General features: G+C 37.8%; 2 protein-coding genes and 1 long non-coding RNA gene across 5 annotated transcripts in view; 1 reads left to right on the top strand and 2 right to left on the bottom strand.

The window, feature by feature from the left end:
• Nucleotides 1-1845, bottom strand: part of TRMT12 (tRNA methyltransferase 12 homolog) — a 6151-nt gene extending 4306 nt beyond the window's left edge. Inside the window, exon 1 of the mRNA XM_081266258.1 lies at nucleotides 1-1845. This exon is cut by the window's left edge and continues 4306 nt beyond it. Coding sequence (XP_081122384.1) covers nucleotides 158-1465 — 1308 coding nt within the window. The 5' untranslated portion in view covers nucleotides 1466-1845 and the 3' untranslated portion in view covers nucleotides 1-157.
• A 40623-nt stretch (nucleotides 1846-42468) lies between these two features.
• On the bottom strand, nucleotides 42469-49460 carry LOC308633794. 2 transcript variants are annotated; one of them, XR_014018866.1, is made up of 3 exons: nucleotides 48956-49460; nucleotides 47158-47297; nucleotides 42469-42705 (listed from the first exon to the last, which is right to left on the bottom strand). It is a non-coding gene; the product is annotated as an uncharacterized lncRNA (long non-coding RNA). The 2 variants fall into 2 exon arrangements; XR_014018867.1 differs by lacking the exon at nucleotides 42469-42705 and adding an exon at nucleotides 44986-46454 and having other exon boundaries at nucleotides 48956-49093.
• A 177-nt stretch (nucleotides 49461-49637) lies between these two features.
• TMEM65 (transmembrane protein 65) lies at nucleotides 49638-99335 on the top strand. Of its 2 annotated transcripts, XM_081266874.1 has the most exons (8): nucleotides 49638-50367; nucleotides 66139-66219; nucleotides 80136-80180; nucleotides 83149-83216; nucleotides 87711-87765; nucleotides 88622-88664; nucleotides 93559-93664; nucleotides 96961-99335. In XM_081266874.1, the coding sequence occupies exons 1-8, from the start codon at nucleotides 50076-50078 to the stop codon at nucleotides 97069-97071; spliced, it is 801 nt and encodes a 266-aa protein (XP_081123000.1). In that variant the 5' UTR covers nucleotides 49638-50075; the 3' UTR covers nucleotides 97072-99335. The 2 variants fall into 2 exon arrangements, with proteins under 2 accessions (XP_081123000.1, XP_081123001.1); XM_081266875.1 differs by lacking the exon at nucleotides 66139-66219.
• The last annotated feature ends 44844 nt before the right edge of the window (nucleotides 99336-144179 follow it).

Here is a 144179-nt window from a genome sequence, read left to right as displayed (position 1 = left end):
TGCTTTCAAGCCACAAAATATTTAAAAAGATCACCAGAAAAAAAAAAAAAAAGAGAGAGAGAGAGAGAGAGACCAGCCTGAGCTAAAGCCTTAAGGGCCAGCCTGAGCTGAAGCATTAAGGGCCCCTTGGATCCCTTGTGTCATTCACTGTAGTCAACTATAGGACTGGGCGACATTCCAGATCCAGAACTATGTGATCCACATGGGGAGCATAAGATTTCACCAGTTGGATGTGCAGGATTTGTGTCTTCCATGGTTTCCCATGCACCTGCTGAAGAAGAGTGGCAATTCGAGTTTCTGCAGATTCTGCCCACCTTTGCCACTCTAGCTTGGTGGCTTGTGAAAGCGGTTTCCTCCTAAAATCTCTGGCAGTTCCATTTTCCCAATCATTGGTGATAATTTTCTGAGGATAAGGCCAATGTTCTTTCTCCATTTTCCTACTTCCAGGAGGCTGGGGATTCTTCCCTGGGAAAGATTCCACATTTTGATGGACATGCAAAATGCCCCCAGTATCCTGTCGTAGCACCTGGCAGGCAATGGGCCAGCCTTCTTCTGAACTGGGAATCAGACCCAGGTTCACCCTATCTGCAATGTTTGAGAGCTTCAGCTTCCTGTTATCCCCAAAGTGTATTTGGCACCGATTCGCTACTCCGTTGATCTCCAGATTATTTCTCAGAGCGACTACAGCATGGGGGTTCCACTCACAGGCGTGGACAAAGGCAGCACCAGCATGAACTAGGAAGGGCAATGTAAAATAACCAATCCCTGCATAGAGATCCACCAGCACTTGTCCAGCACAGGGCAGCGATGCCACTCGCAGCTTTTCAGTGATGTTTCCAAAGGAGAACATGCACTGGGTCACGTCAAACTTATATCGGATGCCATTATCCACATGCTCTACCCAGCCATGGTCGCCATGCAGCAGAGTCACCGCTGGAGTTCGAGTGCCATCCGGGAATACCCGCCCTCGTTTTGCTAAACGCTGGACGCCAAATGCCAAGGCAACGGTCTCCCAGAGTTCTGGTCCCAGATTTTTCCACTGCTTGTTTTGGAAACAGTCTTCATTCAACAACAAAAGGTTACCATGTCGTTGCCAAGATCGGGGCAAATCAGCCTCCAATTCAGCCGACCACGCCACTCCCCGGCCCTCTACCCAGCGCCTCACCTCCAGACACAGTCTCTGGGCAGGCGAACAACCCTGGGCCTTCTTTGAAGGAAGAGGATCCAGGAGCTGCGTCAGCACGCACGTGCTGCCCGGGGCCACGCGAGTCCTCAGCTCCTCCAGAAGCTGCGCGGGGAGCGTCTCCCCCAGCACCGGTAGCGCCACGGTGCCGTCGGGCATCTTTTCCACGCGGTGCCGTCTATCCAAGAGTTTCTGCTTCTCGAGAAATTCCCTGTACCGCTGAGCGAACCGCCGCTCGGTCACAACTGCGACGGCCACGGACGTCCCATCTTCCCTCTCCATGCTGTGGCGCCCGCATGCTTTCCAAGCCTATAGCACCACTCCGGGAAGGCTAAGTTCACCTACCAAGGTAAATTCGCGGACACCTCGGGGAGAGATTCCCACGCCGCGTCGAGGCGGAAGTTACGTCAAACAAGCCGGAACTAAATATACAGATGCGGTTGACGATTGGCGATCCTGTTGCCCTGGTGAGGCCGCTTCCGCCATCTTTGTTGTGGTCGACTATTAGTTGCTACAAGCTAACAATTCGGAGGAATTTTACGGGGTTTACAGACGTCAGATTGTAAAAAGTTAACCTTGTGTTATAATTTTGGACAAAACATATCTCACATGTTCTACAGGTTTCTGTGTAAAGCTGAATATCTACAGCAAAACTAGTGGGAAAGTAATAATGTATTGCCCTCCAAATACATTATTTTGTGACCTCCAACATTAGTGGTTTTGTAAGTCAATTAAGGGCAAATGAAGCTAGAAGGTTTGTTTAATTTTTACCTCAGTACAAATTCAAACAGTGCAAATCGGAACCTTCATGCACTCTGTTTAATGCTGCTCATGAATCCCGAGAGACAGGTGAGCTGGAAATGATCGGCTGAATTTGCAGAAGGGCTGTCTGTAGTCTAGTGTTGCTCTCAGATTAGCATCAAAAGTCATCTTATTTCTAAAAGTGAAGAGTCAGATAAAACTTTCCTTGCAAAGATCGTCATCAGTTCATTGTCCTGCAGTCCAAGAATCAAGTGTTTAGAGGTCCAAAGGATCTGAGCTGAGGTGAATCATGTCATCTCTCAACTCTGGAATCTCCATTTTTTTTAAAAAGAGTGAGAGGTGGGGGGGGGGGGGAGAGAGAGAGAGAGAGAGAGAGAGAGAGAGAGAGAGAGAGAATTTTTAATATTTATTTTTTAGTTCTCAGCGGACACAACATCTTTGTTGGTATGTGGTGCTGAGGATCGAACCGGGCCGCTCGCATGCCAGTCCAGCGCGCTACCGCTTGAGCCACGTCCCCAGCCCTGGAATCTCCATTTTTAAAATGGGAATTACTTTAGCTGTCTTCAGAGATTGCTATTATATTGATTAAATAAGTTATATATAAAAATGTTTTAAACAATGACTAATTAAGAGTCATACTCAAAAAGATATAATGTAACAAGTTGTATTGATCATATGGCAACTATTAAATACCTGTTGAAGTGCTTTGATAACCCTAAAAAGAACAAAGATGGAATTCACTACAGTTAAATTAAAATAATTCAAAGTTATAACTTTAAAGAGACCCATTTATACTTACCTCCCACCATTCTACAGATTAGGGTTCTGAGACCCAGAAAAGTTAATGTTAATTGAAGTTCCCAATTATGATTTTGAGGTCTTTCTGTATGAACATGCTCATAGCCATTCAAGCAGTATTACATTTCCATGGATGTAGAAATAATCAGAAATTCAAACAAAGGTTGGTAAACTCAAATGGTCCTGTTGTTTTACTTAAATCTGTAGACAAAAGTGTTATCAAACCTAGGTTTGGAGTCTCATCCTATGCAAAAATTAATGTCCAAGACACAAGGGGAGAAAGAAAGGCTTTATTCCATAGCCATAAAATGGAGATGAAAGAGTTGTATTGCTTAATTTCTAGATCTTGGAATTCCCCAGGTTTCCTTCTAATAACGATCTTAATTTCACTCTATTGTGATCTGAAAACACATTTTGTGGTTTAAATCCTCTAAAGCCTTGTCTTATGGTCTGGTGTGTGGTCTGTCCTGGAGAACAGCCCATGGGCACCTGAGACAAGGGTGTTCTGCCATTGGGGTGGAGCGTTCTGTGCATGTCTGCCAGAGGATGTCTCTTTAGCTCACGCTCAGGTAAGATCCCTATGGCAACTCCAATCCGCAGCCAGAGTCTCAGTCCAGAAACCAGAGTTCCTTGTGCTCAGGGCTGGCCCAGACACGCAGCCTTCTTCTCCTGCTCACCCTCAGCACACACCTTCCTTGCACCTCTTAGATGACTGCTCTCACTACCCAGGAAACTGCCTTTCTTCCCTGTGACCAGTTTATCTCTCAGAACTCAGGCCAGACAGCACTTCATCAGGAGAGCTTTGCCCAATATCCACTCTTCTCTCCAAGTCAGATGTCTATTTCAAAGCACCAGATTCTCCTCTTGTCAAACTTTCCAGTCATAATTTTTCATTTTTTAAATTTGATTCATGGCTGTCTTCTCCCAAATGTGTTTCAAGGGGCAGGAGCAGGGGGTTCCCTCTCGTTATCATATGTCCTTGTTGTGTTCTTAAGGACTTGCCCCACATAGTAGGTCCTCACAAAATGTTTTTAGGAGGAATGCATGAGTGAACAGATGGATGGATGAAAGGTGGAAGGAAAGAGCTGAAGGAAAATCAGTTCATGGCCTGAAGCAGTGGTTCCAAAATATTGCCACCAGATGGCAGCAATAACCAACACCAATGCAGGTGTAGGCTCTGAGGACCCTGCAGGCATGTGAGATGGATTGGATGCCCAGGGCTCCTCCTCGACAGGCCTTCCTTCTTTCTTTATTCCTCACCTTTATACATCCTTTACTGACCCGACTAATCCAGTGTGTTTGGCAACAAATGATAGATACCCCTACAAACGGCAGCTAAGCACTGGTGGGAGGTCACCCGGGGCTGGTGTGGCGCCAGGGAAATTCAGTACATCACCCTTCTCAACCTTGGTGTGACCCTTGCATCCTGATGTCACTGAGCTTCCGAGCATCCCAAACAGTTGAGACAGAACAAAAAGAAATGAATGTCTATCCCATGCGCTGGGACAGAATGGGTTCCTGTGGCCACCCCTGACCACTGGGAAGGCTGGGGAGTGGGCTGGCTTTACTCTCTGGGCCCTGTAACAGAAGACATATAAGGAGACAGAGAGCAAATGTCAGCTGTTAGATGGCCTTTCTCCAGCCAGCAGTTAAAAAGCCCTTGGGAACAAGAGAGAGGCTGAGGAGAGGGAAAGAGCATCAACAGCATCTGTGGGAAGCCTTCGTAAGGTGGTTGAGGTAAGGAGCTGCACTGGCAGATGGCCTCACCTCCCCTTCGCCCAGGGAACTCCTACACATTTTTGAAAATGCACGCTTTTGAAGATCACCTTCTTTTCTTTTTCATCTCATCTGTATTGCTCTTTAAGACAGTGTACAAAAGCCAACCAACCACCCAAACAAAAACCCACATTATTTTAATGTCACTGAGGGAAATAATCATAAACAGTTTATAAAGTATTTACCAGGTACCAGGCACCCATTTCAATGCTTTATATTAATTAATTTTTGTAAGGTATCTGTGAGGTGAATACTATTATTCTTTTTTAGAAAATTTATTTTTTTAATCCTTTTAGAAATTATAAAACATACATTTGATCATCTTAGCCCTTTTTTGGTGTACAGCTCAAGAGTCTTCAGTACATTCACATTGTTGTGTAGCAGATTTCCAGAAGTTTTTCATCTTGTGAAGGTGAAACTCTGTGTTCCCAAATCAACAGTTTCCTTTCTGTCTCTGGCTCCTGGCAACAGCCATTCTATTTTCTGTTTCTGTGAGCCTGACTGTTTTGGATACCTCATATAGGCTGAATCATATAGGATTTGTCATTTTGTGATTGCCTTAGTTCACTTAACATAATGTCCTCTAGGTTCATCTCTGCTATGACATGTGGCAGGATTTCTTTCTCTTTTAAAGGCTAATATTCCATTGTACATCTAAGCCATAGTTTGCTTATCCATTCCTCCAGTGATGGCATTTGGATTGCTTTTACCTCTCGGCTGTTGTGAAGAATGCTGCAATGAACATGGGTGTCCAACAGTCCTGTTTTAAAGAAAAGAATTTTGAAGTCAGAGAGGTTGTCAGCCAGCTGGGAAGGGGTGAAGCCAGAATTCGCAGCCAGAACATGTGACTTCTGAATTGACATTTTTCACTACTATCACGTACTGCTTTTAAGCATGATTTGAAAGCAGTGGTTTTTTGCAAAACATACTTTTCTGTTTTTGTAGTGCCAGGGACTGAACCCAGGGCCTTTTGCAGGCTGGGCAAATGTTCTACCGTTTATCTGCATCCCTAGTAGAAAACAGTGGATTTTATATGTCTCTAAAATGATGTGGTGTGCTCCATGATTAAGTGAGATGGTCTGTATGGGTGAGGAGGGGAAATACTACAATTTCTTCTGTTTATTTTTGATATATTGTGTATTTACTTTCAACATCTGTAGATATGTAGTGAAGTATATGCTATATTATTTTATTTATCAATAAAATTTATAGGTGCATGCCATGTAGGTGATAAATGCTGCCAATTAATAGCCTGGGCAGTGAATATGGTGTTTGTATTTCCATATGTCTCTACCAGGGGGAGCACTCACAGGTTGGTGACATTTCCAAAGGAAATGATTAGGAATTTCTCTCCCTTGGGCTGCAGTGAAGGCTGAGCCTTCTCCCCATCCTCCTGTAGGCTTTAGGAAATCACTGAAGATGACCTTTCTCAGTCCATAGAGGAGGCTGGAGGGCACTCCTGTCCCTGCATTAAACTCACCTCAGCTTTTAGCAGCTCAAACATCACCTCTTCCTATCTTCACCACTCATTTTCTTTGCATGCCCCCACCACACTCTCAGATCTAGAGGAACTCAGCCCTCTTTCTTAGAGTGCCATTAAATCTCTGTTCATGTTTCACATGTGGCACATGCCAGAATACAGAGACCATTGCTACACAGTGACCTCTTCAAGAACAAGAGTCCACATTTTCACCTTCTCTGCCCTGATCCTCAGCATAATGCCAGCATAATGCCAGGAAGTGGATAATCAATAACCATTTGCCAATAAGTGACTTTTCAGAGTAGCTTTGTCTGTTTTCAGGAGACCAGATGTAAACAGTCTCACCCAGCTGACTTAAGGAGGAGTGTGGTGCCGCTTACCTAAGATAGACTTTGGGTTCAACATCAGAAGGTTTCTTCTTGTCAGGGCTTCAGCTTCAGAGGCATTTAGCTGAAAGGGCCCTTCCCAAAGATTCTGAGTAGGAGCCTTCACAATGTCATCACAAGGTCATGTGCTTCTATAAAATTTGCAAATTAAGATGTCTTAGCCAAAAGTTGTCAAGATCATGTGCTTCTCTAGGCCACCTTCCTCTCTGGCACGTTCCCTTTATGTATGTGAGGTGACATTAGAGTGGCCGTGGGCATTTTGGGGACCTAGGAGATATAAGGTGAGAACACATTTAGTTTTGGTTTATTGGGGCCACATTTATGTGACTGCAATCACTTCCACGGATAGCTAAGTTTCTGCTAGCCACTCGGGTGTAGGAACAGCTTCCAGGAGTATTCCTGCAGCCAGCTGCCTAGCATTGTGGTAAGTAGATGCAGATCCAAATGTCCCGTGACATGAACATGTTCACTGGTTCTAGGCACCAGAAGTGTAGATCATGGAGGAGCAGCCAGGTTTCAAAAGTAAGGGTGTCAGTAGCTAATGTGCAGGGAATTCTTTTAATCTTGAAATTCAAATACTTTCAAACAGAGGATTCAGTTCTTGATAATGCCTGGGCAAAATGGAAGTCCCTTGTTGGCAAACCACTTGCTAACATAGTGCATATAATTATATGTATATTATATGTTGAAATTTTTTTTAGATATAGTGGATTTGGTGGCACATGCCTATAATTCCAGTGATTTGGGAGGCTGAGGCAGAAGGATCACAAGTTTGCGGCCAGCCTGGGCGACTTAGTGAGACCTGGCCTCAAAATAGATATAATTCAGTAGAAGGAAGGGAGGGAGGGAGGGAAGGAGGGAGAGAGGGCAAGGAAACTTAAAGTAGAATATTCAATTAAAATTTAACTCACTGATACAGGCTTCTAATTTAAAAACACAGCACTCATTCAACTACTTGAATGTAATATCAAAGCACTAGAATTAAATAGGACAGGAACAAAATATGCTTTCCCTAAGATCAAGTGTGTTTGTGGTGAAGCTGTGGCTTCTACAATATGCCACACATCATACTGCCTCAGGAGCAGGCAGCTTTTCTGGTTTAGTTCTCATGCAGGTCAGGTAGAACAAAAGCAAAGATAAATATCCCGTGAAAAGAAACGTGCTCGAAGCCCAGAACATACAACTAAGAATGAGAAGGAGAATAGGAAATGAAAGGTAGTCTGGCTGCCAGATGCTGGCAGTGTGATCAGTACTTGCAGAAGGTAGACAACCACATACACACTTGACAGAGTTCATAGGTCTCTCTGAGTTTCCAAAAGATTTGCCTGTCACTCAACCATTCATCTGCAGTCAGATAGCTAAATGAATAGGTAATCTCAGACAATATGATAAGATCTTTTTAGAAAAGAACTTTCACAACCAAGTGGTTACTGGCTGAGAATTTTTCAAAACATTATATATATTTTGTGTAAACCAAGATTAGAAAAGAAAAGAAAATCCAGCATTAAATTTATCTGGGCCAATTACATTAACTCAATTCAGGCCAGAAAATTAAATAGAACAGGGACAGAACATGTTATTCCCACAAAAATATGTAAAAAGGATCTGCCACATTAAATCAAGGGAGAACAGTAATTTGATATTTTCTCTTACTTTAATGTCCAAAAGATGAAAAGTTAAAAACTAATTTTAATTGGATTAATCATTGTAAATGAAAAGCTCATAGTATGCCATAGAACTTAACACCTTATTAAACATGTGGATTGGGCTGGGGATATGGCTCAAGCGGTAGCGTGCTCGCCTTAGCACCACATACAAAAAAAACAAAAGATGTGTCCGCCGAAAACTAAAAAATAAATATTAAAAAAATTCTCTCTCTCTCTCTCTCTCTCTCTCTCTCTCTCTCTCTCTCTCTCTCTCTTTAAAAAAATAAATAAAACATGTGGATAGAAAGCATAAAACTGAATTTACCAGAATTCTTGTGATTATAGGTCACAAACCAGAGGAAACATTAAAAAGAACAAGTATTATGTGTATAGTGAAACTATGTGTTTTGCATTCCAATCATTGATAATAAAAAACAAATTCCAACCAAACATGTTAGAGGAAGGACCGAATCATATTTCTCTTATCTTCATAGAAAATGAAAATGCAGGGCTGGGGCTGTAGCTCATTAGTAGAGTGCCTCAACACCGCATAAAAATAAATAAAGATATTGTGTCCAACTACAACTAAAAATATATTTTAAAAAAGAAAAGAAAATATGTTTTTTAAAAAATTAAGAAAATGATAATGCAAAATTATTGTCATATGTAGAAGGGTTCAAGACTAAGCAGCTAAAAATGGGGAAAATATGATGTTGATATTCAATAGATGATGAGAATGTTGCTGTTTTTCTGAATTTCATAATGTTTGTGATATTTGTTGGTCTTTCAACATTAGCATATGGTAGAATTTCTTATTCTTAAATGAATTTCTTATTCTTTTTGGGTTTGTATTGAGGATTGAACCCAGGGGTGCTTAACCACTGAGCCACATCCCCAGCCCTTTCTTGTATTTTATTTGGAGACAGGATCTCACTGAGTTGCTGAGGCGGGCTTTAAACTCAAGATCCTCCTGCCTCAGCCTCCCAAGCCTCTGGGATTACAGGTGTGTGCCACCATGCCCGGCCAAACATGTTCTTTTATTCTTAATTTTGTTTGTTTTTTTTTTTTAAACAGGGCTATATAATTCTTAAGTTCTAGGCCCCACAGAACCTGCATCTGCTGGCTGTCTGGGCATCTGTGTGGGGAGAGCATCTAAGCTTAGGCTAATCTCTCTGTCAGCTCAGGGGTCCCTGCCAGAACGTGTTCAGGTACAGTGGGGTACAGCCCACGGTGGAGTTCACTCCTCTTGGCCGTAAGTGTCCTTGAACACTTATTCACTGGGCGTGAAATGAGCAGTGGCTGCTTTATTTTCTGTAATTCAATTTAATTTCTGACCTCAAGCTTCCCTTTCTCACAGCTGGTAGAAAATTAACCTCCTTCCTGGGATCCTGGTTTTGAATACCCTCCGGGTCTCTGGGATTTTGTCAAGTGTGATGATGCTAAAGCATGGGGGACGGAGTTCTGGCTGGTTGCTGTCAGCTGCAACTACTATTTCCTGCTTTGGGAGGCCTTTCGGGGCCCCACCACACTGGGTCAAAAGACCTTTTTGGGTTTCTCCCTGTGCTTCCATCTCCCCAGACAAACCAGGGGCGAGGATGCGGGATCTGCTTCCCTTTTCACTTGGGACCCAGAGATGTTTTTCTCTGCTCATGTCCCCCACCCCAAATCTCAAATCTCCATCTTGATTTCCTTCTTGAGTTTGTCCCAAGGCTTTTTGTCAAGACTTTGGTTTATACCTGGGATCTTCCATGATCCTTGAGAATTAGGATCATGGGGGAAAAGTTCAGGAAGATGGTCAGGCTACTTCAGGTTTCTTCTGCTCTGTTGCTCCTCAGTGACAAAGAGTGAGCAGACTGAGAGTGAACAGGGACAAAAGGAACAGGAATTCCTGGGAAAAACACAGCCACATAAATGAATACTCCAGAATATAGCCGAAAGCGCACAGACATTTATTGTATTTTTCTTAGGCCCTGTCCTTTGAAAACTTTTCATATTATTTCCCTTAATATGCAAGACAGCTGTGCAAGTTGTTTTATTTTATTTTTAATATTTTTTTAGTTGTAGATAGACACAATATCTTTATTTATTTATTTTTATGTGGTGCTGAGTTCGAACCCAGGGCCTCATTGCATGCAAGGCAAGTGATCTACTACTGAGCTACAACCCGTGTCACAAGTTGAGTTTTAGGGGCTGGAGACAGCCCTTGTCTATTGATGATGAGACTGAGGCCTAGAGACTCAGTAAATTGTACAAGTGGTTGTGAATGCAACCTAGATGATCCTCATATGGCTGTGGCCTGGCGTTGATGAGGTTGTGGGGCCCAGCACGTGGGATGTAGGGCAACTCTGGTGTCAGAGAAAGATAGAGCTCAGATTGTAGCTGTACCAGCCCTGACAGTCGGTAACATGTAACCCCAGGCACATCACTTAAATTATCTGGGCCTCAATTTCTGCATCAGTAAATGAGCAATGTAGAACTAGTATCTCTAGCCCAAGTTTCCTCACAGGAAAATGAATAATGCAGACCCTAATGGCTTTGAATACTCTTTCTAGTCTAGAGAGTCTGTGGTTTCAAACCATCTTTTAAATTCCAATCACAAAGCAGTTCCTCTCAACATGATGCCATGGCCCTCCGCTTCTCTTCACAATCACAGTGGGTGGGAGACCATGCGTAAGAGAAGACGCCTAGAATCCCCCAAGATTTAGCAAGTCTGCATCCAGGGCCCTGAGGGTAGGACCCAGTAAGCTACATTTTATGCAACCTGGGATGTATCTTGTTCTACCCAAGGGCTTGAAGAAAGGTAAGATTCTGAGAGAGAGAGAGAGAGAGAGAGAGAGAGAGAGAGAGAGAGAGAGAGAGAGAGAGAGAGAGAAAAGAGCATTCTATCCCTAACTGTTAAGGGAAAAAGCCCAGAGATTAGTGTTCTTGGGGGGGGGGTGACTAGACTGGCTTGACTCTGGAGAAAGGCTGCTATGGTTTAGGTGTGGTTTGTTTCTCAAAGTTTTGTGTGTGGGAGCCTTGGTCCTCAGTGTGGAGAGAGACCTTTGAGAGTGGGGGCCCAGTGGGAGGTCCTGAGGTCCACTGAAGGCCTGCCCTTGGAAGGGATTACAAGGCCCTAGCCTCTCAGACTTAGGTTTGATGATAGGATCACTCCCACCCACCAGGGGGAGACAGTCCCTTGTTATTTGGACTTTCAGCCTCTGACACTAAGCTAATAAAAAACGTTTTTCTCTATAAAAACTTAGTCGGACTCAGGAATTTCATTGTAGTAACAAAAAATGGGCTAATGCAAAGACCATTGCTGCCCCCAACCCACAGGGCAGCTGAACTTAAGGTCGCTCATGTGAAATTTCCAGGGACACCAAATAAAACACAGACACACTTTACCTTAAAAGAAGCTTCGGGACGGCTTCTCTGCTCTCGGCCCCAGGCTCCCCAAATGGGAGAGCAAGAGAAAGACATGAGGGAGGGGCTGGAGAGAGAGAGCCAGCACGTTTGGAAGTGGGCTTTTATTGGGGGTACCCTTGTTCTTTCCAAAAGGGCCAGAAAGGGCAGGGTTACAAGGGACAGGTGGGTGTAATTCAACCCCAGGAGTGACACCTACATCTGAAGACAGGCCTTCGACTTCCTGAGCTGGGACAATGCCCAAGTCACCACGAAATGTAGTGATCAGTCAGAGCCTCTTGCTTCAGGACTGGAAGGCGTTGGTCATTCGGAGTGGCTCCCCACAGACCATGTCAGTCAGTTGCTGAAGATTAATTTGGGAAAACCAGTGGGCCAAGTCCTGCGAGAGAACACACTTTTCTAGTGATAGGAGTGTGCATGTCCATTAGATAAATATACACTTGCCTTGGCAATGACCAAGAGGCAATAACACATCTAAGACACGAATGAAAGAATTAAATTAATGATAAAAGATTAATAAAAGATTAAATGAATGCTGTTTATTCCTGCTAGTGTCCCAATGTCCTAGATTCAGCCCTGGGCAGAAATCTCTTACTGCACTTGGCTGACTCTGGTATATGTTGGGATAGCATGGCTCATTGAGAGACTCAACCTGGGAGAGGGGGTGCTTAGAAGGAAATGAAGCTCTCAACATGAAAGCAACAGAGATTGGTCTTGTAACACTTGCTAACAATTCTGTTGAGGTCAGACAGAAGTAGTGCATTAGAGATAATAAGATGCACGAGGCAGCCCAGGGGCAGCAAAGTGGCTCCACTCTGTGGCCCCTCAGGGGATGGGTCTTGGGGGAAAAGGACAAGCAGAAAGTCCCCCTCGATAAATCCACTACAGGTTGCATGGTGGTAGGGGGCGGGTGTGCGGCAGCATCTGGAGGGGAGCATCCGGGTTTGCTTGTTTGTTTTGCAGTGCTAGAGATGGAATCTGTGGACTCACACAGGCTAAGCAAGTGCTCGAGCACTGCGCTGCACCCCAGCACTTTTTATTTTTAAATAGAACCGTACAAGTTATATAGAGCCGTGAATAATAAATGAAGGATAACCTGGGGAACTGAAGATTGGAGATGTGGTCATGTTCAGTTGCCCAGGCTGGCCTCAAACTTGCAATCCTCTGGCCTCAGCCTCCAGAGTAGCTTGGATTACAGGTGTGCGCCACTGTGAAAAATACCATCCAGGTGTTTTGATGGAGCTGTTTTCTTAGGTAGCCTGAGGAAACCAGCAGAAGAGGTGGAAAGGCGGAAGGCTGTCCTGGGACAGAGCAGCTGACTCATTTGGTGACTAAGAAGTCCTAAGGCAAAGCCTTTCCATCTTGCTGTTTATGTTAAAGGACAACTTGTGCTGCAGCTGCAGGGCAGGCAAAATTCCAGGGGACCCCTTGTTTTACTATCAAATAAGTATTCAATTGATTCCCCTTATTATCCTACCCAAATTCCCCTCTTCCTTTTTACAGAGGAATGTACTAGCAAAACCTTAACTGCTCCAAGCTTCTGTGATAACTTAAACAACTAATGAAACAATGAATATTCAGCAAAGAATCAAAAAATATAAGCAGATTATTTTATTAAAACCCCCAGGGCCCTTTCTGGGTCCCCCCATACACAACTACTTACCATATGCAAAGTAGTACTCTGTTCCTCATCCTTAATAAACAGTTTATGCAAATCATTGAGCTCCCAGGGCTTGCTAACCACCTACACTTTCCCAGCTGTCCCTGGGAGAGGGAGCCATCGGTGCTGGGTGCTACCATCCAAAGCTCTGACCAAACAGATCTCTGTCACTTACACAGAACAGTCAGAAATTGTAACTGCCTGGATCTCACCTTATCTTCCCTTTTTTGTTGTTGCTGTTCGAATTTCTCTGATGCTTTGATATTTGTTAATTGATAATTGATATTTGTTATGTGACCACATCCCCAATCTTCAGTTCCCCAGGTTATACTTCATTTATTATACATGGCCCTCTCTAACTTGTATGGTGTTATGTATCCTTCGAGGTTTCCTTGGCAAATGCAATTACATTGCCATTCTTACAAGGTGTTACAATTCATATATCAGTGAAAAAATATTCTTGAGATGTTCTGAAACAAAGTCCTATAAGCAGGTGCAGCGGGTGCAATAGTGTCCCCTCTCTGCAGGTCCACCTGGAATCTCAGAAGATGGCCTTATTTGGAAACAGGGTCTTTGCAGGTATAGTTAGTTAAGATGAAAGTCATACTGTATTGGGCGGGCACCAAATCTGATGACTGGTGCCTTATAAGAAGAGAAGAGGACACACAAAGATGCACACAGAAGGGAGAAGGCCATGGGATGGTCAGAGGTGGGCGTGATGAGGCTACAAACCAAGGAACCCAAGGATTGCCAGAGCAATCTGAAATTGGAAGAGGCAAGAAGGGTGTGCTCACCAGAGCCTTCAGAGGGAGCTTGATTTTAGATTTCCAGCCTCCAGAATGGTCAGAAAATAAATTTCTGTTGTTTTATGTCACTCAGTTGGTGGCAAGTTGTTGTGGCAGCCTTATGAAAATTACACAGGATCTTCCTTAGAGTGTCTTCCACTTCACTCATTTGCTCATCCAGACATCCATCTGCTTATCCGTCATTTTTGTGTGCCTATGTTGGGACCTGGAGAACACATGGGTCCTAGATGCAGTTTCCGTCCACAGTCTCCCTATCTGACACACATTAGATCATGGTTGGCTTTGTGGCCTCTGGGCCCTGTTCTTGGTTTAGCTATCTGCTATTGCTGTCTTAGATGTCTTCACAATTTTTCATTTATTTTGCACTGGCCCCATGAATTATGTAGTTGGGCTTCACTAGACTAATTACACAATGGCTGATGGTATAAAGGAGGCAGGGAGGGGAACCCATATCTGAGGGGTGCTTCACTAAGTCAGTGAGGTAGGGTGCATTCCTTAAAGGAGGAATTTGTAGACAAGATTCACTTGCCAGATAGCCATTTGGCTGAGGGGATGTCACATGTGTAATAAGCATGGTGTGCAGAGGGTACAGGTTATGGGAGAGCTAAGTGAACTTTGGCATTGCTAGCACCCAACATGCCACTGTGTGTGGGGGTGCTCAGGAAGTTACAGGTATGGGTCAGATCCCAGAAGGCTGCAGGGCACTGCAGGAGGCTTTGGACTTAGTCCAGATGGTGATAGAGGACCATAGAAGATATTGATCACAGGTGACAACATCAGATCCCCCAACTCTGTTCCTCCAAGATTCCAGATGAGTCACCTTGTGCTCTGAAACCCAGACCACACAGACTTGCATTACAGGAATGGATTCAGAAGGAATAAGGACAAACTGATCTTCCCTTACATGTCAGGATTTGCTAGGCTGAAATTGGATTGTGCAGGAGGACTTTCTAGGGAAGCACCCTGGGCTTGGCCTCAGAGGGGTCCAGAGCAGTCACCTTCAGAATAAGATCAGGCAACCCAGGAGACTTCAGGACCATTAGACCTCATGGAAGAATGAATAATGGTTGTGCAAAGGTGTCCAGCTCCTAATTCCCATCACCTGTGAATATGTTACCTTACATAGCAAAAAGGGACTTTTCAGGTGTGGTTAAGTATGAAGTGATAATCCTGGGTTATCAGGTGCGGTTCTTCCAGGAGGAAGGCAGGAGAATCAAATCAAATAGTAGGAGAGATGAACACAGAAGCAAGAGGTTGGAATGAAGTTAGGAGGGTACCACCTTCTTTTCCCATCTAGAAGCTGGGAAAGGCAAATCAATAGTCTCTGAAGCCCCCAGAAGGAGCACTGCCCTAAAATCATCTTGATTTCAGTCTTTTGACCTCCGGAACCCATAGAGAACAAATTTGTGTTGTTTTCTGCTTCCAAATTTTTGGAAATTTGTTACAGCTATAATAGGAAACTAAGATATTCCGCAAATATTTGCAATAATTCTTTTTACAGTTCTATTCTTCTTTATGCTTATAATGTGCATGATTTAATAGCGCAATATTGTGTGTATATATGGCTTAAAAATCGTGATTATCAGTCTTAATGATAGATGTGTGCAGGTTCAAAAAAAATGAGACTCCTGGGATAAAAATATGAGTAATGGAAGTCAAGATATAACTTAATGACTTCATATAATTATTTTTAGTTTAACTATATATTAATTATAATTAATAGAGTTCTAATGTGACTACTCATATACTCAATGCTCAGCCGTCATTTTTGTGTGCCTGTGAGAATATATTATTGCATAACTAGCAGCTGGCAATATTTAGCATACATTTGATGGTTTCCTGAAAATAGTTTAGAAAATTAAATATTAAAATAAAAAAAGAAAATTCTCTTAGTCTGTTCCTTGGCTAACAGGCTGTAGGGCCTGTGCCTGGACCTGTGATCCTATGATACTTTCATTACACACCAGTGTTGGTCCACAGAAGACTAGTTCCATTAACAATTGTTTTTTAATTTACACCTAAGAATATTATAGTTACTTAAAAATATTGTTGATTCCAAATTTATTTAATCAGGCTTTAGCAAATAGGGCCAAGGATTATTTTTTTTTCTGGGATATATGCTGGCAAAATCTATTGAATACTGTGAAAATAGTTATACGCACAGAAACTATCCTATGGCTTCATACTCATTTTTGACTTTTAAGAAGCCAGACAGTGTTTATCGTCCAGATCAACAATGAAAGACAGTAATAATAGCTGGAATAAATACATTCTAATGTTTAGTATACAAAAGCCACCATTATAATTACTGTGTATCTGAACTCACTTAAAGGCACCACAACCCTGTAAGGAGACACCATTTACCCTGTGTTCACAGATGAAGAAGTGAGGGTTCAGGAAAGTGAGTGGACTTGCCCAAGATCACACGGCTGAGATGGGACAGACTGGAATTTGTACCCTGGTATCCACCTTGGGGCTCTGTTCTCACCAGCAGCACTTTGTTGCAGAGCAGATTAATAAGAGAAGCAGATGACGGTGGGAACTCCTTCAAGAGAGTTCCCTTATCTGAGGTTTCACTATCTGCAGATCAATCACAATCAGAAAATTTGCAGTCTTCCTCTTTAAAGGGAGATAGACCACAGTCACATAACTTTTATCATAGTAAATTATCATAATTGTTCCATTTTACTATGATATTTTTGTTAATCTCTTAACTATTAAAATTTTAATTTAGAAATTAAAATTTTTCATTGATATATATGTATAGGAAAAAACATAGTATATTTAGGGTTCAGTACTATCCAGTTTCAGGCATCTGCTGGGGGTCTTGAAACATGTCCCCCAGGGTAAAGAGAGCATCAATGCATCTAGGTTTCAGATCATATCTCAAAGCGTGTCTGGGTTAGAGAGTAGCCCTGTTTGTGGCCTTGACATTCAGTAAAACACACACACACACTCTCCCAAACATTTAGAGGAGAAGCAAATACAGATGAACAGCCTGTCCATCTGAATGGCCTATGGGCAGTGGGGTAATTAATTAAGACTCTTATCTTTCAAACTGGTTCTTTTATAGCTTGTTTTGCCTCTCAATTTCCTCTGCACAGACTAATAAAACCAGTCTTATGATGCTATTGCTTAATGAAAAAGATTGTTAGTTTTCATACTTATCATTATTAGCTATCATTTTTATTGAAAGTACACAGTGAACTCCAACAGTAACATTTTTGTTATATAAATACACTTAAAAACTGGCCTTGGGAAATACAGAAATAAGAAGAAGTGAATAGACAGTTTCTATTAAGTTATTTTTTGCATCATTTTCCTGGATTCAGGGAGAAGCCTGCAAAGATTATAATGACCCTGGGAAGGAAGAGTCAGAAAAATGCACAGAACCTTGGGAAGTCAGCCTTATTTTTCATGCCAATAAGACCTGAGAGTGGTCATCTAAGTGGGTGAAATTCCTGACCAGGTTCTTGTGCTGACTGCTTTACAAAGATGGCCACTGGCACTAGATAAAAATCAGTACACTTTCTAACGCATATCTGGTCTGTTCTTCCTGTTGCATATCCTTCAATGACTGCGGCTATTTATAGGATAAGTTGAAGTTTCTTGGCATTGTGCTTGAGGTTTTTTTTTTTTTTTTTTTTTTTTTTTTTTTTTTTTTTTTTTTCCTGCTGTGAGCCTTCTCCATCTCTTACCCAATATCTGGCCCCTCTCCTGGGCACCCTGTGCTCCGTGGTGGAGAACGACCTCTGCAGTGTGCATGCCCTCTCCTGCCTCCACACTGCGCACCTGCTGCCGCTGTGTCCAGGCAGAACATGCAGCTTCGGCTTTGCCACCTTTTCTAGCTCCAGTGCCAGCATCTCCTCTCAGATGTCACCCCAGCTGCCTCCTCCTCTCCCTGGTTCAACCTCAGCTCAAGTGGAGTTGCGACCTTGCTCCTCAAGGACCATGGCATGGCTGATCTTAACTAGCTCTAGGACTTACCGACTCCTAGGATTTGTGCAGGGGGCTGTCTTCCTCATTGGATGGATCAGCTGCAGGGCCCTGTCTTCATTCTTTCCCTCTAGATCTCCTGTCCCTAGAAGATAGGGACAATCAAAACCTGCTGCTTTGTCAGTTCTTCTAGATTCTAAGCTCTGAAAGCATGAATTTTGCATTTAAGTGCAGCATTGAAGAACCAGGGACCTCAGATATTGGTACTATATGACATGGATGATTCAGAGATTTCAAAGTTAATTCTCTCTACACTTGAGAATTATAAGCTCACTTAAGTGTTTGACTCTTGCATAAGATAGAACTCCATTGTAGTTATTTTATACTTTTTACATATACTTTACAGGAATTTTCATTAGGAAACCTTGCTATTTTATAAAGCAAATGAACTTCAGCCTATGAGGCGTGTGTGTGTGTGTGTGTGTGTGTGTGTGTGTGTAACAACTGATTGCTGTACATTAGATTTGTTTTGACAAGAAATCTGTTGTAGTTAAGAAGTAGAATTGGGGATAATATCTGTTATTAGGGTTGCCAGAGGAAGGAACAAACCAGAATATTTTTTTGCGATGATTTGATTGACAGAACCACTTGTTTAGTTAAACCATGGTGGCATCCATTTATCACATTCATGATTCCTCTTAAATGACTCCAACTGTACTGAAGTGAATGAATGGGTCTTGTGTTTTCGTATCATCCACCCAAGCCAAAATTTTGTAAAGCAACAGGCTCAGGAGGAAGATGCTCCCATTTCAGCTACTCGGTAGGACATCATGCTGAGGTCAACTAGGACTGCAGTGACCGAAGCTGCTGAAAACCATTTCTATTTTCACCATTACCACTCTTTTCCCTGGAATGGTTCATATTTAGAAAATTCAGGGATCGTGTTGGTGGATCTTAAGGTAAAGCCTAGGCAGTCCTTGGTAAGCTTTTATATGCCTTTGCAATTTATTGCTTGACTTGCTACACATCTTCATGTTTATGATCCTTCCTTCCTTTCTGCTCCTCATCTTATTGCTAAACTTCCTATTTATACCACCAAAGCAGAATTTCTCTAGCATGATACTTGAATCACTAGCAAAGGAATCATTTGTGATTCATGTTAACTATGCAGGTTTCAGCCCCCCCTCCAGCCCTCTGAAACAGAAACTTTGGGGTGAAGGTGACTTTCCCCCATGATCATTTGACCAAATAGGTATTTTCTCTTTCTTCCTCATAGCAAGATGTCTGTGGGTAGGTAAACTAGAGGGGGAGGCAGTTTTATGATGCCATCAGAGATCAAAGATCCTTCTGGCTTTCTCATATAGTTTTATCTTCATGCTGCCTAAATGGCTGCTCCATCTTAGAGCATTGAACTATATTCCAGGGAAGGAGAGAGGAAAAGAGATGGTAATGGAGAAAGTCAAAAGGCCCATGGCACTGAATCTCCCTCCTTTAAATATGCTTCCTCAGAAGTTCCACTCAATGAATTTCACTCATGTGGAATTAGCTGGGGGTAGATTATTGACCAGCAACAGCTACAAGAGAGTCTGGGGAGGTAAGGTTTTATTGGATCACATTGCTGTCCAAATTTAATGGTACTAAACTAAGGAGAAATTAGGGAAGAATTGATTTTGAGTAGGTGCCACACACTTTTTTTTTTAAAAAAACCATTCTTTGAAATAAGTATAAAAACAATTTTGTTTTTAATAGTACTTAAATTATATTATAATGCTATGAATTACCCTTGGGTGCTTTAAGAATGATTTTACATCTTTCAATGTGACTTTATTAGCTTTGAAAGTCAAAATATTTTTGAAGAGTTATATGTCCAATTTAATAATAATTATCAGTGGCTAGATTTATTCTGTGCATACTATACACATGTATTGAAATATCAAACTAAAGTCCACTAATACGCATAGTTAATACATGTTATAAAATTAAAATAAAATGATAAAATTTAATAGGTGTTGCTTAATATCTGGATTAAAAATCTATCACATAGAGACAGTTATTCTGAATCATAATCTTATCACTGATTGTTATTATGAAAGTCAATTATACTTTGATGCAAAATATTCTGAATCCATGTCTGACAAAAAATTATAGGGGATTAATATTTTCAACTGTGTCTCCATGCAAAAATATTTTTCCTGTTTCTTTACTGCAGCAAGGCTGACCCACTTCTTAAGTTTTAAGAAAGTTTCTAGAACTGTGAGTTTCTTATCCAAGGGCTGAAATAAAATTTATATATCATCCAATGTCATCCTCAGTGTGTGTGCATACAAATGTACATATACTCAAGACTTTCATTTTAAAAAGAGGGGAAGGTATAAAGGAATTGTAAATGGCTATGAATTTTAAAAATAATTCATTATTGAATTAGAAACAAAATACTTTGGGATAAATCTAAAGAAGATGTGTGAGACTTCTACATTGAAAACTATAAAACATTACTGAGAAGTTAAAAGAAAATCTAGATAAACAACTAAGAATTCTAAGGTACAATATTGTTATAATGTTCAGATCTCTCCAAATTGTTCTTTAAATTCTATGTAATCTCAGCCAAAATTCCATTGGCCCTTTTAGTAGTAGAAATTGACAGGTTCATTCTAAACTTTTTGTTAAATTATTTATTTATTATAATTTGTTAAACATGATGGCAGAATGCAATTCATTTCATAGTACACATATAGAGCACAATTAATTTTAAGTCACTGATTGTACACAAAGTATTTTCACACCATTTGTGTCTTCATACATGTACTTAGGGTAATGATGTCTAACTCATTCCACCATCATTCCTACCCCTTTATCACCTCCCTTATTCTCCCTCCCCTTCACCCTATCTAAAGTTCCTCCATTCCTCCCGTGCTCCCCCACCCATCCCCATTATGAATCAACATCCTCATATCAGAGAAAAGATTTAGCCTTTGTTTTTTTTTTGGGACTGCCTTACTTCACTTAGCATTATATTCTCCAATTCCATCCATTTACCTGTAAACACCATGATTTTATTCTCCTTTAATGCTGAGTAATGTTTCATTGTGCGTGTGCGCGCGTGTGTGTGTATGTGTGCGTATACACACACACACACACACACACACACACACACACATATATATATATATATATATATATATATATATATATATATATATATCAAAGTTTCCCTATCTATTCATCTACTGAAGGGCATCTGGGTTGCTTCTCAATTTAGCTATTGGGAATTTAGCTATTGTGCTAATATAAACATTGATATGACTTTGTCCCTGTAGTATGCTGTTTTTAAGTTCTTTGGGTATAAGCCGAGGAGTGGGATAGCTGGATCAATAGTGGTTCCATTCTAAGTTTTCCAAGGAATATCCATACTGCTTTCCATATTGGCTGCCCCAATTTACAGTCTCACCAGCAAAGTATGAGTGTGCCTTTTCCCCCAACATCTTCGCCACACTTATTGTTGTTTGTATCCTTGCTTGGGGATAAACTTAATGAAAGAGGTAAAAGACCTCTATAATGAAACCTATAGCATGCTAAAGAAAGAAATTAAGGAAGACCTTAGAAGATGGAAAGATCTACCTTGCTCTTGGATAGGCAGAATTAATATTGTCAAAATGACCATACTACCAAAAGCACTATACAGATTCAATGCAATCTCAATCAAAATCCCAATGACATTCCTCATAAAAATAGAAAAAGCAGTCATGAAATTCATCTGGAAAAATAAGAGACACAGAATAGACAAAGTAATCCTTAGCCAGAAGAGTGAAGCTGGTGGCATTACTTTTCCAGACCTTAAACTATACTACAGAGCAATAGTAATAAAAACAGCAAGGTATTGGCACCAAAATAGACCTGTAGACCAATGGTACAGAATAGAGGACACAGAGACTAACCCACACAAATACAGTTATCTCATATTAGACAAAGGCATCAAAAATGTACATTGGAGAAAAGATAGCCTCTTCAACAAATGGTGCAGGGAAAACTGGAAATCAACATGTAACAAAATGAAGTAAAATCTCTCTCTCTCACCATGCACAAAACTAAACTCAAAGTGGATCAAAGACCTAGGAATTAAACCAGAGACCTTGTGCCTAATGGAAGAAAAAGTAGGCCCAAATCTCCATTATGTCGGATTAGGCCCCAACTTCCTTAATAAGACTCCTATTATTAATTAATAATAATGCAAGAATTAAAACCAAGAATCAATAAATGGGATGGAGTCAAGCTAAAAAGCTTCTTCTCAGCAAAAGAAACAATCAGTGAGGTGAATAGAGAGCCTACAGAATGGGAGCAAATCTTTACCACAAGTATATCAATCAGAGCACTAATCTCTAGGATATATAAAGAACTCAAAAACCTTAACACCAAAAAAACAAATAACCCAATCAAAAATGGGCCAAGGAACTGAACAGACACTTCTCAGGAGAGGATATACAATCAGTCAACAAACATATGAAAAAATGTTCATCATCTCTAGCAATTAGAGAAATGCAGATCAAAACTACTCTAAGATACCATCTCACTCCAGTTAGAATGGAAGCTATCATTCTAAAATTTATGTGCAAAGCATTGAAATAGTCAAAGAAGTCTTGAATATAGTTGGAAGATTTACTATAAAGTGATAGCAATCCAGATGGTCTAAAATTATAAGGGACATAAAAATAAAACTATGAACCTGAATTAAGAGTCCAGAAATAGACAGGCACATATATATCTAAATGATTTTTGATAAAGACACCTCAACAATTCAGCGGGAAAATGAACAACTTTCCAAGTTTGACAATTGGATAGTCATATAGTTAAAAATGAGCCTTAATCCCCACCTCACATAACGCAGAAAAAATAATTCCATAAAAGCTAAAAACTTAAAGTTTCTAGAATAAAACAGACTATCTTTGTAACTTGGTATAAACAAAAAATTTCTTAGAACACAAAAAGCAATACCCACAAAAGAAAAATCTTGATAAACTTAACTTTATAAAAATTTAAGTTTCTGTTCATCCAAAAACACTGAACAGGCATAGACTGGGAGCAAATATGTGCACCTCATATATAAAGTTCTCTTATGAACAAATATCAAAAAGAGACCAAATAATTAACAAAAGACTTGAAAATTCATATCACAAAATATATGTAAAGGGGCAATACATGTATACAAATTTGCAAATGCAAATTTAAATAATAATGAGACCAAAACATACCAACTAGAATGTCAAAAATCAAAAATACAATACCAAATATTAGCAAGGGCGTGGAGCAATAGAAGCTCTCCTACATTACAGGTGCAAATATAAAATGGTACCACCCCCTCTTGAAAGCTGTTTAGCAGTTTCTTATAAAGCTAGGCAATTATTACCCTATGACCTCACAAAGCCACTTTATATGTTTAATAAGAGAAATGAAAACATACATTCACAAAAACCTAGTAAAAATATGCATAGCTTCTTTATTATAATTGCCTACGTATGGAAATAACGCAAATGTCCACCAACAGAGTACTGGAGTAATATTGGCCAAACTACATTGCACGAATATATAACAACAAATCCCATCATTATGTAATATGTGCACCAATAAAAATGTAGAAAAATAAGAAAATATGAGTGGTATAATATATACTAAAAAACAGGTAAATGGGAAAACAAACTGATATATTGGTACAAAGCCATGCTAGTCAGTAATAAAACGAGTAAATGACAGACACATACAACAACACTAACAAATATCAAAGAATGCTGTAATGAGTGAAAAATCCAGACAAGAAAATAATATATATTTCAGTTATATATTATATATTTCATTTTGTTACATGTGGATTTCTAGAAGTTCTAGAACAGGAAGACCTTATTTATGGTGATGGAAATCAGAACACTTGATTGCAGGGGTGGGGCAGGGATTGGCAGAGAGGTGGCTCTAGGAACTTCCCAGTGATGGAGGCGTTGATAGGAGTGTGGGTAACTCACAGAGTGAGACTTTATACCGGGTGGATCTTTCAGGAATCATGTTGAAGCCTATCTCATGAAGCTGGTGTCCAAGGCAAGGACATCTGGAGGGGTCCAGTGAACAGTGGAGTCCTGTAGTTAAAAGATGATTGGGTTGGGGATGTGGCTCGGGCGGTGGCGCGTTCGACTGGCATGCGTGTGGCCCGGGTTCGATCCTCAGCACCACATACAAACAAAGATGTTGTGTTCGCCGAAAACTAAAAAATAAATATTAAAATTCTCTCTCTCTCTCTCCTCTCTCACTCTCTCTTAAAAAAAAAAAAAAGATGATGATTGATGAGACTTTCCTTTAAGCTTTGTCACTTCCCTACTTGTGTTCCTAGCACACGAAATCGTCTGAGTACCCGAGGACATCCAGTCTGTTGGTGCTTCATGTCTGTGGCTGGATGTGTCTTTGATACTCATGAATGTTTGGCAGACACCCATCATCCATTAGGCACAGACAGCTGCTATCAAAGTTCGTGGGCCACATTGCCATATGCCCAGGTTATCTTTATCATCTGTTAAATTCCCAAATGCCAAATTTTTCATTCTGATGCTGGGTGCTCGCCAAACTTTCAGGCGTTTACTGATGTAGAGTGGAATTAACTCCTTCCTCTTGGTGCCAGCCCAGGATTAGCCTTCCTCCATTGGCTGGTGCCTCTTTGAGATGCCCCTCCATACGGGCGCCATGTCTTGGCACCTCAAGCCCCCACCCTCCATCTCAGAACGAGTGCTCTGCTAGTTAGGCTGCACCTGACCTGTCCGGTCTTGCTTCTCCCAACACAGAAGCCTGGAGTAAGGAAGAGGCCTAAATCTGGGGGTCTAGAGAGCCGAATGCAGTCCTGAATATGCCATTTTCTTATGTGGACATGATTTTGTGCAAATTCTTTCCCTGTCACACAGGGAACTTGGATTTTAAGGGGATCCCTTCCTGCTTTAATGCCATGAGTTTATTTTTATTTTTTAAAATTTGTTCTAACTAGTTATACACGACAGTAGAAAGCATTTTGACAAATGGGAGTTCATAACCCACTTGAATCAAATGTATGAAATATGATATGTCAAGAGCTATGTAATGTTTTGAACAACTAATAAAAAAAGCATTTTGACACATTGTACACAAATGGAACACAACTTCTTCCTCTGACTGAACATGGTGCAGCATCACTCGGTAATAATGTCCCTCTAATTCCACTCTTTCCCATCTCCACACCCCTCTCCCCTTGACTCCCCTCTGCACAATCCAAAGTTCCTTCACACCTTCCCCCCACTATAGATCAGCATCTGTTTATCAAAGAAAACATTTGGCCTTTGGATTTTTGGGTTTGGCTTATTTTGCTTAGCATAATATTCTCCAGCTCCATCCATTTACCTGCAAATGCCATAAATTTATTCTTCTTTAAGGCTGAGTAATATTCCATTGTGTATATGTACCACATATTCTTTATCCATTCATTTGTTGAAGGACACCTAGGTTGGTTCTATAGTTTAGTTATTGTGACTCCTTGAGTTTTAACCAGGCTAATATCACTTGCTCCTAGTATTTACATTCATTCAAAAGCATCCTTGCTTTATAAAAATATTGCCCTTTTTTTTGGTGCAGCCAAAGTTGTTTCTTCTCTCAGACTTCTTTCCTAATATTCAAATCCCTTTCTAATTGTCTGTATCAGTGGATAATACCACATATTGATCATTGATCTATCTTTATCTTCATCATATCTACCACCAACATGATATATGAACAAAATGTTTATTGAGCCCCTACTATGCATTCTTAGGGAATACTGTGGGATGTGGGAGCCATAAAGTAGCATCATTTCTGGTCAACTTGTATTTTGTGCACATTCCCTGACCCGAAGCTCCTTGAGGGAGACACGGTGCCTTTCCCCAGCATTTCTCTGTGTACCTAAAAAAAACAATTGTAGACCCCCCCATTTTTTCTGATTTTTCCCATTCCCTTTGTGTAGTAAAAGCAGTTTTTCCTCTCTTATACACTTCTAGTTTCCAAAATATGTGGGTATTTTCCCTCACCAAGCAAATCTCCTGTGAACACCAATTGAAGGTCTTATGGTTTAATTCAATGTTGATACTGTCTACTTGGAGTAAGCATCAGATCCTACACATTAAGGCTCAGCGCCACAAGACTGCTCCCCACCTGAGATGTCAGTTGCAAGTTAGGGCCTAACTGGTGATAAAATGGGCTCCCAGGACCCCCTTATTAGGTTTACTGATTTGCAAGGATGCTTCACAGAATACAAAGAAATACTGTCCTTGCATTTACCCACTTAATATAAAGCACATTAAGAAAAATATGGATGAATGATGGATGAAGAAATCTAAAGAGCAAGGTATGCTCTCTGGGCTGCACCACCCTCCTGAGATATTTATAGAGACTTCATCCTGTAGGCATGATCAACAGTTAACTCGATGTCCAGCCCAGCTCCTCTCTCTTTCTCAGAGGAGGTGAAGTAGGACTGGAAATTTCAAACTTCTAATCATGGAAGTTTGATGATCAGCCCCAACCAGGAGCCCACCAAGGATTGCCTCATTAAAAGAAAAGTATTTTAAATGTCTCACAAAGGTCCATATGTTAGGGGGTTGGCCTAGAGTGGCACTATTTGGAGGTGGTGGAACCTTTAAGAGGTGGGGCCTAGTGGGAGGTCTTTAAGTTATTGGGGGCGTGTGTTTGAAGGGGAATGTGGGACTCTTCTTCTTCCCCTCTTTTGCTCCTGGCCATTAATGCGTGGTTTTTGACACCTTGTCCTCTGACCATGGTGTGCTGACTGCCTTACCCAGTGCAATGAGGTCAACTGATTGTGAGCTAGAACCTCTCAAACTGTGATCCCAAAGAAGCCTTTTCTCCTTGCAAGCTGATTATCTCAGATACTTGATTCAGTAACAGAAAGGTAGTTGATAAAATCCTTGAAGACAGTCACTAATATAACATATTCCAGATAATTATTATGGACAATGGGAGAAATGAAAACTGCATGGTCCCTACCCCAGGAAATTTATAGATAAGGAGACATTTGATAAGTATTTGGTGATTTATAATGCATTGATCTTTGGGGCTCAGATAATCTGGCCCCTTAATATGTCATACCTTCCTGGTATCAAATAAACACCCAAAGGGTAATGATTTCAAAGGTTGTTATAATTAACATCAAAGGACTACTTCAGGCTGTGGCAGAATATGGTTCATTAAGTACATTAAGTTCATTAATTATTAAGATGGTAATATTTATGATCTATGCCTCCTTTCTTGGGAAATACCTTATCTCTATTCATGTTAATCACCATCTCAATTTGAAGTTATATTTGGACATATGGACTAAAGGCTACTTGAAGGGAGCAGTGTTAAAAATAGCAACAATAAATTATTTACCCAAAGCTATTCAGCAAATACCAGTCAAAACTGGAACTAGGCTTCCAAACACAGTCAGTATTTAAATATGTCAAGGTCAAAGTCAGATGAAGCAACTGGTCTTAGATATTTTTAGCAGTAGCTACAATTAAGATTTAACAGCACCACTTAGGTCTGGAAAATGTCATCGTGTCATATGCTGATTATGATCTTGAAATGCACTAAGAAATCATAATCAGAAGGATTTTGGGAGACAGGCAATAAAAAGAACACTTTGTTGGGCACCAACTATGAGCCTGGCACTTTGTGGCTCTTCATGTAGATGGTCTCATTCAGTTCTCACAGCACCCCTGTGTGATGTGGATTTTTTAATTCCCATTTTATAGATGATCCAAGTTTTCAAATAATTCAAGTCATCAACAAACTGCATATGATCATGAAACAAACTCGGGAGAAAATAAGACAAGGAGGTAGTGACAGAATGGCCTGGGGTGGGGATCACTGTGGACTGAGTATTCAGGAAAGAGCTCTTTCCCTAGGTGACACTGGTGCTGAACTTGACAAATAGGAGCTGGGGATGCAAAGATCTGGGGCAGAATATCCCAGGCAGCGGGAATAATACAGCATCCTCATGCAACAGGGTGCCTGGCACCTCATGAAAAGTGCGTCAGGGCTGAGGTCTGGAGAAGCAGACGGGGCCAAAATCACACAAGAGACGTAGACCAGTCTAAGGAGCCGGGCTTTGATTTCAAGTACAAAGGAAGTACGGGGAATTTTAAAGCATAGGAATTATATACTTGTGTTGTAAACTTTTACAGTAGCTTAGGTTATAGGTTTTCAGAACTTGAAAGGGATTTTAGAAACTACCTGGCAAAATTTTACTCAGATATGAAAAAAAGCTAAATCTCATAGGAATTCAACGATGTGTTTAAGATCATAGAGAATGCAAGTGGAGCTGGGACTTTGTCCCACTTCTGGCTCCAGATCCAGTGTTCTTTTTACTCCAGTACTTTGGCCTTGCCATCTTAAGCTGGTAATTTTGAGGAAGAATTTAGAGCTTGCTTTTGAGCCTCTTTGAAAAACTGTTTCTAAGCTACAAGATGATCTGTGACATGAATGCTATAACCATCAAGCTTTAAAAACAATTAGTGTAAAGTCCTTGCTTATGCCCTGGGAAAAGTTAGTACTAAGTTGGGGTGTTAATTACACCACTCACTGTCCCATGAGCCCAGTGGTTTCTCAGTAAGTTCATACCCTGGGTATTTCAAATGCCTAACATATAATCATGGAATCAAAATGTTATAATGACAGGGAAGTTTGGGCTCATTTAATTAGTCCTTTTAACAATGAGGAATTTGATTTACGTCTATGACTCTGCCAGGACTCTCATGGTGGTTTCTCTTATTATTAAAATACCACTTACAAATTTGCATATTATTCACATTGTAAGTATGATTTGGGAAGTTGCAGGTATTTGTAGGTTAGTGGAGTATATGTATGTATGTATGTATGTATGTGTGTGTGTGTGTGTGTGTGTGTATATATATATATATATATATATATATATATATAATACCAGAGATTAAACCCAGGGGCATTTGAACCACATCCCCAGCCCTTTTTATTTTTTGAGACAGGGTCTCACTAAGTTGCTTAGGGCCTCATTAAGTTGCTGAGGCTGGATTTGAACTTGAAATCCTCCTGTCTCAGCCTCCAGAGTCAAGCTGCTAGGATTATAGGTATGCACCACCATGCTAGGCAAGTGTTTTAACTGTTACATTGAGCCTGGATTGATTTGCCCATTAGGGAAATATTTAATGAGCATGTAGTATGTGCATCTGGTCCAAGACTGTGTGTTCTCTTCCCTTGAGCTCACCCATTAAAGAAACCTGTAAAGATAAGAAGCATAAATTTCAGAAGTTTTCACTGCCATTTTGATTAGTATCAAATTGACAAGAACCAAAAACTACCATAGTTGTAGTCACCACAATAGTTATTATAGGCTCAAAGTGAAATTCCGAGATTCTAACTATGTGGCAGTAGTAAAAATGTAAAATTGGCCATTTTTTACAGTTTCCAAGAAGCTTAGTTTTCATTAATTAGGCAAGCATTTGTTTTTCACCTTTTATGTTCTACTAGGCACCAGAAACCAAAACTGAATAAAACAGAGCAACCCTGCCTTCATAAAGCATAGATATGGCTGGACTAACATACTAATCAAGTACTTAAAAGGGTGACGGGTGTGTGTGTGTGTGTGTGTGTGTGTGTGTGTGTGTGTGTGTATGTGATGGAGGCACCTAACAGGTGACAAACTCTTCTCTGAGAGAGGGCAGTATCAGGAAAATCCTTCAAGAAGTGGTAATGTTTCAACTGAGGATAGGTAAAAATAAAGTGGGAAGGGCTGGAGATGTAGCTGGATGGTAGAGTGCCTGCCTAGCATGAGCCAGGCCTGGGTTCCATCTCCAGCACTGCCACAAACGAACAAAATCCCAAGACCCAACCAATCAACAAATGACAACAACCACCCAAACTGGGTAGATGAAGCAGAAATTAATGTGACGAGAGAGGGGGGCTCCAGGCAGAATGGAGGATGTATGAGAGTATCTAATGCAGGCCGGAGCTTGGGCATTCTAGCAGGGGCTGGAGAACAGAGTGTGTGGAGCTTAGCACAGGAGGAAGGCGAGGCTGGAGACGCAGCGGGCTAGGAAGGCATATTCGTGTGTGTTAGGGCAAATGTGGAGTGTCCTGTCCTGAGAGCAATGGAAGCCATCGATGAGTTTTAGGGAACTGAATGACACCCTTCCATGTGCCTTTTAAGAGTAATCATGGCAGCTATGAATAACAGGTCCAAACGCTGGGAGAGGGTTAGGAAACTGTTGTGTGGCAGGTAGGAGATGATTGTCTGGACTGGAGGTGTGGCAGTATGGTGAAGAGAAAGGGACCTGAACAAGAATTGCTTTGGCTTTGGGAAGCAAGAGCTTCCCAAATTTCAGGGAAATTTTACAGACAAACTGGCTTGAGCAGGGAATGGCAATAATGCAGCTCAACAAGCCAGAAAACATGAAAAGAGGAAGTGTGAGAGAAAGAGTGCATAGCAAGGTGCCCTTCCTTTATTTATCATTGCAATGTGGGGATCTTCTTGAAGCCTAAAGTTGATTTGAAGATTATTTTAATTAAAGACATTTGAGAGTCAACCAGATGCAAGAAGAAGACTTCTCTGAGCTTTCCTTACCTCATCAAAAGCAGGAATTCTTGGTATGAGGCTGCCATAAATCCCTTCTCCAGGAGAGTTTTATGATCATGTATGAAAAATAAAAATAAAAAAAACAACACAAGAGAAGACTACTCACACCCGCATAACCCACATTATTACAAACATTCTTATCATCCATTTGTTCTCCTAGAAACTCACTTAGATAAGCCCTTTCTGCCCTGAACATCCACCTTCAGCTGTTTAGAGAGCCACTTCTGTTTTCTCTCCATCTGCACATCAATAAAATTTGTTTTTCTCCTTCTAATTTCCCTTTGCAGTCCCCAAATGCCGCACCTACAAGGGTAGAGAGAAAGGTTTTCCTTCCTAACACAACTAACCTGTATGAACAGATATGACTTTGAAGATTTTATTTTTTTTCTTTTTCTTTTTTTCTTTTTTTTTTGTTGGTTGTTCACAACATTACAAAGTTCTTGACATATCATATTTCATACATTAGATTGATGTGGGTTATGAACTCCCAATTTTACCCCAAATGCAGATTGCAGAGTCACATCGGTTACACATCCACAATTTTACATAATGCCCTAATAGTAATTGTTGTATTCTGCTACCTTTCCTATCCCCTACTGACTTTGAAGATTTTAAAGGGGAGGCTTAGAAAGAAGGGCCCAGAAGGATTTAGTAACTCACTTAAGGTCACACCAAGATAAGTGGTAGAGTTAGGATTTGAAATTTTGTTTTGCTACCAAGTCTCATTTTTTTAAATATATATGACAGCGGAATGTATTACAATTCTTATTACATATATAGAGCACAATTTTTCATATCTCTGGTTGTATACAATGTATATTCACACCAATTCATGTCCCCATACATGTATTTTGAATAATAATGATCCTCACATTTCACCATCATTTCTAACCCTCCCTTCCCCTCCAACCTCTCTGTACTATTTAGAGTTCATCTATTCCTCTCATAGTCCCTCTCCCTATTCCATTATGAATCAGCCTCCTTATATCAGAGAAAACATTCAGCATTTGTTTTTTTGGGATTGGCTAGCTTCACTTAGCATTATCTTCCCTAACTCCATCCATTTACCTGCAAATGCCATGATTTTATTCTCTTGTATTGCTGAGAAATATTCCCTTGTATATATGTGCCCCATTTTTTAATCCATTCATCTATTGAAGGGCATCTAGGTTGGTTCTACAGTTTAGCTATTGTGAATTGTGCTGCTATAAACATTGATGTGGCTGTGTGACACCCTGTAGTATGCTGTTTTTAAGTCCTTTGGGTAGAGACTGAGGAGAGGGATAGCTGGATTAAATGGTGGTTCCATTCCCAGTTTTCCAAGTAATCTCCATACTGCTTTCCATATTGGCTGCACCAATGTGCAGTCCCACCAACAGTGTATGAGTGTACCTCTTCCCCCACATCCTCACCAACACTTATTGTTGTTTGAATTTATAATAACTGTCATTCTGTCTGGTGTGAGATGAAATCTTAGAGTGGTTTTGATTTGCATTTCTCTAATTGCTAGCGATGATGAACATTTTTTTCATATATTTGTGATTGATTGTATTTACCTTCTGAGAAGTGTCTGTTCAATTCCTTGGACCAATTATTGGTTGGGTTATTTTTTGTGTGTGTGTTAAGATTTTTGAGTTCCTTATATACCCTAGAGATTAGTGCTCTATCTGATGTGTCAAGAGTAAAGATTTGCTCCCAAGATGTAGGCTCTCTATTTACCTCACTGATTGTTTCTTTTGCTGAGAAGAAACTTTTTAGTTTGATTCTATCCCATTTATTGATTCTTGATTTTAATTCTTGTGCCAAAGGCGTCTTATTAAGGAAGTTGGGGCCTAATCCGACATGATGGAGATTAGGGCCTACTTTTTCTTCTATTAGACTCAGGGTCTCTGGTATTATTCCTAAGTCCTTGATCCATTTTGAGTTGAGTTTTGTGCATGGTGAGAGATAGGAGTTTAATTTCATTTTGTTGCATATGGATTTCCAGTTTTCCCAGACCATTTGTTGAAAAGGCTCTCTTTTTCTCCAATGAATGTTTTTTGTACCTTTATCTAATATAAGATAATTATAATTTTGTGGGTTAGTTTCTGTGTCCTCTATTCTGTACCATTGGTCTACCAGTCTATTTTGGTGCCAATACCATGCTGTTTTTGTTTCTATTGCTCTGTAGCATAGTTTAAGGTCTGGAATAGTGATGCCTCCTGCTTCACTCTTCCTGCTAAGGACTGCTTTAGCTATTCTGGGTCTCTTATTTTTCCAGATGAATTTCATGATTGCCTTTTCTATTTCTATGAGGAATGCCATTGGGATTTTGATCAGAATTGCATTAAATCTGTATAGTGCTTTTGGAAGTATGGTCATTTTGATAATACTAATTCTGCCTATCCAAGAGCAAGGTAGATCTTTCCATTTTCTAAGGTCTTCTTTGTCTTTTTTCTTTAGGGTTCTGTGATTTTCATCATATTGATCTTTCACCTCTTTCATGAAGTTGATTCCCAAGTATTTATTTATTTATTTATTTTAGGCAATTGTAAATGGGGCAGTTTTCCTCGTTTCCCTTTCTGAGGATTTGTCACTGATATACAGAAATGCCTTTGATTTATGGGTGTTGATTTCATATCCTGCTATTTTGCTGAATTCATTTACAAGTTCTAGAAGTTTTCTGGTGGAACTTTTAGGGTTTTGTAGGTATAAAATCATATTATCAGCTAATAGTGCCAATTTGCGTTCTTCTTTTCCTATGTGTATCCCTTTAATTTCTTTCATCTATCTAATTGCTCTGGCCAGTGTTTCAAGAACTATGTTAAATAGAAGTGGTAAAAGAGGGCATCCCTGTTTTGTTCCAGTTTTTAGAGGGAATGCCTTCAATTTTTCTTTATTTAGAATGATGTTGGCCTGGGGCTTAGCATAGATAGCTTTTATGATGTTGAGATTTGTTCCTATTATCCCTAATTTTTCTAGTGTTTTGAACATAAAGGGGTGCTGTATTTTGTCAAATGCTTTTTCTGTGTCTATTGAGATGATCATATGATTTTTATCTTTGAGTCTATTGATGTGATGAATTACATTTATTGATTTCCATATGTTCATTAGCATGGCTAAGGGTCTGTCAATTTTATTTATTTTTTTCAAAGAACCAAATTTTTGTTCTGTAAAATTTTTTAATTGTTTTTTTTTATTTCAATTTTACTGATTTCAGGTCTGATTTTAATCCTTTCCTGTTTTCTACTGCTTTTGGTGTTGATTTGTTCTTTTTCTAAGGCTTTGAGGTGTAATGTTAAGTCATTTATTTGTTGAATTTTTCTTCTTTTAATGAATGAACTCCATGCAATGAACTTTCCTCTTAGAACTGCTTTCATAGTGTCCTAGAGAATTCAATATGTTGTATCTGTGTTCTCATTCACCTCTAAAATTTTTTAATCTCCTCCTTGATGTTTTCTGCAACCAATTGTTCATTCAGTAGCATATTATTTAGTCTCCAGGTGTTGGAGTGGATTTTATTTCTTATTTTATCACTGACTTCTAATTTATTCCATTATGATCTGATAGAATGCAGGATAGTATCTCTACATTTTTATATTTGCAAAGAGTTGCTTTGTGGCATAGTATATGGTCTATTTTAGAGAAGGATCCATGTGCTGCTGAGAAGAAAATGTATTCTCTCATTGAAGGATGAAATATTCTATATATGTCAGTTAAGTCTAAGTTACTGATTATATTATTGAGTTGTATGGTTTCTTTGTTTAGCTTTTGTTTGGAAGATCTATCTAGTGATAAAAGAGGTGTGTTAAAGTCATCCAAAATTATTGTGTTGTAGTCTTTTGACTTGAACTTGAGAAGAGTTCGTTTGATGAATGTAGATGTTCCATTGTTTGGGGCATATATATTTATAATTGTTAAGTCTTGTTGGAATATGGTTTCCTTGAGCAGTATGTAGTGTCCTTCTTTATCCTTTTTGATTGACTTTAGTTTGAAGTGTACTTTATTTGATTTGAGAATGGAAAAGCTTGTTTGCTTCCGAAGTCTATGTGAGTGGTATGATTTTTCCCAACCTTTCACCTTCAGTCTGTGGATGTCTTTTCCTATGAGATGAGTCTCTTGGAGGCAGCATATTGTTGGGTATTTTTTTTTTTTTGATCCAATCTGCTAGTATATGTCTTTTGATTGATGAGTTTAGGCCATTAACATTCAGGGTTATTTTTGAGACATGATTTGTATTCCCAGCCATTTTTGTTTATTTTTGGTATTTAATGTGTCTTGATTTCTCCTCTGATTAGATTTTCCTTTAGTGTAATACCTCCATCTGCTGATTTTCATCATTGTTTTTCATTTCCTCTTCTTGGAATATTTTGCTGAAGATGTTCTATAGTGCAAGCTTTCTAGTTGTAAATTCTTTTAACTTTTGTTTATCATGGAAGCTTTTTATTTCATCATTAAATCTAAAGCTTAGTTTTGCTGGATATAAGATTCTTGATTGGAATCCATTTTCTTTTTTATCTTTAATTAATTAATTAATTAATTTTTATGTGGTGCTGAGGCTCGAACCCAGCGCCTTGCATGTGCTAAGCAAGCTCTCTACCGCTGAGCCACAACCCCAGCCTGGCATCCATTTTCTTTCAGAGCTTGGTATGTGTTGTTCCGTGATCTCTTGGCTTTGAGTTCTAGATCGAAAAATCTGCTGAGATACGTACGAATTGGTCTCCCCCTATATGTGATCTGATTCCTCTCTCTTGCAGCTTTTAAGATTCTATCCTTATTCTGTATGCTAGACATTTTCATTATGATGTGCCTTGGTGTAGATCTGTTGTAGTTTTGTACATTTGGTGTCCTGTAAGCCTCTTGTATTTGGTTTTCCAATTCGTTCTTCATGCTTGGGAAATTTTCTGATATTATCTCATTGAAGGGATTATGCATTCCTTTGGTTTGAAACTCTGTGCTTTCCTCTATCCCAATAACTCAGATTTGTTTGTTTGGTTTTTTTTTTTTTTTATGCTATTCCATAATTCTTGAATGTTCTGTTCATGATTTCTTACTATCTTCACCATGTGATCAACTTTATTTTCCAGATTGTATACTTGGTCTTCATTATCTGATGTTCTTTCTTCCAAGTGTTCTAGTCTGTTGGTGATGCTTTCTATTGAGTTTTTCATTTGGTTTATTGTTTCCTTCATTTCAAGGATTTCTGACTTTTTTTTTCAGAGTATCTCTTTCTTGAAGTAATATTGTTACCTGTATTTGCTCTCTTATCTGTTTGTTGGAGTGATCAATTTTTGCCTGTATTTGCTCATTTAGGTCATTCTTTAATTCACAGATCATTTTAATTATGGACCTTCTGAACTCTTTCTCTGATATTTCATCAACTTTGTTGTTCATGGGTTCTGTTATTATAGTATTGTGGTTTGTTTGAGGCACTTTCCTCCCTTGTTTTTTCATGTTGTCTATGTGTCTTCCTTTCTTGCAGTGTGGATCTGAGATATTACAGTTTCTTCCCTATATTCTTGTAGTACACATGAAGATTGTATGCACCTCACCTTGATGTTGGCTTCCAGACCCTGCTGGTGTCCCTAAATGGATGCTACTGCATCTAAAGGTGGTGGCGACAATAGTGAGGTAACTCGAGATAATAGTTAAGGTGCCTCAAGATGGAAGCAAAGTCTTATAGAGATTGGGCTGAAAGGGTGGGCCTCACACTCCTTTTGGGATGCCTGCTCTGAGATTCAGCTGCTTCTAGGAGCTGTCTGTTGTCAAAAAGTTAGGGGCTACTGTGTGGGGAGGCTATGGCGATGAACGCAGAATCCCAAGATGTTAGTGGGTTAGGCTTAAGTTCCCAGGTGTGTTGATGGGGGTGCGAACTTGGACCTACCCTGGACGTGGGTCCTGCACAAGTTGGTGTGGATGGATCTGAGCTGGGCCTGGGCTCCTGGGGTAGTCTGCTAGTGGGAAGAGGTGGTCCTATGCCAGAGGCTGGGCTCTGGAGGTTGTCTTCTGGTGGAGGGGTGGACCCCGCCTATTGTGAGCCTGGGTAACGCACAGCTGGTGTGGGTGGATCTGGGCTGCCAGGCTTGACCTCCTGGGGTAGTCTGCTGGTTGGAAAAGGCTCGTGTTTTCCTTTTAAATTATACCACATCTTTGTTCATCATGATGTCAATTTTCTGAATTCCCTGTTGTGGAGAGTGAATTCAGGGGAAATAGTGTGTGTGTGTGTCTGTGTGTGTGTGTTGGGGGGGCGGAGTTGTCTGGGAGATAAGAGTTGGAAAGAAATTCCTTGCTCCAGGATTCAGAAGCAAGGTCAGTCATGCTTGTAGTGAGGATTGGGCCAATTCAGAAAACATTTCAACGTGCTGCAAAGGCCCAAAATGCTGGGTCAGAGGCACACACTGAACCTGTGGTTCAGAGATGGGAACCTGATAGCCAAAAACAACAGGGCTGAGGAACATGTGTTGTGAATAAATGGAACTTGGTCTGGGGATACTGCCTGAGAAGTCAACGGCTCTCTGAGTTTGCTTTTCTGTTCCAGCAGAGGTCATTAAAGTTCATGTGTGCCTGTACAATTAGGGGCTTCACAACTGCCTTTGGTCATTCCAGATGGCAAACAAGTGTAGTCTCTAGAGCAAATGTATTCCCTAGGAGCTTCTCTCTGTGGAATGGCCTTTGGGTTTGTTCTGACTCTTCCATTTGCACACTGGCGTTTTTTATCCTGTCTCCCATCCCAGTCCTGTCTTTTACGATCGTGGAAATAAGCCTCATACTTTCAATGGACTGCAAACTTCTTCAAGGGAAGAATGCTGTATATTTTATTGATATTCTTCATTTATTCATGTGTGTTATATTTATCGAGGTCAGAATTGAGACATGTTCTGGGGGCATAGCTCAAAGACTTTGGGGGGCATTTATATATAAGAATAAAAAAAGGAGTGGGTTAAAAGGTAACTTCTTGGCTTTTTTTTCCCCCCCAGTGCTGGAGATTGAACCCAGGGCTTTGTGCATGCAAGGCAAGCACTTTATCAACTGAGCTATATCCCTAGCCCCATAGGTTTTATTTTTAATAGCTTTGTTGATGTATACTTCATATACCTTAAAATTCACTCATGCAGTATTCAATTCATTGTTGTAGGAGTGGGGATTTAGCTGTGAGCAAGACACAGAAGATTTCTGCTCTCACAACACATCTCAGGAAGAGGAAAGAGTCCATAAGAATGTACCAATAAGTAAACAAGATAATTCTGATGATGAAAATTGCTATTAAGAATGAAATTACATGATTGAGAATAAAGTGGGAGGGGCAATGAAGGTGGTTTGAAAAGGTGTGAAGAACAAAACAGCTGTGGGGAGGCGGCAGAAACAGTGGGCAAGGCCTGGGACAGGAATATGTCTGAGGGGAGCGGCAGTGGGTGTGTGTGACCGAGGAGCAGAGTAACGGGGAGGGCGTAAGGAGATGGGGCCTCAGCTGTGGACAGGGCCAGGTAGTCATATGAAGCCAGTAGGACTTTATGAGGAGTTTGGATTTTATTGAAAGTGTAGAGGAATATAAGTCTGAATGAGGCTCTAGTGGAAGTAAAGAGAACAGCTAGGCTGTCGTGACTGTGTGGACAAGACAGACATTTGTGTACCAAGATGTTTCAATGCCCAGCACAATGACAAAAAACAAACAAACAAACAAACAACAACAACAAAAAAAAAAACCACAACACAAAAGACCATGTATTCTGTGATCCCATTAATATAAAATGTCTGCAATAGGGAATCCAACAGAACCAGGAAGCAGGTTGGTAGTGTGGGGGGGAGGCAGCTGAGGTCACCAGAGTGGCAGAGCAGCAGTCAGAATTGAGACATGTTCTGGAGGACAGCTCAAAGACTTTGGGGGGGGGGATTTATATATAAGAATTTAAAAAAAGACTCGGTTAAAAGGTAACTCCTGGGTTTTATTTTTAATGGCTTTGTTGACATACTTTATATACCTTAAAATTCATTCATGCAGTATTCATTGACTTCTAGTATATTTAAAGATTTGTGTCCCTATCAATGTGATCTAAGTTTTAGAACATTTTACCACCTCAAAGAAACCTCCTACCTATTGCAGTCATCCCATCCTAACCTAGGGCTTCCATAACAAATTACCACACATTTTGTGGCATAAAACAACAGAAATATATTCTCTCAGATTTGGAGGCCAGAGACTGAAATTGAGGTGTTGGCAGGGCCTCACTTTTTCAGAAGCCTCCAGGGGAGATTCCTCCTCCTCTTCCAGCTTCTAGTGACTCCCATAGCTCCTGGGCTTGTGGCTAAATAGGTCTAATCTCTGCTTCCACCTTTTCATGGCCGCCTTCTCTTCTCCTGTGTCTCCTCTGAGTATCTCTGATGAGGACACTTGTTACTGGATCTAGGGCCCACCTGGGTAAATGGGATGACCTCATCACCAGAACCTTAACCTAATCACATCTTCAAATTCCCTTTCTCCAAATAAGATCATAGTCATGGATTCCTGGGGTTAGGATATGGCCATATTTTGAGGGGGGCATCATTCAGCCCTGTACACCTATGCAGTTACTAATCTATTTTCTATCTCTGTTGGTTGATCTGTTCTAGGACAGTTCACCTCTGGGATTTTGACCACGAACTTGAGTGGATGTTAGTACCACTAACCTAGGGTTGGACCGAAGGTGACTGGTGCAGAATCAGGGGTTCTTCGCCGGTGTCATATTTGTTTTTTTTTTTTTTTTTTTTTTTTTAAAGAGAGAGTGAGAGAGGAGAGAGAGAGAGAGAGAGAATTTTTAATATTTATTTTTTAGTTCTCGGCAGACACAACATCTTTGTTGGTATGTGGTGCTGAGGATCGAACCCGGGCCGCACGCATGCCAGGCGAGCGCGCTACCGCTTGAGCCACATCCCCAGCCCCGCCGGTGTCATATTTGAAATGCATATTGGACATCCAAGTGGAGATGTCAAGTAAATAGCTGGAGATGTGAATATGGACACATTAGCCTGGAGATGAAGATTCAGGAATCATTGGCACAGAGATGATATCTATAGCTGTGGGGCTGAACGGAATCACCTAACGTGAAAGTGTAAGTAGGAAGAGAAGCATGCTGAGCATCAGCTCCTGGAACCCCAGGATGATGCAGAAGAACTTTTAAACAAGACTTGGGAGAAGGAGCCATCAATGAGACAGTAGGGAAGCTAGAAGACTGTTTTCTTAGATGTCAACAAACAAAAAAGAGTATTTCCAGAATGAGGAATAATTCACTATTTGAAAACTACCTCTTATACCTTTGAGACTTGGAGGAAAATCATAAAAGATAAATAAATACTGTGTTTGGCAATTGTATTAGTCAGGCTTCTCTAGAGAAACAAAGCCAATGGGATGAAATTTATTATGAGAACTGGATCATGTAGAGACCAAGTCCCACAGTATGCTGGCTGCAAGATGGAGGGTCAGGAGAACCACTGGTTTAATTCAGCTGAGTCGAGTTGACAGGTAACATTAACCATTTCAGCATCATAGCCCTCACTAACAGCCTGATAATAACAATTCCTGGAGAGGTTGGGGTAGAAGCCCAACCCAGTGGGTTATAGAGTACTGGGAGAAGAGGAAGTAGAAATGCTGATATTAAACCTGAAGGTTTTGCCCTGAAGACAAATAGAAAAATGAGGTGTTAGCTGTATGAGATTTTTTTTAAGGTGGAAGACAATGGAAAATACTTTTATGCTTATGGGGATGTTCAATAGAGAGATCTTGAAGAAGCAAGAAACAGGGTTATTAGGAGGGATCTCCTGAGCAGACAAGATTGAAAGAGGGAGCATTTGGTATCAAGCTGTTGTAAAAGGAGAGAAGACCCACAGGGGTACAGAAAGTTGAGCTAAAGCAATTGAGATGTTCTCCAGCCATAATTTATTGCTCAGAAGCAAGTCCATGAATATTCAAATTTAATCAGAGTTGATATTTTGCCAAACAAACAGGATGGGGGGGGGGAGGGAGGGAGGGAGGGAGGAGGACAAATAAGTTAATATGTTTCAAAGGGAGGAATTATGAGATCATGGGATTTGAGTTGAGTTTAACAAGGCCTAATGGATAAAGAGAAAGTGGTGGTCAATAGATTAGAGGTTATGATAGGGAAAACAATTATAGGTGATAAGGCTTAGGATAAGTGATCCAGAGGGGAAGGAAGTGATGGTCAGAGTGGATAAAAACTGAAGGTGTTGAAATGATTTGTGATGATCTGGCCATGTATGACCTCAGTAGCTGAGGCGAGGGAGAAAGATGAGTGCACCCAGAACCAGACCAGGCAGAGGGAAGGTCCCCAGTAGACAGTCACAAGATACCAAGATCAAGATCCATTAATCCTTTTTAATACTTATTGTGTTTTGATTGATCTTAATGAAACCTCTATTTGCTGTATTATCTTTATTTTTTTCCTAAAAATTATTGTCTAATGCTTCAGGGACAATATTACATGAAGAAATCATTTGAAAGAGTTAAAAAGGGCAATGATTAGGGGAAATCCAAACTGGAGATTAATCAAGTTTTAAATATAAAGCTAGTCAGGCAACAGAAAAGTTATTGAGTAAAGTTATTGAGTTGCCACTGGTGCTTTCAAAAGGAAAATTAGTCTTTTAAATTTGAGAGGCCTTGAAACTCATCCAAAGACAAGGTCACGGTAACTATGTCTCCCAGCTTTAAGGTCAAGGTGTGTCTGTGCCTGAACTTGGCTGGGCTTTTGAAGGGGAAAACATGAACTCTGGAGCCACAGAGACCAAAGGTTTGAATTTTCTCCATCATTTATTAGCTGTTTGACCTTGGGCAAGTTAGTTAACCTGTGTGCACTTCTAGTTTCTCATCAAAAAATGGAGGTTAAAAAAAATTCCAACCTAATAAGGTTATACATGAAGATAAAGAGAGGTAATTTATATTAGGGATAGAGTACAGTAGCTGCAATGATAAGCACACAATAATGGTGAGCTATTATTATCACCATTGTTATTATCTATAAACTGGAGATAACAAAAGGTACTTTGCAAGCCTCAAGAGGATTAAATGAGATGAATTATGCAAAGTACCTCGAGGTGGTATCTGTCATGCCTTGAATACTAAACAATGGTTAGCTATTACTTGTGACTGGATCAGCAGACTTAATCATCTAACTCTTGCTAGTAACTAAGAAGTGATGGAGGGAGAAAGCAAAGCTCTCCCTTTCTTGAACCCCTGGTAAATACTTGTCTTTGATGGGCTTTCCAAAGATAGAACAGAGACTCATGGTGATAGAATCAGGAAATGGTGGTTCTGATTGGGTGTGAGAAGGTGACGAAGACTGAAGCAAGCCTACCTTCATTTAGCCACATTCTGTTTGGGATTCTACAACTGCTGTCTGCTTGTGGCCAAGATATGGACCTTTACCCAAATAACCTTTTTTTTTTTTTTTTTTTTAATAATAAGCACTCACTCCCTAGCTAATTTTCTTGTTCTTACTTGATTTTGTTGCTGCACTTGAAACTTTAGACCATTAGACCATTCTAGAAACTTTATCATCCTTGGCTTCTGTGGCCACAGTATTTTTTTTCCCTCTTGCCGTATCATTTAACATTCTTTCCCTAGTTCTTTCTTCCTCTGTGGCTGTGTGTCTTTTAAATGTTGTTATTTTCCAGTTCTCTCTCTTAAGTTCTCTTTTGCTTCTATTTATACATTTTCCACAGGCAATGTCACCCACTTGCATGGATTGGACCCCTTCCTTAGTGATGTCAACTCCCAATCTATGTCTGTGGCTCCATACTTACATAAAGCTGAGAAAGCAGACAGAGGAAAGAGGACCCTGCCTTCCTATACCTCAATCAGGCAGCAAAAACATTTTGAAACCAAAACAGGTTGCCTTTTATATTAAGGATATGGCAAGAAAGAAGGAAAGCATTCAACTTAAAAGTAAAAAAGGGAGCCCTGCAGGACCTGTGTCAATCATGATAGGTGAAGTTTAGCTACAGTAACAAGCAATCCCAAACACAAATCCAACAACATAGAGTTTATTTCTCTCAGAGAGAATCTGCTGTTGAGGAGCCAACTTGCCAGGTAGTTGTTTTTCTGTATTGGATCACCATTCAAGGTCTCTTCAATTTCATGGAACTTGAATTTCAACACAGGTTGTGAATCTCACCATGGTTGAAGAGGAGAGAGCCACAAAGTTGAGCATAAGCACCCAGAGGGACGAAATTCAGGTCTCTGTTCATTATCCACATTTTGGGCCCTGAGAATTGAATACCATTGGATAGCAGTAATTTATAGCATCAACAATATTTGCCCTTAAATAGAAATTTGACCCTGAACACAGTATTTTTTAATTTTTGTACTCTCAGTACTTGCTTGATGACTGTTTCAGAGTGGGCATCAATATGTGGAATTCAGATATATGTTAGGAGATGATTTAACAAGTCTCTTTGAAAAGCTGTTCAGAGAAGTCTGAATTGGTATCTTACTTTCCTTTTCAAACAAGCAGAAACCAAAAACCTTCTTATGACCTTTCTTCTGGGGCAAAAGATAGAATCATTTTTCAAAAATGTTCTTATGGTATCTAAATATTTGGAGCCCAAGACTTTGAGCTTAAAGTTTGAAGAGAAGGCATTTCTTAGCCTTCTTGTTTATATTTACCTGGATCAAAATCCCTCCCCAGCTTCAAACTTGAAGGGCAGACTGGATGGGGGAAAAAGTTACAAAATATTGTGCTGAAAAAGTCAGGGAGGGCTGGGTGTGGTGGTGCTCATCTGTAATCCCACCAACGAAATTCAGGAGGCTGAGGCAGGAGGATTCCAAGTTCAAGGTCAGCCTCGGCAACTTAGTGAGACCCTGTCTCAGCACCTCTGGGTTCTATTCCTGGTACCCGCCCCCAACCAAAAAAGATAAAAGTCAGGAAGGTAGGTATGTTTGTTTGTCTGTCTGTGTCTTTGTGTGAATGTGTGCTTTGTTTTTTCTTTTGTTCAGGCGATTGAACTCAAGGTCTCACTGAGTTGTTGGTGCCTCATCTTTGCTGAGTCTGGCTTTGAACTTGCGATCCTCCTGTCTTAGCCTCCCAAGCCACTGGGATTATAGGCATGCACCACAGCACCCAGCATGAATGTGTGCTTTTTATGTTTGGTCATGGGTTAGTCACAGTCTTGTTTATTTACAGGCAGACAAATATGACCCCGTGAAGTATGAAATGGGGCATGATAGATCTGAGCTCCAGTTGATAGCCCATTTCTTATATTTTTCATCTTACTTCCATGAGATACTATTTCTAGCCCTGTGATTGGCACTTTCCAACATGCAGATTAAATCTTTAGAAACATAGTGCCACAGAGGTAGTGGTATTACCACAGAATCAATACTGAGTGATTGATGTAGAGGAAATTCAAGTACAAGATTCATTTAGGATTCTCAGGTTCACACACCAAAAGCATTCCATAATGCCTTTCTTTAGAGTAAAGGTTTTGTTCAAATCATAAACACTTACTATGAACAATCCAAGCCAGGGAGATAAGTGCAAAGGAGGAAGCTGTAAAAATCATTTAATATCCCCACTATAAAATGAGCTGAGTTACACAAGGTGAGTTACACATCACTCCAACACATGAATAAAGAGGACAGTGAGCACTGCTCTCCTCTGATTCCCCCTACCTTGCTGCCTCTTCTGTCTCTTGAAACTTCTCCTTGGTGAAAAGTACCAGAGTCAGACCCAGAACCTCCCATCAGCTCCTCTTTAATGATACCTTTAAATGATATCTGGATGCTGATGATAGTCAGGTCTACATAGCAGGTCTCATTTCTGGATAAACTGGTCAGCTTAATTGCAAGGAGTTGGATCTCAGTTGGTTTCTCTTAGCTTTGAAGTTATAAGAATTTCTGACACTTCTAGATATACTGTTCACTGCTAATACTAATTCCTTAATCTTAATGACTTTTAATTTTACCTATCATTTGGTTAGCATGTACTACGTGTTAGGTAGCACATCGTGTTTTATATACATTGTCTTATTCTATCCTCATGTGGGATAGATTTTAAGAAAACCAAACAATCCAAATAACCAGGGCTTAGCTCAATAAGCAACTTGTCCAAATTGATACAGCTGCCAGGTGCAGTGGCACATGCCTGTAATCCCAGTGGCTCTGGAGGCTGAGGCAGGAGGACTGCAAGTGTAAAGTCAGCCTCAGCAATAGCAAATGCACTAAGTAACTCAGTGAGACACTGTCTCTAAATAAAATACAAAATAGGATGGGGATATGGCTCAGTGGTTGAGTGCCCCAAGTTCAGTCCCTGGTAATTACCACCCCCTGAAAAAAACGCAACCAAATTGATACAGCTAGTAGAGGTTAGAGTTAGGATTTGAACTCTGGGGTCTGAGCTCTTTCTGATGTGCTTCATCCATTGGCATCTCAATATGAATTTTAGTATTAGTTTGACAATTTACATGCACACAGAAACACACACACCCAGCTGCTTTGATTGTTATTGCCCTGACTTTATAGATTTTTTTTTTTTGAATGATGGGCACATCATTCCTGATTCTCAGGAACTTTGGACTTGGGCTTGGAACAATGTCATTAGTTTTTGAGGGCTTCCAGCTTGCAAACCACAGAGAGTGGGACTTCTCAGCCTCCATAAATCACTGTAATCCCAGTGGCTCTGGAGGCTGAGGCAGGAGGACTGCAAGTTTAAAGCCAGCCTCAGTCAATCCCTCACAGTACATCTTTCTATATATCCTGTTCTGTTTCTCAGGAGAACACTGACTAATATATTTGGGGAGAACTGACATCTTATACTATTGAGTTTTCCAAACTATTTCCTTCCAATTACCAAAATCTTCTTTAATTTCTATAATAAAATTTCATCATCTTCATTGTGAAGCAGTGGTTTATTCACCACAACTCTAATGGGTTAGGGGCCTTCTGGGCCAGACATAGTGGGGCAAGAACTTACTGCGAGGTGTAATGAAGAAGCTGAAATCAGAAGTGATGAAGGATTCCACTAAGTAAAGTAACAGTTTCAAGAGTTTTACAGTGGGCAGCAATAGTCTGGTGCATAGCATCATAAGTGATAGACAGTAGCCTTGTGCCTAGCATCAGGGATGCCAGGGATCTGCAGAGTGATGCTGTGCTGCAGCCTACCATGTGACCATTATTCAGCAGCAATTGTTCATGAGGTCCTCCTCATGTGACTATTACTAAAGCATGATGCTGTCATCTTTAAATGTGAAAAGCTGAACCCAGGCCAAGTTCACCTTCTAGGCCCTCCCTCTTTTCCTCTCTTCCATTTCTGGAAACTTCTCCAGCCTGCTAGCATGCCTTTTCAGCACCTTCACAATTAGTCAGAACCTCCTCTTGCCATCCACATCTAGACCTGCCTTATCCTATACTTCTCCACAGTACCATAAAAGAACCTCAAATCCTCCTCCTTCCCATTTCCCTCCTTTATTCTTACTTAGAATATTTAGGTGTTCGGAAGAAGTGGATAGAGGATTCAGTCCATATCAATAACTAGGTAAGTATTTCTCAAATTAGGGGTGAAACATATAATCCTAGAGGTTTGAGAGGTCTATGGGAATTATATAATGATTGTTGATATCTATTGAGCACTTACTATGTGTCAGGTGCTATTTGGAAAGTTTTACTCATTGCCTTCACTATAAGCCTATAAAGCAGATGCCCCAATCTCCATTTAACAGATTAGTAAACTGAGCAACGTGTCCTTATCCCTATCAAACAGCTGAGCAAGAAATAATGATTTATTGGCCCAATATTGGACAGTTAATAAATGATAGTGTAAGGAACCCTATCCAGGCAGGCTGTGTCTAGAGTTAATGCTTTCAATTACTTTGTCATGCTGTCATTTGAGGCTTGATTGGAGATAGATGGTTCAAGGTGATCTCGTGCATATATCTGGCAGTTACTGGAAGATGTGATATGGGACCTCCTCCTCCAAGTGGTCTTTCCAGCAGGCTATTTCAGATTTTTATATGGCAGCTGGATTCCAAGAGGGTAAATGTTATGTGGAAAAGTATCTTGATGCAATGGCAGCCTCTAACTGTACCACCAGTCTGGCTGTCCCAAAGGCCACAGAACAGATAGGTACATAGACCTAATTAAGATGCTTGAATCATATTATCTATACAGCAATTTTAAAACATGCCTTCACATTATTTGGCATTGTTCCCATTGAGAAGTAGGACTATATTCCCTTTCCTTGAGTCTGGGCTGGCCTTAGTGGCTTGCTTTGTAGCCAACAGAATACAATGAAAAGTAATGCTGAATTTCCAAGGATAGGTCAGAAAAGTCCATGAGCCTGGTTCTTTTCAGACTCTGGGGAGAAGCCAGTTGTCAGGTAAGAAATTTGCCATGCTAAAGGGGCTATGTGAAAGAACTTTGTATTTCCAGCCAGTTCATATGTCAGACACATGAGTGAGCCTTTGTATATGTCCAGCCCAGTTGAACCTCAGTTAATGTCTGATTGCCACTATATGAGAGACTTCAGTAAAGAACTGCCCAAACAAGCCCTTCCCAGATTTCTGAGCACAAAATCATGAGCAAAATAAACTGGTTATTTAATCTGCAAAATGTTGTTGTAATATGTTCAGAGCAGTAATAGAAATCAGAACAGTTCACCAACCAGTGTGTAAGAAGAAGTGCAGATTAACAAATTTAGGACAGGCTGCAAGGACTATAATACCTAAATTATGTTTTATGCAGAGATCATATGTCTTGTCCTTCTCTGGTCTTCCAGCAAGCTGGGTTTTTGTTTCTGGAGAGTCAGAGAGTGGGCAAGGAGGTTCAGCAGATTGAAGGGCCTGGACCCAACATACATCTGTCCTGTGGAAGAGATGAGCAAGTGTGTCTGGCCATAACTGTAGCTGACCATTAGCTCAACTGTTTCTCTGCCTTTTTTTTTTTTTTTTTTTTGGTACTCACTAGCACTTAACTACTGAGCCACATCCCCAACCCTTTTTATATTTTATTTAGAGACACGATCTCACTGAGCTGCTTAGTGAGACTTGAGCTTAGCCTCACTTTTGCTGAGGCTGGCTTTGAACTCGGGATCCTCCTGTCTCAGCCTCCCAAGCCACTAGGATTACAGGTGTGCGTCACCGTGCCTGACAGTCTGTGCCTTCTTAATAATTAAAGACCACTCACCTTTCTACCCCTTTCTGTAAAGCAGCACTCTCATCTGCTCCATTCTTTTTATCTATGCTCAACACATATTCATTTATTCTAGGTAAAACATCTCATAAATGACTTGCTTCTACATTTTAGTTTTCTCACTGCTTTACAACAGAATGGAATATTCTTAAATTATGCAACAAAGGCATTAGAGTAAGCACATGCTTATCAGATAAGGTTCATGATGTCTCATTTATTGGTCAAAGCAAGTCATGTAAGTTGACAGTTAATGTGGAAATGGACTACACAAGGGAGTTGATAACAGCAGGTGGAATTCATTAATTCATCGGGAATTACTATTGTTAACAATCTACTATTAACACATGGCTAGGCAATGGTTGTTCCAAGGATCAAATTTTCAGCAATCTGTCTCTGGACTCCACACCCTAACCCGAAGTCCTACAGGCTGCTGGGAATGAGTTCTCACAGAGAAGCTTTTTCAAGCCTTACTCTCCAGGCCCCAACCCAAGTCCAATGAATCAGAATCTCTTAGGCATACGGGGTATTTTTAGGTTGGATGAGGTGATAATCTCAGGTACCTGAGACAAAAATAACAGCAGAAGATCCAGTAAACATGGAGGGGGATTTCAAAGACAAAGAGTTCTTGTACTCAAAAAGCCATCCTTTTCTATAAAGTGCATTCATAATTATCATTATTACATAATGGAAGTGAAATTTTTAAAATTTGCTTCGCATGGTTTAGAGCAGTTCTCAAACTTTAGTGTGCATCAGTTTTACCTCAAGCATTTGTTAAAATACAGTGACTGAATTAGCCTACATACTTCAGATCATCTCTAGATTATACATAATACCAAATATGTGTAAATAGTTGTTATGCTGTATTGTTAAGGAAATGACAAGAATAAAAGTCTATATACATGCTCAGTGCAGATGCATCTCTTTCCAAAAAAAATTTTTTTTTCTGAGGTTGGTTGAATCTACAGATTCAGAACCCCAGATAGAGGCTGGCTGTATTGCACCTACATATTTATAGCACATCTACTACACATATGGGCTGGGAGCATAGTGGATAAGGATGGGATTTAGATCTACATTACACTTTAGCAGATTTATTGTCTAAGTGGATTTATTCTTTAAGACAGGGTGCCTAAGTATCATTAGAAGCGATCTTCTCTTTCCCTGTAAGAGATAAGGCAAAGCTCCAAGGAGCAGGAGACCCTTTGAAACAGGCCTTGAAGTTGCCTAGGAGTCGTGGAAATCACAGAGAATCACAGAATTCTTTCTGTCCTGGCATGGAGAGAAGGAAAAATCACAATCAACCACCCAAAAAAGGTCTGTGACATTCTTGCCTCAGGCTCCAGCATTGGCAATCCTCAAGCAGCCCGCTGTCGTCAGACCAGGGAAGAGCGTTCTTCGCCTCAAGGTCTCTGGGCTCAAGCCCTCCTAGGGAACGGGTAGAACCGGCCTTGCCTTCTCTAGGGAGCACTCGGCAGTTGCCTCAGCGCCCTGCTGTCTGGCCGCGGTGGGCGCTGACCCGAAGAAGGGCGCGGCTCGGGCGCTTCATTTCCCAAAGGCCTAAGCTGGGCGCTGTGACCTCACCAGGCTCCGAGTGGCCAGTGCCAGGAGCGTGAGGCCGCACGCTGGGGCACCGCTCAAAAGGCTTCCACATTTAGGGTGGTGGTGGGGTGGCCCAGGCGGCAGTTGCACAACCGGCTGGCAAGGGGCCCCAACTCTTTTTCCATGCGGTGGGTTTAAACGTGGCGGCTGCCAGCACACAGTGCAAGCCCGCCTTCTTCCACCTCCACGCACCGAGAAGGTAGGGACGCGTGTGCGCATTCCCCGGGGCCCCCCCACCCAGCATGGCTTGCGAGCCCGCGCTGCGCCTGCGCGGCCCCGCCCACGTCCTGCCCCTTTCGCTTCGTCCCGCCCTGTTACCCCCTGTACCACCACTAGGGGTAGCGGCGGCGGCTGCGGCCTGAGAGCGCGGCTGCTTTGAGGGCGCCGGAGCCGCTCAGAGTCGGGACAAGGGAAGGCAAGGGGGTGGGAAAGCCGCCGGGAGAGGAGGGCGGTGCCCGAGGAGGGCGGCGCGTGGCTGACTCATCCCTCTGGAAGAGCAGACTGACAGACACACTAGCCGAGCCCGCCCGCGCCGCTCCTCCTCAGCCGGGAGGCGCCCGCCCGCACCACCCGCCCGCCCTCTCCGGGAGCTCTCCGGGCCCGGCCGCCTCGGAGAAAGTTTTTCTCTTCGGAGAGGCCGGAACCGTCGCGTGCCTTTTGGAAGGAACGGGGGGACGGAAAGGGAGGCGACCGCCGCGCGGGCCCGCGGAGTGCATGGTGCCCGGCGCCTCGGCTGCCTGTCAGGAGGACCTCGGGGCGGGGTCGGGCTGAGCCAGCTCCCTGCTCTCGACCCAGCCTTGTCAGAAGTCGCCCTCCGGGACTGCCGCGGGGGTCCCCGCTCCTCAGCCCGCCATGTCCCGGTTGCTGCCGCTGCTGAGGAGCCGGACCGCGCGCAGCTTGAGGCCGGGCCCCGCAGCCGCCACCGCGCCCCGCCCGCCGTCCTGGTGCTGCTGCGGGCGGGGGCTGCTGGCGCTCGCGGCCCCCGGAGGCCCCCGGAGGTTGGGCACCCACCCCAAGAAGGAGCCCATCGAGGCGCTGAACACAGCGCAGGGCGCGCGCGACTTCATCTATAGCCTGCACTCCACCGAGAGGAGCTGCCTGCTCAAGGAGCTGCACCGCTTCGAGTCCATTGCCATCGCCCAAGGTAAGGGGGCGCTTGGGGGACGGGCCTGGGCCGGGCACCCTCCCTCCTCGGGCCCCCCCTGGGAGCCCATCCCTGCCTGCCAACCTGGCCCGCCTGGCCTCGCGCCTGGGATGGCCGAGTGGGGGGGCACTTTCCACCTCCCCAGTGTCCCCAAGGCAGGTAAGACGCGCGCGGATGGTGCCAGGCAGCTGGGGCCAAGTCTGACTGGTTTCTCCCAAGCCTCAGAATCTAGAGCTTCAGCCTAGAATGCCAGCCCACACCATTGGGATTTTGTTTTGATTTGCCCTGTGCCACCCCTCCCCAGCCCTCCTGCCTAAGGCCCTTGCTGCCTTCTTGGCGAACGTGCACCTTATGCAGGTGGCATGCCCTGCCTGCCCGAGAAAGTGCTGCAAAAGACAGGCAGGAAGAAACTTTGCTAAACGGTTAGCAAAGAAGATGTATGGGCTCTCCCCCTACCCCCAAAAGGGGTGTAGCTTCCCAAGGCAGTGATGCTCTCAGCTGCTTGTTTCCACATGCATCTGGTTGTATTAATCAATGTCAGCAGACGAAGGAAACATGTTTCTGGGAAATGGAAAGAATGGATCAAATCAGCAACTGCAGTTGAATTAGAATCCCTGGGAGGTTCAAGTTTAACTCTGGGTTTTGTTTCGCCAGAGTTCAAATGACATAAATAAGGTATTTAGGAGGGGGAGAAAATCTGAAGTTCTACAATAAAAAGCAGATTTTTGCTTTAAAATATTTTGGAAGGGTGAAAGCAAAGCTATTTTTAAGCAGACATGTTAAAATAGGATATTTTTAAAACAAGTGCAGCAGTGGTAGGTCAGAATTTGAGTCTAGGTGAAAAGGCTAAAAGTTTAGAAAAGCTAAAAGCTGAGAAAGTACCAAAGGGTCAAAATGGATTGAGACTTAAAATACTTTGGCCACTTGAATACTCTTATGTATACAGCAGCTTGCTGTTATTTTCTGTTACATTCTGATGTGTTTGAAAGCTTTTAGAAGTTCTTTAAAAAACTTTTTTATGTGATAGGCATATAAACATTCCATAGATTCTTAAGTTTAGAGCACATTGAATTGGAACATGGCATTTGATTTGCTAGAGGTACTTCCAAGTGTATCCTCGGCTGATGTGCATGACTTATCTTTACTACTACAGAAACTTTTTATTGTACCTTTTAACCACTTTTTTTTTGCAGGGGGAGGGGCTTAGTTTGTGGAATTGTGGACCCATGTAAAGTATCCGATGATAGGCAAGACTATTTGAACACACATTTTGCCTTTTCTTTCTTTTTTTTTTTGAAAGGTCAAGTATTTTATTTTTAAAATTTTTAAAATTCTAATTTGTTATTATGACAGCAGAATGCATTACAATTCATAGTACACACATAGAACACAACTTTTCATATCTATGGTTGCACACAAAGTAGAGTCACACCATTTGTGTCTTCATACATGTACTTAGGGTATTTATGTCCATCTCATTACACTGACCTTCCTTCCCTCATTCCCCCTCCCGTCCTCTCCCTCACCTTTGCTCTATCTAGAGTTTGTCTAATCCTCCCATGCCCCCAACCCCAACCAGCCCCATTATGAATCACATGCATATATCAGAGAAAACATTCATCATTTTGCCTTTTCTAAGAAATTTCTTGGAAATTCTGCATTGTCAATATGTTGCTGAATTGAAATGCCCTGTGAATATAATCTTTTGATAGTTATTAAAAAGCATATCCCACAATATGACTGGTTACATTTTTATCTTATTATTGTTTTTGCACATGCTTGCATTCTACATTTTCATAGGCATTCTACATTTTCCAGTGAAGATAATATTTTAAGATTTAACATAGTATGAAATATTCTAGAAAGAATCCCCAAACTTCAGTCAGTGGAGACCATTAGCATAAATTAGACTGTGTGTAGTTATATGGGAAAAAATTGGTAATTCAAATTGTTTTTGTTCAGGAGAAACAAGCAACTTCATAGGAAACAATGTAGTGGCCTAATGCTCTTCTTCTGTTTAGAAGCTGAAGAACTTCAAAAGTTAAATCGGCTATTTTCCCTTATGTTACTGACTAAATTATTACCTTTTGAATTAAGTGACACTTAGAGATGTGGCTGCTTTAGTTTTTAGTGCAGTCTTGGTGTTCACTTATTATTTTCAGTATCAAGACATATAGTAATTATGGAGATAAGTAGAATCATCATTTAGTAAATTACCTTATTCATTAATTATGTAAGGTTAAAAGGATTTTACTGTGTTGGGAATGCATATCATTCATTTTATTGCTGAAATCAACATATTTTTTTTCTCCAGCAGACAAAAATTCCCATATTTCTTTTGTTTTTGCTTTTTGAATAATGTTTTTAAATGCCCAACTAATATACTAAATGTATGTGTAGTAAGTACATTTTCTAATGAAATACACTATTTGTTAAAAGGACTGTTTTTTATCATAGGAAATTTTTATGTCCTTGGAAAAGGTGCTTGTGTGATCTAATGAAGTGTTTTGACTTAGGTATGGAAAAAGAAAAAATCATCTATGCTGTGACATGGTCAATAAAATCTGCAATTTGGTACATTTACTCTTATCTTTTTACATGTTTATCAGTAAGCATTTGGTATAGTTGGTGACAAAATAAAGCTTTAGAATCAATTTGTAGTATATAAGGTAGACTCTGTGGGATGTCTTATAGTTAAATAGGATATTGTGATTTTCAAATTACAGACTGATTCTCTTCCCAATTAAAACAAAAAGTGTATGTTGCCCTCTTACTTTACCTGTTCAACTTAATTTCTTTCCTTCCAGAAACAGGCCATATTCTGCTGAACGTCCTTGGTTCATTGTTACTACAAGTAGGACTGTCAAACTAAGATTTTCAGAGCTGCCTTTCAATATTAACCAAGATTTTTAAAACACATTTCCTAATTTTTGTAATTAATAGTTCAAAAATTTAAAAAACGATTAAAATACAACATTTTGGTTCTGAAAAATGGTAGTGCACATTGTATTAATAGTTATCCATTGCTGTGTAACAAATTATCCCTAAACACAACAGCTTAAAACAAGCATGTATCATCTCACAATTTCTGATGTTAAGGAATTCTAGAGCAGCTTGGTTGGGTATTTCTGGCTCCTAATCTCTCATGAAATTGAAATATAGCTTTCTACTGGGGCTGTATCATATGAAGTCTTGACTAGGGCTGGAGGATCCATTTCGAAGCAAATCTACATGGCTATTGGCTGAAAGTGTCAGCTCTTTGCTCGTGGGCCTTTCTACAGGGATATCTGAGTATTTTCTAGCCATGGCTGCTGTTTATCTAGAATAAGTGAGAGAGATCCTAAGCTGGGAATTATCTTTTTTAACACAGTCTTAGAAGTAACAAAGCTTCTCTTTCACTGTGGCACATTGTGGGAAGGTACTGCACAGTGTGTGAATGCCAAAGGGGTGGGAATCCTTAGGGGCTGACTTGGACATTGGCTCCCACAGTTACATGAGATTTGTAATTAATGCTTACCTAGAGTTTCCCAGAGAGACAAGAGTTGCTGATTGGGGTGATACAATGAGAGATACGATTTGAAAGAAGTCTCTTAGAGAATATTTTTGTTAGGTGTGCACTAAGATGTCTTAATAAAGATTATTTTTACATATAGCAAATAAAAGATGTATTGAAGTGAATAGAGCAGTTTTTCCACCAATAATAGAGTTAGATTTTTTTTTTGTTTCTCTGTGTAAGTCGTAATTTTGTACTTAATTTTTTTTATTATGTCTGTATCCATATACATTAATCATAGAATTCTGAACTTCAATCTTATAGTTCCCATTTCTTGTGATTGTCTATTTAAAGATGGGATGGGAAACTTTATAACTTAAATTTTTCATGGAGTTCTGATCCATTAGGAATGTTGACCCTTTAACAGTGGTGTTGTTATTTTTTCCGCCAGGATTATGTGAGAAAGAAGCAATTCTTTTAATCTGTTAGCCTGTGTAATGGATTGGGCATTATCTTGACTTTTGCTCAAAGAGAAAAATATATCATAGTCCAAATTGAGATATATGAATGAAGATATTTTAGTATTTTCATTGAGACAATACAAGAGGAATAAAGGAGATATAGCCCCAACTAGGCCTACCAAGAGGGGAAGAATCAGGATGGGCTGGTCAGAGGATCCAAGATGGATTTACCACATATGGCTGGGCTCAGTTGGTACTGTGGACCCAAGCAGATGTGGTCTCACCAGCATGACAATCTCAGAATAGCTGTTAACACTTTGATGATATGTCTGGACTCCAACAGAAAATGTTCTAAGAGGGCTAGGTAGAAGCTTTAAGACTTTGTATTAGTTTCCTGTTGCTGCTATAACAAATCACAAATTTAGTAGCTTAAAACAATGCAAACTATTCTCTTATGGTTTTGGCTGCCCAGAGTCCAAAATACGGCCCAAAGGACTAAAACCAGTGTCAGCAAGGTTGTGTTCTTCTGGATGATTCAGAAAGAATCTGTGCTTTTTGTCTTCCAGCTTTTAGCACTTCTTGGTTCCTGGCCATATCATTTGAATCTCTGCTTCAGCTGTTGCTTTATCTTCTTTCTCATTGACCTCTTTGCTTCCCTCTTACAAGGAATCTTATGATGGCATTTAGTGCTCAACTGGATAATCAAGGGAACTCTGAAAATCTTTAATCACGCCTGGAAAGTCTCTTTGCTATATAAGGTAACATTCACAGGTTGGGGAATTAGTATGTGCACATCTTTGGGATCCATTATTCAGCTTATCACAGATTTGTTATGGCCCAGTCTTGGAAGTCCCCAGAATGTCATTTCTGCTACATGCTATTAGTCAAGAAAGTCACTAAGGCCAGTCCAGGTTCAAGGGAAGGGAAATTAGGAGATGTGGCGTTTCATGTAGGTAATCATAGTTTGTTCCATTTTATCAGTACAATAAAAATAATTTCTGTTGGAAATTTTCTATTATATTTTATTAATGCAGGTCATTAAGATTTTTTTTTATTATTTTTTAGGATAATGGCCCTCAATTTGAACATTTGTTCCTGTACTGGGTCCTAGTGCAGTGATTCCTTATGGTTATTGAGATGTATAGCGATCTTTCTTCTATGTCAGGATTTCTTACCTTCAGCAATATGGATATTTTGGACTGTGATTCTTTGTTGTGGGGGTTATCCCCCACACAGAATATTTAGCAACATCCCTATCCTGCTTGCTAAATGCTGGTAGCACCCTTTCACCCTTTCCATCTAGTGCTAACCAAAAATATCTCCAGACAAAGCCAAATGTCCCTTGGAGGGGACAGGAATGTGGCCTATTGGGGAAGAGGTTTAACATAATCACCCTGGTTGAGAGCCATTGCTCTATATGAAATATTATAAGCTGTTTCTTTAGTTGCTCTTCCCTGTCTCCTCTTTTGTTATGTATCAGTTTGCTATTATCAGTATATTGTCTTTGCTTCTAGCTCATTGCTTTATTGGACATATATTTATCTCTGGATAAAGACAGATAATTCTTTGCCTGTCTACTGGACTTCTCACCTCTCTAGTGAATAAATGAATTTTGTGATGACTATTTTCCTTCACTTCTTTACTAAATTCTGAATATTAGAATCTTAGAAAATGTGGCTTTCAGATAAGCCAAACACTGCTTTAGTTTAATTTACCAAAGTAATTAATTTTGTGTTTTCCGCCGCAGTAGTCACTTATTACTTGTTTGTTCTAGCAGTTATGACAAGTTTTTTTTTTAAACAAATTTGTGGCTAAGAAAGTTGAAATAATGTGAAGTCAGTAATTTATAAGGTTATCCAGAGATCTCATGGAACTAAAAGATAATAGATGACCCTGAATGTTGAGGATGATGTGATAATGAACCATTATTAGTAGGCATTGTTTTAGTTTTTCTAAAAATGATGATTTGTTTGCATAACTACACTGTTGTTTGGTTTTCTTTGTTATGTCCGTGTATAAAATAACTGGAACAACTGGGGACTAAATCCCTGAGTGCAGATTTTATTAGCATCTTGATCATGTCAGCTGAATTAATTAATATGTAGCTTTATAGGATTCTAACCTTGTCTTTGATTCTTAAGTTTATGTCTGCTTTAAGTTATTGAGAATGATCAAGTAAAACAAGTAGTTACATGTTAAAATTACCTCAAAGGATCTGATTAATAAGAAATTCTTATAGACACAAGATTTTTATAGGGAAACTCTGAAATATGTATTTAGATGGCTTTTGATGGCAATATATTTGAACATATTGCACTTTTTCTCTGCCTTAATTAAAGGATTTTGAGAATGAGCACAATCTCGCCTGTACCAGATGTCAAAATCCTTATATACTGTATTTTAATGCAGTAATTTCCTTTGGGGCTACTTCTGTTTGTAGACATACTAGTCATTATACCAAATGCCTCCTGAACACTGCTGTTTCACTTGGCTTGCTTTTTAGATTCTATCAGAGTGATAGTGAAATGTGTTGGGTTTAGTTTGTGTGTGAGTGTGTGTGTGTGTGTGTGTGTGTGTGTGTGTGTGTGTTGCGCGTGCACGAGTGCCTCTTGCCCCCATCATTCTCATTGCTTTCAGACTATTTTCTATTCTCATTCATTCCTTGTGGTTGTGGTAAACTCTCTTTTCTGCTGTGTAAGGAGGTCTGCTTCCTGGCATTCTGTTACTGTTTCTAATGTATGCCCTTCTGCTATTTGTCACTCTTCATAGTGTTTTTAATTTTCTTTTTCTTTTGTTTTCTTTCTTGCTTTTTCAAAAACATTATTTCTCTTCACCCTCCACTTCTTAGTAGGGTCTAATCTTGAAAGACACTTCAAGGACCATTACTTCTTTGTCTTTCCAGCGAACTGTGGCATCTATTACATTGTTATCGATCTTCAGTTCTTACAGTGAAGATATTCCTTGTATATTTGCTAATATCTGGATTATGGATGTTCAAAGTGTTATTGTTCTAAGCATCTAAAAGGTAGTTGACTGAGGCTGCTATTTATGAATTAAAATTTTAGGGGAATTTTAGTGTTTTAGTCAGCTTTTTCACCACTGTGACCAGAAGACCTGAACAAGACCAATTTTAGAGGAGGAAAAGTTTATTTAGTTTCAGAGGTCTCAGGCTGTAGGTGACCAACTCCATTGCTCTGGGTTGGAGATGGGGCAGATCATCAGGGCAGAAGGGTGTGGTGGGGTAAAGAGCTTAGGACATGACAACAAGGAAGCAGAAGAGCTCTGCTACCCTGGACAAAATGTAGGACCCAAGGGCATGCCCCCCTTTACCTGTCTCCTCCAGCCACACTCTACCTGCCTGTAGTTATCACTCAGTTAATCCATTTAGCTGGTTTAATGCAGTGATTAGGTTTAGGCTTTTGTATTCCCTTTTTGATATGCCCAGTCTCAAATTCTTTTCTGCATATCATACAATATGCTCTGTTTTGGATATTTTCCTCCTAAATCTGGTAATATGTGTTCTTCCATTAGCCATTAAAATAACACAATTAATTAAGCTTCTGTTTCAGTGCTATCCAGGTCATGCTGATGTTTGTAATTTTTATTTAATTATCTAATTTTATAGAAATCATGGTCACAATTTTGGAAGATAAAGCAGTACTATTTTAATACATAGCAACAGTCTACAACCAAAGTCAGAGACTTTGTTAATGTTAATTATTGATAATGTTCATTATTATAATGTACTTAATTATTACTTAAGTAATATTAGTAGGAGTGATGTAACATTATTAGGAGTGATGTTCTATAACTGTGTGCCGCAGTCTTGGCTGGGCACAGAATCACGAGCCACCACACAGCTTTGTAGATTCAAACAGCAATTCTTTATTCCCGAACTCACACCGGCCTCCACACACGTTCTGGGGCAATCCCAGTTCTGCTGCCACCCAATTCACCTACTACAGGAGGCTTTTTCCCCAAAATGCTCTCTGAATCTCACAACAGGAGCTCAGGTAGCAGGAACGCCCTATTTCCAGCGAACTTCCCTAAAACCCAAGGTCTTAAACTGGGAACGCCCTAAACCCAAGGACCGGGATACTATACTTCCTCAAACTGCAGGATACACCCTAATCCTGGATCCACCCTCGTCCTTGAGTAGGGTCATCTTTCTCAAACACACATGCAAGGTCACAACAAATTTAACATGGGGTACGCTGGCAAGGAAATCAATGCGTCATTCCTACTTGGTAATGGCCCTCAGCAACTGTGAACTGTCAGTTATTGTTATTGACATTAGTGGCTAAGGAGGGAAGAAAAGATCAGTGGTTCCAACTAAGGAAGGGAGATAATCTATTATAGATCCATTTAATACTAGAAAAAGTATTGATTTTAGCCCCGATTTTGGGGGCTGTTATATGGGTTGTATACTTTTTCCTCAACCTTCTTTACCTATTACTAAAAAGAAACTTTTTGTATCCCACAGAAAGATTTTTTTGGATGTAGATTCTTAGCACTGAAGCAGCCCCTGGAAACTGGATGGCTGGTCCAGTTTCTGTCCCCTAAGGGTGACAACATTTTTGCCCTTCTTTTGCAGATTACAGATTTTGATTCATCAGAGAAATTGAGAAAAGGAACGAGGTAGCATTTCATGTCTTTCTGTGCAGCTGCCATTTCCTTCCTCTAGGTCTCGCTAAGATGGACATTTTCTTAAGGCCTTTTTTTTTTTTTTTTAAATCTTTCTTTGTGTATCTGGTAAGATTTGGGGTAAAAACCTGCAAGAAGTTATGGACACCTCTAATTAAGTGTTTTCTAGTGGCTACATTAGCCCTCTGACTTATCCTGTTCTACTGTTTAGCTGCATTCTTCTTATGGTGCAGTATAGTTGCATCTATCCCAGGAAAGCAATGCTAATATCTCTTCTGTCCTTGCAGGTACCTACCTCTCTTTTGATTGAGGGCGAGTTGTTTTCTCTTGACTTCTATTCTCTTATGGGTTCAAAATGTCTTGAATTTGAATTGAATTTGACTTTGTTTTATAGTAAAGGTTGTATACTGATCCTTGTAGCTCTCCACATCTCAGTGGAAACTTGGTTTCACAAAGTTTAATGTGCATACATAGTCTGGGAATCTTATAGAAATGCAAATTGTTTCATTAGGTTTGAGGGGAACCTGAGATTCTATATTTCTAATAAGTTCCCAAGGATTTCAGTGCTAGAGGTCCCTGGACCATATTTTTGAGTAGCAGTGTTATAAAAGGTTATTTTTTTTGGGGGGGGGACGATGGGAGAGAATTGCAGTAATATGCATCTTAAACTCAGGCTTCCTTGAGTTGAGGAAGGAAATATGTAAACAAACATGATTTTAATAATATAAGATGTGGTATATTTTGTGAACTGGTACAATTTTTGTGTATGAGGAAGATTATGATTTAGAAATATTATCCTAGAAATTTTTTTCTTGCACACAAAGAGGCTTGTTAAAAATATTAGAAAAAGGTGAATTGTTATTATTTTATAGCTATACATAATTATCTTTGAAAAATAAATGCTGTGTAACAAATGTCCGGTCATTTGACACATAACAGTGTTTTAGTTAATGAGTCTATTAGTCAGCTTTGGGTTACTACAACACAATACCGGAAGCAGCTAATTTCATGAAGGGAAAAAGATTTTTATTTAGATCACAGTTTTGGAGGCTGAAAGTCCAAATAGCACAGCTCAGGATCGGCAGCCTCCTCTTGGCTGCATCACTGCATGGTGCAGATAGTGATGGTGGGAGTGCATGTCAGAGTGAGTAATCACATCATGGTGGAGGTGCATTTGTATGGAAGAGCTTATGTCTTCAAACAGGGAGTCAGCAAGAGAGAGACTGGAGTCCCATAATCTCTTCTGGGGGCATACCCTCAGTGAACTAAGGACTTTCACAAGACCTCACCTTGCAAAAGTTCCATCACCTCACAATAGCACCACCCTGGGACCAATCCTCTAATTATAGTGGACCTTTGGGGTCACTGAGACCATATCCATTCCATAGCATTGATGAACTTAATGGTGATCTTTGGATGTAAGATTATGTTGCCTGGTGACATCATAACTCTTTGTTTAAATACACTTCACGTCTTTTGCATAACAATATCTCCTAACAATGCTTTTTGAAGATGTAACTCTCTGAAGTAATGTGTGACTGTATTCCTTTTTGTACATCACTTTTCCTTCCCATTATGACCTAGAACATATTCTCCAGTGAAGTCTTATTTCTTTAGTAAACCATGCCCCAGTCGTACTTTTTTTTCCAGGTTATTCTCTTTTGTGCTTTCCCTACTTTTTAGTATTTTTAAAATTTTGAAACAATTTCAACCTCACAGAAAACTTCCTAGTAAACTTTTTTTTTCCCTTTTCTGAATTGTTAGAAAATAAATTTTGACTCAGTTCTTTGGGAAGCAGTCTCTGAGACAAAGGCTGATTTATAAGAAACTTATTGGGTAATGCTCTTGGAATCCTCACTTTAGGAAGGGAAAGGAAGGAAACAAATTTGGGCAGGGGTAGAAATTCAGTTATTCTGGTTTGGATGTGAGGTGTACCCCAGAAGTTCCTGTGTTAATGCAGGGATGGTCATAGATGAAATGATTAAATTATGGGAGCTGTAACCTCATCAGTTCATCCTAGTTTGAATGGATTAATTGGGTCGAATTGCAGGCAGGTGGGGCAGGCAGGAAGGCGGGGCATGCTGGAGGAGGTGGGTCACTTCTTCCAGGTGTGCCATGGAAGGGTTTGTTTTTCCTGTGGCCACTTTTCCTTTTTCTCTCTGCTTTCCTACTGTACTATGGGCTGAATATCTCTCCTCCTCCAGGCCCTTCAACCGTGATGCTCAACTATGCCTTACCATGGGCCTGGGCAGTGGACTTGGGTGACCCTGGATTGAACCTCTGGAACTATGAGCCAAATGAACTTCCCCTTCTTTAAGTTGTTCTTGTGTCAGGTTTTATGGTCACAACAATGTAAAGATAACACTGTTGTCACACAGTTTCAACAGAAGACTCAGTTGACCCTGCAAGGAGTTCTAGAGTTGGATGACCCTTCCTATTGTTGTGAGCTGGGTGAGATTACTGTACCTCTCCTCTGTGAAAACAAGCTATTAGAGCTTGATTTCCCTGGACAGGGTGCAGGGGCTTGGACCAAGCATTCTTCAGCTGAGGTAGTTCCCCCAGATAATTGGCCACTGAGAGCTGTGTCTTAGAAAGACTTCTACCAACTAAGAGTCAGATTGTGCACCATGATGTTCATTACAACTGGAGTTAGTTGTTACATATCTTTAATTTCTTGCCAGCTGAAACAGTTCCTTAGTTTTTCCTTTTAGTATATTGTGACATGTCCTTCAATTTAAATTTGTTTCATGGCTCATGAACAGATTTCAGTAGTACATCTTTAGCAGGAATATCACAGCAGTGTTATGTTCTTTTTAGTCATGTCAGTTGACCTGTGATTTCAGATTTTCCCTGGTGATTTTATCTTTGAACATTTGACTAAAAGCTGTTTGATTTATCCACTGTGAAGTTATTTTCCTTTCTGTAATTTTTAAGTATTTTGTGAAGTAATACTTCGAGTCTATGAAATATTCCATTTTTCATCAATTTTCAGTATATTAATTTACATCAATATATAATAATGGATTTTTATTTTATTTAGTGGGTTGTGGTTTATTATTTGATCTTCTATCTGTTCCATATTTGACTAGTGGAAACCCCTTCAAGTTAGCTCTGTGTCTTTTTGACATGATTCCTTACCCATTACTTGTTGAGCATGTCCCCTCTTTCAGGTTTGGACTTAAAAGCATTTCAGGATTTAAATAACTCTGTGGAGAGAGGTTGCTTCCCTTTTCCTTCCCATAAAAATTCAGTCCAAAAACCACAGATGGAATTGAGGTAGATGTCTGTGTAGGGGGCAGGGAAGTCACAGTAGCCACAGGGATTCCAGGTTTGTCTTGCACTTTTTCTGCCTCAACCCTGAATCAGCTATTTCTACAGAGAGCCTAGGTTTCTTTCAGTGTAGAATGGTATTTAGAAACCAAGATTTGGGTATTAGGTGTGCTCATAACTGGTAGGGTATGGCTGTTCCCAGGCCCTCACAGTTAACAGAGCTTGTGAACCAAGGATTGTAAGTATTTATATACATAATTGTTTTAGTCAGCTTTTGCATTGCTGTGACCAAATTATCCAACAAGAACAACTTAAAGGAGGAAAAGTTTTTTGGGGGCTCACAGTTTCTGAGGTTTCAATCCATAGTTGACTGACTCCATAACTCAGGGCCCAAGGTAACCCAGCACATCATGGGGAAAGGGCCCAATGGAGGAAAATTGCTCAGCTCATGGCCAGTGGGGAAGCAGAGAGGGCAGGGAAGGATCCTCAGGGAATATGCACCCTTCCAGGGTATACCCACAATGATTCACCTCCTCTAGCCACGGCTACCTGCCTGTAGTTACAACTCAGTCCATCCATTCACACCAATATGGACTGATTAGGTTATAGCTATCACAATCCAATCCTTTCATCTCTAAATATTCTTGCATTCATAATAGCTTTTGGGGGATCCCTTGTGGCCAAATCATAGCAATAATTTATGTCATTTCTATGTATCTGTCCCCCCTCTTTCTCTACAATACTATATATTATAAGAGTTTATAACAATTTCTCCAATACTAATTCAATACCACAAGGTACATTTTAGTTTTTTCACTTTGTATTTCTGTATTTATTCTCCGATGGAGAAATACCTGCTTCCTGTTACACTTAATATATTTCTTTTTTGGATCACTACTTTAGTGTGTCACCAATACCCCATCTCCACTACTGCTAAAGTACTCCTGTCCAGATGCTCTTCTTACTGAAACTTGGACACTGACACCCTGTACCACAATCCTTTCCCCTCTACCATGGAATCCTTTCTCATTCCAATTGGGTTTTGACACTTTGTGCCAGATGGACCCTCTTATGCCGAAACACCCTCACCCTGCTTGAACTTTGGACCCTGCTTAGGCCACTGTGGCTTCCCTCTCTCCGGAACAGATACCTACTTGACTCCATTCTACCTCACAGATTTTTGACTGCATTTTATGGGAAAGAGGGGTTCTCTCCATCCACTTATTTAAATTTAAATTGGTTAAGGCCAAACACAAAGCCTTTCTCTTCTCCTCTTCTTCAGGATGTAATTTCTTTCTTCTGGAAATTTATATTTTTTTTGTTAGGGTCTATAAACAAGTCAGGATGGCGCTTGGCATTTTGCCAGAGGGAGTGGTTTGTGAAGTAACGCCAGCGAGCCATTAAGTGTGGAGATTCCTTATTGGTTGACTGCTGTATCTAGTTTATGTTAATTAAGATAAGCTGTGTGGAATGTATATATACCCCTCCTGTCCTACAATAAACGGCTCCCACTCCTGCTATATCAATGTACACAGGTTGTTCGTCACTCCCCAGTTATTTTGCTACAGCCGGACTGCGGCATTTTTTCTTTATTCATCTTATATCTGTTTATACATGCTACCAACTCTGTGTAACTCTTTGAGATCAGGGATGATTTTGTGCAAGTTTTTTTTTAAACCCTTTAAGTATATATATATATATATATATATATATATATATATATATATATATATATATATATATATATATATGTTTAGCAATGAATACAGAGGCAGTTAAAAAAACCTGAGTTGATCTATGAAAAGGTTTCTCTTATTTTTAAGCACAAGATGTTTTATAATTGAATCCTACTTCATTATAGATCAGTAAATCTTTGGCTGATAGTTGAATAATAATAAATTCAAGTAAGTAAAATGGAAAACATTTTGCTTCTAAGTAAAAGAACATTATTCTCTTTTTTTTATTAATTTGAATATGTAGAAAATAGTGTGTATTAAAATCTAATGCCCTGTTTTGTTGATTTATTCACATTTCATTAAGTAATTATGGAAGGCAGGCCTTGTTTCCCTGTGCATGAATTTTAATAACCATGTTTTAGTTAAATAACAATTTTCAACAACACAGTTTAAAATTTATTTTATCTCAGTATATTAACTTTGAGTATGCATAAAGTGCAAACTTAACTGTAAACTTTGCTTCTATTTCCTGAGTCCACAAATCACTATTTAAAAAAAAGCTGCGTATCATGATTATGACCAATCCATCTCTTCTTTCACAGCCTGTTGTTATTTGTCGGTGTGTATCTATTCAGTTGACTCACAGAAAAGTATTGATAAACCCATGCAGTGTTTTACAAGAAATGGACCAAATGGAAAATAAAGGCCAGGCATGGTGATACATGCCTATGGTCCCAGCTACATGGGAGGTAGAGGCAGGAAGATCATTCAAACACAGAAGTTTGAATCCAGCCTGGGCAACATACTTAGACCCCATTTTAATAACAACAACAGTAAAAAAGGGAAAGTATTTCATTATAATAATGCAAAAAATAAAGACTATTATTTTTTGCATTATTATAATGAAATACTTAAGACTGTGTAACTTTATATTTAAAAAAAGGGGTTGCTTAGCTCATAGTTCTGGAGACTCATATAGATCTGGTGATGGCCTTCTTGCTGGCAGAGTCCCAATACAGTGCAGAGCCTCACATGGCAACACATTTGGGAGTGTGTGTCTGTCTTTACTCTGGTGTTTTTCTTTTCTCTCCGTATAAAGCTACTAGTATTCAGTCATTCAGTCTCCTTATAAAGCTGCTAGGCTCCACCCTCATGACTTTATTGGATTCTAATTTCCTCCCAAAGGCCCCACTTCTAAACACCATAGTTGATTAATTTTTCCCTCAGTACCTCATAATGGGGATTAGCTTTCAACACATGCTGTATTGGGGGACACACTCAAACAATATCCAAACTATAGCATTGATAATACTATAGTGAGATTTCACTCAGATATAAATGCAATACAGAAGAAATAGCTGAATGTGAGAATGTCAACACTGGCACTGAACTGCTGCCATTTAAGACTTGAAGTCTGCTGCCAGCAGAGCTCAGGGGAGGCAAATTTATGAATGTAAATGAGGAAAGTGGGAGGTTGTGATGAAAAGATGATGTTCTAGAGGAAGTGACCCTGGCAAAAAAGTTCATTTTATTAAAGGAACTCTCAGAGATATTTCAAGACATTGAAAATACAAAGGATAAATTTGTGTGTGTGTGTGTGTGTGTGTGTGTGTGTGTGTGTGTGTGTGTTTCTAATCTAAGACTTAGAAAAGAATGTGATAATTCAAGGTACAGGAAGGATGCTTTATATTGTTAAGTTATATGATGAGAAATAGTATGAAAAGAAGAGGACTCAGACTGTTCAAGTTGCTTTACTTAAGTACAAAGAAATAAAACATTTTAATTGTCTGTGTTTCTGTTTTAAAATACAGTATACTGAATTAACATTAATTTTACTATTTTCAAGATTTCCCTTTGCATTTATACCTGTGAGAGACGTTTTTAGTGTTTTGACAAATTCTTGAAGGTCACAGAATCATTGAATTTTCCCCACTGCTTATATATTTATTTGACAGTGCTAGGGATTTAACCCAGGGCCTCAAGCATGCTAGGCAGGTGCTCTACCACTGAGCTACCCTCCTGCCCCCACTGGTTATTAAGACTGCCTGTACAGTTGAAGCTTGCAGTGTCAATTGTACAGCCCTATACTACTGAATAAATCAAAGACTGCCTTCAAACTAACATGTGACACTTAAAAACTTCATATACATTCATGAACTTTAAAAAATATTTACACATTGTAATTACTTTATTGCTTAAATACATTTTAATTTTAAAATATTTTTAGCATGCAGATATCCCAAACCTGAGATTGTCATTGTGAAGCGTGCAAAGGAGATATCATCAGCAGAAACTCCTGATAATTTTGGTATAGTATAGTACATTCTTATGGTGTCGATTGCTTGTCACATGTTCATTGCAAGTAGCAAAGCATCTACTTGATGGAACTTCTTGCTTGTTTGAAATAGAACTAATTAAATTTTTTATATTAGTATTTTAGACTGTCAGCAGTATTTATTTCTGTCATCTAACCCTGGGATTTGTGGATATGATTGAATAATAATTGCATGATTAACTAAACTGAAGTATTATATTTATGACCTTAAGACAAAATCACTTTTATTTAATTATATTTAATAATGTATTTAAAAAAATATAAAATAACCATAGCAAGTAAAACATAAGAAGCAACAAAGGCTATGAATTTTTTTAAGACTACATAGGAAAAAAGGACCACATACAGACATTTCAGAATATTCCAGAGACAAGCTGACAAGCTGTATTTAAGTAACTGAACTTCAGGAACTATTCAGTGTATGTATACATGCATACATAAATATGTAATACATATATATTAATGCCTGCATGAATATATATGTGTGTGCATGTATACATAATTTTTTTTCAGCACTAGGGATCGAACCCAGGGTTTTATGCATGCTAGGCAAGTAAGTATGCTTTCACTGAGTTACAATGCATCTCACCCTCAGTATTTTAAAGATATAATCTTGACTGGTTTGAAAGCTTTATATACATTTATTCAAGGCCCTTAATGATATTTTTTTTTTAGATTTATCTGCCATACAGCTTGCTGTCTAATTTTAGTTGCATGCTGTGGTGGTAATGGAATTATGTGTGTATGAGAGAATGAGAGATAAAGACTAAAATACATATATCTCTGTCCTTATTATTCAATTTAAATATGTTGTCTAAGAAATATAATGTGGTGTCTAAAAAGGAATCTGAAGTATTTTGTGGTTTATGAACATTGAAATTATGTTTGGTTAAGGGTTAAATATGATGTCAAGGGCAAAAACCATGTCATAAGAACTTAAGAGAAATGTATTATGCATGTAATATATGTACACACATATTAATGTCATTACATTGTAAGAATTCTTCAGTATACTCTACCAGTTTTTAGGTAATTCTAAAATTAAAAAATTTAAATCCAGTAGGTATAAACATTTAATGCTAATATCTTTTGAAGAATATTTTTGATTTTGAATTACTTTGAAGACTGATTTTTTTTCTCTCTCATTTTTGGAATGATATAGGGAAAAGAAATGATAGTAGATTATGGTAATCAATATCACTAGGAGACGTAGTGCTGATGAATGATTGTAGGGTTTACCTGTAAGTGCTCACATTCTGAGAATCAGTCTTTAGTTATATCTTTAGTCATTATAATGTTCTTTCTCATGAATTTTTGGTGGCACCCCTCTATATTTAAAATATACTGGTATGCAGTAAAGAAGAAATATAAAATTAAAGCCTTAAAGGGAATGAGAGAACTGAACCTCTCATTTAATTTGTAACATGAAAAATGTGTTTAGGATTTGGTGACTAATTACATATTAGGGTAGGAACTTGTGTCAAGTCCTTTGGGGTTTTAGTTTAGTGCTCTTTCACAATAATGGATTTCTTTAGGGTTAGCAGTAGAGATTAGTCCTAGACTACAAGTATCTAGTTATGAAACCATCAGAAATCATGTAATGCCTCTATTCAAGAAATGTTTTAACTGGTAGCCATGATGAATCATTTGTTTTATTTCTCTTTCTCTAACTTTGATGGATTTTTTTTAAAAAATGATGTGTCTGAACTAGAATTATTTCTTGGCAAAGAAGGGGAAAAAGCAATTTGAAGAGGATATTAGTATTCAAGTTAATTGCAGTTTTACTTCAGTTTCAAATATTAATGCAGTAGTTTGTTTGAATGTGTGATGGATGGGTTGATTGGCACTGGGAATTGGACCCAGTTACATACTACAAATGAGCTACATTCCCAGCCTTTCTAAGGTTTTTCTTTTTTGAGAAAGGTTCTCACTCAGTTGTTTAGGCTGGTCTTGAACTTGCCACCCTCCTGCTTTATCCTTTCAAGTCACTTGGATTATAGTTATGCCCAGCTTTGACAGTATTTTATATATTCACATATGATTGATATTAGTTACTTTTAATTTTAATTGAGAACTTATTAAATGAAAGAGAATTGGAAGCTAGAATATGGGCTCTGGACCTGCCTATACTTTTAACATCTGAGTCTCCATCTTCAAAGTGAATTAAGTCAGTATTTCTCAGTAGGCATGCTACTGACATTTAAGCTGGATGAATCTTTCTTATGAAGGATTATTTATTGTACTGTAGAAAGTTTAGATTCCATAATGCTAGTGGCATTTCTCAGTATTATTATATGTAAAACAACCATACATTTCTAAACTTCCTCTGGGAGAGGTCCCATATTGAGAGCCACTGGGAGTTTGTTTCTAAGACTCCTTAAAGCTCTTACATTCTATGAAAGAATTCTTATTTGGGAAATAATTGAAAGAGAAAAGGTAACACATCAACTGAAAAATCTCTGTTGCTTCTTATATATTAAGCAATGTTACTTTAAAATGAATATCTTTTGGGAATCTGTGTAGCTATACTCATAGACATTTAAGCTATTCTATGATTATTTTTTTCTAATTCATGTGAAGATATATATTTAAAATAATATATATATAATATGTATATTATGTATATGCATATATATATTTGTATGATTTTTCAAAACTAAATATATCTTTATACCAAATAAATGAAAGTAACAAGATCTATCTTTAGCTGGGCATGGTGACATAGGCCTGTAATTCTAGTGGCTCGGGAGGCTGAGGCAGGAGAATCCTGAATTCAAAGCCAACTTCAGCTTTTGCTTAGTGCCTTGCCACTAAGCAACTCAGTGAGACCTAAGCAACTCAGTGAGACCTAAGCAACTCAGTGAGACCCAAGCAACTCAATGAGATCCTGTCTCTAAATAAAATACAAAATAGAGCTGGTTATGTGACTTAGTGGTTGAGTGCCCCTGAATTCAATACCCAGTACCAAAAAAAAAAAAAAACAACAACAACAAAAACCTATCTTTAAAAGGTACTCTATTGTTTCAATATCTTAGCCTCTTAAAATGGAATATTATTGTACATAGTAATTATTTTCTTTGCCTTTCATAGGCATGATGAAAGGGAAGTCTTTGTTAAGTAATATATATAATTGTTCCAAGTATACAAGTTTGGCATGTGGAAGCAACCACAAATCAATATGTTGATTTGGTTTTCCTAAAAATAAATGTTTGGTTATCCTAAAAAGAAACCTACCATGAAATAAAGGAAGAAAAATTATTGTATCTCTAGTATTTACTTTCACTTAAGCCACAGTTAATTAATGGGTTTTGTACATATGAGTGATTAATTGAGTGGTACAGCTATGCTATCATTACCATTGGCCAACTCTTGTCTAACTGTTACACCACTGGCCTGCACCTGCCCAGAAATCTGTTAGTTTCTTCTTGTTACCCACCTGGATTGCAGTAAGGCCCCAGGAGGCACATTAGTTCACAGGAAGTTAATGAGGTGACACTGTTAGTTCTTGTGATCTAAGTAGAAATTTATTTTTTATATAATGCATATGTTATATAAAACACTTTTAAATGCTAAACAGAATTATAAGATCACACTCAAATGCTTTTATGGGTTTTACCTATGACATGTACTTTAAAAATAATTATAAATCCTTTTACAATTAAAATATTTATTTACAAATACTTGTTAATGAAAACCTAAATTCTTTGCTGTTTATAAAGTGTTCATTTTCAATTTTGAATGTCATTTTTTGAGAGTCTATTACTGACCTGTATTTACTTGTTTGTGTAGCTTTTAACCCCCTTTTTGTGCATGACTTTTTGGCATTTTACATGATTTACTTAAATTATTTTGCATACAGCATTGTTGCATTTTAAGTTCTTATTCTTTATTGTATATTCTTTATTGTAAATTTCACCTTACCCATTCGATTTTGTTTCTATTAGAAAACTAAGCACTTATTTATAATGTTCAGAAATATGGGCATCTGAGACCGGATACCTAAATTATTGTTTAAATGCACTAGTTTTATCTTTGTTCTTTTAAATAATCTCTTATTAGGCCAGACTTTGCCTGCTTCCTTTACTTTCTCGGGAAAGATGCTGTGGTGGGTTTGGAGGAGATTTTAGGTATTCAGAAATTCAGAAACTGGATAATTGGGCTCTTAAGGATTATTGAGTTATTTATCATAAAGGAATACTAGGTGTTTTATATCACCTTAGAGTGAAGTTGTTTTAATGCTTTTCCTAAGTTTATTGTAAATGATTTTTAAATTTCCCCTTAGTTTGAGATCTTATTTTGGTATTTCTATACATGGTAATAGGCCATGTTATTGCCATGTTTGAAGTGGAATTATTTCTTGGGAAAGGAAGGGAAAAAACAATTTGAAGAGGATATTAGCATAATAGAAAATGGACAAGATAAAAACTCTTCTTTTTGTTTTTCAGAATTTATTTTGTTTCACTTTGGAATTACACCTTGTAAAGTAGGATTAATCTAATGGATTGCTTAACAGTGAAAATGACAAATTATAGTTTCAATTAGATATTATAATAGAGTGCTGTAATGAGTTCTAGTTCTGTTTTCATTCACCATCATTGTTGTAAATATGTTTTGTGATTTGATAATGGAGACGAAAATGTAGACTGTTCCACTTATACTTCTTTTATCAAAGTGTTTTGATTTTCAATTTAAGATGTGTATCTTAGTATTTTATTTAAAAAAGAAATGTATTAGACAGCATAAATTACCCTAAAACTTTTGTTAATATTGGACTAATGGTCTAATGGTTTTTAATAAAAAGTTAATCTTAAAGGGATTTATAATAAAGAAGAGATACATAGTTAAAATCTTACAATAAACTTCTCAGACTTGTCTTACCTAATTTTTTGTGTGTTGGAATCTAGTTGTCAGTTAAAATTGGCAATTACAGCTTGAAGTTTTCTCTGGAATTTGTTTTAATGTTATTTTGCTTATATCCTGAAAACATTTCATGAAGTTTACATTAAAAAATAAAAATGAAGCAAGGTGGGTTTTTTTTTAATGACATACTTGTTTCAAGAGACATTATGCAAAATTTTTAAAGTTCTATAAATACATGTTTTGTTTTATTTTTCAATTCATTATAATTATAGGAATCTACCCTAAGGAACTTACTGAGGAACTCAAAAGATTTCAGTACAAATTAGTATTATTTCTAAATATGAAAAAGAATAAGTACTTTAAATACTTAGTAGTGGGGGGTTCATTAAGCTAGTATACATCATATGATGAAATAAAATTCCTTCAAAATTTTGAAGGTTTGGGAAAATATTCATCATTTGATGCTTTTTGAAAAAGGAAAAATTAATTTTGTGTGAACACCTTTATAGGAAATAGTCAAAGGGTAATATAGCAAAATGTTTATTTCTGATAAGTAATGGATGATTTTCTTTTCATTTTCTTCTTTTTCTCAATCTCATTAACTTCCTTGAACTTATTTGTACAATCTTCATAGTGGAGAAGTGTGACATTCCTTTAGATAAACCAAAGGAATTCACTATTTTAAATGTTACTTTTTAACTTTTATTTAAAAATTCCTCTTAAGTTAAAAAATATACTTAATAGCTTCATCTTTTTAATGTAGGTAAACACAAATGTATAAATATGTGCTATTTATAAATATATTGTGTGTGTGTATGGCTTAATGTAAGATATTTGCAGTAAATCCTATTATAGAAATCAGTTTTGACTGAACAGAATGAAAGGGCACATAGGTTTTGTTAACTTCTTCAAAGTGGGTGTTTTATTCAGATTTGTTAGTATTTGATTGTGCTCTCTAGTTTTTTAACTCCCCAGTGTTTTAGTTTCACCTGTTCAAGCTAATAGAAAGAAGAGTTCATATTCAAAATTGGTGAATTTTATAATAAAAGATAAATTTGGCAAAGGAAGATAGGAAATAAACAGGTATTGCTTTCTCTGTTTTCCAGTTAACATTATCAGAGGTGGCTATATTTTATATTTTAATATTACCATGCTTTTACTCTGTATTTATTTTACTAAAACTTTGCTGTGAGTATAGACTTATATACTTTATTCATTTTTGAAAGCAACAAAGCACATGGTATTTCTACTTCTTTTGAATAAATTATTTTGGATCTGCTTTCAGAAAATTGTTTATTCAAATAAGGTAAGGATTTGGTAGTTTCATAAACACAATTAATTTTTAAAATTTATTCTATTTTGTTTTATATGATAGCAGGATGCATTTCAATTCATATTATACATATAGAGCACATTTTTTCATATCTCTGGTTGTACACAATGTAGAGTCATGCCATTCATGACTTTATACGTGTACTTAGAGTAATGATGTCCATCTCATTCCACTGCCTTTCCTACCTCCATGTCCCCTCCCTTCCTCTCCCTCCCCTTTGACCTGTCTATAGTTCATCTATTCCTCCCATGCCTCTTCATCCCTATTATGAATAAGCATCCTTATATCAGAGAAAACATTTGGCATTTGGTTTTTTGGGATTGGCTAACTAGCATTATATTCTCCAACTCTGTCCATTTACCTGCAAATGCCATGATTTTATTCTCTCTTATTGCCGAGTAATATTCCATTGTGTATATATACCACGTTATCTTTATCCATTCATCTACTGAATGGCAGCTAGGTTGGTTCCACAGATTAGCTATTGTGAATTGTGCTGCTATAAACATTGATGTGGCTGTGTCCCTGTGGTATGCTATTTTTAAGTCCTTTGGGTATAGATCAAGGAGTGGGATACTGGGTCAAATGGTCGTTCTATTTCCAGTTTTCCAAATAATCTCCATACTGCTTTCCATATTGGCTGCACCAATGTGCAGTCCCACCAGCAGTGTATGAGTGTACCTCTTCCCCCACATCCTCACCAACACTTATTGTTGTTTGAATTAATAATAACTGCCATTCTGACTGGAGTGAGATGAAATCTTAGTACTGTTTTTATTTGCATTTCTCTAATTACTAGAGATGTTAAACATTTTTTAAAAATATTTGTTGATTGATTCTGAGAAGTGTCTGTTCAGTTCCTTGGCCCATGTATTGATGGGGTTATTTGGTTTTTTTGGTGCTAAGATTTTTGAGTTCTTTATATACCTTAGAGATCAGTGCTTTATCTGATGTGCGCATGGTAAAGATTTGTTCCCATTCTGTGGGCTCTCTATTCACCTCACTGATCGTTTCTTTTGCTGAGAAGAAGCTTTTTAGTTTGAATCCACCCCACTTATTGATCGTTGATATTAATTCTTGTGCTATAGGAGTCTATTAAGAAAGTTGGGGTCTAATCTGACATGATGAAGGTTTGGGCCTATTTTTCTTATGTTAGGCACAGGGTCTCCAGTTTAGCTCCCAGGTCCTTGATCCACTTTGAGTTGAGTATTGTGCATGGTGAGAAATAGGGGCTTAAATTCATTTTGTTGCATATGGATTTTCAATTTTCCCAGCACCATTTGTTGAAGAGGCTATCCTCTTTCTAATATATGCTTTGGGTGCCTTTGTCTAATATGAGGTAACTGTATTTGTGTGGTTCGTCTCTGTGTCCTCTATTCTGTACCATTGCTCTACAAGTCTATTTTGGTGCCAATACCATGCTGTTTTTGTTACTGTTGCTCTGTAGTATAGTTTAAGATCTGTTATAGTGATGCCACCTGCTTCACTCTTCTTGCTAAGGATTGCTTCAGCTATTCTGGGTCTCTTATTTTTTCAGATGAATTTCATGACTGCTTTTTCTATTTCTATAAGGAATGTCATTGGGATTTTGATTGGAATTGCATTAAATATGTATAATGCTTTTGGTAGTATGGTAACAAAATTAATTTTCTTCACTAGAGAAAATAAAAATCAATACAGCTAAGTATAATACACATGACTGTATTATACTTACAGTGGCTTAGGAGGCTGAGGCAGAAGGATCACAGGTTCAAAGCCAGCCTCAGCAAAAGCAAGGCGCTAAGCAACTCAGACCCTGTCTCTAAATAAAATACAAAATAGAAATGGGGATATGACTCAGTGGTCAAGTGCCCCTGAGTTTAATGCCTAGTATCCCCTGCAAACAACAACAACAACAACAACAAAACACCAGATAACTATTACCTCACCAATAAGGGGGACAATTTCCTAGAAACTGAGTGACTGCAGTTAATAAATACTTACGGAAGACCAGAATCTGTGCTTTCTCATGTCTTGATGGTATGATTGTGTGTGTATGTGGCTAGCTGAATGGTGGAGTTTAAAAAATAATAGCTTTGGGGTTTGGGGAGGTATGTGTGTGTGTGACCTGGTTTCCTCTTGAGAGGAAAAATGCTGTCTTAGTAACTGACAACTTTTTGTTACATTCCAGCTCCCTCTCCAGAAAGTAAATGCCATAAGTGTAGTGTTTGCTGGTGGGAGGTAGATTTTTGTTATAGGCACAGTTGTTTTTAGTTCAGTTTCTTACAGGTAAATTTTCTAGTGGTCAGTCGGTTGAATTCTGGGCAATTTCTTTAACTTTCACTTACATTGGTGTTCTCAAAGAAGCTTTTAGTCCCCTTTTTTCCCAACTTATGATTGACACTAAAATTTTAATTATTTCACAAGGCAGTTTTTATAATGTATACCACAAATAGTAATCCCAGATTTATCTGTACCAGGGCAGTAGAACAGGAATCTGTAATCCTATCATCTCAGACTCCAAACCTTATGCATTCTATTTCTGTAATAAGCACTGAGTATCAATTATGGTATTTCCTTATAAAAAGATGAGTGGCCAAGCAAGACTTCAGATTGATGGGAGCACAATTAAACATGGTCAAAACTATAGATATAACCTAACTCAGGCATGTATGCCTAAGTTGTAGGCAGTTATGCTACTAGAGCTTCGGTTTTAAAACTTACATGTTCCTGAAAAGTATAATTTAAAATAAATTTCTACTTCATTTTGAGTTTTAATGTAAAATTTTAAATTTAATATGCCAAAATTTAGTAGCATTAATAAAAATAATTTAATGTAAGTCATATTTCAGTTATGAAGTTTTCTAAAACATATTTTGATAAAACCTTGTAGGAATTTCCTAGGATAAAACCATATGGTTAGTTGTAAAATGGAAATATTTTTTCTTATATGACTAGAGATAATATAGTAGTATAGACTTGCCTTTAGGATTATTGTCCTAAGTATGTTTCTTTGGAAAAACTTTGCCAATAAAAAACTATTTTTTGAATACATTCCAGTAGGAGAATGAAAATTCCTGATTAACTGGAGTTCATCTTATTAAAAACTACAGTTGGCCAATTTGTTACCACAGATGCTACCTTAACTTAAAATTAAGAAAAGGGACAATAGTAAATAAATAATTAGTCAGGAATTTATCTTAAACTCTCCGCATGACCAGGAGTACAAAAACCTTTACAGCAAAACCTGGGAATCTCTGGCATAGTTGGAGGTGATTTCTCTTCATCTGTTGTTCTAAGGGAGCTTAGTATTGTGTTCTATATTTTTGTCCAAACTGAGTCTTATCCAAAGATGACAAGTTCAGACTACTGTAGGTTAACCAACAAAGCAAACAGTAGAGGGACTGAAAACCCAGTTCCAGCAAGGAATTCTCCCAGATTGGAGTTTTATTCTCATGTGACCTGGGAGGCTTTCTTTTTAAATTTTAAATTCTCTGCTTAAAAGATATTTTTAATGTTTTTATTAGTGCATTGTAGTTATACATAATAGTGTGGTTCATGTTGACATAATCACACATGAATGGAATGTAATTTGTTCCACTTCAGTCACCAGTGCTTCCCTTTTCTCTCTGCATTTGTTTCTCATCTTTTCTTTTTTACCTGTTATGTTTCTCATTTCTCCCCTTTGTCCTTCTCTTCATCTCTGATTTCCCCTTTTCTTTAAGTAAATACAGTATAAAAATATTTCTACATATATAGGATAAAATAGAAAATGTAGCTGAGTTAAATGCATTTTTATTTCTGAAATAGGAGAAAAAAAATTATGTTCTCTTCAGACCCTCTTAAGTCTTTGTGACAGCACTTCTCAGTTTTATATCTCTTAAATATAATAATTGAAGTTTAAGCTGATGAATATAATGTAATATAATATCTGAATCATTAAAGAAACATTGTTTTTGAAATTTAATATTGTTCTATTTAGGCAGAAACAGTATTTTATGAGCTATGACAGTTTTCTGGTTGCTTGAATTATTTAGAAAACTAACTGAAATACCTCTTTTTGTATTTAAATTCATTTAAAAATATTTTTAGTTATAGGTGGACACAATATCTTCATTTTTATTTTTATGTGGTGCTGAGGATCAAACCCAGTGCCTCATGCATAGTAGGCAAGTGCTCTACCTCTGAGCCACAACCCCAGCACCAGTTCTTAAATTCATTTTAAAAAATAAATTTGCTTTCAATATTTAAATTGTTTTCTCTAGTGTTCCGGGATTACTGAAGCAAAATAATATGTTGAAAGTGTTGAAAAATCTTATATTAAACATGCAAAATATTTTTCTCATGTTTCCAGGATTGTGATGAATGTCTGGAATATTTTATATTAGGAAATATCACCTATGTATTATAATAACTGAATGTATATAAATTCTCAATGACAAGAAGAGTCACATTTCAAATATTTTTTATTTGATTTGATAAAAAATAAATGATCAGTTTGCAGCAATTATCTTTTATTTACCTTTCAGCTAAGAGTTTTTACAATGTGAAATCTAAAGCAAAGAAATCCTATGTATAAGTATAATCTCACAGATTCTTATGGGGTAATTTCCCTATCCTATTTCTTTCTAAACATGGACTCCTATTAAAGGTCGCTTCTTTCAAAAATGAGAACTACCTAAGAAAGGGGGAAAAATGTGATGAAGTTTGAATGTTATTTTTACCACTATTATGAGTAAACACTCATACTTTAGGAAGACAACAATTATCATTCAACTAAGGATTTTTGTGCTGTATTCATGAAGGATATTGGTCTGCAATTTACTATTTTTGATAATTTGGTAGGGTTTGGTTTTAGTATTATTCTCTCCTCATAAAATAAGTTGGGAAGTATTTCTTCATTGTAAGTTTTTGGGAGGGCTTTTTTTCTTTAAATCTAAAGTGAAACTATGTGTGCTTGGGGTGTGTGTGAGTGTGTTACTCTTTGTGTTGTGATTGGGGGGCCTACTCTCAGGCTGAAGGTTGCAACAAACAGGTAATTAACTCACTTTGTATCATTTCTTTTAAGTGTTGATTCCCTTCAGAATTAACCTGTTACAGTCATTTTCTAGTGATTCTGAAATTTATTAACTCTATTTTGTCTGTAGCTTATTCTATGTAGGAGGACTGATTTGATAAGAATTTACTTAGCCATTATTGGATGAAGAACCAGAAGTTTTGAGCTAAAAGAAGTCAGCAAGTATGGTATGATGAAGCAGAGTTTTAACAGCTACCTCATTATTTTAAAATACACAGAAAAGGGAGAATGTATGATATAACACACACACACACACACACACACACACACACACACACGCTCAGGTCTACTTAGTAAAACGTTAGAGTGGAATACATTTTTATGTAATTATAGATAATTTACCATATGTCAAGGATTCTTTTTTTTTAAAAGATAGAAGAGACAGAGTTTTTTAATATTTATTTTTCAGTTTTTGGTGGACACAACATCTTTATTTTATTTTTATGTGGTGCTGAGGATTGAACCCAGCGCCCCGCACATGCCAGGCGAGCGTGTTACCGTTTGAGCCACATCCCCAGCCCTCAAGGATTCTTTTTTTTGGGGGGGAGGGTATTGGAGATTGAACTCAGAGGCACTCACCCATGGAGTCACACCCTGGTCCTATTTTGTATTTTATTTAGAGATAAGGTCTCACTAAGTTGCATAGTGCCTCGCTTTTTGCTGAGGATGGCTTTGAACTCAAGGGTACTTTTCAATAAAATTGTCATGTTCTAAAGAATGTTGCCTTTATGATTCTTCTTGTACTCCTTAGGTTCTTTGTGAAGCAGGATTTTGATTTTACTCTGATACTGTTCTAGTGATTTTCCTCCCTGTCCTGTCCACAGTACTTATGTACTTTATTTATTTGGTGCTGCGGATCCTAGGGGAACTTTACCTGTGAGCTGCATCCCCAATCCTTTTTCAATTTATTTTTTTTTAAATTTATTTTGAGACAGGGTTGGTAAGTTGCTGAGGGCCTCACTAAGTTGCTAATACTGGGCTTGAACTTGCCATCCTTCTGCCTCAGCCTCTTGAATGGCTGAGATTACAGGTCTTTGCCACTGTGCTGAGCCTATCCATTATTCATTTGTCTAGGCTTTATCTTTTCTTAGGATTTGTAGGATATTCTAAATAATTTGTTCAATGTATAGGGAATTTGAAGAAGTAAAAGAAAGTGCCCTATGTATGCTAACTCTATTGGGAAGGTCCTGCTTGTTGAGATTTTAAGTATTTCAGAATGTTCCTGTCAGCTAACAAGGACTTCTCACAGTAATGATAATAATGTAACTAACAAATAGTTCTGATATGTATCCACTTTTGCATGTTTACTTCACTAGAAAATTCTCTGGAGTACAGTGGTGTCCTATATTCCTAGCTAAAAATTTGAATGCATGCTTTCAAAGTAGATTTTGAGATAACAGTGCTAATCAAAGAATGGAGACTTAATTTTGTCAGATGTGAAATTCTTCAAAAATTAATATATCTTCTTTTTTAATAAGGGAAAAATGTAAACATTCATTCTTAGAACATTCTGAATAATACAATGATTCAACTCTAGGTTTTAGTTTTTTTTTTGTAAAGCCATTGTGGGACTATATGCAGTTTTAGAAAACACCAGTCACAAATATGGACCACATTGCTTTTTGTATAGATTATCAATGGAAATTTATTTGCTTTTTATTTTTTAAAACAAAATTGTTCAGTTCTTATATTGTCAAAAATTATCAATAAATATCTTAGAAGATATATATCCAGTTTTTATTGTGTTTCCTGAGACAATCTGGTTGAACTAAATCTATTGGAGAGCGAGCCATTGCTAAGGTTCTTCCATGTGTCATCAATTAATTCTATATGATTGGGTGAGGATAGGAGGTAGAATTCTCTACCTTTTTAAATTACACAGGTGGTAAGATGGTTCTTGTTATGAAATGGTAGTTTTTTTGGTAATAGTTATTTTTTACATATAATTTTTTGTAATAATTAATTTTACATATATTGATGACTATTAAAGATACTTAAATTAATACTTGGGGAAACATTATGACATGTATTATACTTGTGCTTTTGAATAATAGCATAGTTTTTTGATTGTTGTATTAGGCAGAATTATCTACTAGTATAGATTTCAAAAATCAAAATATTCTGTATATTATCTAATGGAATTAAAGAACCTTATCTAATCTAGTAAAATCATGGTTGTAATTACATTGCTTTAGGATATTATCCTATTTTTAAAGGATATCTGGGTGTATTTGAGTATTTTCTGCTATCAGAAAATATTAAGTTTTCTTGAGATGTTACCTTAAAAATAGTAGCTAAATTTCTGAAGTGTTTTTCTATTGTAATTAGTGCAGATAGTCTCATTATATAGATGCAAGAACTTAAGTAAAAGAAATACAAAAAACGTGATTTACGAAGAGCCTCGGGGCCCAGGGTAGGCTTATAACTAAAGGTCAGTTTTGTTTGCTAACTTTGTAGTTTAATCATAGAAGTTAATGTTCTTTTAAATAGATAACTGTTGTCCATTAACCTAAATATAATTTATGAATAAACTCTACTGTTCTTCCATGTTGCATGTCTACCGGTGTTTTCTTCTTTGTAATAAAAAAAATCATGTTATAGTAACTAATTCTTGCCTCACACCCTTTTTTTCCCCTTTAGAAAAATTGGAAGCTCTGCCACCTACCCCAGGACAGCTGAGATATGGTAATGGTTCTATAATTGTTAAATATATGTGCATCTATCTTTTGGACTTGATATAACTATATCATTTATTAATAGCACAGAAGAAATAGTAAATTAATCTTGCTAGAAAAAGTAGATTATCTTATTTATTTTGCAGAAGGATTTTATAAACTTGGTTTGATGTTATCACAGTACTATGGTATAGCTAATATTGTTTAATAGCTAATATGTCAAGATATTATTGCTGTCTATAAATATAATTATACTTATGATAGAATTTTTCTTAATTCCAGGAAAAAGAATGTATTTGAATTTAAGTGCGATAACTGAAGAACTAGAATGTCTAGGCTTAAAGCTAGATAGAACTCTTCTCTGATGCAGAAAATACTTCCTGCTTAACTGTTTGTAAACAGTGAAAAGTAAAGTTCATTGAAAACACCAGGGAGAATAACCTTATTAAAATGCTGCTTTTCTTTCTTTTCTCTATTATAATAGGAATAAATATATTGTAGGACTAACCTGGAAGTAATATAAAACGGTTAAGGATCCTACTATAAGAAGAAGAGAATTATCTAATGATATAGCAAATTTGAATAGGTTGTAAATTGAAGCCAAATATTAAATGTGATTTTCTAACAATTTCTATGTTATAGTGTTTCCCAAAGAAAATTGAAGAAATCACATATTAGTAGGAGATAATTATATACTAGAAAGCAAATTTATATCATTAGAAAAAAACTATCTAATAGCCAGCTCTTTTTTTTCTTATAGGTAGAATAAAATTTATATTAGAAATTAGTAACTTAATCCAAATGCCAAAGAATTTCAGAATTTTTAAGACTATTCTTCTCACCTGGGAAGACTCTTTCCTTATTCTTCCATCCTAATTCATACTACCTATATTGACATCACCATATAATACTGTTAGCTTTTTTTGTAGTTCATGTTTATGTAGATATGTCACCATACCTAAAACCTTTGTTTATCTTTGTAGCTCAGGTTCCCAGTTGAGTGCCTAATCCATTATTCATTTTCTTTTTAAAAAAATTATACTTTTTCCTTTGGGTTAAAAAGAAATTTTATTTATAGGACTTTTTTAAAAGGTAGAAATGTAAAAACATAATGTATTTTATAGTTCAAAGTGATTTCTGTAGCAATGTGCCTTGGTTTTACTGACCAAGTTTTTACAAGGATAACAATTAGACTAATCTTAATTTAATCTCCTTTATATTTAATATTAAGATGTTTGTATCGCAGACAGTTTTAGAGATGACATCAGGTTAACTCCAAATGCTGAGTAATCTTAACTGATTTCATCATTACTCTGCCAGATGTTTCAAAGAACTTGGGAAGATGATTTGCAGTTATACTTAAGTAGCTTTTTATTTACTGTACATATTTCACTTGATGAATTTAAAATTTTTCATTATATTATTTTAAGCTATTTGTACTTTACTTTTGGAAATTAGGATTGTATATATGTTTCTTATAAAATTTAGAATGCTCAGTAGATAAGCAATTAGATAAAGGCAAAAAGTCAAAGAAGTAAAGCTAGACTCTGAAAAATCCCATTTCATTAATATGCTATTTTATTTTATCATCTTAATAGCTTTTAAAATAATATTCATAATTAAATATTTTTCTCTTAATATTGGGCAATTCTACTTAATAGCAAGAAGAAATCTGAAATAACTATTATATACCTATTATGTACTCTCTTTTTTTATATATAATAGTATGCATTATTATATTCTATATATTCTTTCCCTTTATCTTTGATAGTGCCTTTTTAAAAACTACTTATTAGCTTTCCCTGATTGGTGCATAACTCACTATAGTAAGATTAAACTTTCATAACTTCTAGATAATATTTCAATTATATTTTCTATGGACTTAACTGAATTAAAAGAAAAAAGACTCTAAAATCACCTAATACATATATAACCAATTGGTTTAAGGGACTATGTTTTGGATAAGGTATGAAACTGGGTTTTGATGTTTAGTGAAGAAAGCCCTTAGTTGAACTGATATTGACCATACCTTGGCAATTTTATAGTTTTAATTAGAATCAAGTCTTTTACCTATTCCCAGCTTTTAATCTGTTTCACAGTCTGCCTTCAGTTCTCTCAATATGGAATGCTCTTCTTTTCCAGGTTAGTGGCCCTCAATTATTATTTATTGAGCATCTACTATGTTCTCAGCATTATGTAATGTGCTGAAGATGCAATATGAAAATATGAGGCTAAATGTATAAATAAGTTTTAGTTCTTCCAAGTTGCACTTTTAATATATCACTTCATTTATATTATGCACCAGATAGATGAGGTTAGGTGTGCCTTTGGTAGGAAGGGTCAAATTATATTTTGATTCAAAACAAATTGATTCTTTATGGTTTTGTAGTAGGATTTAGGGATCCTGATGAATTGTGAATGGGGAAGGACTGCATATAGATGTCTAAAAAATATGTTAATCATATTTTTCAGACTGTTTTTCTTTAAAAAATTGGTTAGTGAATAAAAGCAATCAAGTAACTTCCCTGAAATTTGATTCTGGGCATTTTTCAATATTTCTAATACAAAGATCAATTTTATGATAATAGTCTTTAGGCATAAAGAGAAACAGATTGATGTTGTAGCAATTAATCAGGTACAATATAGTATTTATATGTTTACTAAGTTGTTCCATCATTAACCAAATGTATATTTATGTGTGGGTGTGTCCATATATGTGTATTGCCAGTAAGAAAACACAAAAGACTAATACAACTATTGTTACATGTTATATATTTTTTGTTTTGTTTTTTTTTTCCAGTATAACTTTTATCAAGTAGTTAAACTTACAGCAATAGCAGAATCTATTGACTATGAGGGATGAGAAACAAATTCAAAAGATTATCAAGTCTACTGGAGACTTTAATCATATGGTCTGTTTTTTTCATTCTAAAGTTAAATCTTAAAATCTACTTTTTTCTGTTTTTGATGTTTTTCAGTATTCATCCACAATGCGATACCTTTCATAGGGTTTGGCTTTTTGGATAATGCAATTATGATTGTTGCAGTAAGTTCTTTCTCTCACCACTTCTATTTTGAGTTAATAAAGAAATTATTGTGGCCTATATTTTCTTAATAATTTGTATAATATAGCTATTAATTTTAATTAACATCATAATGATCAACACTATTTATGTTTCATGTTAATTAGATTAGCTCAATTTTAAGGCACGATATATGTTAATTATTAAGACTTTGGCAAAGCATTTAGATAAGTCATTTAGGGTTTATATCATCTAATCAAGTTTCAACACTTTGAAAGAAACAAGCATGCAATTTTTTTATATTCTTTAATTGTGTTAGTAGTTGTCATCACTTATGTAGGTTATTTGATTAGTTCATTGTTTAATTTTCTCACTCAAAAATGTTTCAACAGATGTTTTGATATACAGTCTGAGCTTTAGCCATTTAACTCAGAAGCTGTAAAGTTTCATTTCAGAGCATTGAATATATTGCCCTTTCTGCCTTTGTTGCATTATAGTAGTCCCCTTCATATGGTCATTTAAATGTAAGGATGCTTCTTAAAAGTGTATCCTAATTGATTGATATGCATTTCTTATTATTAGTATGCCTCTTGGCAACGTATACCAACATTTGGTCCATATTTGTAACAGAAATAGGTCCATGATCAAAATGCAAGTCTTCAAAAACTGTCCAGTGTTCTATTCACTTTTCTCTTATTTTGTCCAAATGGAATGGGTTGATCATTGTAAGGTAATAACAACTTTTAGTACATAGTTTTAGAATACTTATTGTGAATTCTTTCTTCTCAGATGTTAGAAGTAAATAGATTGAAGGTCTATTATCTATTTTCTGTGAGGTGATAAAAGTAGCAATTATTTCTGGATACCAATTTAAGAGTTCTCAGGTAGGGGTTTTACTTGAACTCATTTGAGAAAAAAGTGCTTCTTTAACTTAGAGCTTAGAGAGTTTGTTGTTAGTTTCAATGACTCTTAAAAGTTCTATTATCTATGATTAATACTATAAATATGCTACATTGTAGGAGACTACTGAAAAAAATAATCTTAGGATTATTGACTATGAAGAAATGACATGAGAGATGCAGGGTTTCTTTTTGTGTTTTTGAGTTCACCAGGATTGCAAGTGAATGTAAATACAAGATTTGGTTTCAAAGTAGATATTTTTAAAAGTAATTCACATTATGTAGATTATAGAAGTTGCTTAAAGAATACCTAATGTTGGTTCATTCTAGAATAGCTTTGTTTGCTATATAGTCTAGCTCTGATGTCCATATTGATGTAGATTAGCCACTCACAAAGTTCAGCCATTCACCTGATGGAGGAGACTCACAGGGCTCACACAGCACATGGCATCCTGCTGCATAAACCATCACAGAAGATGATCTGGCATGCACACAAAGGATTCTTTAGTAAAGAAACCTGGCAAGATCAGATTTCTATAGGCTGACACATTTAGTGAAGGCCTTAAAATAGAATTCCAGAATGCTAGTTTTTTTTATTGTTTATGACATCTTCCTAATGTACACAAAAGAATAAAATTGGTCTGTTTGTGTACCTGTGAATGTGAGAGATTTATTCAGCTATTTAGAACTGCACTGCTTTTCTGAAGTGACTAAAATCTGAGTTGTCTAGATTAAAGAGTAAATGTAAATCAAATCTAATTATAATGGAAACTCCGTTTTGTTAAATTTGTAACTTCATGTGCTTGTGAGTAGATTGTGCTCCAAGATTCATGTGCTCATGAATAGAAAGTCTCTGTGGTAAATATTTCTTTCAGTTTGGCATGGTTTTATTCAGCATTTTGGGTTCTCTTTATTGATAGCTAGTACCCATGCCACCATCTTTATAACCATTATGTTTTTCACCACAATAGGACAGACCTTAAATACTGAAAAACTGAAAGAGTATCCTTGTTACAGGGAATCGTGTGATATATTTTGCAGGAAGAGGGGTATAGGAGTATTTTGAAGACAGGTCAGAATAGGGAAACTTTTAGTTTCTTAAATCTAGAATAATACCTTCACAGTATGGTCATCATTTTTAAAAAAGAATAAATATTTAAAGTAATAGACATCTGTGTTTAAAAACAGCCACCAAAACACATTCAAAAGTCAGATTATTTTAGGATTGATTATCATTTTGTGTTACTCAGGCCTATGCCTTGTTATTAGTGTAACTGAGAGTAGACTAATTTTTTTTAGGCCTAAAATGTTTAATTCCAAATTTGTAATAACTCCTTACTCTGTTTATATTAAAACCCAGCTTCAGGGAAGAATCACTGTTTTTTACTAAAATAAATATTTTAAATTACTGCCTTAAACATTTGCAAAGAGTGATAGGTGTGGCACAGATGCTCTGCAGACCAGTTCAGAGACTGACAGGACAGTTTCTGGTGAGGCATTTGTAATAAACTGCTAAGACTCAAATGGATAAATAATATAACTGTAGTCTGTGGAAAGGAAAATAAGTGATCATTACCATTGTAAGAATGTTTTTTACCTTTTTATTTTTTAAAATACTGATTTTCTCTTCATATTATAGAACAGCTGTGACTGTTTTAAGACTTAGTAAGAAGCTCCTTGTTTATTTTGTTCTCTCATGCCATATCTTACCTAGTGTCTTGCGTGACATTTGACCTTTTCTGCCTTCCTATTAGATGTCCTTTTCTGGCTGCTACTTTTGTAGTCATAAAAGCAGATTCTTGTATAATTGTTTGTCATAAATTAGACCTTTATTATTGGCTGCTATTAATACTAATCTTTGGGTTTCGTAGTTCATTATATTTTTGTATTATAGGATTGCTTTTTATTTTATTTTATTATTTTAAGAAGTGTGGATTGAATCTAGGGTGCTTTACCATTGAGCTACATCCCCAGCCCTTTTATTTTTTATTTTGAGATTTGCTAAATTGCTGAGACTGTCCTCAAATTTGTAATCCTTTGACCTCAGCCTTCTGAGTCGCTGAGATTACAGGACTGTATCACCTTGCCTGATTTTTAGGATTTTATAATTTATATTTTAGTGTTTTTTGAATGACTTTTAATTAGGATAGAACATTTTAGAGTCTAGAATAGATTAATTGTATTAAGGTGATGAGCCAGCTGTAACTTTAAGACAACTAGTATTAGATTTATTTATAATTTTTACCTTGCCTATTAATACAAAATTTGACATAACTATGATACAAAGTAAAGAAGTGGAGGGTCAATTGCTCTCCTCAAACTGTCTTTGAATTTACATGAGTCTTTTTATGGTCTTAGAAGGACCCAAATATGTTTAAGTTCAACCAAGTAATTAAGCATGAAAATATTTTTAAATACATGTATTGCAAAACTTCATCACTCTTCAAAGTGCTGTATATATTTATTATATGCTGTAGCTGTGAGATGCTTCTCTTCTAGTGTTGCTCCAGTTCTTTTACATTCACATATAAAGATATGCATCTTCATTTTTATTTCTGTGCCTGTTTTTTCCTTACTTTTTTGTTTCCTTTTCAGAAATCTGTTTCTTTGGGTGCTTTTAGAAAGCATGTCATTTTAAGTGCCGGGGAGACTTTTGTATATCAGGCACATCCATGTCTTAAGGATTATTATTTCAGTTTCTTTTCAGTTTTGTAAACAGTGGATAAATAATGCAATATTTCTATATAATAGGACATTTTTGTATCAACATCATTGAGATTTAAAAAAAAATTTTAAAGAAATTTTCAAATGTCAGTGTTATTTAAGAGGGCTCTTGAAAATTAAGTCCACCTGTTGCAGGCTTGCTCATACATTAGAACTGTACTAGCACAATAGATCCTAGAATTTCCTCTTTGTTCTGTTTTAAATAGGCCATTAGAGTAGTACAATCTTCTTTATTTCAGTTCTGCTTTAAAGTGAAAGTAAATATATGAGCTTTATTCCCCCCCCACCACCAGTGGAACGATAATAGAAATGTAGAAAATATTTAACTGTCTATAAATAAATTCAGTGGAAATGCATTAGGGTCTTATTTTTATTGTTAGGTCTATTATATTAAATGCTGTTACTATTTATGAATGAATCATCTACTTTCACTACTTAATGGATAAAGAACTAAATCTTACAAGGATAATTTTACAAACTTCAGTTTCTCTAGGAACTGGTTTAGTCTTTTTAATCTTTCAGTAAATAGCAATAGTAGAGATCTATCATTTAGAATTTAATTATGAGAGTTAGTCTTTGTGTTCAAGGAGCTTTAAACCATCTTTTTCTGTGATAGAAAAATAGAAATTCTAGATTTTTAAAATGATGAATTATATCTCTATATGGGCTATTATTTTGTTTTTTAAAAGACTTAATTTTAATAAAATGTTATTTCTGCATGAATGAATATATTTAATAATTAAGTGAAATACCTCATAACATGCATATTTCTCCATATTTTGCTGCACTAACATGTTGATTTAACTGTTTTACCCATTTTTATTAATAGTTTGCTATTCTTTTATAGTCACTTTGTTTTAATTTTTAAGATTTTTTTTCTTAATCATTTTTCAGGGAACCCATATCGAGTTATCTATTGGAATTATTTTGGGAATTTCAACGATGGCAGGTATATAATAATAGCAAATGTTATTATTCTACTGGGTATGTATTTTATAGAAGATTTCAGAAGGTTAGGTTTAGAAGATGATAATTTATTTGAAATGAATTTACTAATTGAAATATCTGTTTATCTTCTTAGTCCTAATCGTCTGATTCTTAGTTTTATATATGTAGCACTTTGTTCCAAGAAATTTTAGATATTTCATGTTATTTAATGGGTAACAGTTTTCTGTCATATTGTCTATATTAAAACAAGTTTGTCTGGTAATTCATGGTTACCCACAGATCGGTTTATCCTTTGTCTCTATTAAATTATTTTCTAGTTGGTTAGAAAAGCAGAATACATGATTGAACCCCTTTCCTTCTGCCTCTATTACCACTTTGCTCATGATAGTGAAATTTTGGAAATGGTTCCTTGTTGTTTATTGTGTGAAAAGCATGAAGTCAATGAGTTCCTGACAGTAATGTTTCTTTTCCTGAACTCCCTTGAATTCAGAGCTGTATGTATGGCTTTAGTCTTTAACTTCCAATTATGTGAATATGAAATATACATTGTATGAAAGATAAAATTATAAAATATTATGTATGTGTTTTGGCATTGAAACCAAAACAGAAACTGGCTGCTATTACAGAAAAAAAGAAACTTATTACTATATAGAGGTAGAATATTATAATTTCAGAATCATACTCTATTTTGAACTCTTGAGATTGAAAGCTTTACAATGAGTTTCTAAATATATAGTTTTTAATAGTTAATGTAATTACCCTCCTAGACCAGTGCTCTGTGGGTCACATATTGATATATTATCATAATTTTTCTGACTTTTATGTAACAATTTACATGTCATTTTTCAAATTTTTAGCTGCTGCTTTGGGAAATCTTGTGTCTGATTTAGCTGGACTTGGGTAGGTCCATTTATTTATTCATTTGTGTCCTTATATTCTTTCTTTGCTCCATTTTCCTTTAATTGAGAAGCATTTAAAATAAGTTTTCTTTGTGTCTTAGAACTAAATTTCTTAGTTGAATATTCTTTTTTCTTAAATTTTTTATTCTAATTTGTTATATATGGCAGCAGAAAACATTTCAGTTCATATTACACATATCTCAGGTTATACACAAAGTTTAGTCACACTATATGTCTTCATGCATGTACTTAGAGTAATGTATATGTCTTCATACATGTACTTAGAGTAATGATGTCCATCTCATTCCATATGTCTTTCCTACCCCCATGCTCCTTTCCTTCCCCTCCCACCCCTTTTCCCTATCTAGAGTTCGTTAATCCTCCATGCTCTTCCTCCCAACCCCACTATGAATAATCCTTCTTATATCAGAGAAAATATTTGGCATTTGTTTTTTGGGGATTGGCTAACTTCACTTAGCATTATATTCTCCAACTCCATCCATTTACCTGCAAATGCCATGATTTTATTCTCTTTTATTGCTAAGTAATATTCCATTGTGTATATATGCCACATTTTCTTTATCCATTCATCTACTGAAGGGCATCTAGGTTGGTTCCACAGTTTAGCTATTGTGAATTGTGCTGCTATAAACATTAATGTGGCTGTGTCCCTGTAGTATGCTATTTTTAAGTCCTTTGGGTATAGACTGAGGAGTGGGATAGCTGGGTCAAAAGGTGGTTCCATTTCCAGTTTTCCAAGTAATCTCCATACTGCTTTCCATATTGGCTGCACCAATTTGCAGTCCCACCAGCAGTGTATGAGTGTGCCTTTTTCCCAACACTTGTTGTTTGTATTCTTAATAGCTGCCATTCTGACTAAAGTCAGATGAAATCTTAAGAGTAGTTTTGATTTGCATTTCTCTAATTGCTAGAGATGTTGAACATTTTTTCATATATATGTTGACTGATTGTATATCACCTTATGAGAAGTATTTGTTCATTCCGTGGCCCATTTATTAATTTGGTTATTTGCTTTTTTTTTTTTTTTGGTGCTAAGATTTTTGAGTTCTTTATATACCATAGAAATTAATGCTCTATCTGATGTGTGAGGGGTAAAAATGTGCTCTCAAGATGTAGGCTGTCTCTTCACCTGATTGATTGTTTCTTTTGCTAAGAAGAAGCTTTTTAGTTTGAATCCATCACATTTATTGATTCTTGATTTTAATTCTTGTGCAATAGGAGTCTTATTAAGGAAGCCAGGGCCTGAACCAACATTATGGAGATTTAGGCCTACTTTTTCTTCTAATAGGCACAGGGTCTCTGGTTTAATTCCTAGGTTCTTGATCCACTTTGAGTTGAGTTTTTTGCATGGTGAGAGATAGGGGTTTAATTTTCATTTTGTTGCATATGGATTTTCAGTTTTCCCAGCACCATTTGTTGAAGAGGCTGTCCTTTCTCCAGTGTATGTTTTTGTCACCTTTGTCTAACATAAGATAACTGTAATTATGTGGGTTAGTCTCTGTGTCCTCTATTCTGTACCATTGGTCTACAAGTCTATTTTGGTGCTAATACCATGCTATTTTTGTTACTATTGCTCTGTAGTATAGTTTAAGATCCAATATAGTGATACCATCTGCTACACTCTTCTTGCTAAGGATTGCTTTAGTTATTCTGGGTTTCTTATTTTTTCCAAATGAATTTCATGACTGCTTTTTCTATTTCCATGAGGAATGTCATTGAGATTTTGATTGGAATTGCATTAAATCTGTATAGTGCTTTTGGTAGTATAGTCATTTTGACAATATTAATTCTGCCTATCCAAGAACAAGGTCGATCTTTCCATCTTCTAAGATCTTTATTAATTTCTTTCTTTAGCATTCTGTAGTTTTTGTTGTAGAGGTCTTTCACCTCTTTTGTTAGGTTGATTTTCAAGCTTTTTTTTTTTTCTATTGTAAATGGGGTAGTTTTCCTCATTTCCCTTTCAGAAGATTTGTCACGGATATACAAAAATGCCTTTGATTTATGGTTGTTGATTTTGTACCCTGTTACTTTGCTGAATTCATTTACTGGTTCTAGAAGTTTTCTGGTGAAGTTTTTGCGTGTTCTAGTTATAGAATCATATCGTTAGCAAATGGTGCTAATTTCAGTTGTTCTTTTCCTGTCTATACTCCTTTAATTTCTTTCATCTAATTGTTCTGGCCATAGTTTTAAGAACTATTTTAAATAGAAATGGTAAAAGAGGGCATCCCTATATTGATCCAGATTTTATGGGGAATGCTTTCAATTTTTCTCCATTTAGCATGATGTTGGCCTGGGGCTTAGCACAGATAGCTTTTACAGTGTTGAGATATGTTCCTGTTATCCCTAATTTTTCTAGTGTTTTGAAGAGGAATGGGTAGTGTATTTTGTCAAGTGCTTTTTCTGCATGTATTGAAATGATCATATGATTCTTATCTTTAAGTCTATTGATGTGATGAATTATATTTATTGATTTCTGTATGTTGAACTAATTGAATATTCTTATGTCAAGAACATTAAATATTTGTGTGCATCATTTATAGGTGACTGGGTTATACTTCAATCATGCAGAATTAATGTTTCTGGGGATGGGGCCCTGGCTTTCTGATACATGCCAATATTTATACTAAAATTAGAATAATGTAAGCAAAATGGAAGTTTTCATTCACTGAAGATACATTTTGTAGACATCTCTAAACGGTAAGACAGGTTTAAAAGCAAAAACTTTCATCATTATTCCATTCCAACACTGAACCATGAATCCCAAAGATAAAAGATCTGCCCAAATTTGAGGATACTGACTGAGCTTGTTTGCTAGAAATTGGAACTTGGAAAGGAAATAATGGCCAGAACATGTTTGTATGTGTATATATATACAGAGTTTGCATGTATGCATGACTGAAGTATAACCTAGGCACCTATATTTGACACAACCCAATGTTTAATACAGTTGCCATCCCAGAGGCTCAGGAGGATCATGACTCAAAGCTAACCTGAGCTACTTAGTGAGGCCCTAAGCAACTTAGCGAGACCTTGTCTCAAAAAATAAAAAAGGTTGGGATATAATTAGTTGGATAAAGTACCTCTGGGTTCAATGCCTTGTACAAACAAAAACAACAAAAAAATAAACTATTGCCTTAGAAATATTCAATTAGAAAATTTAGTTCTAGAACACCAAGTGTGTGTGTGTGTGTGTGTGTGTGTGTGTGTGTGTGTGTATGTATAAACACTTATACATATTTTATGCATTTAAGTACAATATATACATACTTTGTGTATGATAAACATGTGTTTTTCGACTAAGCCATGCCCTCAGCCCTCAAATTGGGGCCATTTTGTTCTCTGTTTCATGTGGCAGGAATGATGAAACAAACTGCGGATGGCTACTTGGAAAAGGGCAGCTTTCACTCTTTTAAGTACCAAATGGCCTGGGCTGCTTTCTACATTTGGGAACCCTAAGAAATTGGCATTAATTATTATGATAAACATCTTGCTCTGTCTTTGATTTTCTGCCTTCCTTTGTTGGCTAATTTGAGTGTCCTTTTTTTTAATACCTTAATTTATTTATTTATATGTGGTGCTGAGGATTGAACGCAGGGCCTCACACATGCTAGCCAAGTGCTGTACCACTGAGCCATAACCCCAACCCCTTGAGCGACCTTTTTATTTTTTTGTAGTTGGACACAATTCCTTTGTTTATTTATATGTGGTGCTGAGCATCAAACCCAGGGCCTCACACATGCTTAGTGCTCGTGCTCTACCACTAAGCCACCACCCCAGCCCCCTTTTTATGTTTTGAGATTTGGATATGGGTGTAGTAGAAGTCTACTTCACCCTATAATCTAGGCAAAGGTAGTTTTATAAGTGGTCTAACCTTCTGTATTAAGGCTTTTGTAGAACAGTTTGGGGCCAAAACTACTGTTAAAAATGAAATTTCTTTACTTTAAGACCATGATCAGAATTTCTATTCCTGGAATTTGTGACATAAATCTGTGATGATATCACCCCTTAAATGTTCCATTTTCCAGTTTCCAAGTTTAAGGTTAATAACGATAATGTTATCACTTAGTAGCTTTTTGATATATTTAGTAGATCCAAATGATCTGGTAGATTTTATATTCATTTGATTTTAGATTGTTATCATAAAAGTTTTTTTTAAAATTGGAGATGAATCTTTTACTAGGATTCTTTATATTTAAGCACTGTTTCCCTTCTGTCTTATTTTTACTGCCACTAAATAACAGATCTACATTTTATGGGTTCTTAGGTGCATAGTTTTTAAAAATTTAACATATCTGACTGATATCAGGATCCATTTTATGATTGATGGTATGCATAGCCTAATTGGCAAACTTTTTATTTGAAGTTCAAAAACTTATATCTTTAAAATTATATATTTTAAGTGATAGCAACTTAGAATTGATAAAACACTTGAGGTTAGCCTGAATATTCTAGGCTGCCTGTCTTAGTATGCAAATACGATGAATTTAGAAAACCTTTTTGTTTCTGATAATAGTTATTAATTTATACTAATTAAGGTACTTTGCTTTGATTTTTGGAACAAGTACAGAAATTATAATTATTTGTAAAAAAATTTATGTATCTTGAATAGGTCTTTTTAAGATAATGATGGAGAATAATTGCTTTGAGTGAGTTTACCTATGAAACATGTTAATATGAAAATATTCCTAAACTGGGTATATTTATATATGCTAAAAATAAAAGTTTCAAGAACCGTTTTGCCATTTCTGTAGTGCCAGGTACATATGTAAAATTATCTTATTTCTTTTTGCAATAATTATTGTTTTATTATATGAGGACACTTGCATGTCTTTTTAAAAACTCATTTTCTGTTCTCTTATCTTGTTTTTTTAAAGACTTGCAGGCTATGTTGAAGCTTTGGCTTCTAGGTTAGGCCTGTCAATTCCTGACCTCACACCAAAGCAAGTTGACATGTGGCAAACACGTATTAGTACACATTTGGTAAGTAATTTATATGATCTATGACAATGAATTTGGGTAGACAAAGAATGACACTAAGTTTAGTATCTTGAAAACTCTGAGACTAAAATTGATTTGAGTAAAGTCAGTTAACAAAAATTATACAGGCCTTGGAAGTCTTTATAAAAATAAGTATTTGTGTATTGGCTCCTTATTTTTTATAAGTAGACTTGATTTTTTAAAAAAAATCTTTATATAATTCCTTATTAATCCTAAGGAGTAGTATCTGTTATGTGCCAGGGATTGGAGAATGTAAAATGAATACTTAACTATAGTTATCCTTAAGACACTCATTTAGGTAGAAAGACATGTAGAAAAATTATCATTTAGTATGACATATGCAGTAATAGAATTATGCACAAGGTATAACAATAGCACAAGAAGGAGAAATAACATTTTTGGGGGGATTGTTTTTTGGTAGGGAGATTTCTTGGTAATTCTTGATTTTAAGCTATTTTTGAGTTATCAATGAGACATTTACTAGATAAAACAGTTGAGTTCTGAGTATAATGTCTAGCAAATAAAAGGTATGATAAAGAAAAAGGGAATATTCAGAGAAATACAGAAAATTAGGAATTTTGTGACTGTACTATGTAGTAGTTGCGGATAGAGTTGTATTCAAAAACAGCACTGGAGAAGTAAGCATGAACCAGACAGGAAAGGCACAGTATATGCCCTGCTAAGGAGCTTATACCTCACACACGGTGATAGTCAGCCAGTGAAGACTTAACTGGTAGCATCCAACTTCCTTCATATTTAAGTCAGGAAAAGGAGGAAGAGCAAGATGGGAAGGGAAGATGAAGAATTCTGCTTTTGACTTATTGAGTATAAGATGCTAGCAGGATATTCAAATGGTGATACTTATTAGGGTTAGGGTTAAAGGTAAGAGTTAGAGAGGTGTGAATTAGACATGATAGGTGTCATCATCGCACTCACTTAGCAAATATTTATTGTTCACCTACTATGCACCAGGTACAGATATCGGAGTTTTGAATACATCAGTTAATAAGAGTTTTTTTTTTCTTTCTTTCTTTCTGGTAGCTCTTGTGTTCCAGCAAAAGAGGAGACAAGACAATAAAAAGACATGATAATTTTTTTAGTATATTAGAAATTCATAAACATAATGAGAATTAAAAACAAAAGTATTGGGAGTGCTACAATAGAGTCAGATTAGAGTATTAAATAGGAAAGTCATGGAGACCCACTGAAAAGTTAGGTGAGAGATAAAACCTTAAGAAATAGTAAGATTTTATAGGTCAGTGGTTGTCAAAGGATGGTGCCAAGATCTACAAGATCAACTTTATGTGGGAACTTGTTAGAAATGCAAACTCTCAGGCTCCTATTTATGCCCATGTATTCATATATAAAAAATTACCCTGAATTTGGCAGCTTATAACAACACGTATTTACTACCTCTCACTTTCTTGGGTCAGGAGATCAGGCACAGCTCAGCTGGGTCCCCTAGAATGCTGCAGTTATTGTGCAGCCAGGACTTGGTTGTTGCCTGGAGGCTCAGCTGGAAATGATGCACTTTCAAGTTCTCACAGTTCTTTGGCAAAATTAATTTCCTTGTGCTGTAAAGGTCCCAACTTCTGGCTGTCTTTTGGCCAGAGGACAGCCACGTCTCCTAGAGTCCCGTGGCCTATGGCCCTCTCCATAGACCCTTTCACAGCATTGCAGCTGTCTTCTTCAGAATCAGCAAGGGGGAGAGAAATGAATCTGCTGGCAGGAGGGAGTCTTATAACCTAATATAGACTCTAAAGATATATCAGTGAATACAGATGTTGAAGTCAAATAAGAATTAAGGATTAAACTTTTAAATTTTGTCTTTCTAAAACTTTGAAGGAGTTATACCTTTTAAAATTTTGAAATAATGAAAATGACAGATTTGACTATTAATATAAAGCATAGGCATACAACTATTACCACCACCACCACCAATAAAAAAAACCCAAAATAGCAAAAGTTGAAAAAAATGTTATACAAGCTCTTGTTGAAATAATGTCTACTATTAAAATTTATTAGAAAAAATATAGGTTCTAATAGAAGAAGACATTTTATTCAGGACTGTAGATTATGAAAATATCATAACATCTATAGTGTTTGACAGGACATATTTTGTCTTCCTTTGTATACCTAATGGAAGTTTCTGGAAAAGAAAGAAAGACTACCTCTGGCCAGGCCCCATCTCCTTGGTATACCCAGGATGGAGTCTGACACATAGTAGATTTTCAGTGCTTGTATGGAGAACTCAAACTTAATTAAAAAATGTTTAAACTTGACAGTCATCATAGAAATGCAAATTTTAAAAATGATATATGGAAGCAAACAACTTAAAATTTTCATAATGTAGGTGAGATTGCAGAAAAATTATGTATATATAAACATACACATATAATGAAATTGATATATATATATACTGAATGTATATGTAGTTTTGTCCAGGGTAGACAGCATGACTGTAGCCTTGAAGATGCACAAATGTTCATATTTGATTTTTAAATGAATTATTGGAAAGAAGTAAAAACAGACATTTATTGCTGATCACTTGTAATGGTGAAAAACAGTTTAAAGAATTTTTTTATGGGAAGGAAAGCTTTAAGGAGATTATAGACCATCAATTAAGTGGCATTTAGAAATCTGCATATTAAATGTATGTAACAGTTTGGAAAGTTTATTGTAACAGGGGTTGCTCTAGAGTGTGAAATGAAGCAGAGAATAAAGCAATGTTTACACAATTATTTTTTCTATAAGTAATTGTGTATACATGGGAATAAATGTAAAAAAGAAATATATACAAGATACAGCAAATCCAAATATTTTGAGAGTAGTTGTTACGAGTTTTTATCCTACCTTCCTATTTTCTGACCTTTATATGTACAATTTTTAAAAAGTGTTGTCAGTGTGAATATTTCTTTGATGATGTTTTTAAGATGATTAAGATGATTTTCCTGGTTACTTTGATCTTTGTTTTTAAATTTTTATTTATTTATTTATTTATGTACATATTTATTTGCTGTACTGGGATTGAATCCAGGACCTGGTGCATGATAGGGCAACATTCTACCAGAGCCACATTTCCAGCCCTGCTTCAAACTTTAAATTGACCTGTTCTGGGATATTTTTGTAGCTTTTTAAAAAATATTTAAATTACTATGATCAACTGATCAAGTTAAATATTTTAGTACATGGTAATTGTCTATTGTAATAGATACTTAAGCAAGGATACCTCTTTCAGGGATATAGTAACTTTCGAATGTTCTTTTGTGTTTCCTTAGGGCAAAGCTGTTGGGGTGACTATTGGCTGCATTCTAGGAATGTTTCCTTTGATTTTCTTTGGAGGAGGTGAAGATGATGAAAAACTGGAAATGGAAAATTCATCCTCTTAGAGTACCTATAAAAAGATGTAAACTAATGTACCTCAGTTATTAAATATATGCTGTCACAACATTTAGGAATTAAGACAGTAACAGTGTATAGATATGGGATCAAATAATTCAGCATGTGTTATGGAAAACACTAACTTATTGTGGCTTGGTCTTCTTAAGACATCTTTTTAAAAGAAACTCTTTAGTATCATTTTGTGTAAATTGTTGAGATGCTTTTTTTCATCAATGGCTGTCAACAATTTTATCTTTTCCTTCTCTTTCTTTGTATATCAAAATATTATTTAAGTCTCAGTTGTTGATGTACTGTACTGACTTGGGGTTTGCTTATTTGTTACTTAACATGTATACATGCATGAAAGCATTTTTTTTTTTTTTTTTTTGCGCTGTTGTTTCTTGATAGTTGCACTTCAACCTAAGGGTATTTTCCCAAATTATTTAAGATGTTTAATATCAGTTAAAAATTTTTTTACTCTTTTTGGCAAATCAATTTTGTACTCTTTCACAGTAAACATTTACAATATATAATTTCAGTCATTTTCTTAACTCTCACATCTATTCAAAATAAATACAGGTTTTAAGTATATATTATTCATTTTAATTTTCTGACCATACTGTCTTAAGAGCCAGGGGTTAAACAGAGCAATTACAGTCTCCCTCTTTAAAAAAACATAGATGCTAACAAGTGTACTTATTTATGTTTTTTTTTTTTACCTTTAATTTCTTTATTGTGAATAATTACATCACAGGTTCAGACTCTTTAGGGGCAGAAAATTATTATTTTACAGTCTTTTAAATTAGAGATTGTGGAATCAGGTGAACTAAGGAATTTGACATGATACTTGGAAATTAAGAAGCTAAAATTTCTTTTTTTTAGAGAAGTAGAAAATAGAAAAGTTTGTGGTATAAGTGTGAAGTTTATGTTTGGAAGTTTAATGAGATACAAATTATTGCTTAGGAAGGATTTCCATCCCCCACAAAGTAGTATCTTCTCATCTGAATACCCCATCCTTATAATCCTAACCTTGTTATATTTTGTGTAGTGAGTTTTATTTCTGGATAATTTCTTTTGAAGTGAAAACTGAATATTTTATATTTTGTTTTTGTTATGTAGTCTAGTCAAGTTACATGAGGTAAAATCCTTTCTCCCATTTTTAGTGTTTCTTTTTCTTTTGTGGCATTTAAAGCATATACTTGGTTAAAATCGCTTATTTTCACTCTTATATATCTGACCTAAGTATACCTGTGTCTGAATCCTAAATTTTAATTTTTGAACTGTTAAATTTTTTAGCATATAGCTTGTTACTTGTGCTAAAAATTACTCTTATTTGTAACAGAATAATTAAATACATCATGGAAGAAAAAAATTAAAATTTACTATTCTGGTTTTGAAATTATGTTGTTAAATAGATGCAAAAGACAAACTTGTAGGATGGCTATATTTAGGAATCTTATTTTGAAGTTTCATTTGCACATAATTATTTTGAGCTCTCATTTTCAGGGAGATTTTTTTTTCCACCAGAAAATTTGTCATAAATTCTCTTCTCTGTACTTCACAGTAATTTAGTGCTGATATCTATTAATCATAGATTTTGAGGGAAGAAGGAAAATATGTAACATAAAAATAAATATATAAAATTCTTAGGCCAAGTAACATGACATTCTCATTTGATCAAATTCAGATTTTACAACCTGATATCTTGAAGAGAATTATCTTAAGGATATAATATTGTATCTCACATGGACACCAAAAATAATTTTTTAAAAAATTTTAGTTTGCTAGGATTAGAGTGCTTATTTAATTTTTTTGATAAACATATAAGTGCTTTTGTCCCTAAATTATATATTGATTGCTGTCCTGTTTTTTTTTTTAAGTATTTTATTATGGTACTTGGCTTTTCTTTTTATTAATCAAATCTCATCTCCAGAAAATAGACCTATAAGTTTAGAAAGGGCTTTTTTTGTAACTGGGGATTGAACTCAGGGGCACTTGGCCCTGAGCCACATCCCCAGCCCTATTTTGTATTTTATTTCAAGACAAGGTCTCACTGAGTTTCTTAACACCTTGCTTTTGCTGAAGCTGGCTTTGAACTTTCGGTCCTTCTGCCTCATCCTCCCGAGCCATTAGGATTACAGATGTGCACCACCGCGCTCAGTTTAGAAAGGACTTTTGATTATTGATTTCCTTTTTTTTTTTTTTTGCTCTTGAAAATAATCCAGCCCTGTCATTAATTTAGTTAATAATGGAATCTCTAAATTTAATTAAATTAAAATTCAAAATTATTTAAGTGATCAAAACATGGAATATAACCTTCACATTTTAAGATGTTTTAATTTATAGTCACAATAAAAGTTTGAATCATTCAGGTAAATGATTTTCAAAAAATGAAACCCTTTTGACGTAACTGAAGGTATACATTTTTTTTCAAGGACTTATTCTGCTTTAAGGCAGTGCTTTGCACAAAGTGATTTCTGAGAAATGGTTCTCTTTAAAGTAATAACTCCATGTGATCCTTATTTTGTTACTTGCCACAAAGAATCCTATTTCAGATTGAAACTGGAACTCTTTGTTTCTCTTGTGTTAACTGTTTCTCTATTAGGAACACTAGAGCTGTGGTTAATGCAACATGACCTGCTTCAGTATTGTCTGCTTGAAATTCATGTTGTCCCTGTATTATGATTTATTGACTTGTTGATGCATGTAAACTGAGTGCATTTTGTTGCACTGTATGTTAAATGGTGACCAATGTTTTTACAAAGGAATTGAACAAAAAAATATCTTTTAAGAAATTTGGAATGTGGTTTGATTTTAAAATTTGATTTTCTTTCTAATCTTAGAGAGCCTTGGTAATTCTGTCACTAAAGGGAATTGATTAATAAATGCAGATTTGTTACAAGGTGGGAATAACATCACTGAGACAGTAAATGGAACTGCTGATGACCACCTCTGATATCCATAATTGACATTATCTCCTTACAGAGTATAAGAGAAGAGTGATCCCATAAAAAAGTTGCAAAAGAGGTTGGATAAATCACACTGTTTGGGTGTTTACTACAGAGATATCCAAACCATTTATTTAATAATGCCTGGTTTATTTTATTCTTTTTCTCTAGAAGGTAAATTTTGAAGACAATGGAAGTTTATACTTTACATCAAAAGATCATATAAACTACTTGGAAGTAAACCTGATTAATTTAAAATTATTTTTCTTCAGTGCTGAGGATTATACTGTGGGCCTCTCTCATGTAGGCAAGCACTCTTATCACTGAGCTACACCTCCAGCCCCTCATTTTAAAATTACATATTCTTCTCATCTGAAAACAGTATATTAAAGATAATACAACTTTTTTCTTAGTGGCTTGTCATCTTCTTCACGGATGTAATTATTGTGCTGTAATGTATTATTACCTTGGGAATCTAGTTTTTATGTTTTTCCATCTTTCCTGCTTTTTTTTTTCTCTTGCTTTTGGCAGCTGTTTTATTTCTCCAGTCTGCTTCTTTTTCAGTTGCATGAACTTAGAAAGTAGATAGCAGTCTTAACCATAAATTAATTGGGAAGTATTAGAAAATAGGCTATGGAACCTATGTGGGATGATGGTAATGATATTTACAACAGTATGAGCTCCCTTTTATTAAACACTTATTTGTTGCTGTATACTTAAGTATTTCACATGTTACCGCATTTAATCACCATAACAACAACATTGTTGGTGCTATTACTATCCCTATATTATAATGAGTAAATGAGGCATAGCGAGGTTATTTTCCTAATGATGTCACTATTACAAGCAGATTGGAATTCAGCTTTGTCTATGTGTAAAGTCTGTGTTCTTAACTACTATATTAAAGGGATGTCAGTTTCAAGGACTTTATCGAATACATTCTCTATTTAGGTTTCTTATTGTCTCCATATTCAAGGGTCATCTTCTCATTGATGACCTAGGGAAATCGTATTTATAATCTCAAGATTCCTTTAGCAGGTTCTGTGATTTTGAATGCATACTGTATGTTAGGAATAGCCCAAGGCACTAATATCTCTATCATCATGAAATTGGTTTTATGGAATGCATTGGAAGGGCAAGAGGACAAAGAAAAGCAAACATACACTTAGGAGTGTATGGGGAGTTCTATGGCGATGAATGAAACAAGGTGGGTAGAGGGTGGCAGTGGTCATAACTGGGAGTGGTCAGGGAAAGCCTGAAAAAAGTAAGAACATAAATGATACAGATACCTGTGGAGAGAAGGAATCCTGCTAAGTTCTGTAAGACTGGTATTAAGAAAATCTCATACATGTGAATATATTTCACTTTGGAATGCTTTGTTAAATGTTTACTTGTTTGTTTCTTATTGCTAATGTCTGAATTAAGTCTAAAGATTAATACTTAAATGTTAAGATTAATACTTGTTAGATATTTACTGATAGAAGAAGAAAATAGTCCAGAAGCTTGAAGAAGTGACATTGAAATTCAAAAAGTCAGTGGATATTCATCAGCAAAATCCAGAGGGTTCGTTTTGTGAAACCCAACAGACCATTTGTTTTTACCAAAGCAATAAATGCTTTTGGTGTATGAGTTCTAACTAACACTGAAATTAGTTTTTTCTTCTCTAACTTTTAGAAATGGAGTAGTAATTCAGAGACATGTACCATTTTAGTTTTGAAGTGTCAGAATTTGGGATTCCCTGATTTTCCAGTCTGGCTCACAATTATATGAAACACGTGGTGTTTTGAACTGATATTCAAATGAAATTTTATGACATCAAACTATGAATGCCATTGATATGTTTACCTAAGTTTATAAATAAAAGAGTTTGAGCAAACCTTTTTCTGAGCATGAAGACTGAGAAGCTAAAGTAGGCCTTTGAGAAATTAAATTGTTTAAGTAAATGAAATAGAGGTTGAAGACTGAAGACTTAAAGGAACTCCTTTTGGGAGAAGATGAAGAAAATTCTCAAACACAGAAGGATCAAATAATTTTCTATGAGAATTGTGAAATTCAGTAAAGACTTGGCTTTTGCTAATAATATGAAAACTAAGCATTTATATAGGTTTTTTCATTTATAAAGCACTTATATAGATGTTAGCCATAAATGGGGTTTAAAAGATGATGTTAAGCCAACCCAATGAACTCAAGAGATACTGTAATTAGAACCACAGCTTTATCTTTCTCGAATGCCGGTTCCCCCAGCACCACTGTTCTCTGCAGTGTCTCAGTCTTCTGCATCTCTTTCACGCATTTGCGTTTCTTCTCTTCCTTATTTTTTCTTCTTTTCAACCATAGACTTATGGGAATAGTTATCAGAATGCCTTTTTTTGTCCCATACTGTTATTTTAAAAGCATGTGAATCAAGTAATTTTTCTTCTTCACCCCTACTTGGGAGAACAAATCTAAATTAATTTAGTTCATTTTTCTATTATTAACAGCTTTAATTGTTCTTTCTTTCATATTAACTCAGGTAAAGAGTCTGCATTTTTATAAGAGGACAAGACCTGACTATGCTTGAGAGTTAGTCCTGTAAAAGATGACATCTCCTCTATTGTTATGGTTTGGATATGAGATGTTCCCCCAAGAGTTCTTGTTAGTGCAGGAATATTCAGAGGTGAAATGGATTATGAGAGTTGTGACCTAACCAGTCCATGCTAGTTTGAATGGACTGACTGGGTGGTAATGTAGGCAGGTGGAGTGAGGCTGGAGGAGGTGGGTCACTGTGGCGGTGCCCTAGAAGTAGGTATCTTCCTTGTGATTTCTTCCCCCTCTTTCTGCTTCCCTGCTGCCATGAGGTGAGCAAGGCTCTTCTGCAAGCCCTTCTGCATGGAGTTCTGTCTCACTTTGGGCTAGAACAGTGGAGCCAACTGATCACAGACTCAATCTCTGAATCCATGAGCCAAAATAAGCTTTTCTTCCTCTAACTTATTCTTGTCAGGTATCTGGGTCACAGTGACAAAAAGCTGACTAACACATCTCTCTTGCTTGCCTCTCTGTTTAATGCTCTATGTAGCACCTGGCATGTGGTAGATGGCTTAGTGGTTATCTGTTTGATGAGTGATCATTGCTATCCAAATCACTGATTTCTTTCTAGACACTTAAATTCTGGCTTGACTCTCAGCCTGTTCTGAGTCAGTACTAAGTACTGCTTCCTGTGTAGTACTGCTTCCTGTGTAATACTCTGTACCGATGTTGAGAGCCACAGCCGAAGGGGCCCCAGCAAACTTCCAGCTGCCAGCAAATTTCCAGCTGCCGGCTGATGATTGGCTCACAGCGGCCCCAGCAACATCTAGCTGATTGGCTCCTCTGTGGTGATGCTCATTGGAGATGCTCATTGAGCTGTTTCCCTGCCCTTTCAGACTGCCAGCTGATGATTGGCTCACAGCGGCCCCAGCAACATCTAGCTGATTGGCTCCTCTGCGGTGATGCTCATTGGGGGACTTCTTTGGCTCTGCCCACATGACCCAGCCAATCGGGCTCAAGAGCAGGAGGATTGTGGGAGGTGGTGAGGCTTGTGTGTGTGTGAGAGAGACTTGTGGGAAGCCAGTGGTGGCATTTGGGCTCTGAGGGTTTTTCCTGAGGAGCTGTTTTGTTTGGCGGTGTGGTTCTAAAAATAAAGTTCGTTTCTTTTGACAAGTGGCTCCTGAATCGTGCCCAGCCAGACTGCGGCATACCACTTCTGAACTTGGTCACATTTTGCTTCAGGCAGATTGGTTAATCTACTACTAGTTCTCCAGACGATTATTTTATAACTGATAATCAAATGCTTAATGGGAAATACAATATGTTCATAATTTTTTTCAACCAATTAGCAGGAAAACAAATATTCCTTGGTGTGACATGATTTATTCTTAGTGAACTTGTTTTGGGATCTAATGGTTTCCACTTTACTTTCTGTTTAATCTGTCCTAACATTTTCCCTGAAGGTTAATATGAAAGAATTTGTCTACAATTTCTAGAATCTTTCTGTCTCCCTCTCTCTCTTAACATGGTATTATTTTCCCAACTCTGGGCTTTATGGTACTTTTACTGCTCTCTCTCCTCATGTTCTCATGAAATACCAGCTTTGCAATTATGTCTCAAATCCAGAATCATAAGCCTAAGATTTTCTAGCTTTTTGGCCTCAAGACTCCTTTACTTTTTAAAAAAAACCTAAGGAATTTTGTGTCTAAGTGATATATAAATATTTACTATATTAGAAATGAAAACTGACAAATTATAAAAATTCATTTACTAATTTAAAAATAAACCAACTTCATGTTGGGCTGGGGTTGTGGCTCAGTGGTAGAGTGCTTGCATAGCATGTGTCAGGCACTGGATTCGATCCTCAGCACCATATAAAAATAAATAAATAAAATAAAGGTCTATCAAGAACTAAAAAATAAAAAAAGCCAACTTCATGTTAACAAATATTTTATGAAAATTATTTTTCAGAAATATAATTTGGTGAAAATAATAGCATTATTTTATATTTTTTGCTAATGTCTTTAATGTTTGCCTTAATAGAAGACAGCTGGATTCCCATATCTGTTTCTGCATTTGATCTGTTTGATATGTTGTTTTGTTTGGAGTAAATGAAAATTCTGCTGCATACAGATATGTGGTTGTAAACTGGAGGAATATTTTAATAGCTTTTTAGTATGACTGGATTTCTGTAGTTTCTAAAAGGTTAGTTGCCATGGAGAATCAGAGACCCTATGCATGAAATTTTGCATTGAGTTGCATTAACATCCATTGTTCTGTTTGTACTTTGTAACTTTTTCTCTGTGATTTTTGTAACATTTGGAATCACCAATTCACTGGGTATGCAGATCTTCCCAAAATTAATATACTTCAGAATATAAAAATTTTAAATCATGTTTAATATGACTGGCAATCTCATTTTCAAAAAGCCTTTTAAATATTGAGACATTGTCAAGATCAGATGGCAGGTACACATTTTCCAAAATTCTGATTTTTTTCAGTTGAAAGCTTAAATTTTATCATTGGGAGCAAATACCCTTAGTTTTCTTTACAGTGACATTCGCTTTATTCATGTTTGAGAAAATGCCTGTCAGGTACCCACGTCTGAATACCCTAGCTTGTCTCACAGTTCAGAACAGCCTCACAAGTGCTTTTCCTCAAGACAGCAACCATACTTTGTTATCCCCAGAAGTACTTTGTGCACACTTCTCATTTATTCATACAGTATATTCAAGAGTCAAGATTTAAAAGAAGTAAATCCACTGCCTTATTAAGAACATTGAATAAAACTTTTCCCCTTCAACTGCAAGGAAGACAATGACATTTCCCAGCTGACCATGAAGAAGAACACTGTGGCTACTGGTGTCTTAATGGAATCTCAGGTGCTTTTATCCATCATTGCTTTTTCCTTTTTCCTTGGGGATCTTACTATATTGCCCAGGCTAGCTTTCAACTGCTGGCTCAAGGGATCCTTCTGCCCTAGCCTTTGGAGTAGCTAGGAGCACAGGCAGACACCACCAGATCTTGAACTCCATCGTTGCTTTGTGCCATCAGTGGGCATGTCCTTAGTGGAAAAGGTAATACCACCTTAGTACATTAAGACAATGTGTTGACTTTGCCAATCCCATAAACAAAAACAACAACCAAAAAACTGGAAGTCTGCAGACCGTACCTCTGTACTTTGAGAACTGTTGTCTTAAACTTTCCTGATTAGTTTAGATTTAATTGCAAGCAATGAGACCCCCAAATAATAGTGGCTGAAACAAAATAGAAACTTGTTTCTCATGGAAAATTGTAGCATTTATCCAGAGCTGGACTAAGTGTTAGACTCCAGAAAGTGGTCAGAAGTCTAGATTCCTGTCTTGCTTCATCATGTATAGCTTTCTTCTCAAAAATCACTTCATAATGGCTGCTTCAGCCCAAGTCATCACATCCACATTATACCCAGGAAGGAGAAACCACAAAGAAAGATAAAGGGGCTTGGAGCAACTTTTAAATTGCCACAGGACGTATCTGTCAGACTTCGGACAATGAACACATTGAGCTAAAAAAAAAGTCAATACCTCCATTATGTATGGCTAAGTGTATAGCCAAAAGCTGGAAAAAGGAATCTTGGGTGATAATTAGGTGTCTATTACAGTGTACCATGTTAGCTACCAAGTATTCATTCCTTACCTTTCCCCCACTGATAAGACACCTATCTGTTCAAGTTTCCATGCAGTGAATGCATTTACCTCTGGAAATGCACCATTCTCTTTATTCAGTCTTAAAGTGACCACTTGGTATTAGATGACTTATAAATGAAAAAATACCTGCCCCTACATATCTAGTATGCAATAACGATTTCCATTCAGACAGGGAAAGAATGGGTAATCCAACTGTTAGTAGTGCCTAGCAATAGTCAAATCCATTACCACCATCCCCTAGCAGAAAAGCTCAGTAAAATACAGAACTCATCTGCTTAAAGGAAGTAGAAATTCAATGAGGCACATCACCAAAGAGGAGCATACATTTTAGAGTTGAGCTGACTTCTATGGCTGCATTTATCTTGAGGGAAAATCAATTCTCGTTGCAGCCAGGAGGCTAGAAATTTTGCTTCTGTATTTTGTAAAGCTAGCTGCTAAGGGACAGAAACCAAGAGAGTTTTTGGTAAAGATATGGGGGAGCCTCAAGCCTATGTTATTCCCCATGAAAAATTTTGTAAAATTGTGGAGGTGTTTAGGATGGAGTACAGAACATAAAGCCTCACAAAACAAACATGATTCAGGACCTAGCAAGAGAGGTCTGGAGACACTTAGGTGATCTTTACTAGGGAATTTGGGGCCAGAGACAAATCAAAGGTAGACTGAAACTTCTGCCAAGATTTGAAACTCTGATTTGATTTGCCAGGTTGGGTTTAATTAAATTTATGAAACTAACAGGAGGAAGGATAAACTTCTCTGGAGGAAGATGTCACCAGAACTCTGTAACATTTATATATATAACATCTGGAAATGAATTGAAGATTCTAAGGCATGCCAACAACAGGATCACATGATTAACATCTAATAGAAAAATATAGACAAGAAATAGACCTACACATGATTCAAACATTGACAAGAACTCTAAAATAACTATAACTAACATGTTTGAGAGAATTACGGATAAAACAAAGACTTTGATTATAAATTTATAAAAGTTAAATGGGCATTCTATAGCTGAATATGGTATCTGGAATTGAGAACACATTAGATGGATATAATAATGGTTTTGGCAAAAGATAGGGTTAGTGTGTTATCGGTTCAGTAGAAAAAGCACACTGTAGCCTGAGAAGAAAATAATGGAAGAGGCAAGAGCTTTGGAGGCAGGTGAACACAAAAGTCTTTTAGAAGTTAATTAATTAGAATCTCAAAGGATGAGGTATGAGTCATTTGACCAATTCCAAAAAATAAGAAGGACAAAGAAAAATAGAATTACAGTAAGCACGTCTTATAAACCAATGGAAAGTTCAATATGAAACGTCTTAAAGCTACCAAGGAGAGGGGAAAAGATGTGTTTTTTCAAAGCAATAGTAGCTCTTCTCTCATAGAAACAATGAGAACCAAAATGACAATAATAAGTTTTAAGTACTTAAAAGAAAATAACTGTCAATCTAGGAACCTGCACCCAGCAAAAACATCCTTCAAAAAGACGAGATAAAGCTATTTTTTAAAAAAAACAAAACCAGGGTAATTTGTTGCTAGCAAACTTTATTTTTTTTAAAAAAGAGAATTTCTTTTTAATATATTTTTTTTTTTAGTTTTTCAGTGGACACAACATCTTTATTTTATTTGTATGTGGCGCTGAGGATCGAACCCAGCACCGTGCACATGCCAGGCAAGCGTGCTACTGCTTGAGCCACATCCCTAGCCCAAAAAGCTAACAATTTTATCCCAATATCAGACAAAGTGGTTTGCCTTCTTATTTACTCAACACTGTCTTTGGTTGAAAAAAAACTCCTTAATTTTAAGTAAGTCCATTTTTTTCCTCTCTCTGATTGGTATTGTTTGTGTCTAGATGAATGGTATCAACTTTAAAACAAATCAAGTCTTTGTATCCCCCCCTTCAAAGATGTCCATGTTCTAATTCCTAAAATTTGTGAACATGCTACATGAAATTAAGGTACTGACTTGGTAGATTATCCTGGACTATCAAATCGAAAAAGGAAGGCAGAACAGTTACAGAGGTGCCTCAGAAAAAGAGGCAGGAGTGATCCAAGCATGAGAGGTAGTCCACTTGCTCTTAATGCTTAGAAGATGGAGGAAAGGGCCATTATCCTAGGAATGTGGGCGGCTTCTGGAGACCAAGGACAGCCGTTGGCTGATAGCAAGGAAATAGGAACCTTAGTCCTACAACCGCCAGAATGTGAATTCTGCCAACACCTGAATGAGCAAAGATGTGTCTCCCCTTGAGCCTCATGCTGATTCCTTGCTTTGGGCCTTTGAGACTCAAAGCTGAGAAACCAGCCAAGTCTCCCAAAGTTCCAGCCTACAGGCCTGTGACTTAATATAATACATTTGTGTTGTTGAAGTCTAATAAATTTGTAATAATTTGTTATGGCAATATAAAACTATAACAGTATAGGAATCTTATTTCTGGATTATCCTTTTCCCATTGGTGTGTTTGGTATGTTTTTCACCAATTAATATAACCACTGAACATTTTAATTCACATACTCTGAGATCTGGTAGTATAAGTCTATCATTTTGTTTAACATTGCTTATGTTCTTCTTGTCCCTTTGTATTTCTATGTAAAATCTAAAATTGGCCTACTGCCTCCAAATTAAAAAACAGAAACCCCATACTGCTATTTCTTATTGTGATTGCATTTTATCTCCAAATCAGTCAAGGGAGGCTTGACATTATTTACAATCTTGAGTCTTCTACTCCATGAGCACAATTTATCTTTCTACATATTTAGATTATCTTCAATTTCAGTAAGGTTAAGAGTTTTTAGTATAGGAAACTAGATTTCTAAATTTATTTCCAGATTTTTTTTTCATTTTTCTTATATTTTTATTAGTGAATATAATTATACATAATAGTGGGGTTCATTGTGACACTCATATGCACATAATATAATTTGTTCCATTTCATTCCCTAGTACTTCCCCTTCCCCTCCACTCCTCCCTCTTTCTAATCCCCTTCCTCTGCTCTGCTGGTCTTCCTTCTATTTATTTACCTTTTTATTTGGTGAATTATATTTGTACACAAAGGTGGGATTCATTTAGGATAGATTCATACATGTACACAGCATAATTTGGTCAGTTTCATTCTGCAGTTGCTCCCCTTTCTGAACTCTCCTCTTCCCCCGTTGTTCTTCCTTTTATCCACTGTTATTTCCTCTACTTTCATGAGATGCCCCCTTCTCCACCCCCCCCCCTTTTTTTGCTCTAGCTTCTACATATGAGAGAAAACATTTGACCCTTGACTTTCTGGGTCTGGCTTATTTCACTTAGCATGATGCTCTCCATTTCCAACCATATACCAGCAGATGACATAATTTCATTTTTTTGTGTGTGTGAGGCTGAGTAGAACTCCATTGTGTACATATGCCACATTTTCTTTATCCATTCATCTGTTGGCAGACACCAACATAATTTGGTTCTATAATTTACATATTGTGAATTGTGCTATTATAAACAATGGAATGCATGCATCGATGTTGTATGCTGATTTCAGTTCTTTTGGATAAATAACAAGGAATGTATTAGCTGGGTTATATGGTGGTCCCATTTATAGTTTTTTGAGGAATCTCCATGCTGATTTCCATAGTGGTTGTAATAATTTTTAGTTTCACCAATAACACGTCATTGCCAACATTTATTATTATTTATATTCTTAATTGCCCTTCTAACTGGGATGAAATGAAATTACAGTGTAGTCTTGACTTGCATTTCTCTGATTGCTAAGGATTTTAAATGTTTCTTCATATACTTGTTGGCCATTTGTATTAATTCTTTTGAAAATGTCTTTAGTTCATTTGTCCATTTATTGATTGGATTATTTACTGATTGATTGATATGTTTTCTTGAGTTCTTTATGTATTCTGGATATTAATCCTCTGTCAGAAGCATACCTGGCAAAATTTTTCTGTAGGCTCTTTTTTTTTCATGCTCAGATTGTTTCCTTTGCTGTGCAGAGGATTTTTAATTTGATGTCATCCCACTTATTGGTTCTTTGTTTTACTTCTTGAGCTTTAGAAGTCTTAAAAAGGAAGTCAATGTCTGCACCTGTATATTGCAATATTGACCCTATGTTTTCTTCTATCAGTTGCAAAGTTTTTGGTATAATTTCTAGGTCTTCTATTTTTTACTAGACTTTGTGTAGTGTGAAAGGTAGTGTGAAAGGTAGGGATCTAGTTTTATTCTTCTACATATGATTACAAGTGCTCCACAATGAAAATTATAGAACATTGAAGAAAGAAATTGAAGAAGAACTCAGAAGATGGATGGAAAGACCTACCATGTTCTTGGAGAGGTAGAATTAATATTGTTAAAATGGCTGTATTATCAAAAACAATCTACAAATTCAATGCAATCCCCATCAAAATACCAATAATATTCTTCACAGAACTAAAAAAGACAGTCTTAATATTCATGTGGAAGAATAAAAGATCCAGAATAGACAAAGCAGTTCTGAGCAATAAGAATGAGGCTAGAGGTGTCAAAACATCTGATTTCAAATAATACTACAGAGTTGTAGTAACAAAATCAGCATGGTATGGGGCTGGGGATGTGGCTCAAGTGGCCTGGTATGTGCAAGGCTCTGGGTTCGATCCTCAGCACCACATAAAAATAAATAAAGATATTGTGTCCACCTAAAAACAAAACAACAACAACAAAAAATCAGCATGGTATTCACATAAAAATAGACATGAAAACCAATGGAATAGAATAGAAGGCACAGAAATAAGTCCACACAGATACAGTCATCTTATCTTGACAAAAATCCCAACAATATATGTTAGAGAAAAGAGCAATTTTAACAAATGGTGCTAGGAATATTGTTTTTATTTTAAGTGGTGGTGTTTTTTTTTTCAGTTTATTTTTTCTAAGCTTACTTATTTAAAATGAAAAATGTTGGAAGAAAATTTAAAGCAATGATAAGAAAAGATTATGTTACTAGAGGATAGTTCCTTTGTATAATATGAATATCTCCTTGTTATTGATAAAATGTTTTTCTGTAAGATATTTTCTGTTTTAAGAATCTACATAAGTATTTTATGCAAAATTATAAAAAGGTGATATTGTTGTATTATGTAGAAAGCCAGGAGTGATTATTGATTCCAATAATAAGCTGTCATATGTAGACACAATACCAAAATTCATAGTATAAACTAATATACACATCTTAGCACCACAATGTGTGCCTTTCATTTTGCAAGTGTAAGGAAATTACTAATCTGAGTAAGTTTCCAAATGATTAAAATATGCTAGGTATGTAAAAGTTGAATTACTTTTATTCTTTTTTTAAATTTTTATTTATTTACTTTTTAATTTTTATACTTTTATTCTTATTAATTAGTTCATTGTGATTTTTCTTTTTCTTTTTCTTTTTTTTTTACTTTTTGTATAACTCATTTGTTGTGGAGGTTTAGATTATTTTTAAATATCAATTTTTAAAATAAATGGAAATGAAAATTTAAAAAAAGAAAAAACACAATTTGCTATACCTGCCTTGTATACAATGACCTTTCTAAATCTACTTATTATACCTAATAGTTGATCTGTGCATTCTTTCTGTGTTCCATATGCACAATCATGTGACCTCCTAATTATTATAGTGTGATTTAATCTTTTCCAGTACTTAGCTATTTAATTTACTTTTTTTTTTTACTTTGTGCTTTTGCTAGGTTCACCAGCACAATGTTGGTAGTAATGAGCAATATATATATTTTGGGGCAGGGAATTTCAGAAAACAGTAGAAATTTTTACTATTTCACTGTTAATTATAGTGTTTGTTGTAAGTCTTTCTTATAGATGACTCTTATTAGATAAAGAAATTCTACTTTGGTAAGGATTTAGTTTTAATCATAAATGGGCTTTGAATTTTATATAATGCTTTTTATTTATAGAGATAAATGACTTTCTTTTAAATTTTTAATGTGAATTATATGAATTTATTTTATGTGTAAAAATACATTTGCACCTTGATATGAAAACTTGTTCTTTTTATATATCACTGGATTCATTTTGCTATGATTTTCCCCAAGAATTTTGCATTTGTATAAGTGTGATTAGCCTGTACTTTTTTCCTTTTTGTGTGATATACTTGTCAAATTTTGGGCTCGATGAATGCTAAACTCATAAAATGAGTTGTTAAATATTCTTTTCCCCCCTATTATTTAGAAGAGATGTTTTTCTATGATTGATGCTGTTACTTCTTTCTTAGATGCTTGGAACAATTCATTACAGAGGCCCTCTGAGCCTGGAGATTTTTTTGTGGGAAGATTTTTCATTAAACATTTAATTTTGTCTCTATGTATAATCTATCTATTCATCTCTCTGTCTATCTACCTGACTGATCATGTTTTCCCATTTATTGCTTTAATTTTGGTAATTTGAATTTTCAAGAGATTTTTCCATTTCATGAAAATTTTCAAGTTTATTTACATATAGTTGTTTACATTGTTCTTCTTTACATTATTTAGTGGCCCCTGTTTTATTCTTGATATTGATGACTGGTTGTTTTGCATGGCTCTGTTTCCCTTTGGTTGACCTTACTTCAGTTGGTCTGGCTGCTCCATCAGTTGGTTCTGAACATCAGTCCTTGTCTCTGGTGCCGTGGGATGACCAAAGCCCTGCTCTGCTTTTCAGAGGCTCTTTCATGCCTAATTTCTTAGGCTTCAGAATTTGCCCAATTTCTTGAGGGGAAAACTTGCCAAGAGTTTTGTGCTCAGTGTCCTGCTGACTTTTCTTACCAGGCTCCTGACTCCCTGATTCTTCTTCTCTAGCTGCATGAAATATCCTAGTCATTTCCTAATTTTTCTACTCCTTGGACACAGTACTAAGGCTTGGTCTTTTTTTGCATTCTCAACTCCTAACCCACACCCAGAATTAGCAACCACTCTAAGGAAAAAAGTAGCTATAAAAAGTTGCTTCGTGTCTCTCAAGTTCCGAATTTTTTAGTCTTTGTCCCATCAAATCCTAGTTGTTTAGAGGCTCTAAATTTCTTTGGAAGAGATTTTTAGAACTTAGCTCTTTTGGTTGATTCCTGGGGGAACATTGATCCACAGAAGTACTACTATGCCGGTAGCTTTCAACTTCGGGTTGATTTTTTTCCCCTCCCCAGGAGAAACTGATGGCACCTGAAGAGGATTCTGACTGTCATCACTTGGGGTGGAGAGGATTCCAGGCATCTGGTGGGTTGAGCCAGGGATGCTCTCTGTACCAGCCCTCCATGAAAAAGAATGATCTGGCCCTCAGTCGTCACTAGTGCCAAGGCTGAGAAATCCATTGTGTGTTGCTTGAAGGTCAGAATCAGATCTCATTCACCTTGTATTGCCCTGTAGTGATCTGTACCTCGTGCACTGTGCAGCACCCGGTGAACCTTCCTGGATGAAGGTGAGGGTAGTAAAAGGTAAAGGAAAGCAGCCTAGAGCTGAGGATGCTCCCGTGCAGGGGTAGGGTGGAAAAGGGGGATCCTTCAGAGCACTTAGAATGCCAGTACCCACGGCAAGCAAAGGGAAACAGCAAGTACTGACCAGCCCTCACGATGTCTTAATAATAGCATTCTTCTAGCCACACAGGTAAGGGCAATACAAACCCAGCTCTACACATGAAAGAGGGGAAAAGCTGTTTGAGAAGGTACATCTTGATTTAAATACAGCTCTTCTGATTCCAAATGCCAGGCTCTTTCTCCTCCTCTTTCTCTTCTCCCTTGAGAACTCTAGGGTGGCATTGTTAGGCAATTGAAGAGAGGGGTGAATAGATAATTTAGGAGTTTTTTTTCTCATTTAAAAATTTGTTCTAATTAGTTATACATGAGAGTAGAATGCACTTCGACACATCATACATAAATGGAGTATAATTTCTCATTCTTCTGGTTGTATGTGATGTAGAGTCACACTGGTTGTGTAGTCATATATGTACATGTGGTAATAATGTCTGATCCATTCTACTACCCTTCTATTCCCTACTATCCTCCCTTCACTCCCCTCTACCTAATTCAAAGTAACTCTATTCTTTCCTAGTCACCCACGCCTTATTGTGAATTAGCATTCTCATATCAGAGAAGACATTTGGCCTTTGGTTTGGGGGAAATTGGCTTATTTCACTTAGCATGATATTCTCCAGCTTCATCTATTTACCAGCAAATGCCATCATTTCATTCTTCTTTAAGGCTGAGTAATATTCCATTGTGTGTGTATATTTATTATTTATGTGTGTGTGTTTGTGTGTGTGTGTGTGTATAACATTTTCTTTATCCATTGATCTGTTAAAGGACACCTAGGTTGATTCCACAGTTTAGCTATTGTGAATTGAACTGCTATAAACATGGATGGAGCTGCATCACTGTAGTGTGCAGATTTTAAGTCCTTGAGTATGAACTGAGGAATGGGATAACTGGGTCAAATAGTGGTTTCACACCAAGTGTTCTGAGGAATCTCCATACTGCTTTCCATAATGGTTGTGCCAATTTGCAGTCCCACCAGGAATATGTGAGTGTTCCTTTTTCTCCACATCCTCACCAACATATATTATTGCTTGTATTCTTGATAATTGACATTCTGATTAGAGTGAGATGGAATCTTAGTTTTCATTTGAATTTCTCTAGTTTCTAGAGATGCTAAACATTTTTTCTTATGTTTGTTGGTCGATTGTATTTCTTCTGTGAAATGTCTATTCAGTTCCTTTGCCCATTTATTTTTTTATTTTTATTTTTTTAGCATAGTCATAAAAGTTGTTTTATTTATTTATTTTTCACATCTTTATACATTTTTTTGGAATAATGATGAGGGTCTCCTTTCACCATCCATGCTATTCCCCTTCTCCCTCCTTTTCCCTCCCACCCCTAATCCCTATCTAGAGGTAATCTTCCTCCCTTGCTCTCTCTCCCAACCCCATTTTGAGTCACCCCCCTTATATCAGAGAAGACATTCGGCATTTGTTTTTTCTGGATTGGCTAACTTCACTTAGCATAATCTTCTCTAATGCTATCCATTTCCCTGCAAATGCCATTATCTTATACTCTTTTTATTGCTGAGTAATATTCCATTGTGTATAAATGCCACATTTTTTATCCATTCATCCACTGAAGGACATCTAGGTTGGCTCCACAGTTTAGCTATTGTGAATTGTGCTACTATAAACATTGATGTGGCTATGTCCCTATAATATGCTGTTTTTAGGTCCTTTGGGTATAGTCTGAGAAGAGGAATAGCTGGGTCAAATGGTGGTTCCATTCTCAGTTTTCCAAGGAATCTTCATACTGCTTTCCAAATTGGCTGCACCAATTTGCAGTCCCACTAGAATTGTATGAGTGTACCTTTTTCCCTGCATCCTCACCAGCACTTATTGTTGTTTGTCTTCATCATGGCTGCCACTCTGACTGGAGTAAGATGGTATCTTAGAGTAGTTTTAATTTGCATTTCTCTGATTGCTAGAGATGTTGAACATTTTTTCATTTATTTGTTGATTGATTGTATATCCTCTTCTGAGAAGTGTCTGTTCAGGACTTTGGCCCATTTATTGATTGGATTATTTGTTTTTTTGGTGCTTATCTTGTTCAGCTCTTTATATACCCTAGAGATTAGAGCTCTATCTGATGTGTGAGGGGTAAAAATTTGTTCCCAGGATGTAGGCTCCCTATTCACCTCACATATTCTTTCTTTTGCTGAGAAAAAACTTTTTAGTTTGAATCCGTCCCATGTGTTGATTCTTGGTTTTAATTCTTATGCTATAGGCATCTTATTAAGGAAGTTGTGGCCTAGCCCCACATGATGGAGATTAGGGCCTACTTTTTCTTCCATTAGGCGCAGAGTCTCTGGTTTAATCCCTAGATCTTTGATCCATTTTGAGTTAACTTTTGTGTATGGTGAGAGATAGGGATTCAATTTAATTTTGTTGCATATGGATTTCCAGTTTTCCCAGCACCGTTTGTTGAAGATGCTATCCTTTCTCCAGTGCATGGTTTTGGCACCTTTGTCTAATATAAGGTACTTGTAATTTTGTGGGTTAGTCTCTGTGTCCTCTATTCTGTACCATTGGTCTATTGGCCTATTTTGGTGCCAGTACCATGCTATTTTTGTTACTATTGCTCTATAGTATAGTTTAAGGTCTGGTATAGCGATACTACCTATTTCATTCTTCCTGCTTAAAATTGCTTTAGCTATTCTGGGTCTCTTATTTTTCCAGATGAATTTCATGATTGCTTTTTCTATTTCTATGAGGAATGCCATTGGGATTTTGATTGGAATTTCATTGAACCTGTATAGTGCATTTGGTAATATGGTCATTTTAATAATATTAATTCTGCCTATCCATGAGCAAGGTAGATCTTTCCATCTTCTAAGGCCTTCTTCTATTTCTCTCTTTAGGGTTCCATAGTTTTCATTGTAAAGATCCTTCCCCCTCTTTTGTTAGGTTGATTCCCAAGTATTTTTTTATGATATTGTGAATGGGGTGGTTGTCCTCATTTCAATTTCAGAGGCTTTATCACTGATATACAGAAATGCTTTTGATTTATGGGTGTTGATTTTATATCCTGCCACTTTGCTGAATTCATTTACTAGTTCAAGAAGTTTCTTGGTAGAGTTTTTTGGGTCTTCTAGGTATAGAATCATATCATCAGTAAATAGTGTAAATTTAAGTTTTTCTTTTCCTATAGTTATTCCTTTAATTTCTTTCTTCTAATTGCTCTGGCCAGTGTTTCAAGAACTATGTTGAATAGATGTGGTGAGAGAGGGCATCCCTGTCTTGTTCCAGATTTTAGAGGGAATGCCTTCAGTTTTTCTCCATTTAGAATGATGCTGGCCTGAGGCTTAGTGTAGATAGCTTTTACAATGTTGAGGTAAGTTCCTGATATCCCTAGTTTATCTAGTGTTTTGAACATAAAGGGTGCTGTATTTTGTCAAATGCTTTTTATGCATCTATCGAAATGATCATATGGTTCTTATCTTTAAGTCTATTGATGTGATGAATTACATTTATTGATTTCCGTATGTTGAACCAACCTTGCATTCCCAGGATGAATCCCACTTAATCATGATGCACCATCTTTTTGATATGTTTTTGTATTCAATTTTCCAGAATTTTATTGAGGATTTTTGCATCTATATTCATTAGGGATATTGGTCTGAAGTTTTCCTTCTTTGAGGTGTCTTTGTCTGGTTTTGGAATCAGGGTGATATTGGCCTCATAGAATGAATTTGTAAGTACTCCCTCTTTTTCTATTTCCTGAAATAGATTGTAGAGTATTGGAATTAGTTCTTCTTTAATGCCCATTTATTGAAAGGGTTATTTGTTGTTGTTTTTTTTTTGCTGTAGTTTTTTGAGTTCTTTATATACCCTAGAGGTTAGTGCTTTGAGGTGCAGATGGCAAAGATTTTCTCTCATTCTGTAGGTTCTCTCTTTACACTCTTGATTGTTTTCTTTTCTGAGAAGAGGCTTTTTAAGTTTGAATCCATCCCGTTTATTTATTGACTTTACTTCTTGCACTTTAGAAATTTTGTAAAGGAAGTCAGATTCTAGGCTGACATAATGAAGATTTGGGGCCTGCTTTATCTTCTATTAGGCACAGGATCTCTCTGTTCTAGTGCCTATGTCTTTGATCCACTTTGAGTTGAGAATTGTGAAGGGTAAGAGATGGAGTTTAATTTCATTTTGTTATATGTGGATATCTAGTTTTCCCAGCACCATTTGTTGAAGGGACTGTCTTTTCTCAAGTGGATTTTTATGGCATATTTGTCTAGTATGAGACAGCTATAGTTATGTGGGTTTGTCTCTGTGTCCTCTATTCTGTACCATTGGTCTTCATGTCTGTTTTGGTGCCAATACCATGCTGTTTTTCTTACTATTGCTCTGTAGTATAGTTTAAGGTCTGGTATTGTGATGCCTCCTGCTTTACTCTTCTTGCTAAGGATGGCTTTGGCTATTCTGGATCTCTTATTTTTTAACTGAGGAGTTTAAATTTTCAGAGTAAACATGCTGGTGATTGGTAACTTGCTTTTAGAGAATAAAAGACCTTAGAAGAACAATGATGAAGGTACTTAAAATAAACTCTCATCATTTATTCCAAATCTTTCTTTTTTAAAAAATATTTTATTCTAATTTTTATATATGACAGAAGAATGCATTATAATTCATATTACACATATAGAGCACAATTATTCATATCTCTGGTTGTATACAAAGTATACTCACACCATTCGTGTCTTCATACATGTACTTGGGGTAATGATGTCCATCTCATTCCACCATCTTTTCTACCACTTTTCCCCCTCCCTTCCCTTCCCACTCCTCTGCCCTGTCTAGAGTTCATCTAAGCTTCCCATGCTCCCCCTCCCAACCCCACTATGAATCAGCCTCCTTATATCAGAGAAAACATTCCGCATTTGTTTTTTTGGGCTTGGCTAACTTCACTTAGTATTTTCTTCTCCAACTCTATCCATTTACCTGCAACTGCCATGATTTTATTCTCTTTTATTGTTGAGTAAAATTCCATTGTGTATATATACCACATTTTCTTTATCCATTCATGTACTGAAGGGCATCTAATTTGGTTCCACAGTTTAGCAATTGTGAATTGTGCTGCTATAAACATTGATGTGGCTGTGTCTTTGTAGTATGCTGCTTTTCCAAGGAACTGAACATACACTTCTCAGAAGAGGATATACAATCAATCAACAAACATATAAAAAAATGTTCAACATCTCTAGCAATTAGAGAAATGCAAATCAAAATTACTCTTAAGATTTCACCTCACTCCAGTCAGAATGGTAGCTATTAAGAATACAAACAACAGTAAGTGTTGGTGTGGATGTGGGGGAAAGGCACACTCATACATTGCTGGTGGGACTGCAAATTAGTGCAGCCAATTTGGAAAGCAGTATGGATATTCCTTGGAAAACTAGGAATGGAACCACATTTTGAGCCAGTTATTCCAGTCCTTTGTGCATTCCAAATCTTTCTATTTCAGAGCAATTAGATGTGAGGATAAGCCTGTTTCAGAGCAGCTCTGTTTGGTTTACTCCATATTTCTTGGTTTCCTTTAGAAATCGCAGCCAGTGTTTTGCCTCCCTGCTATTAACACGTTACCCTTTGCATGCCATCTGATATTTGGCATGTTTTATAAACAGGCTGAAAGCTCTAGACTGGATGCTGGCTACATTCAGGCTTTATAATTATATCTTCCTACAATATTCTTCCCACTCAGAGGCTAATAAATAGTTTGACTAAGATTCAGCCTTGATCTTTGTCTCAGCACAACTTAGGAATTCCAGATGCAGTTCAGAACCAATATTTTCTGTAGGCATTCTTATGGTTACATGGTTAGTGGCCCGCAGTTAGTGTCCTAACCAGGTTAGGAGGGAGGAAGTAGGTCAACAGAACCATGAGAACCAATCCTTTCTGTGAAGACCATGTTATCAGAGGGGCTGGCAGTCTTGGGTCCTCTGCAAGCTCCCCAAGTCTGTCTTTCTAAGGGAGTGACCCACATAGCTCACAATGTTGCTGTCAATTTCTTGTAATGCATAATATTATAATTTTGTTTTTATATAATTTAACCTATTGGGCCATGAAGACATTTTGACACTATTCATATTAGTTAATCTTTACTTTGCAGTAAGACAATGTAAAATAACCTTCTAAGTGAAAACAGTGAAGTATTCCAACTTAGGAAGGTAGAAGTGAAACAGAGGGCAATCTCAGAGGGCAAGGGTCAGTGTTAAATTCTCATGATCCTATGGCTCTCTGTGGATACTATTAATACATTATTTTAAATGAGCTATGTCATGCCTCAAATGCAAAGGTATTCCCACTTCACATGCTGTAACCTTGGTTACTATCATGATACCATATGACAACTTGTCCCTTTTTCTGTGAGGGACTTGGCACTTGCTGTGGCCCTTTGGAATTTGCCTCTCTACAGGGAAATTGCTTATTTAATAATTTCAGTAGAAAACATTTTGCCCCTGCGGGGAAAGAACAATAGTTTCAAAAATTTTTATCAGTATAAATACAAACTCTTGAAGGCTTGATTAGAGAACCATAAACTTAATAAATAAATTTTAAATAAATGGATAGATTTAAACCATTCACCCCTCTTTAATGGCCTTACAAACCTCCACCTCTGAGAGATGCTTGGCACTGATAAACCTGCCAGCCAGTCAGATAGGAAGATACACTTGCATGCCTGAGGCATTCTGCTTTTCCTAAGTCATATTGGTGGTATTTGTTATTTCTAGTCAAACAGTCCTAGGTCAATCATTCCTAGCTGTGCAAACTTAACACAAGAGAGTGTTATGATTTCTCTGAACTCTCCTTGTACCTTGTTTCTAAAATGGGGATAATACTAGCTCTCTTACAGGGCAGTAAGGATTAAGATTACATGTGTATAGTGCCTGAGGAAATGATTGTAGTGAAGATAATAGTTTTTAGAACTCTCTCTTCTGTTGGCAGTAAAATATTTGAGGCAAAAAGTGGAACCTGTGAATACTTCTGAGCTGAGAAATAATGGGAAAGGGAGAACATCCTATTTTTTCTCTGTTTGGCTATTTATAGTGTGATTTTATTATTGTATTGAATTCTGAGTCCACCCAACACATCTTTGATGAAAGTTACATGCCAAATAAAAGATAACCCAGATCAAACATACAGTTCTGAAGTTAGTGTTCCACTGCTACCCCCAAAATAACTTCATTGAGATACAATGATTTGGATCCTCTCAATGTTTTCTTGAATGTTATAAACAACTCTAGTATCATGGAATAGTCTTTAAATCTAAGCCCTATGTCTATTATTTCCTTGCTGTTTGCTCCTAGGCAAGTACTGTCACTCAGCTGTGAAGGGAGTACTATACATCATGATTATCTCTTATATGTGTTTTAATTGAATGTGACATTGCAGAGAAAGTGGATTTTTCATTTTAACCTGAAGTTATGATAACACTGATCATCTACAGGGGTGAATTGCAGGTCTTATTTCATGGAAAACTTCAGACAGGCCTCCCTTTTTTCACACGAAATTAGACTAAGTATGGTCCACTGGATTCCTCAGAATCAGTCAGGAGAGGATATTTGGTCTCTTGGAGTTTATTTATCCTTGGGTCAGCCACTACCATGGTCTTAGCCTCTCTCAATTTGAGTCTGACTCCTCCTCTCCTTTCCTGGCAGCTGCACGAATGGCTGACCATTAGAAAGACCAGCAGAATAACTGCTCATTTGATTCCCAAACCAGATTTCAGAGTTGTGAGAAAGCCAAATGATTGTCATTTTAAAGTCACTAAATTTGGGGGTGGTTTGTTATGCAGCAATAGCTAACTGAAACAGAAGTCAGGACTTGGAGGTCCTGCTGCCATAATAAACACACACACACACAAAAACGTGTGGCCTTGGCTTTTGGACTGTGGAGTGGGTGGAATCTGGAGGAGGCTTGTGGAGGCTCTTAGTGAGGGCTGGGAGGTCAGTGAGGAATTAGTATCAGCCTGCAGAAAAGACAACCTGTGGTATGAAGTGGTTGAAAGTTTGGCAACATGTTGACTGTGGGAGATAGAAAATATTTTTAAAGAACTTGGGGATCTGACTAAGAGACTATTTCTAGACAGAATGCTGGAAGTGCCAACTGGCCTCTTTTAGCTGTGTATGATAGGACTCAAAGAGAGAGAAGGATCGAAAATGAAAGTATCAACACAGAAAAACTTTCCAACTCAGGACTTACTGAGCTGGAAAAGAAAACTCTTTCTTCTCTCCAGATTTTCCAGTTTGCATATGGTTCCTGAATGCCTTTGAGGGAAAGATCAAATCCAGAGTGCTGTTAGTAAAATTGGATATCTGTCTGGGCCAAGATCAAGTCAAGAGTATGGCTATTGCCAAGCATGGTGGTGTATACCTATAATCCCAGCTCAGAAGCTGAGAGAGGAGGATCACAAGTCCAAGGCCAGCCTCAGCAACTTAGAGAGACCCTTAGCAACTTAGTGAGATTCTGTCTTAAAGTAAAAAACAAAAAGGGCTGGGGATATAGCTCAGTGGCAAAGCACCCCTAGGTTCAATCTCCATTACAAAATACAAAACAAAACAATGAAAGAATGTGACTATAAGACCTTTTTTTGGTTAAGACCCCAGAAAGATCCAAAATAGAAGCTCCTAGGCAAAAGTGATTCTAAGAATGTAAATGATGTCTTCCCATAACCTGAAGTATGAAGAGGTCAATTGCAAAGAGATTTGTAAGGCTCCTGTCTAATGAGTTGAGACCAAATATGATTTATAGGAATTCCACATGGTTATGAAGAGCACTAAACTAACAAACACAAAGAATGAGACTAAAAGGGACAGACTATTCAAAATGAAAAGAGGCCTCTGTGACTCTCTCCTTCTAAAGGCAGGAAGCAGGATGAGAAAGCTATTGAGCTACAGAAGTAGGCCGTTTCTTATGGTAAAAGAGGGGATACTCAGAAGGTAGGGCCAAGAGCCATGGAGAGCCACTCTGGGAGAGCATGACTGATATGTCCCTGGCTGGATTTCAGAATGGCTGTTGAGCAGCAGCACTGCATGCCTCCCATCTCTCTTTTGATGGAAGTGTCTGCTGGGGTTATCTTCAGTTCATCTCACTAGTGTACGGGGAGAAACAATTTGTCTCTTCAGTTCATAGTTCTTCAGATCTAGAGGAAAAATACCCAAATATCCTCATCTGAACCTGATTTAGAAGACAAGTTCCTGGACCTTGAGCCTGAGACTGCTACTGTAATTGGATGAGACTCTCAGGAGTTATAGAAGAGGGTGAGAGTATTTTGCATGTGGAGGGCTCTGAACAATTAGGGACCAGAGAGCAAACTATTACTATTTGTTTTATTGGTGTCCCCAGTAGACAAGGGAACACCTTTGTGTTGCACCTTTGGTAGTTGCACCTTTATGTAACCCCCTCCCCATGAATTTGGTCTAGGCTGGTGACTTGCTGTTACTGCTGGAATGCAATAGAGGAGGCACTAGGCCAGTTCTGGACCTTAAGAAATCACGGCAACTTCTGCTTTGGTGGTCTAGAGTGCCCTGAGCTGCCATATAAAAAATTAACTCCCCTGCTGAAGGGAGTCTGTGAAGAGTCTTGAGAATTGAGAATCCCTGTCATCCCAGAATCTCAGAATCAGCCCCCGACTGAAATCAGCCAGTGAGTGACCAGCAGAAGCTGTGTCCATCTATGACCAATCTGGATCCCAGAGGGTGAGCAAATACAAAGGCATTTGTTTAGGCCATTAAATTTTGAGATATTTTGATGTATAGCAAGAGATAAATAAAATGGATTCAATTAAAAAGTTGATTCATGAACATATAGCAAAAATGATTATAATAACTCCTCATTAGAATAGGAATGGCAGAAATTAATGTTTTTATTAATGTATTACAATTCCACATAATTGTGGGGTTTATTTTGATGTTTTCATATATACATATAATTTCAATCCTCAGTACTCCCCACTTCCTTCCCCTCCTTTTGATCCCCTTCCTCTGTTCAATTGGTCTTCCTTCTATTAATTTATTTTTTAATTGGTACATCATAGTTACACATGTATGTAGGAGAGTTATGTCGATTTCAGGGAATGGAAATTTTTTATGGAAAATAAAACTATGGTTTGACCGAAGTTAACTGACTAAATTAATCAGGATCTGAACATAAATCAGAATGGAAAAGACTGACTCGTCAGTGGAAATGAAACAGGCTCATCAAGCTAACTATATTTAGCATCTCCTAGGGAATTGGTGTGGGATGAGGGTGAGTTTTAAAATCAGGAAAAGGAAAAATTCATCAAGTCATAGTAGAGCCTGGAGATTTGTTTATGCATTTTAATGTTGGAAACTTGAGATAGCTTTGCTTCTCCAGGAAGGAGAGTATAATCTATAATTTTTCACAATTGAGAAGAAATGTTTTCCTGGTGCCTCCAAATCCTACAGCAGCTCAGATGAGCCAGGGTCTCTTGCTGCTCTCTTTTGTTCACATTGGTCTGTTTCTGCTCCTTTCCCATCCATCCATCCATCCATCCATCCATCCATCCATCTTTAAACTCCGCCCACTTTGCTCATGTGAAAAGTATGCCCGTGAAAAAGCTTCCCTTTCAGGAAGATCTTTTGGGCAATTTTTTTGTGTCTCCAGGTAGGCAGATCACCCCTGCCTTGGGACGCCTCTCTACTCTGTTTTGATCTCTATTAGTTGGCTATAGAATCACAAGTTTCTTTGCTTGTCTTTTGCTCCTCCGGGGCCATGACTTACTACTGGGCACAGGGAGAAATCTCCAGACAGTAGTAATAGATGGCACTTACTGCATGACTAGAACGTGGCCTAACGTCAGTGTTCTTCCAGGTTTTCGTTGTATTAAGGGTGCTCCTTGAAAACGCCCATTTCAAACCCCAACCCCATCTAGTTTCATTTGGACCCCGGGGAATCTGTGTTTTAACAAACACCTAGGTCACTGTGGTACAGTTAGTCAGGCAACACTGGTTTATGAAATGCTAGCCTGGGTTCCTTGTGTCTCCTTTAGCCCCCTGATGTCTAACTCTGGATGTTTCCCTCCAGTAAAGGAAGGGCAGAGGAGGTCATGAGGCAAACTCAAATCAGGAGAACACACTTAGGTAAAACTGAAGTCTGTTTTGGAAGTCAAAGGTTCTGTCTACAATAATAATTCTGCATTGATGTTATTTATTCCCCTTTTCTCTGACTTCCTTTTTCACCAGCACTCAAGAGCTGGCCATGTTTAATGTTATGTTGGTTGATTCTTCCTCAAGGTGCCTTTGAATAGCTCTTCAAAGCTAGGAAAATTCATGCAGTTGGAAATTGAATGGTGATGAGCTTATCTGCCAACTGCATGGTGTCCCTCATCACTCTGTTCTGGGCTGTAAATCTGTAGTCATTGATGGCAAGCGCTGTTCATTTTATATGTTCGTATAGCCTGGGCTGCCGGCCCAGTCTGTTTGGATTGCAGAAATAACAGCTGTCATTTATTTTGCCTCTACTTTTTACTGGGTCTGGGCTCAGAGTTTTCCATTTTGTCCTTCGATCCTCATAAATACCTAAGATAGGCTTTACAGAGGGGAAAGTGGGGCCCAGGGAAATTTAAATAACTTGTCTGAGGAACACAGCCAGGAGTAAAATATAGCTCAGGTTGACCCCAGAGCCTAGGTGTCTGTATAGACAGAGGGCCAGCTTCTAAGGGCACACCTTGGAATTTCACAGGTGATGGATGATACATAACTAGATTGTACCTGTGTTAGTCAGCTTTCTATTACTGTAACACCTGAGATAACTTATAAAGTAAAAAGGTTTATTTTGGCTCATACTTTCAAAGGTTTCAGTCCTGATCAGGCAGGCCCATTGGTTTTAAGCCTTTGCCAGGGAAACTGGATGGCAATGGTGGGGAGTAAAGAGCACAACAGACTGTTTACCTCTGCTTGCTGTTGGCAGGAATTAAAACTGTTTCCTTTGACCATGAATTGAAAGAAAAAGGGAGACTGAGGTCCTACTATTCCCTTCAAGGAATGACCCAATGACTGGAAGGTTTAGCACTTGGCACATCTTTAAGTTTCTGCTACTTCCCAAGAGTGCCAAACTGGGGACTAAGACTTTAACACATGACACCATTGAAAATCCAAACAACAGCCATCGAAGATCCAAACAATAACAGTCTCAAAGCAAAACTTAAGCCCTGGTCTTCTGAACCCAAGCATAATTTTGTTTTCATGATCTCATACATGGGAAAAGAGAGAAGTTGGGCACAAAAATAATTCTGTTAGAAAAAAACAAACCAGAAAATATCGCTGATTTTCCTTTATGTGTTCAGATAATTTAGGAATTCTTGATTCTTTCAGCAATTGTAGTTTTTAAAAAATACTAAAAGGCTAACTCATGCTGTTATCTGTGGTCTCCAGACAGGTTATCGGGGCTCTGCCCTGTTTTCACCAACTGCTATTCTGCCAACTTTGGGGGAAATGCTGAAACAGTTGCAAATTCTTCTTGGTCCATGTTGCAAAACCTCCCAAAGCAAAAGCTTTATTAAGCTCACCAACCATTGTGGAGCCTTCTAATGGAGAAGGGACAAAGGGAAATGGTGAAGCCGCAGGGGTGTCTGTTAGACTGAAGGCAGGCTGGTTTTGTGGGCATTAGGGTGCCCCGCAGTTCTTGTGAATGTGAACACATAAACCGGACGTGGACAGCAAAGTACACAATGCCTGGGGCAGTCAAGACTGTGGCTAGAGCTGTCAGAGAATGCTGGGCCCCAGCATTGACCTGTCTGTGCTGTCTGCTCTGCCTGAGACTGGTGATGTCCAGGGCAAGCTCTCAGAAGTGTGGGCATCCCCTATGCATGCTGTCCCCTGGAGGTGGCCCTGACAGCCACTCAAACATGTTGCTATTTCTACAGTGCAGCATATGAACATTCACCACAAGTGGGAGAGAGTCAATAAATAGACTCTCATTAATTCAGGTCAGTTTGCAGTTAAGTCACAAAAATATTGCTTTTCAGATGATTCTGCATTTTTAAATTGTAGAAAAGACACTTTAAACCTTGTAGTAAAATAGGCCAGTGGGAAAAAGAAGCCAATTCCAGAACCTTAGACCTGAGTTATGCTTTATAGTTTACAAAACACTTTCCCTTTCATGATCTTATTTGTGAATTAAAAGGCTTTCGTATTACAGATGAGGAATCTAAAGATCAGAGAAGCTAAGTGGCATAGCCAACATCACACAGCTAGTAATCAAGAGGGCAAGAATAGTAGAGTCCAGGTCCTCCATCTCTAGATTCTTAGAACTTTCCACACCATAATGTACACATCATCTAACAAGCCCTGAAGGGTCAAGGTTGCAGAGGCCAAATTCTTGAACATGGTCCCTGAATGCAGAATGAAAGCTTCCCACCAAAGAAATGTCATAATCTGTAATTTCCACTGACAGAGCTCAAAAGGGAAGGATAAGAGTGGAAGAAGAACCTTGACCTTTAAATATTGAACTAGAGAGTCCAAGGTGCTTGGATCAATATCTTTAGACCTAGAACCCAGCTCAAATGCTTGTAGTCCAGTGGTATTTAGATGAACCATTGCCTACTGCCTCCAGAAATTCTAAAAGAGTATTTATTGAGCTGCTAAAGGCCAGACATCTCTCCTCATAACACTTGGAGGTGTTGTTACCACATTGCTCCCCCTTGACGTGGCCAAGGCCAAGGGCTGGTGAGTGACCAGGTGGGGTTGGCCAAGTCTGATTTTGTGCAAGGGCCTCACTCTTAGCTGGTACCCTGCACAGAGCAATGATGGATCCTGTGATTTCCCCTCTAGCCACAAGAAGGATGCCTTTTCCTCTGATGCAAGGCTGTCAATCAGTAGATAATCTAGTCCCTACATTTTACACGCCTTGTGTCCCAGAAACCCAAGTGCAAGTTGATTCAGGGGCTTGATTTTGGTGGTGCAGCTCCCAGCTCCCAGGGAGGGGCCAGGGAGTTGTCTGTGTTCAGGAAACCACAGCTGACACCGAAGGCTAGACGTCAGATGAAGTGGGGGGTGGGGTGGGGGAAGGATGGAGGCCAAGGTTAACTATGAGGAGCCTTGCTCTTCTCCCCAGGAGATGAGATTCTGTCCTTTGGGAGTAGAGAATCACTGAGTGTTTCTGAGAAGGGAAACAATGTGGTTTTATTTCCATGTGTGATTCTTATGTGGCTTGGATATCAGAAGTGGCTTCCTAGAGGAAGTGGCATTTTGGCTGGGACAGAAGGGTGAACAGGATGTCAGCAGCCAGATGGCTGTCCCTCCAGGGCAGAAACCATTGTGACAGCCAGGGAGCAGCCCAGGTCTGTTCAGCATTCACAAAAGGAGTCAAACCACTTTCCTGAATTGAGCACCCACTGTATGCATGCACATATACATATCATCTCTTTTCATCAGGGAAGAAACCCTGCGGGGAAAATCCCAGCTCCTGAGATGTGGAATTGGGATCAGAGTCATCCCTGTCAGACCCCAGGGCCTGTTCTCTTCCCATTCCTCCTGTTACCTCTCCCCATAGGGATCAGTTTCAACTCAGAGAACAGAGGTGGGAACAAGACAGCAGACACTCAGGCAGAAATGAAATTTGGAATCAGATTTTAAAGTGCCTTGGCAGCTTAGCTTAGTGGCTGATCCAAACCTGCCCTCTCTAGATCCCACTCCTGCCTTCCAGCAGCTAAAGGGCTGCCTTATCTGTGGGATTGTCTGGCAGAGGAGAGGAGCCTTCCCACAGGACCAGAGCTCATCCCACGAGCAGCTCCGCAGGCTTGGTTACTGCTCCTGTGTCTTTGTACTACTCTCCCTTTGTTTTCTTTTCTGAGAAATCAGAAATCATGAGAAAGAATTTATGGGGTGAGCAGGCCACACAGCAGCTAGAACTGCTAAGAATGCAGGAACCTGGGGACACTCCAGAGAGCCTGGGGACATTCCAGAGAGCCTAAGGATGGTAGGCAGGGCCGGATCCTGCTTAGCCAGCAGGAGGGTGATAGAGTCACCCACTAGACAACCCACGCCCTCTGCCTGGGTCTCAGCAGAGGTGTCTTCTTGGAGTCCAGGAGCTGAGGGCTCCTGACTAATGGGCCCTGGGAGGGGGCTGCAGGGAGGGGCTCATTAAAGTGCTCTCCCAGACCCATTGACAGCAAGGGTCCTTCACACACCAATGGCACCAAAGATTAACTTGGGGTCGGGTGGGGTGGTTAAATGAAATGTCACACAGATAGATCATTATTAGAGTCAAACCTGCCTCGTTGAGCCCCCTGGGGTCATATCAACTACAGTGAGGCTGAGTGAGGAGAGGTGAGCACCCAAAGAACCTGGGGTCACCTGCTCCCTTGGCCCAGCCTCAGAGAGGTGTGACCAGGATAAACAACCATGGGGTTGACTGAAAAATGATGTTGTCAAATCTAAATAATTCACTTTCTTTCTTTTTTTCTTTTTCTTTTTTTAAAGAACAATGGCTCTTTGCATATGTCATGCAATTTCCATGAAAAGTCCGGGGCCCCTCAACGATCATTTCACCCTGGACGCTGTGTACTCTATATACTGATCTGTTTCTTCATGTTTTTTATCCCGTGGTGGGAGGTGGCTCCCACAGCCTGCCCTGGGGCTCCTCATGTCTTACTGAAGGCTCTAAACGCTGCCTCTTGAGTAGCCTTTCCCCACGCAGCCCTAGAGATCAGGAGCTTCCCCTTCTTGCTACCTCTGAAGAGCAGATGGATTCCTCTTGTTTGAAGATTTTTTATTCTCAACCAATCACAGTGGGGACACAGCAGACAGAACAAAATAGCAAGCACAGGGAGAGATCTCATACAGACCCCTTCCTGTGGGGCTGAGGAGAAAGTGTTGGACCAGCCTGACCAGCCACTGACTTCAGCTGTGTCACCTGGAGCCAAACATCTACCTCCTGCTAACCTCAGTCTTCCCTCTGGAAAACAGGGATGATAAGATGTCTACCACGCGGCCTGCGCAGTGGTTTCATTAATGAGGTTCTAGGCATAAAGTTAGTTAGAAGAGATCGAAATAAAACACACAGACCAGTTAACCTTATTTATATTGCTAGGTCCGAGACGGCTCACCTCTCTGGTTCCCACCTCTAGCCGCCCAGCAGGGCAGCAAGGATTACTCAGGGCTAGCAGGAGAGAGAGAGAGCGAACACGCCTGGGAGTAGCCCTTTATTGGGGAACAAGAGATTCAGGGGAGAATTCCATCCAATGAAGGTTGAGGGCGGGCTGCACTCCAAGGTCAGGGTCAGTGATTGGGTCCCCGGGGTCAGTGGTCAGGCACACCCCCACACGGATGGGCTCTCTCATCAGGAAAGGGTCGGGAAAGCTTCGACACAGCCAAAGCGCCTCAGGCCCTTAACGGGAGTCACCCAATCACATGTTACAATGGCTTCCCACAAAGATGGGTTTACATGTCCCCAGTGTTGCTCAGAATTGCTTTAGCTATTTTGGGCCTTTTATTCTTCCATATAAATTTGAAGACTGTTTTTTCATATATTTGTTGGTCATTTGTATTTCTTCTTTTGGGAAATGTCTTTTTAGATCTTTTGCCTGTTAGCTTAGTGCCTAATATGTCACAGGTGCCCCACAAGTGACTTTGTTGTTGCTGAAATAGGATTAAATAGAATCAAATAGACCCTTATATAATAGAGATGGAGTCTGAGACTCCATCTCTCCATCTTCATCTCGAAGGTGAGGCTCACCCCTTTTCTATGGTGACCACTTTCAAGCTTGTGGGCTGCAGATGAAATAGGCAGAACCATGGAGTTAACCAATGTCTCTCCAGCTGTCTCTCCTGTCTGTCTCTGGTGAATGATTTGCAGTTCTGAGGATGGAGAAGGGGCTGCGGCCCTCCCCTTTGGGCCCTGGATGCATTAGAGCAAATTGCCCCTTGAGAGAAAGGAGTGTCTAATAATCCTTCTTTCTCTCTGAAAGGTAAACTCCAACTGTTCTATTTCCCTTTTACTTTCTTTCTTCTATCTCAGGGTAGTGAACATACAGTTTTATTATTGCTCTCAAGGTCAGGAGGCAAAGGCATCCAATTGCGTTCAACATCTTGGAACATGCTTCTTATCAAAGCTGAATTTCTGTCGGGTCTTCCACCACCTCTGCAACTCTGAGTGAGTGGTTTCTTAGAGAGAATCTGGCCAGAGCTTTGGCATTAGCTGGGGAGTGAATCACTGTCCCCATCAATGTCACACCAGCTGCTCTAGCAGGGAGCCAGTGCTGCTGTCTCCAAAGATCTAGGTCCATGAAACGCCTTCGTTCCCAGTCTCCCTGGAGATTTCTTTCACATGTGGCTGCCCCCTCCCTTTTTTATTTCCATAAAAATTTATTTATTATTTTATTGCATTCTAGTCTACATAATAGTGGAGCTCATTTTGACATATTCATAAATGCATATAACATAGTTTTTCCCGTTTCAGTCCCCAGTGCTATCCCCTTCCCTCCCCCTATCCCTCCCTCTGATCCCATTCCTCTCCTTTATTGCTCTTCTGTTTATTTATTTATTTATGCATTACATTTATATATAAAATTGGCATGCGCTGTGATATATATTCATACATTGCACAGCAGAATCTGCTCAACTTTATTTCCTGGTTCTTCCTCTGGCCTCCCCTCCCCCTCACTGCCAGTCCCTTGCATCTACCCTGCTGCACTTCCATTGATTTTCTGAATATCCCTCGCTTTTTTATTCCTTATTATGCTCTGGCTTCTGCCAGAGAAGAGAAAACATTAAACCTTTCACTTTCAGAGACTGGCTTATTTCACTTGGCATGATTTCATCCATTTACCCATAAGTGACATATTTTGTTCTTCTTTATGGCTGAGTATAATTCCATTACGTGTCTATGTCACATTTTCTTTATTCTTTCATCTACTGATGGGCACCTAGGCTGGTTCCATAACTTGCTTTTTGTGGCTTGTGCTGCTGTGGAAATTCGTATGCATGTGTCGGTATAGTATGCTGATTTTAGATCTTTTGGATAAAAACCAAGAAGTAGAATAGTTGGGTCATATGGTGGTTTCATTTCTAGCCTTTTGAGGAATCTCCATATTGCTTTCCAAATGATTATACGAATTTGCCATCTTGCCAACAATATATAAATGTATCTTTCCCCCACATCCTTGCCAGCAATTATCACTATTTGTATTCTTGATGTTGCCATTCTGACTGAGGTGAGATGAAATTTCAGTGTGGTTTTGATTGACATCTTCCTGTTTGCTAAGGATGTTGAACATTTTTTCATATATTTGTTGGTCATTTGTATTTCTTCTTTTGGGAAATGTCTTTTTAGATTTTTGCCCATTTATTGAGTGGGTTATTAGTTTTTTTAGTTAAGTTTTTTGTATGTTTTACATATTCTGGTTATTAATCCCATGTCAGAAGAATAGCTCACAAAATTTTTTTCCCATCCTGTAAGCTTCTCTTCACAGTCTTAATTGTTTCTTTTGTTATGAAGAAGCTCTTTAAAAATGTTATTGTATTTCTTTATACCTTATTTTATTTTTTTTAATGTGGTGCTGAGGATCAAATCCAGGGCCTCACACATGCTAGGCAAGCGCTCTAACCACTGAGCAACAACGGGAGCCCCAAGCAGAAGCTTTTAAATTTAATGCTGTCCCACTTATTGATTCTTGGTTTTATTTCTTGAGATTTAGGAGTCATATTAAGGAAGTCAGTGCCCACACCGGTGTGCCATAGTGGTGTCCTGTATTTTCTTCTAGCAGTTTCACTGTTTCTGGTTTAATTCCTAGGTTGGTCCACTTTGAGTTGATTTTTATGTGGGGTGGGAGGTAGGGATCTAGTTTCTTCTACCCATGGCTATCCATGCCTCTGGGTTCAATCCCCTGAACCAAAAAAAAAAAAAAAAAAAAGAAGAAGAAGTAGGGCATATCCCAGGACCACCCAGAAGTAAGCCTTCCATTGAAACCCTGTGACCCCTGCTCTCCACAATTCCTTCCTGCACTGGCTCAGCTCATGTAAGCTGTAAGGAATAAGACCGTCATGCTCCTAAGTCAGTAAGTGAACTTGAATGTGCTTGGTGTTCCCTAATGGGACCAAATCCTAGCAGGACAGTCATTATTAAGTGTAAAAAATAGACGGGTTAAGGTTGTTATAAGGTATCGCTCAAACACTTGAATGGAAAGAGCAATGGCAAAATTTCAAGTAGCAGCTACTCTTTCCCCTTTTCAGAATGATCTGTGCAAATCGAATCCCTTTAAATCGACTTTGCCCTCACCAGTGTCGAGAACAGACATGCTGTGATCCGAGGCGCTGCAGCATTTCTATGATATCCTCCATTGTTTTTATCCTGTTGACTTCTACTTTTTTTCACTTAGAAATGTCAGTGAATCGATCACATTTAGGCAGGGCATTTTAGTGGCTCAGCACGGGGTTGGCAGAGAGACGGATTGTACGAGACGTGACTTTCACCAGAGCCACTTCATGCAGCTGTGCAGTGTCTGCACAGCTATTCACACTGTAGCCTGTACGGGAGCCTCCCTCCCCAAAGGTTGCCCATGAAATGTGTGGTATGTGGGCAGGGGGTCTGGCACATTCAGGGAGCTTATCATGTAGTCTTATAATACAGTTTGGTTGTGAAGGTGACAGCTGCATGTGGAACTCCCATGGTGACTCCGATGTGACATTTTTTGCTAAGTGTCGGAATTCAGCCTGGAGGCTGGGTTCCTCCAGTGGGAGTTTCGGTGCACATTCATGAGAGGAGTGGGCCAGTGGCATGACTGGAAACCAACGCATGGAAAGAAATTGGGACTCGAATAAGCAAACCCTGTGGGGCCCTGGTGTCCCTTTGTTGTGGTGTGAACTGATAAATACAAATCAATGAGTGTAAGTTATAGGTTATAGATTAGTAAAAAATATGGATCATAGATATAAGATCTTGATAAGTGAGATAAGACAATTATAAAGCAGGAACTGTCACAGACAGCCCAAGACCCCATTTGCTGCCTTCTGTAAATAAAAAACTGTTACAAGAAACTGAAATGAAAGCGGTTTTCTTATAAAAATTGTCTTTCTGTACTTTGTACCCCACAAATTCTACCCCACTCAGGATGCAGTGGTGGTCGTGGTGAGCCGCATCCTGGGTGTGAGTGCCCTTGTGGGTCTACATGACTTTGAAGTAGATTCTCGCCCTGTTGACCCCTGCCCAAATTCAGGATGCGACTGTCTAGCTCCTGCTTGAACCCAGGGCTGTGGTCACCTGAACTGCAAAGCTCATGCTCTTTTAGCTTCTGTTTATTGCTTGCTTGCTGACTGGAAAATTCCAGACCTGCCCAGAGCCCACGGGTCCCACTTGTTAATGTCTTAATTTCTGTGATTGGCTAGCTTACAGGATGATAAGCAAGTCACTGAGTTGTGATTTTTGTGTTTTTATTCTCTTTGGATGGACCAAGAAGCTGCTGTCCTCCCACAGAGCTTGAGTCTCTGCCACGGGTGACAGTCCCTGGCCAGGTAAATAAATCTCTCTTTTGATTTGAAATTCGGACTTAGAGTGCTTTCTGAGGCGTCTTCCCATAACACTTTCAGCAGAATTAGGGACTAGAAGAGGTGTGTACTCATGTGCTGTGACTCCTTCCTCCCTGGCATTGTGGACTGTCACCTTAAATGTGATTGGCTGGGAACAATTTCTTAAAGAGTCCTAAACAGAGTCAGTATGGTTATGTCAGCTCATGAATTGATGGCATAGATGAGTCTAGATGTGGGGGTTGGTGTGGGGGGGGATATAATGTTATTTAGCTCAGGCTGCCCTGACAAAGTGCCACAGACTAGGTGGTAGGACTTTATCTTCTCACACTTTGAGAGATCAGAAGTCTGGGAGCAAGGTGCTGGCATGGCTGGCTCCTCTCTGTGATGCACACAGTCTTCCTTCTGTGCATGTTTGTCCCTGGTATCTCTGCATCCCATTTATCTTCTCATAAGGGTCCCAGGCAGGTTGGATGGGGGCCCACATCAAGGGCCTTATTTTAACTCAGTCACCTCTTTAAAGGCCTGATTTCCAAATCCAGTCCATTTCTGAGACCCTTGGGCTTAGCGCTCAACCTATGAATTTGGGGAGGGGCACAATTGAGCCCACACCACCGCCCCTCAGCCCTTCAGGGCAAGGGAGCTTGTGCTCCACGGGAGCGGTGATTGGCTACCAGAGGTGGACTGCAGCATGCCAGACAGAACTCACACCAGACAGAACTCTCGCCAGAGGTGTATCCCAGCTCCCCAAAATGTGCAGTATCTCCATTCTGGGCCTTGGATCTAAATCAAACCTGCCTGGGAGAATGTGACGGAATCAGAGTCTGAGGAATCTGCCAATATCATAGCAAGGCAGAAGATTTCCACCTTGGGACCATCAGACCAGGTTGAGCAAGTCAAAATCTCTTCTAAGATGGTGCCAGCCACAGAGGTCCCTGTACAGTAATATCTGACAGATACGCACAGAGGGAAGTGTGTACCTCTTGTGGTGCAGAGTCAAACTGAGGTGACATGTTTAACCAGTGACATGTGCTTAAGCTGATTGTATAAAGGGTATGTTGTATTTACCCTCCTTCTATATGGCCCTCATCTGTAAAAGCAATTAAGCAATGAGTAATTATTCCATTCATTTTCTGAGTGTTAGAACTATGCTACAGGCATTTACCTACCACTCATTACTTCCCTCAATCTATACAACTCTTTGAGAAGGATTTTAACTGACTTCCAGTACCTGAAGGCAAACAGAAAGCAGACCTTAACTCCAGGCTTTGGATCTAGCCTGACCTACTCCATAGCCTGGGCGCAGAACTCTGTAGAAAGACCTGGAAAGCAGGGCCTTGGGCTGGAAACTCTGCCGTAGTCAGTTTGGCTGGCCTCCCTCTGGCGGCTCCCTTCTGTTAGGGAAAGGACCTGGTGGAGATGGATCTCAAGGAAGGCCACAGAGTCCCTGGGCTCGCTTGCCAGGGTGGCGTTTCAATTGGTTGAAGTGAATCTCTGCCTGAGGACGGTGTTGGAGTGGCAGTGGTGGTGGGAGGGAGGATGAATTGGTGCCTCTTCTCTGGTTCTACATTCAGTTTTCTTGGTCAGAGAAATTAGATTACTCAAGAGGTTGAAAAGGGAACATTGGTAATTAAGTTCAAGGAGATGGATTGCTTCCGGATGTCCAATATCCTCAGTGATTACATTCTGCCTGCGTGGCAGTGATGGATGGCCAGGGAACTGAGAATTTCAGTCCTCTTCCCAAAGGTTGGCTTTACTTGCTTCTAGGCAAAACCAGAAATGATCACTAATTATTAACCTCTTCTGCTGGAGTCTTTGCAAAGATGTCAACTCTTGGTGGGTTTCACATGACAGCAGAATGCAATTCAATTCATATTACACAAATAGAGCACAACTTTTCATGTCTCTGGTTGTACAGAGTTACGCCATTTGTGTTTTCATACATGTACAGAGGGTAATGATGTCCGTCTCATTCCACCATCTTTCCTACTCCCATACCCCCCCTTCCCCTCCTACCCCTTTGCCCTATCTAAAGTTCATCTATTCCTCCTATGCTCCCTCCCCATCCCCGTAATGAATCAGCATCCTTATATCAGAGAAGACATTTTGACATTTGTTTTTTTGGGATTGGCTTACTTCATTTAGCATTATCTTCTCCAACTCCATCCATTTACCTGCAAATGCCATGATTTTATTCTCTTCTAATGTTGAATAATATTCCATTGTATATATAAACCACATTTTCTTTATACATTCATCCACTGAAGGGCATTTAGATTGGATCCACAATTTAGCTATTGTGAATTGTGCGGCTATAAACATAGATGTGGCTATGTCCCTGTAGGATATTGTTTTTAAGTCCTTTGGGTATAGACCGAGGAGTGGGATACTGGGTCAAATGGTGGTTTCATTTCCAGTTTTCCAAGAACTCTCCATACTGCTTTCCATATTGGCTGCTCCAATTTGCAGTCCCACCGACAATGTATGAGTGTGCCTTTCCCCATATACTCGTCAACACTTAATTGTTGTTTGTATTCTTAATAGCTGCCATTCTGACTGGAATGAGATGAAATCTTAGCGTAGTTTTGATTTGTTTTTCTCTAATTGCTAGAGATGTTGAACATTTTTTCATATATTTGTTGATTGATTGTATATCACTTTCTGAGAAGTGTCTGTTTAGTTCCTTGGCCCATTTATTGATTGGGTTATTTGGGTTTTTTTGATGCTCAGATTTTTTAGTGTTTTGTATACCCTAGAGATTAGTGCTCTATTTGATGTGTGAGGGGTAAAAATTTGCTCCCATTCTGTAGGCTCTCTATTCACCTCACTGATTGTTTCTTTTGCTGAGAAGTTTTTAGTTTGATTCCATCCCGTTATTGATTCTTGATTTTAATTCTTGTGCTATAGGAGTCTTATTAAGGAAATCTGACACAATGAAGATTTGGGCCTATTTTTCTTCTAATAGGTGCAGGGTCTCTGGTTTAATTTCTAGGTTCTTGATCCACTTTGAGTTGAGTTTTGTGCATGGTGAGAGATAGGGTTTAATTTCATGTTGTTGCATATGGATTTCCAGTTTTCCCAGCACCATTTATTGAAGAGGCTATATTTTCTCCAATATACATTTTTGGCATCTTTGTCTAATATGAGATAACTGTAATTATGTGGGTTAGTCTCTGTGTCCTGTATTCTGTACCATTAGTCACAAGTCTATTTTGGTGCCAATACCATGCTGTTTTTGTTACTATTGCTCTTATTACTATTGTATAGTTTAAGATCTGGTATAGTGATTCCACCTGATTCACTCTTCTTGCTAGGGATTGCTTTAGCTATTATGGGGTGTCTTATTTTTCCAGATGAATTTCATGACTACTCTTTCTATTTCTATGAGGAATGTCATTGGAATTTTGATTGGAATTGCATTAAATCTGTATAGTGCTTTTATTAGTATGGTCATTTTGAAAATATTAATTCTTCTTATCCAAGAACAAGGGAGATTTTTTTTCATCTTCTAAGGTCTTCTTTAATTTCTTTCTTTAGCATTCTGTAGTTTTCATTGTAGAGATCTTTCACCTCTTTTGTTAGGTTGATTCCCAAGTATTTTATTTTTTTGAGGCTATTGTAAATGAGGTAGTTTTCCTTTCAGAGGATTTGTCATTTATATACAGAAATGCTTTTGATATATGGGTTTTGATTTTGTATCTTGCTAATTGGCTGAATTCATTGACTATTTCTAGAAGTTTTCTGGTGGAATTTTTTTTGTGTGTTCTAGGTATAGAATCATATCATCAGCAAATAATGCTAATTTGAGTTCTTTACCTATTCATGTCCCTTTAATTTCTTTCATATGTCTAATTGCTTTGGCCAGTGTTTCAAGAACTATGTTAAATAGAAGTGGTGAAAGAGGGCATTCCTGTCTTGTTTCAGTTTTTAGAGGGAATGACTTCAATTTTTCTTCATTTAGCATGATGTTGGCCTGAGGCTTAGCATAGATAGCTTTTACAGTGTTGAGATATGTTCCTGTTATCTCTAGTTTTTCTAGTTTTGAATATGAAGGGGTGCTGTATTTTGTCAAATGCTTTTTCTGCATCTATTGAGATGATCATGTGGTTCTTATTTTTTAAGTCTATTGATGTAATGTATTACATTTATTGATTTTGGTATGTTGAAACCATCCTTGCATCCCTGGGGTGAACTCCACTTGATCATGGTGCATGATCTTTTTGATATGTTTTTGTATTCTATTTGACAGAATTTTATTGAGAATTTTTGCATCTATGGTCATTAGACATACTGGTCTGAAGTTTTCTTTTTTTTTTTGATGTGTCTTGCTTGGTTTTGGAATCAGGGTGAAATTGGCCTCACAGAATGAGTTTGGAAATGCTGCCTCTTTTTCTATTTCCTAAAGTAAATTGAAGAGTATAGATGTTAGTTCTTTTTTAAAGGTCTTGTAGAACTCAGCTGTGTATCCATCCAGTCCCAGGCTTTTCTTGGTTGGTAAACTTTGATGGCATCTTTTATTTCGTCACTTGAAATTGATTTGCTTAAATTGTGTATATCATCCTGATTCAATTTGAGCAAATCTTATGACTCTAGAAATTTGTCAATTTCTTCAATATTTTATATTTTCTTGTAGTACAAGTTTTCAAAATAATTTTTAATTATCTTCTGTATTTCTGTAGTGTCTGTTGTGATATTTCCTTTTTCATCATGTATGTTAGTAATTTGAGTTTTCTCTCCTCTTTGTTAACATGGCTAAGGGTTTTTCAATTTTATTTATTTTGTCAATTTTTTCAATTGTCTCTTTTGTTTCAATTTCATTGATTTCAGCTCTGATTTTAATTATTTCCTGTTTTCTCCTGCTTTTCGTATAGATTTGTTCTTCTTTTTCTAGGACTTTTAGATGTAACATTAAGTCATTTATTTGTTGACTTTTTCTTCTTTTAAGGAATGAACTCCATGCAGTGAACTTTCCTCTTAGAACTGCTTTCATTGTGTCCCAGAGAATTTGATATGTTGTATCTGTGTTCTCATTCACCTCTAAGAATTTTTTAATCTCCACCTTGATGTCTTTTGCAACCCATTGTTCATTCAGTAGCATATTGTTTAGTTTCCAGGTATTGGAGTAGCTTTTATTTTTGATTTTATCATTGATTTCTAATTTCATTCCATTATGATCTGATAGAATGCAGGGTAGTATCTCTACTTTTTTATATTTGCAAAGAGTTGCTTTGTGGCATAATATATGGTCTATTTTAGAGAAGGATCCATGTACTGCTGAGAAGAAAAGTGCATTCTCTTGTTGAAGGATGAAATATTCTATATATGTCAGTTAAACAGTCTAAGTTATTGATTATTTAATGAGTTCTATGGCTTCTTTGTTCAGCTTTTGTTTGGAAGATCTATCCAGTGGTGAAAGAGGTGTGTTAAGGTCCCCAGAATCATTGTGTTGTGGTCTATTTGACTCTTGAACTTGAGAAGAGTTTGTTTGATGAACATAGATACTTTATTGTTTGGGGCATATATATTTATTATTGTTATGTCTGTTGATGAATGGGTCTCTTAAGCAGTATGAAATCTCCTTCTTTACCTCTTTGGATTAACTTTGGCTTGAAGTCTACTTTATTTGATATGAGAATGGAAACCCCTACTTGCTTCCATAGTTCATGTGAGTGGTATGAATTTACCAACCTTTCACCTTCAGTCTGTGGATGTCTTTTCCTATGAGATGAGTCTCTTTGAAGCAGCATTTTGTTAGGTCTCTTTTTAAAAATTCAATCTTCCAGTCTATGTCTTTTGATTGTTGAGTTTAGGCCATTAACATTCAGGGTTACTATTGAGACATGATTTGTATTCCTAGGCATTTTTGTTTATTTTTGGTATTAAACTTGACTTGGTTTCTCCTTTGATTAGTTTTTCCTTTAGTGTAATACCTCCCTTTGCTAATTTTCATTGTTGTTTTTCAATTCCTCTTCATGAAATATTTTGCTGAGGATGTTCTGTAGTTCAGGCTTTCGAACTGTAAATTCTTTTAACTTTTGTTTATCATGGAAGATTTTTACTTCATCATCAAATTTAAAGATTAGTTTTGCTGGATATTTCTGGATTTGCTGGATTTCTTTCAGAGCTTTTCTGGATATTTCTGGATTTGCTGAATTTCTTTCAGAGCTTTGTATATGCTATTCCAGGATCTCCTGGCTTTGAGGGTCTGGTTTTGAAAAATCTGCTGATATATGAATTGATCTCCCCCTATATGTGATCTGATTCCTCTCTCTCTTGCAGCCTTCTAGATTCTGTATGCTAGGCATTTTCATTATAATGTGCCTTGGTATAGATATGTTGTAATTTTGTGTATTTGGTGTCCTATAAACCTTTTGTATTTGATTTTCCAATTCATTCTTCATGTTTGGGAAATTTTCTGACATTATCTCATTGAAGAGACTGTACATTCCTTTGGTTTGAAACTGTCCCTTCCCCTATCCTAATAACTCTTAGATTTGGTCTTTTGATGCTATCTCATAATTCTTGGATGTTCTGCTCATGCTTACCATCTTTACTGAGTGGCCAACTTTATTTTCCAGATTGTATACTTTGTTGTCATTATCTGACAACATATTCTGGCTTCCGAGTATCTAGTCTGTTGGTGATGCTTTCTATTGGTTTTTAAATTTGGTTTATTGTTTCCTTCATTTCAAAGATTTCTGATTTTTTTTTTCAGAATCTCTCTTTCTTGAAGTAATCTTTTGCTACCTGTATTTTCTTCCTATGTATTTATTGGTGTAACCAATGGATGCCTGTATTCGCTCCCTTATCTGTTTTTTGGTGTCATCAACGGTTGCCTGGATTTGCTCTCTTATCTCTTCATTTTTGCCTGTATTTGCTCATTTAGGTCATTCTTTAGTTCACAGATCATTTTATTTATGAACATTCTGAACTCCTTCTCTGACATTTCATCAACTGTGCTGTCCATGGGTTCTGTTATTGTGGTATCTTGGCTTGTTTGGGGCACTTTCCTCCCTTGTTTTTTCATGTTTTCTATGTGATTTCCTTACTTGCAGTGTGGATTTGTAGTATCTGTGCAGATTATAATCTTGTACTATCTGTGCAGATTATCTGTATCTCACCTTGGTGTTGGGCTTCCAGACCCTGCTGGTGTCCCAGGAGAGATACTACTGCAACTATAGGTGATGGTGGCAATAGTGGAGGTAACTCGAGATACTAGTGGAGGTGCCCCAAGGAGGATGCGGGTAACTACCAGTGGTGGGATGGACTCAGGCCTGTCCTGGGCCCGAGTTCCCCGTGCAGGTCAGTGAGGCGAATCTTCAGCTAGTGATTTTTCTACACATGATATTCCTCCCCTTCTGGATAGTGGGAAAGCATCTCTGTGAGTGCAGGGGTCCTTTTGAAAGTCCCACAAGAGACCAAGAAGGTCTGAAGGTTTATAAAGCAAACAGACAGGAAGAGAAACAGGAAGGAAGGTGCCTATACCAGAGGAGAAAGGTGATTCACAAGGCCACCAGTGAAGGGCCCCAGGAACGAAGCTGGCTTTTAATTTTTGTTGTTCTGTTTTACCAGATGATTCTTTTGAGTCAGTGCTTGGCTATAAATATAGGTTAATTTCCAATTCCTCCCCCAAGCACTGGACAGATTTTGCCCACATCTTTTGTGTGTTGGAGAGGAAGGACATTCACCGTGCATGGACTGTGTGAAATTGCCAGCCGGGGGTGTTGGACTTGTCTGCTTAGATCATCTTGCAGAATCCGCTGAGGTCAGGGGCATTTTCCCAAAGCCTCCTCTTGCCCTCGATCTCCTGCTGAGGACACCCAGTGGAACGTGTCTGTGGGCAGGTCCCCTTTCTGGGCCTGGCTCCTCATTCATGAAGTCAGTGGGTTGACCTGTTCTAGTAACTTTGGTTCCCCCAGCGCACCCGCCTGCCTGACCAACCTTCAGCACTGTCATCCTGCTTGGCCTGGAGGGGCCTGGGCCTGGGCCCTGATGTTTTACAACACATCCCAGGTGATTCTCAGGTTCAGCTGGGTTTGGGAAATACTGGACTAGATCCCCACCTCTGGTTCTGGGATCTTCTTGCAAGTGTCAGGGGCTCATCAGTTCAAAACCTAACTTGTGCATGAACATAGCACAGAAGGAGTTTAGCACTTTATTGAGGATGTGATGGCACATTTGCGATAATTATTTATTCCTCACAATGTTCTCTAGGTTGCCATAGTTACCACACCCATTTTCATAGTTAAAGTAATTGAGGTCAGAAATTTTTTTTTAATATCCTTTTTTTTTTTAGTTGTAGATGGACACAATAACTTTATTTATGTATTTATATGTGGTGCTAAGGATAGAACCCAGCACCTCACACATGCCAGACGAATGTGCTACCACTGAGCCACAACCCGAGGTCAGAAACTTTTGAGATTCTTTTAGCAATATTGACTGAGCACCTACTGTGCATCCTACACTGTTGTGGGTGCTGGGAACACAGAGAAACAAAACAGACCTGAGCCCCTGCTCTCAAGGAGATGGATCATTAGGGCTACTTAAGTCCCTGTGCTTTTAACACCTGGTCATTACTCCTAGGATACCCTTTCACTCTCACAATGTCCCAATTTGGATGATAAAGTTATATTTTTATTCCATAGATGAACAAAATAGATGGTGATAAAGACAATAAAACAATCCTGTCTACTAAAATATGCCATGATTCATAGGTATATATTTCTGACAGTTTTAGGCATCAAAACACTGTGGTTGACTTGTGTGGAATGGATGCTTAGGTTGGACAAAGAACACCTCTCTGAGGAGGTGACCTAGAAATCCAGATGTAAATAGCAAGGACTTGCTGGCCATGTAGAGACCTGGGGGTGGTGGTCAGGCAATGGGAACAGCAAATATAAAGGTCCCAGGCAGGAGAAGGCCAGTCCTGTCTAACATCTCACAACGAACAGGCTCCTCTAATACATATTCAGCCCAAAATATCTTCAAAAGATCATTCTGCATTGTTAATGTGGTTGTAAAATTGTGCGGCCACTTGGAAAAACAGAATAAGGTTTCTCAAAAAAATTCAGAAAGATTTTCATATGATCCAGCACAATCGCACTTCTGGGTACACATTTCTGGGTGTACATATAATTGAAAACAAGTTCTCAAATATTTGCACATCCACGTTTGTAGCATCATTCTTCACAATAGCCTAGAGGTAAAAGCAGCCTGAATGTTAATCAACAGATGAAACAAATATGTATACACATAAAATGGAATATTATTCAGCCTTAAATAGGATGGGAATTTTGACACATGCTTCAACATGGACAAAGCTGTGTATGTTATGTTGATTGAACTGAACCAGCCACAAAAGGGTACATACAATGCGATTTCACGAGCATGAAGTAGCTAGCGTAGTCAACTTCACGGAAACAGACAATAGAACAGTGGTTGCCAGAAGATGGAGGAAGGAGGAAATTTTGCAAGAAAACTTTGGGGACGGGTTGCACAATAAGTCCTGTACACTTAAAAATGGTCAGATGGTAAATGCGATGCTATGTATAGTTTATCCCAACTAAAGAAAAAAGATCTCTGGCTGTAGGGTAGATGGTGCACTGTTGGGTGTCATGTACAGAAGCAGGAACGCTGGTGTTAGCAGGCTATTGTGGTCACCCGGGCTGGAGGTGATGGTGGGTGGCAAAGACATTATAGAAACGGATAGATTTAGGATATCTTTTTGTGAAGAGCCAAAAGGACTAGTTGGTGGTTTGCATGTGGAGATGAGCTGATGTACCCAAGGTCACCAAGCTGCTAAATGGCAAATTGAGACCTGAACACGTGGCTCTCCAAACCTCACACTCTCACTTCCTCTGCAAACATCCACACCTTCCAATATCATCTTTGGGGACTAGAAATATCACCTGGGACTGCACTTGTTTCCAGTAGGTCCAAGTCATGCTACTGAACAAATGGTAATCACTTTACAACCCTGACC

This window comes from Spermophilus citellus (genome assembly GCF_964194105.1).
Source record: "Spermophilus citellus genome assembly, chromosome: 14".
In the NCBI taxonomy this organism is placed as follows: domain Eukaryota; kingdom Metazoa; phylum Chordata; class Mammalia; order Rodentia; family Sciuridae; genus Spermophilus; species Spermophilus citellus.
Note: the sequence above shows the minus strand (reverse complement) of the source record. Positions and strands in the feature narration are given on the sequence as shown.

What these genes read in the sequence shown, in the direction of transcription:
- TMEM65 (XM_081266874.1), top strand. Translation starts at nt 50,076, where the DNA reads ATGTCCCGGTTGCTGCCGCTGCTGAGGAGCCGGACCGCGCGCAGCTTG. An exon ending in ATGCAATTATGATTGTTGCA is followed by an intron (nt 83,217 to 87,710) that starts GTAAGTTCTTTC and finishes ATCATTTTTCAG; the next exon opens with GGAACCCATATCGAGTTATC. An exon ending in CACGTATTAGTACACATTTG is followed by an intron (nt 93,665 to 96,960) that starts GTAAGTAATTTA and finishes GTGTTTCCTTAG; the next exon opens with GGCAAAGCTGTTGGGGTGAC.